The 120491-nt window shown below is 45.0% G+C and overlaps 6 protein-coding genes across 17 annotated transcripts in view; 2 read left to right on the forward strand and 4 right to left on the reverse strand.

The window, feature by feature from the left end:
• LOC143300334 (CD109 antigen-like) overlaps positions 1–10497 on the reverse strand; it is a 71316-nt gene extending 60819 nt beyond the window's left edge. The window contains exons 1-5 of the mRNA XM_076613934.1: positions 10361–10497; positions 8091–8231; positions 4024–4216; positions 2200–2368; positions 242–312 (exon numbers count right to left, since the gene is read on the reverse strand). Coding sequence (XP_076470049.1) covers positions 242–312; positions 2200–2368; positions 4024–4216; positions 8091–8227 — 570 coding nt within the window. The 5' untranslated portion in view covers positions 8228–8231; positions 10361–10497. The remainder of the gene's footprint in view (positions 1–241; positions 313–2199; positions 2369–4023; positions 4217–8090; positions 8232–10360) is intronic.
• A 5232-nt stretch (positions 10498–15729) lies between these two features.
• On the forward strand, positions 15730–39246 carry LOC143300579 (lipid scramblase CLPTM1L-like). Of its 3 annotated transcripts, XM_076614351.1 has the most exons (19): positions 15730–15814; positions 17671–17837; positions 18434–18528; positions 18915–19104; positions 19690–19814; positions 20966–21041; positions 24351–24468; positions 25433–25527; positions 26858–26942; positions 28279–28382; positions 29369–29437; positions 30581–30631; positions 31896–31978; positions 32901–32935; positions 33416–33471; positions 34143–34187; positions 35686–35801; positions 36742–36892; positions 38544–39246. In XM_076614351.1, exons 2-18 carry the CDS (start codon positions 17676–17678, stop codon positions 36842–36844), a joined length of 1608 nt encoding a protein of 535 aa, XP_076470466.1. In that variant the 5' UTR covers positions 15730–15814; positions 17671–17675; the 3' UTR covers positions 36845–36892; positions 38544–39246. The 3 variants fall into 3 exon arrangements, with proteins under 3 accessions (XP_076470466.1, XP_076470465.1, XP_076470467.1); XM_076614350.1 differs by lacking the exon at positions 38544–39246 and having other exon boundaries at positions 36742–37458; XM_076614352.1 differs by lacking the exon at positions 38544–39246 and having other exon boundaries at positions 15740–15814; positions 17675–17837; positions 36742–37458.
• A 2502-nt stretch (positions 39247–41748) lies between these two features.
• On the reverse strand, positions 41749–66004 carry LOC143300479 (centrosomal protein of 72 kDa-like). The gene is made up of 15 exons (XM_076614187.1): positions 65930–66004; positions 63983–64110; positions 63356–63393; positions 62526–62680; positions 59553–59711; positions 57876–58001; positions 56793–56866; positions 56094–56209; positions 54935–55023; positions 54113–54312; positions 50921–51110; positions 49812–49954; positions 49307–49445; positions 45080–45194; positions 41749–44561 (listed from the first exon to the last, which is right to left on the reverse strand). Exons 1-15 carry the CDS (start codon positions 65991–65993, stop codon positions 44351–44353), a joined length of 1947 nt encoding a protein of 648 aa, XP_076470302.1. The 5' UTR covers positions 65994–66004; the 3' UTR covers positions 41749–44350.
• A 6553-nt stretch (positions 66005–72557) lies between these two features.
• Positions 72558–77170, reverse strand: LOC143300128 (adhesion G-protein coupled receptor D1-like). The gene is made up of 4 exons (XM_076613661.1): positions 76725–77170; positions 75329–75589; positions 74130–74346; positions 72558–72662 (listed from the first exon to the last, which is right to left on the reverse strand). The coding sequence occupies exons 1-4, from the start codon at positions 77027–77029 to the stop codon at positions 72564–72566; spliced, it is 882 nt and encodes a 293-aa protein (XP_076469776.1). The 5' UTR covers positions 77030–77170; the 3' UTR covers positions 72558–72563.
• Positions 77171–89482: 12312 nt separating this feature from the next.
• On the reverse strand, positions 89483–114670 carry LOC143300436 (mRNA cap guanine-N(7) methyltransferase-like). 10 transcript variants are annotated; one of them, XR_013057648.1, is made up of 13 exons: positions 114597–114670; positions 113673–113744; positions 112000–112126; positions 110436–110564; positions 109543–109670; positions 107611–107792; positions 104309–104479; positions 101737–101854; positions 99314–99436; positions 96576–96609; positions 92734–94231; positions 92577–92646; positions 89483–92520 (listed from the first exon to the last, which is right to left on the reverse strand). XR_013057648.1 is itself a non-coding variant. In XM_076614095.1 (12 exons), exons 2-11 carry the CDS (start codon positions 113685–113687, stop codon positions 94194–94196), a joined length of 1065 nt encoding a protein of 354 aa, XP_076470210.1. In that variant the 5' UTR covers positions 113688–113744; positions 114597–114670; the 3' UTR covers positions 89483–89917; positions 94177–94193. The 10 variants fall into 10 exon arrangements, 4 of the variants coding, with proteins under 4 accessions (XP_076470210.1, XP_076470209.1, XP_076470207.1 ...); XR_013057644.1 differs by having other exon boundaries at positions 89483–92646; XR_013057643.1 differs by having other exon boundaries at positions 89483–92693; positions 92725–94231.
• A 179-nt stretch (positions 114671–114849) lies between these two features.
• LOC143300158 (protein FAM210A-like) lies at positions 114850–120160 on the forward strand. The gene is made up of 3 exons (XM_076613705.1): positions 114850–115087; positions 116187–116607; positions 117082–120160. The coding sequence occupies exons 1-3, from the start codon at positions 114979–114981 to the stop codon at positions 117437–117439; spliced, it is 888 nt and encodes a 295-aa protein (XP_076469820.1). The 5' UTR covers positions 114850–114978; the 3' UTR covers positions 117440–120160.
• The last annotated feature ends 331 nt before the right edge of the window (positions 120161–120491 follow it).

Consider the following 120491-nt stretch of genomic DNA (forward strand, 5'->3'; position numbering starts at 1 on the left):
CACACGGGTGGAAGGGACTGTTCTTTTTTGTAATACAGAAAAGTTTGCATCCAGGATCCAAGGGCAACTTTACTGGTGTGTGTGTGTCTTAATACCGAACTGTAAAGAAATGGGGGAAAAAATCACCAAAGCACTGATACATAAATCTGTACAGTGAGGAACCACCCCCGCCCATGATTTTACTCAATTTTCCTGCCAGTGATGTGAACGGTTTACCTCAACGTAGACATGAACGGATTACCTCAACGTAGACAGTCATGGAGCCGTGTTTGGGCATCAGGTCTGGCAAAATGGGCACCACGCGGAACTGAACTGAAACACCGTCATCAGTTCTGTTACATTATCATCATCGCTAGTCACTGAACATTATCATCATAATCATGTTCTGTTACATTATCATCATCGCTAGTCACTGAACATTATCATCATAATCATGTTCTGTTACATTATCATCATCACTAGTGACTGTAACATCATCATCATCGCTACAGACTGAACATTATCATCATCATCACCAGTTCTGTTACATTATCATCATCGCTAGTGACTGTAACATCCTTATCATCACTAGTGACTGAACATTATCATCATCATCACCAGTTCTGTTACATTATCATCATCGCTAGTGACTGTAACATCATCAACATCGCTACAGACTGAACATTATCATCATCATCACCAGTTCTGTTACATTATCATCATCGCTAGTGACTGTAACGTCCTCATCATCACTAGTGACTGTAACGTCCTTATCATCACTAGTGACTGTAACATCCTTATCATCACTAGTGACTGAACATTATCATCATCATCACCAGTTCTGTTACATTATCATCATCGCTAGTGACTGTAACATCCTCATTGCTAGTGACTGAACATTATCATCATCATCATGTTCTGTTACATTATCATCATCACTAGTGACTGTAACATCCTTATCATCACTAGTGACTGAACATTATCATCATCATCATGTTCTGTTACATTATCATCATCACTAGTGACTGTAACATCCTCATCATCACTAGTGACTGAACATTATCATCATCATCATGTTCTGTTACATTATCATCATCGCTAGTGACTGTAACATCATCCTCATCATCGCCAGTGACTGAACATTATCATCATCATCACCAGTTCTGTTACATTATCATCATCGCTTGTGACTGTAACATCCTTATCATCGCTAGTGACTGAACATTATCATCATCATCACCAGTTCTGTTACATTATCATCATCGCTAGTGACTGTAACATTATCATCATCATCATCAGTTCTGTTACATTATCATCATTGCTAGTGACTGTAACATCATCCTCATCATCGCCAGTGACTGAACATTATCATCATCATCACCAGTTCTGTTACATTATCATCATCGCTTGTGACTGTAACATCCTCATCATCACTAGTGACTAAACATTATCATCATCATAATCATATTCTGTTACATTATCATCATCACTAGTGACTAAACATTATCATCATAATCATATTCTGTTACATTATCATCATCACTAGTGACTGTACCATCATCTGCATCATCACTAGTGACTGAACATTATCATCATCACTAGTGACTGTACCATCATCTGCATCATCACTAGTGACTGTACCATCATCTGCATCATCACTAGTGACTGTACCATCATCTGCATCATCACTAGTGACTGAACATTATCATCACCACTAGTGACTGTACCATCATCTGCATCATCACTAGTGACTGAGCATCAACAAAGTCCATTCCAGACTTATTCATCGTCGCCCAACAAAACCCGGTCGCATTGCAACAGATAAATTGCCAAACGATCCAAACCAATCTGAACAGAACGTACTAAACAATTCAAGCCAACTCATCCCTACCCCATCCATACCAGCAGATTCTGACAAACCACAACACATGACACAGTGTGTTTCTGTACCCGTTTCCCATTCTGACACTACACAACACCACAGTGACACAGACACTATGTATTCTGTATGTGTGTCCCACTCCAGCACGTCATTACACAGCGTTACACACCTCAACACCACTACACATGATACAGTATGCTCTGTATCTGTGTCCCATTCTATCACATCATTACACACCACCACACCACAACGCACAACACCCCTACACACCACAACACCACTACACATAACACCACTGACACACACCACCACCATACAACACATGATGTGCTCTGTACCTGTGTCTCCTTGGCGATAGAGAGGTTTGTTCATCTGGATGAAGAGAGAGGCGTGTTTGGTCGTGAACTCAATGTCCGTCTCGTTCTCAAAGATGTTGCCAAACGTGGACTGTGCCAGCGTCCCTTCCAGTCGCAGCCGGTACTTTCCATCAGGGATGTTCTCTGGCACCTGAACCACCACACACCATGCCAAGTCAGGTGTTTTCTGGTACCAGAATGCACCACCTGTTTCCATAGCTATGTCAGGTGTTTTCTGGCACCTCAACTATTACACATCACCTGTTTCCATAGCTATGTCAGGTGTTTTCTGGCACCTCAACTATTACATATCACCTGTTTCCATAGCTACATCAGGTGTTGTCTGGCACCTCAATTATTACACATCACCTGTTTCCATAGCTATGTCAGGTGATTTCTGCCACCTCAGCTATTACACATCACCTGTTTCCATAGCTATGTCAGGTGTTTTCTGGCACCTCAACTATTACATATCACCTGTTTCCATAGCTATGTCAGGTGTTTTCTGGCACCTCAACTATTACATATCACCTGTTTCCATAGCTATGTCAGGTGATTTCTGGCACCTCAACTATTACACATCACCTGTTTCCATAGCTATATCAGGTGATTTCTGGCACCTCAACTATTACATATCACCTGTTTCCATAGCTATGTCAGGTGTTTTCTGGTACCTCAACTATTACATATCACCTGTTTCCATAGCTATGTCAGGTGTTTTCTGGCACCTCAACTATTACATATCACCTGTTTCCATAGCTATGTCAGGTGATTTCTGGCACCTCAACTATTACACATCACCTGTTTCCATAGCTATATCAGGTGATTTCCGGCACCTCAGCTATTACATATCACCTGTTTCCATAGCTATGTCAGGTGTTTTCTGGTACCTCAACTATTACATATCACCTGTTTCCATAGCTATGTCAGGTGATTTCTGGCACCTCAACTATTACATATCACCTGTTTCCATAGCTATGTCAGGTGATTTCTGCCACCTCAGCTATTACACATCACCTGTTTCCATAGCTATGTCAGGTGTTTTCTGCCACCTCAGCTATTACACATCACCTGTTTCCATAGCTATATCAGGTGTTTTCTGGCACCTCAACTATTACATATCACCTGTTTCCATAGCTATATCAGGTGTTTTCTGGCAACTGAGCCACAACACACCACCTATTTCCTTAGTAATGTCAGGTGATTTCTGGCACCTGAACCACAACACATCACCTGTTTGCTTAGCAATGTCAGGTGTTCTCTGGTACCTGAACCACAACATATCACCTGTTTGCTTAGCAATATCAGTTTTTCTCTGGCAACTGAGCCACAACACACCACCTGTTTCCATAGCTATGTCAGGAATTCTTCAGCCCCTGAACCATAACAAATCACTGGTTTCCACAGCTACGTCAGTGTTTTCTGTACATGTGCACATGTGCAAACACGACAGTCAACAAAATGAATGCTCAGCGTGCTTAACTATAAACCTTGTGTGCAAAGTGAAGGGTGCAGGAGAACGCTAGACTTGCAATTCGTGAGTAGTTTGTTTTTTGTAAATTGTTTTTGGTTGTGTTGGTTGAATTTTTTCCTCTTTGTTTATTTTCTTTTGTTTTTCTTTTGTATTTTGTAAAAAAACGAATAAAAATGTTAACAAAAACAAACAGAAACCAGTCAGTTCCCCCCGCCCATCAACACCCCCCCCCCCCCACACACACACACACACACACCCGCCTGCACACACACAAACACAACATACACACACACACACGCATACGTACACACACACACACACAGTGGACCCACCAAGAGCTGCATAATTCTGCTGGAGGGCCTCTCAAAGAGAACTTCAGTGGACGCCACCTCCTTCTGGCCCTGGGTGATCGCCACACGCATGTTGATTTTGGCGTAGCGCCCATACTCCATACGCAGGATGGTGGCAAAGATTTGAACCACCTGCCCCGCGCGCACCCGCCTCGGTGCCACCATCATGTAGACCCTGTCAGTTAGAGAAGCTCGGTCAGTTCTGTTTGCATGTCTACTGTCTACCCCCCGAACATGGAGTATGGCTGCCTACATGGCGGGGTAAAAACGATCATGCACATAAAGCAACACGGGAGCTGCTGCCCATGAACGAAGAAGAAGAAATCTATTGTCTCTTCATCATCAATGTCTGTTAGATGGGATAAGATCAATGCCACGCTATTTTTTTCTTACTTTTTTTTTTTTTATAAAGGAAAATGCAAACTGATAGTACGACATTTTTCTCAACCCATGCATCTTGTAGTATGGTGTGCCCAATGTGTGGTTAAAATCTGTCAAAACACTGTTATGAGCTACACTCGTGTTGAGATCAACCTCCAAACTCAGAAGTATGAAGTTCATAGTGACAAAGAGCAGACAAGCAAACAGACAACGCAACATGTAATGAGTTCTGATGACGTCATCAGGGCCTTACAACACCACATGTAAAGAGAGTTCTGATGACGTCATCAGGGCCTTACAACACCACATGTAAAGAGAGTTCTGATGACGTCAGGGTCTTACAACACCACATGTAAAGTGTTCTGATGATGACGTCAGGGTCTTACAACACCACATGTAAAGAGTTCTGATGACGTCAGGGCCTTACAACACCACATGTAAAGAGAGTTCTGATGACGTCAGGGTCTTACAACACCACATGTAAAGTGTTCTGATGATGACGTCAGGGTCTTACAACACCACATGTAAAGAGAGTTCTGATGACGACGTCAGGGTCTTACAACACCACATGTAAAGTGTTCTGATGATGACGTCAGGGCCTTACAACACCACATGTAAAGAGAGTTCTGATGATGACGTCAGGGCCTTACAACACCACATGTAAAGAGAGTTCTGATGACGTCAGGGTCTTACAACACCACATGTAAAGTGTTCTGATGATGACGTCAGGGTCTTACAACACCACATGTAAAGAGTTCTGATGATGACGTCAGGGCCTTACAACACATGTAAAGAGAGTTCTGATGGCCTTGACATCAAATCCTGCTGAAGGTGTTAACATGACTGTGGTAGTAACAGTGACTGACCCATCAATCCCTGACCACTTGTTTATCATTTTGCCTTATAATATGCTGCACCTAATGTACTGCTAAAACTGAAATTTCTTTAAAATTTGGAGAACGCGCCTTGCAGTCCTAAAGTATGTAAGCATGAAAGTTGAAAAAACACTATCCACATCATCAGACACCCTGCACAATCAATCAACTGCCAGCATGCAACTGTTCACAGTGAACACAATGTTCACAGTATATGTGATATGTCTTCTAGCCCTCCACCAGACCTGGACTATTTGTCTGGGTGCTGACCCTTCAAATGAGACAATAAACCAACATCCTGCAGCCACTGTGTGCCTGAAGACAGAGGGAAAGAGAAAGACAGAGGGAAAGACACGGACAGGGACAGACCATGGCCCCTCATCAAGGGGTGCTGTAAACAAGTTATACAGAGCTATCCCATAACACAAATAGGAACTTTTTATGCATATACAAGCACAAATCATTTGTACTTCTATTTTGAAAGCTTTATATAAGTCAATTGCTAAACAGAGGTATACCATAACACAAATACCAACTTTTTATGCCTGTACACGCACAAATCATTTCAACTACATATATTGTACTTCTGATTTTGAAAGATTTATATGAGTAAATTGCTAATTGTTTGATAACTGATTCCTTAGTAGATGATATTAACATAGATAATCTGAACATGGAGGGTTTCCTATAATAATCTGGATGAATAAACTGATTTCCAAGTTCATTTAAAACAGGACAGCAAAGCACAAAGTGAACTTCATTCTCTTTCACACCCTCACACGATGGACAAAGTAGGTCATTATCATTATGATGTCTATAATGAAAATAATGTACAAACAAATCAGAAATTCCAAATCTAAACCTTGTCATTATGAATTTTAGGGGCAGAGTGAAAGAGAAAGACAAACAGATGGGAATAGAAAGACGGACAGATGGGAAGAGAAAGACAGAAAGACAGACAGATGGGAAGAGAAAGACGGACAGATGGGAAGAGAAAGACGGACAGATGGGAAGAGAAAGACAGAAAGATGGGAAGAGAAAGACGGACAGATGGGAAGAGAAAGACAGAAAGACAAACAGATGGGAATAGAAAGACGGACAGATGGGAAGAGAAAGACAGAAAGACAGACAGATGGGAAGAGAAAGACGGACAGATGGGAAGAGAAAGACAGAAAGACAGATGGGAAGAGAAAGACGGACAGATGGGAAGAGAAAGACAGAAAGACAAACAGATGGGAATAGAAAGACGGACAGATGGGAAGAGAAAGACAGAAAGACAGACAGATGGGAAGAGAAAGACGGACAGATGGGAAGAGAAAGACAGAAAGACAGACAGATGGGAAGAGAAAGACAGACAGAGGGGAAGAGAAAGACAGAAAGACGGACAGATGGGAAGAGAAAGACAGAAAGACAGACAGAGGGGAAGAGAAAGACGGACAGATGGGAAGAGAAAGACGGACAGATGGGAAGAGAAAGACAGAAAGACAGACAGAGGGGAAGAGAAAGACGGACAGAGGGGAAGAGAAAGACGGACAGATGGGAAGAGAAAGACGGACAGATGGGAAGAGAAAGACGGACAGAGGGGAAGAGAAAGACAGAAAGACAGACAGAGGGGAAGAGAAAGACGGACAGATGGGAAGAGAAAGACGGACAGATGGGAAGAGAAAGACAGAAAGACAGACAGATGGGAAGAGAAAGACAGACAGAGGGGAAGAGAAAGACGGACAGAGGGGAAGAGAAAGACGGACAGAGGGGAAGAGAAAGACAAAAAGACAGACAGAGGGGAAGAGAAAGACGGAGAGAGGGGAAGAGAAAGACGGACAGATGGGAAGAGAAAGACAGAAAGACAGACAGATGGGAAGAGAAAGACGGACAGAGGGGAAGAGAAAGACGGACAGATGGGAAGAGAAAGACGGACAGATGGGAAGAGAAAGACAGAAAGACAGACAGATGGGAAGAGAAAGACGGACAGATGGGAAGAGAAAGACGGACAGATGGGAAGAGAAAGACAGAAAGACAGACAGAGGGGAAGAGAAAGACGGACAGAGGGGAAGAGAAAGACGGACAGAGGGGAAGAGAAAGACAGAAAGACAGACAGAGGGGAAGAGAAAGACGGACAGAGGGGAAGAGAAAGACGGACAGAGGGGAAGAGAAAGACAGAAAGACAGACAGAGGGGAAGAGAAAGACAGAAAGACAGACAGAGGGGAAGAGAAAGACAGACAGAGGGGAGAGAAAGACAGAAAGACAGACAGAGGGGAAGAGAAAGACGGACAGAGGGGAAGAGAAAGACGGACAGATGGGAAGAGAAAGACGGACAGAGGGGAAGAGAAAGACGGACAGATGGGAAGAGAAAGACGGACAGATGGGAAGAGAAAGACAGAAAGACAGACAGAGGGGAAGAGAAAGACGGACAGATGGGAAGAGAAAGACGGACAGATGGGAAGAGAAAGACAGAAAGACAGACAGAGGGGAAGAGAAAGACGGACAGAGGGGAAGAGAAAGACGGACAGAGGGGAAAACAGAGACAGACAGACAGACAGAGGGGAAGAGACAGACAGACAGAGGGAAAAAGACAGACAGACAGAGGGAAAGAGACAGACAGACAGAGGGGAAAAGACAGACAGCCAGACAGAGGGAAAGAGACAGAGGGAAAGAGGGAAAAAGACAGAGGGGGAAAGACAGATAGACAGACAGAGGGAAAGAGACAGACAGACCGAGGGAAAAAGGCAGAGACAGCCAGACAGAGGGGAAGAGACAGAGACAGACAGAGGGGAAGAGACAGAACCACTGACGGGGGGCGGCCCAGTGTACATCCTTCCTGGCTGGACTGGAAACACGTCTGTGCCTCCTCCAGACCCAGCACCACCCCCGCCACTCCCAGCATGCACAGCACCCACACCGCCGCACTGCCCCCTGCTGGCGCCCGCATCGCTCTGAAAACCATGACGCGTGATGGAGACAGAGAGACATGTGCTGGAGACACAAACAACATCCGCTCTGAAAACCACACGTGACAGAGACAGACACACATATCATTAGCTCTGAAAACCACAGTAAAGGAGAGACACACATATATAATCAGCTCAAAAACCGCATGTGATGGAGACAGACACAAACACCATCAGCTCAAAAACCGCATGTGATGGAGACAGACACAAACACCATCAGCTCAAAAACCGCATGTGATGGAGACAGACACAAACACCATCAGCTCTGAAAACCGCATGCGATGGACATGAAAGAACAAATGGACTAACAGTTTTGGTATGTGTCCCAAGCCTGTTGCCTTACTTTCACAATGCCCCTTCCAGCCTCTGGACATCACTGCCATTGCTTACTTGTGGAACGTTCCTTTTAATGTATGTGTATGTATATTTTCTTTGTTTCTTTGATTTTTGCTGCCCTAGTCATCTGCACTGTGTCAGTGGCATTACTCTCACGGTGCACATTCCGAGTCCCCCAAACATGGCCACACCAGAGTTTGTCCATCAGTCCCAGCGCTGGTAGTCCACAGGAAACTTGATGCAAGGTTGCCAGTAGGCCACAACACCAGAGGAGACCCTGCACTGCTGCTGAGTCACTTTGGTGGTGTTCAGTAGTGCCTGTTCTAATTCACTGTATTGAGGACTCCACCAAAGACCAACCTCAAAGCCTGTGACATAGACATCGCTTCCTGGGAAACTGATGCCCTTGACCGCTGTCGCTGGAGGATGCTGTGCTCTAGTGGCATAAAGACGTTTGAAAAGAGGAGAACGCTGGCCATTAAGGAGAAGCGTGAGCGAAGGAAGCAGGGCTCAACTTCTGGAGACGTTTTCCCTTGCAACACTTGTGGGAAGTGCTGCGCATCCAGAATCGGCCTCTTCTCCCATATGAGGACACACACCGACAGATAAGCCTGCCTGCCTACTCATCAATCGTACCAACGGGAGACTCCATCATACTAAGACCCCTACTAACAACAATAATCAATTAGTCATGGAGCCAGATGGAATGAGCATCCCCCCACCCCCCACAGTGGAGACAGCCTCTACATCCCTCCAGTGACAATACCCCATGAACCTGCCAACACCGAAGACCTTGACAAGACTCACATCAAGCATGGAAGTGGAAGGGATTGGAAACTGAGGTCACCATGAGAGCAGAGCATGAAAACCACAAATTTTTCCTTTTTTTTTTTTTTTTTTTTTTGCTGCAGCCAGTAATCTTCTGTGTCCCTTGATATCACAAGGTGGAGGGGAGGGCCCTCCAGTCACTGATGGTGGACTCCCTTGAGGTGTGAAGCCCAGTGCTGCCCCAACCTGTAGGGGCCTTGATAGGCAAGCGCCATTCACGTCTGAGCTGGAAGAAATCGTGGCTGTATGCGATAAATGCATGATACCTTGGTTTGTCAGAGGGCACATGCCGGCTGGTTACCTCTGTCTTTAGCCCTTCTCCCTCTGATCCAATTCATCTGACCTGTTGCTCGTTCCTCCACTAACACCCCACGTCCCCTCCCCACCGTCCACCCTCCCACTGCCTGACCAGCCAACCACGCTATCCACAAACCATGCAATCAGCCAACAAGTGGCTAACCTATATGCCAACCTACCTAACAACCAACCAACTGGCCTTTAAAACAAGAATTCAATACATCAGTTGATTGATCTGCAACTCACAATTTGAGTCAGGTCAATTTTTTTACAAAACTTCTTCAGATGCATGTCAAATGACAAACTGATTCATCTTTCAAACTGAATGTTCCTTAACTGTTTACTTGTTCAGTAACCCAATTTTATTCTAAATCCTCAGTCCAGAAACATAGTAAATAAAACCAGATCTTGACAGTAACATTTTGTACAACATACATAACTTTCTGTGAATATTCATTATCAAACATCTTTTATTTGAAAGATGTAATCACAAACAAAAAACCAAAAAACAACAACAAAAAACAAGAAAATAAATCATCCTCAACATCAGACAATGATCACAAAAGAGTAACCAGGAAATGCAGGTCTACACTCTTGACAGCTAAAAAACATGTGCATTTTCACAGCAATACCACATTACCCATACGTCTTACAATGTGTATCTGATGATGGACCACACAAATGTTTTATCATCCCAGTCTCTGAAATTTGTAAATATGAATCAGCCACCTCAGAAAGCAATCCTTGTCCACATTAAACACTGAATTTTGAAGAAGGCTTCCGGTCCTTTCAATGGCGCACAGAGATAGCAAACTCAAACAGAGGCTGGCAACCAATACTGATAATAATTATCAAAATTATATTTCAAAACAGAAAAGACATCAAAATCAAGATTTTACTCACAAAAAATAGCTTTTATTGTGAAAATATGTAGAAAAAAGAAGAAAAACATAAAACATATTTATTTGATGAAGAAGAAAAAAAACACAGAAAATGACTGTCGGTATGAACTCAGGTGCTGATAAAGAGCTCAGCAACCAAGGAATGGGACATGGCCACCATTGCTGATTAGCAGTGACCTCACCGCGTTATCTTCCTCAACCCACTTTGTGGGCGGTGGGGACTGATCACCGCTTTGCTCTCTGCCTGGCAAGGCGGCAGTTTTACCCACTGCTGGTGACAGAGGATAGTGGCTGGCCAAGGGTTCGATTCTCTGGCATCTGTTTGTGCTTATGTGTTCATGGACATTGGGCATCGTTTCCTTGTGTTTTGGTGTTGAGATATGTGACATGGGAGCTGTAGTGTGAGTGTGAGAGTGAGTGTGTGTGTGTGTGTGTGTGTGTGTTGTCTCTGGTGTTTGTGTGACTCTGCCCTTGTGATGTGTATGACACATGTATGACATGTCAGATGTATTTACCTGTGTTTCTACCTATGTGCATGTATGTAGGTGTCCATGTACATGTGACTGGACTGGTGCTTGCACATAACCACCACCACGTCCCTCTAACGACAGTCCCACCATGAATCAATATCATTATTCACATTGATCCTAGCTTTCATTACTGAATACCCACATACACTTGTGTTCACAGACACGCACACACACACACAGAGTCACACCTCTCACCACCATCGCACACACACACACACACACACACACAGTCTCACCTCTCACCACCTTCGCACACACACACACAAACACACACAGTCACACCTCTCACCACCTTCACACTCACACACACACACACACACAAAGCCACACATCCAGTCACCTCTCCCTTCCTCCTGTTCCCTCTCCCCCCCCCCCCCCCCCCCTTCACTTTTTTTTCTCTCTGTCAAATCAGTATGGAAAGAGGTAAAATCGAAGACCGCACATTTCAAACTGCTTGTTTGCCTCCCCATGCTGTCAGTGCCTCACAAGGAGAGGCAGGAGAAAGTTCAGAGCCACTTGAGGAAATCCATTCATCACTAGCACTGCTGAGCCAAAAGTCAACACACCTCAAGTACCACACCCCTATCACATCAACACAAAGGCCTCAAACTAGTTTTCCATGCCGCCCCTACCCCCACCCCCTTTTTTTTAACACGAGTGTGGATTTAAAGGGTGTATTACTCCATATATGTGGGTGTGTATATCGCTTTGTGAGTGTGTGAGAGAGAAACAGAGGGAGAGAGAGACCGAGAGAGGGAGAGAGAGACCGAGAGAGGGAGAGAGAAACAGAGAGAGAGAGACAGAGAGAGGGAGAGAGAGACCGAGAGAGAGACAGAGAGACAGAGTGGGAGGGGCATGTAAAACCAAACAAAGAGGCAGAAAAAGGGAAAAAGCAAGTGTGTATGTGCATGATTATGTGCATGTGTGTGCCCATTAGAGTGCATGAACTTACTTGTCATCATGTGTTTGTATGGGTGCATGTCAGCCAGGGGGTAGGGGCAGGGGGCGTGGGGGGAGGTGTACACATACATGAACGTGTATACTGTTTTAATGTGTGTATGACAGGGACAGGATTATGAACAGAAACAGAGTGATGTGAGCATGTGCGTTTCATGTGTGTGTGTGTGTGTGTGTGTGTGTGTGTGTGTGTGAGTGAGTGAGTGAGTGAGAGAGAGAGAGAGTGTGTGTGTGTGTGTGTGTGTGTGTGTGTGTGCGTGCGTGCGTGTGTGTGTGTGTGTCTGTGCGTGTGTGCGCAGCACTAGTGCATGCATATGTACATGTGTTTGCAAGTGCATGCATGTGTGCGTGCATGCGTGTGCGCGTGCATGTGTGCGTGCGTGCATGTGTGTGTCCTTAACTCATTGAGCCCTGCACCTGAACATTGCTCTGGCGTCAAAATTTGTTTCATTAAAACGTGTTTTTTTTCAAAATCTTTCTCTTCTGCAGTATTTCCAGCTGTGTCCACTCATAATATGGAGAAAAATCGATGTATTTTCTACATTCCCCCCCCCCCCCCCCCCCCCCCCCCACATACCAATACAGTTGTGAACTCTCCATGGTTGAATGGGTTAACTGATCATGTTTTGCAACAGTTATTAAGATCAGAATTCTCCTTTTTCATTTGTGGGCTGCCACTCCCATGTTCAATCATATGTACACGAGTCTTATGTGCTGTATGCACTTAGAACACATTAAAGAACCCACAACAAGAAAAGGGGTTGTCCCAAACAAAATTTGGTTAAAAAACAAAAAAATCCACTTTGTAGATAGGAAAAATACGCCTGGAGGCAGAAAAAAAAAGGTGTGATGCTCTCATAGTAGTGATGTGCTCTCCCTGGGGAGAGCAGCCTGAACTTCACAGAAATCTGTTGTGACAAAAGAGTAATACAATATAATACAATAAAATACAACGAATACAAGCAGTACCATGTCAATGCTGTAATATCTACACCAGCACAGTCGGCACAGTGTCCAGTCTAGAATGAGTTTCAGTTTCAGTTTCTCAAGGAGGCATCACTGCGTTCAGACGCTACACCACATCTGCTAGGCTGAACCAGCAGCATAACCCAATGCGCTTAATCAGGTCTTGAGTGCACGCTTATGTATTTGTGTACCTATCAGAGTGGATTTCTTCTACATAATTTTGCCAGATGACAACACTCTTGTTGCCATGGGTTCTTTTTCAGTGTGCCAAGTGCCTGCTGCACACAGGACCTCAGTTTATCATCTCATCTGAAAGACTAGATGCTCAGTTTGATTTTCCAGTCAAACCTGGGAGAAAGGGTGATAGTGGGGTTCAAACCCACACCCTCACGGACTCACTATATTGGCAGCTGAGTGTCTTAACCATTCTGCCACCTTCCCCCTAGTTCCAGTCTAAAATGAGAGTCAGCTAACAGTGCCACACCATCGTCTGCTTGTAAACCCACCTCTTCCATGACATCAAGTCATCATCATGACAACGTTTCTGTCAAAACTGATGTCTTCAAGCCCAGCTTCTTCCCTCCTCTTCCTCCTAAGACACAATCAACATCAACTTTCTGACAATTCCTGTCATGGTTGATACATGCATGCCAGTATTACTGTGTTTAACTATTACCCACCAAACTCTAACATGGACTACAGTATCTTTAATATGAATAATATTTCATCTTTTGCATACACATAAAGGGAGTAGCAGTTATGTACATCTGTCCTCCTCCTTCGTTTTTGGGCTGAGACTCTTACATTCATTTGAATGCAAAAGTGGGCTTTTTTTTCCCCCACCCCGACCATGTGGGAAGTCATACTCCATTTTCAGGGGGTGGGTGGGGGGAGTGGAGGGGAGGATAGTGCATGAAGGTTATGTTCTTGTTTCTTGTAACCCACCTAACATGGACAACACACAGCAGGTCTAAACATACGTGGTTTTTGGCCCCCCCCTTCCCCCCCCGTACACACATCTATTGAGCTGGGAGACTGGAAAGAATCTCCACCCTTAACTCACCAGTCACTGCAAAGATCAGCCTTAATATTTAAAGTCCAATACTCTGACCATTCTACTGTTATATGCACTGTGCTTCTTCCCCATCTTATATCCAAAACTTTTGTTTTAGAGATGATAAAGTATTAAAGTATTTTGTATCTGGAACCTTCTAGCAGGCTTGACCACTGTCTACAGCTTGGTTCAGTTCATGCAGGTTCTGCATAGCAACCAGTATATATTCCTATATTTCTTTTCATTAATAGTTGTCCAGAAATGAGAACAGGGGAAACGAAGAGTTCAAGCAATGTTGTCAGTGTCCTGCTCTGCTTTGCATCCATCTCAACAAAACTAACACAATACCAAGATTTTGAAGATAATGGAAAGTTGCATTGTACCTATTACCTATAAAGACTGAACCCATACTTTCTTCTTTCTCTTCACGTTAAGTAAGCAGTGGAGTGTTGGCCAAGTGGTAACATATCCACCAAGGAAGTGAGAGAATCTGAGCTCACTGGTTCGAATCCCACAGTTGCCAGTATTTTCTCCCCCTCCACTAGACCTTGAGTGGTGGTCTGGACACTAGTCATTCAGATGAGATGATAAACCGAGGTCCCTTGTGCAGCATTCACTTGGTGCATGTAAAAAAAAACCCACAGCAACATTAGGGTTGCCCCTGGCAAAATCATGTAGAAATATCCACCTCGATAGAAAAACAAATAAAATTGCAGACATGGGTAAAACAAAGAAAGGGGTGGCACACAGTGTAGTGACATGCTCTCCCTGGGGACAGCAGCCTGAATTTCACACAGAGAAATCTGTTGTAACAATAGAGTAGTACAATACAATGCAATACAATATTTAATTTATTTGCCAGTTTTACTTGGAGGGATATACAATGCAATATAATATTCTAATTTATTTGCCACTTTTACATGGAGGGATATACAATACAATGCAATACAATATTTTAATTTTTATTTGCCACTTTGGGGGATGCTGTATTTTCCTTTGGTGGTGAAAACAACTGTTGAACTCTCTTGCAGCTGCAAACTGAATCATGTTGCTAACGGCCCAGCCGACCACAAAGACCCGTTTCAGTTCTTAAAACCAGTTCAAGAAAATCTAAAATCAAAAAACCCAGTTCAACCGTGTCCCCTAGAAACCAAAATAATGTTGAACGTTCAATCAAAACATTAAAAAGACTAGTTCAACCATGTCCCATTCAGTCAACGTAAAAAAATAAAACAAGTAAAAGGTACTATTTCTTTTTGGAACAGTATATATAAAAAAAAAATAATAATAATAATAAAAAGGTATCCGTAAAAACCTGTCTCTCTTGTGAAAAAAATAATGTATGTGCCTGATATAATGCGACAGTCGCACACATACAACGCATATTGTAACTAAAAGTGTAAGTACCAGATGCATGGCTTGATAGTTATGGCAGGCTTGTGCCGTGACAAACTGGAAGATGTCCTTGCATTCTCTGTGTTCATCTACTCTGGCCGTCATTTCTGCACCGGTCTTGCTTTCTTTCGCTCTGCTTGTCATTTCGAAAACAGCACGGGAATCACGTTGTGTAGGGGCGATAAGGCTTATACAGTGCTCTTCTGTGCAGAAAACGAAAGAAGAAATTCGTCGGCGAGGATGCGGTGAACTCAACGTGTCGGTCAGATAAACCTCGAAATTTGTATGAAAAGTTTGCACAGTGTGAGTTGTTTACTTCATGTGCATTTAATATGAATGAAAATATGACTAGCTGACTTTGGTGTAAAGTTTATTTTTCCCACTAAGACTTGAGTTTTCAGCAAAAATATCCAGTTGCCATTGCTCAGCAACAAAATTATTCGTCTGCTGTTGAAAACAATGATTCTTCTTTGAGAAAAGCAGCCAGCGTCAAGTTTTGTTGAAAGTTTTGCTCCATTTTGGGAGGTAGACCTATCCAATACAAAGAGGACTGAATATCAGATGCAGAGATTTATTGAATTAGATAAAGAATAAAAATGCAGAAGGGGCGGAACATTATATCAGTTTAAGACAGGTATACTGTCAAGTCAGATGGAGCATTTGCCTGATGAGGAATGGGAAGACATGACAGGTTTTGGGAGTCTCTCATGATAGTGTTTTACTCTTGGCTTGCAAGGATAAGCTATATGACATGAAGCGTTCTCAAGAGAACTGGAAAGAAAATGCTTTGCCCCACTGATCAGTGACAATACGCATTGCTATCAGTTGTGTGGATTCACAGTACTAGAATGTATTTTCGAGACTATAAAACTTTGCTGATCAGAACTTACAACTAGGAATCTAAAAATGATACTTGATAGCTTATATTTGTTCAAACAGCACATCCAACCAACACTATACAACATTACATTGTCATTTGGTGTTTGAGCTGCACCAGGAAGTAGAATAGCATGCTATAATTAGTATAAATGAAATAAATAGTTGTAAGATAACATGCTATAAATGAAACCAGTAATCATAAAATAGCATGCCATAAATGAAACCAATTGTCAACTAATTGAGAAATGGAGAGATGAGGGGTGGATAAAAGAAGTCCTTAGTGGTTTTGCATGTGCAGCAGAACAACAATTATTTAAAGTCCCACAGGGTGTCCCCACCCAGCACAGTCTGCTGTCACTGGTATTACTCAGTACTTGGATAGGAAAGAAGGAATCCAGAATTATTGGATAGGAAAAAGGACCCTAGAAATATCCTATAGGGAAAAGGAAAATAGAATTAAGACATTCTGCAGTTCCTGTCTTAAGGATGCCAATTCGAATGTTGCATCTTTAGTGGCTGTCAAGGAACTCTGGTACCAGTTGTTCTCAGAAAGAAACTGAACATAAGTTTGTTAAGTATTTGTTCTCTGAAAGAACAAATTAGATTTGTCGCATACTGGTGGGAAATTGGTTGAATTTCTTTTAAGTTCTGTTGTTAGATTGTGTTCAGACCATGCAGAGGGTGAGGTTCTGGGTTGGTGAGATGTTCACCAGGTAGGTGACAGTCATATAAAAATGGTGTCACCTGTCAGAGCTACTGGTATGCATATGTTACCATCTCTCTGCTGGTCAGTGTCTGCCATCAAATTTTTACAGGCATGAGTCATGAGTGTTACACTGATGCAACAGATACTGCCCCCTTGTGTCTGGTCTTTTCAGTGTTCTGGTCTTTTCAATGTTCTCCATACAGTGCAGGTTCTGAGTAGTCATTTCAGCACAATGTGTGCTCACTCATGGAATTCATTCATGTTTTCTTTGAAACATCAATTTCAGTGCCGAGTGAAGGAACATCAGTATACTTTCACATGTAAGCAAAATAGTTAAGGAGATGCAGCTGATAGTGATAGAATTTGCAGTGTCTGCACTCCGTGTTTGTGGCAATTGCAGTAATGTTATATTGTGGCAAACAGTGTCTGGTGTGATATTTGCAAGTGTGTGAATGACGTTTTTTAATTAGATCTGGGTGACACAGTTAAAAGTGTTCTTTGGTTTTCGTTGCTTTTTCTTTGTGCTATTTTCATGTGATGAATGTTATGGTGTTTTTGTGTTTTGTTTTTTCAGGCAGTATGGGTGGAATACCGTGGACATGGATCATTGTGGGTGCTTTTGCTGCCTACCTGAGTTACACTATGTACACCCTGTACACCATCTTCAGCCCTCCTCAGTGCGTGCCACCTGGCAGCAGTGCCTGTGTCCAGTCCTACCTCACCAAGAAACCCAACATGGTGGTAAGCACACTGCAGGGAATGCTACAGTGAAGGGCTCACTTTGTTGTGGATTGTTTGCATGTGCTGGTATGAGTGTATGAGAGAGGGAGAGAAGGGAGAGAATGTTTGTTTGAAAGTCGTGTGACTGTCGTCTTGTAAAATGGTGCAGGTACGTTCCATTGTTCTTATGTTCAGTTGCTGTTGAAAGTTATGCTCTTGTTTTCCTGTTGCATTTTTCAGTCACTGATTGGCTGATAATTGTTTAAAGCTCATAAATACATATTTTTCGATGGTGGTGTGTGGTATCATTTAAAGTGGAATTACATGGTAAGTTGTGTGTGTGCGTACACATCTTAAGGCCAATGTTATCACTTTGTATCGATTTGTTACACTGTGCTTCAGTTACAATCTCACCTAAAAGAGATGTTAGATGGGAAGAGGGTGTATTTGTGTGTGTGTGTGTGTGTGTATATATATTCAGTCATGTGTATATATATATATATATATATGCATATGTGTGATTGAATTCTTGTGCATGTGCAACTTTGTGTATACACGTGTGTGATTGAATAGATATGTGTGTTTGTATACGACTTGATGTTCATTTGTGTGTGTAGCTTGAGGTGATGGTGTCAACGAAGAAGAACCCGATGGGAGAGATGACGTCAGTGTGGAAGCACAAGGACTTTTCCCTGATGGACACCGTGCAGCAGTAAGTCCCACTGTGTGTGTGTGTGTGTGTGTGTGTGTGTGTGTGCATTTTACACAAATAAACGATTTATTTGTTGGATGTTTTTATTTATTTACATTTTTGTACAATACCTTGTTGTCTTAATGTGTGTATGTGTGGTTTTAAACATATGCAATTTATTTGCTGGATTTAAAAAATATTTTTAAATACACTGTTTAATTACACATACTTAACCATGACCCACTAGTGCAGACTCCGGCAGGGGTCTGACATTCCTGTCCTGTGCAAACTACTATCCGCCTATGCATACATGTGAATGACTTGGTTTGAAAGCGCTTTGATTTGTCTCTGCACAAGGTTCAGTGCTATACAAATACTAATTGTTATTATTATTAATTTGTGTACAGAGAGGTGAATGTGTCTGTCCCCTCGTCGACCCGCCGGAACGGCACCCTGTACGTGCACGCCTTCCTGTACCCTGCAGGGCAGTCAGCCAAGTCCAGCTCCCTGCTGGCCCACACCTCCACCCTCCTCACCACCTACACCCTCCCCCAGGCCGTCTTCGTCAACCTGCTGGGGGAGGAGGGGGCCAACAAGGTAGGGGTGTGGGAGTTGGCGGGAGGGGGTTCTGCTTCATTCCTCACTCATGTGTCTGTCTTCACGCTGTTGTTCTGCTGCATTCCTAAATGCTTAAAGTTGTGTGAAACCTATCGTGTGATGCTGATCATAGAGTGCTATGCTGCTGCAGTTGTAGACAGTGAATATTATTAATGCTTGTATAGTGTTTTTTTTAAATTTATTTGTTTATTTTTTCTGGTTATCTTATTTCATTTTTATGGGGGTTTTTTGTTTTGTTTTTTACACAAACCTAGGATAGGCTGTCAAGGCCTGATCAGTGTGTAGGGTTATGCAAAGGTCAGGCATCTGTTCTTTCTTTTTTCTCCCCAAGCGGGTTTGCTGAATAGCATGTATGGATCTGTCCGCATGCTCTGATAACGCCTACAAACTGAAACTGAAGTGATTGTGCGCTGTGAACGTGTATAAAGACAAAGAGTATTTATAGAACACGTGTGATTGCATGAAGGGTAAAGCTGTACACAATGTGCGAAGTTGCTGCGATATGACACTTGTCATGTTGTGTTATGTGGTGGGACTGACAGTGCTGTCGTGTGGTGTGAACAGAGCAGCCAGCCGGTGGCCAACAAGCCCCACACCCACTGGCGTTCCCGCCTGACCATCAGTGTCATGTCTGACCCGGTTGTCCTGGACCGACGAGCCATCCCAGGGGAAATCTATCGCTTTCTCAGGTAGTTTTTAGCTCTCTGGGCACCTGTGCAAAGGAAGTAGAGCGCATTAACCTCAGTTCAGCTGTTAAACAGCAATAATTAAAAAATCAGATATGTGACTAAAAATGTATGCCGGAGTGTATGTGTATGGAATGTGATATCTTCATTCAAAATACTTAAGGCATAATGCATATTGTTATTATATGTCTCATGTCTACTTTTAGTGTGCTGTGTTATACCTATTTTATACCTATCCTGTAACTGTGATTTTGTATTGCACATACATGGCTGTGACGATGTGTGTATGATTTACTCTAAGTTACCTTTTAAAGGTTTCTGTTGTTGTTGCTGTTGTTGTCTACTGTGATTATTTATTGTACACATGGGTTGCCCTGGGTTGACATCTACACATTTTATGTCTTTTATGTATACATGTTGAATGACTGTGATTTTTGTGTATTGTGTATGTGTATTGTGTAAGTGTTTTACACCACAAATGAATTTCTCTTGTTGAGATGATAAAGTACTCTGTATTCTGTATGCATATTATTAGATTCAGTATAGACTGGGACACGCAGCTGTCTTGTACCACTGGTTCAGGTACAACATGATTTAGGAAGGACATGTTTGTTTGTTATTTCACCTCTTCAGGTGTTCTCAAAGTGTGTGTAAAGAGGCAGGGGGCGGGCCCTCAGCATGGCAGGATCAGCCTTGCCACTTACCTGTGTGGGAAGCAGGTTGACTATTCTCATTTATTCTGTGAAGAGAATTTGGTTTGTAAACGTTTTGCCCTGTCACAGAGGCAGCCATACTCCCATTTTGAACAGTGCTGTTTGTTTTGTTAGAACCTTAGGTAAAACATTGGATGTTGTCAGGGACCATTTGGTGTGTTTCATTGTTGTTTGAGACATCAGTTGTTCTTTGCTACCTTGGGAAGCATTTTTTATAGTCAAAGATCTTGTTAATCGGTAGTTTGAGGCAGTTATCTATATCTCTCTGTTTTGGAGAGAGAGAGAAGAGGGAATTTGACAGAGAAAGGGGGAAGGAATATGATGGAGGAAGGGGGAGGGAATGTGAAAGAGGCAGAATGAGGGGGAGGGAATTTGACCGAGGTGTTGATGGTGTCTGGTGCCTGTTGACGTGCCCACTGACTGTTGTCAGTGATTGTCCAGGATCACACAGGACGGGAAGTACTACTACCCCATACTCTTTCTGGATGAGCTGAGTTTCCGTATCAAAGACCTGCAGGTCAGTAATGTCTCCTGTTATTGCTGTCAGGGTGTGGACAGGTGGTGGTGATGGTGGTGGTGGTGGTGGTTGTGTGTGTGTGTGTGCTTTCTCTGTGCATATCTGTCTGTGCAGCATCCATATATATCTTTGTGCTGAAGTCTAAGTATCTGTATGATTATGCACACAAGTGGAAAAGATTTTGAAACTGTTTCCCCTCTAACCTTGCCCCTTGACCCTGTGGCACTGGGTGTTCTGTCTGTTTAAAGTTCAGACTGCTGAAACCTGTGGCACTGGGTGTTCTGTCTGTTTAAAGTTCAGACTGCTGTTGTTTGCACTGTCCGCCAGCCAGCATTGAGGTAGACCAGAAGAAAATCTTTCATCACCCATGTTTCATTTTTCTCAAACTTGCATACTTAAAGCTGAAAGTGTCAGCCACCCAGTTAAATATTTATCAACATCATCTGACCTCGTTCATTCATTATCGTTTTATCAAGTTCGTTTGTTCATTTACTCGTTCATTTTTTTCATTCAGTGACCTATTCATTTCTAACTTTAAATTTTGGTTTTTGTGTATTTTTATGAAAATCACAAGCATTCTTACACTGGCAGGGCTGGTGTAATTCCAGTGACTCTTGGAAGCACTCCTAGGAGTTCTTTAATACATTACAGATGTACTCCATTGGAGCACAGAACAGAAATGGTCCCCTTATGTGTGGGTTGACTACTATGAGTAATTCTGTTGCATGCACTCTGCTTCATCTCCCTCTGCGTTTTTATCATCACCTCCTCTTGCTGCATTAGTATTTGCATGCATTCTCTTCTCACTGCTCACACATGTGCAAACATGCACAGTTTGTGTGCATGTCGGCATACACACGCGCGCACACTCCAACACATGCATGACGCATGTTCACGCACACAGGAACCTGTGCGTTCTGTTTGTGTGATGTGTGCCCCTAACCCTGACGTTGATCCTCGTTTGTTGACCAGTTGATTTACTTGTTTATTTATGCATTTATTTATTTGAGTTTTACAAACAAACTTTGATGCTGAAACAAAGTATACATGTTGAGAGAGCGCTGGACAGACGGAGACAAAAAGGGAGAGGGCATTGAATTGTGTGCAGAGAGAGGAGGGGGGAGAGAGGAGGAGAGAAGGGGGTGATCCACAGAGATGTAGGAAGAGAGGGGACTACAGTGAAAGTTCACTGTCATGTTGTCAGCAGAAACATTGAGCAGAGCACGCCATCTTTCATGCCGTGAAGAAAATATTGAGTGTGAGTGGGTGTACCTATACTGAGAAAGGCTAGACATTGAAGTGTGGGCCATTGTGGGACGTTGAGTCAGGCTAGACAGTGAAGCGTGGGTTGTTGTGTGGCCATTGAGTCAGGCTATGTAGTGATTGTGGGTTGTTGTCGGCCATTGAGTCAAGCTAGACATTGAAGTATGGGCCATTGCGGGACGTTGAGTCAGGCTAGACAGTGAAGTGTGGGTTGTTGTGTGGCCATTGAGTCTGGCTATACAGTGATTGTGGGGTGTTGTGTGGCCATTGAGTCTGGCTATACAGTGATTGTGGGGTGTTGTGTGGCCATTGAGTCAGGCTATACAGTGATTGTGGGGTGTTGTGTGGCCATTGAGTCAGGCTATACAGTGATTGTGGGGTGTTGTGTGGCCATCGAGTCAGGCTATACAGTGATTGTGGGGTGTTGTGTGGCCATTGAGTCAGGCTATACAGTGATTGTGGGTTGTTGTGTGGCCATTGAGTCAGGCTATACAGTGATTGTGGTGTGTTGTGTGAAATGAGTCAGACTATACAGTGATTGTGGGTTGTTGTGGGACATTGAGTCAGGCTATACAGTGATTGTGGGGTGTTGTGTGAAATGAGTCAGACTATACAGTGATTGTGGGGTGTTGTGGGACATTGAGTCAGGCTATACAGTGATTGTGGGTTGTTGTGTGGCCATTGAGTCAGGCTATACAGTGATTGTGGGTTGTTGTGTGGCCATTGAGTCAGGGTATACAGTGATTGTGGGTTGTTGTGTGACATTGAGTCAGGCTATACAGTGATTGTGGTGTGTTGTGTGAAATGAGTCAGACTATACAGTGATTGTGGGGTGTTGTGGGACATTGAGTCAGGCTATACTGTGAAGTGTTCAGCATTGTGGGGACATTGAGTTAGGCTATACAGTGAGGTGTTCAGCATTGTGAAGCCATTGAGTCAGACTATACAGTGATGTAGTGGTGGTGTATTGTGAAGCCATTGAGTTAGGCTATACAGTGAAGTAGTGGTGGCGTATTGTGAGGCCATTGAGTCGGGCTGTACAGTGAAGTAGTGGTGGCGTATTGTGAGGCCATTGAGTCAGGCTATACAGTGAAGTAGTGGTGGCGTATTGTGGGGCCATTGAGTTAGGCTATACAGTGAAGTAGTGGTGGCGTATTGTGGGGCCATTGAGTCAGGCTATACAGTGAAGTAGTGGTGGTGTATTGTGAAGCCATTGAGTTAGGCTATACAGTGAAGTAGTGGTGGCATATTGTGAAGCCATTGAGTCAGGCTATACAGTGAAGTAGTGGTGGCGTATTGTGGGGCCATTGAGTCAGGCTATACAGTGAAGCAGTGGTGGCGTATTGTGGGGCCATTGAGTTAGGCTATACAGTGAAGTAGTGGTGGCGTATTGTGAAGCCATTGAGTTAGGCTATACAGTGAAGTAGTGGTGGCGTATTGTGGGGCCATTGAGTCAGGCTATACAGTGAAGTAGTGGTGGCGTATTGTGGGGCCATTGAGTTAGGCTATACAGTGAAGTAGTGGTGGTGTATTGTGAAGCCATTGAGTTAGGCTATACAGTGAAGTAGTGGTGGCGTATTGTGAAGCCATTGAGTCAGGCTAGACAGTGAACTGTAGGGTGTTATGGGGTGTCTAGTCCTGAAGCAAAAATGGACGGCATTGGAAGGTCTCAAGCGCAAGGCGGTGGTCTCCAAAGAGGTATTCCCTTCACTTGACGTGCACAGCAACAGCCGTGGGAAAAATGTGAAATGCTTTTGCACCAATTACAAGAGGTGTATGTTTCATTGTATGGGCATGATGTAGGTGTCATTATTTGCCTGTCAGAAAATGATTCAGTGCTTACTTTGTGCATGCATGTGTGTGTGCGTGTGTTTGTGAACGGGTGGATGTATTTGGGAGTGTATGTGTGTGTGTGTGGTTGGATGGATTTTGTGTGTGTGTGTGTGCATGGTTGGGTGGAGTGTGTGTGTGTATGCGTGTGTGTGGTTGGATGGATGTGTGTGTGTGTGTGTGTGTGGGTGGATGGCTGTGTGTGTGTGTGGCCAGCCCGTGAACAGCAGCAGTCACACCATGCCCCTGTCCATCACCTACACCCCCATCTCGGTGGGCAAGCTCCGTCTGTGGACCTCCTTCCTCCAGTCGTTCCAGATGCTGCACAGCCTGGGTGAGTCGTGGTCACTCCCTGCCAAGCTGGGTTTGCTGGGCTGGAGGGTCACATGACAGCAGGTTGGCTTCCCGTGGCCTGCGCCTTTATCTGTGAAGAGACTGACCCAGACCTCACTGACCCAGACCTCACTGACCCAGACCTCACTGACCCAGACCTCACTGACCTCACTGACCCAGACCTCACTGACCCAGACCTCACTGACCCTGACCTCACTGACCCAGACCTCACTGACCCACCTCACTGACCTTACTGACCCAGACCTCACTGACCCAGACCTCACTGACCTCACTGACCCAGACCTCACTGACCCCAGACCTCAGAACAGTTTCCCTCCCGTACTGCCAGCATCAACAAGAGTTATTTTCACAAAGTTAAAAAAAAAAAAAATCTTTTTAGCCCTCTGTTTCGTCAACTTCATTGGTTACCCCTCCTGTACAGAATTCAGTACAAAACTGTCTTCATTTTGTTATTAGCTCTGTGTCACTTCCAAGGATCTAAGAACTATGTTGTGGATGGAGGTGGAGAGGGGTGTTGGGTGAATAAGAGGGTATTTGGGAGGAGTTGGTGGGGCGGGGAGGGAGGGTTGGGGGGGCACAAAATATGTGTGTGTGTGAATGGTTCATTTTTGTATTCAGCAGGATTGATAGTGAGCAGCTTGGAAGATGGTTTAGCAGCCTCATGCCTCCTCCCCCTCCCCCAATCTCTTACCCTGAAATAGTGTAATGAAAAAACGTTTTGCCCCAAACGGAAAATTTAGGAGCAAGTGATATGTTAACACATTGACTTTGGTAAAAAAAACAGATGCAATGAGGAGGATGTGAAAATAAAAAGAGAAGAGAAGAAGAAAAGGAAAGAATCAGACACACTAATGCACGTGCGTGCGCACATACACACGCACGCACGTTTATAGAAACAGAGGAGAGGAGTCTTGACAGTGCGTTACAGTTTGTTGATGTTGCAGGGTTCACTGAGAAAGACACGGACGAAATCAAGGGGATCTTCGCGGACACCAACTTCTACTTTCTGTTGCTGACCTTTGCTGTGGCTGCTTTCCATGTGAGGAGAGTGGTGCTCTTGTTTCGTGTCGCACGTCGCAAGTGTCATGTCATCTCTTGTTTGTGTCACAACTGTCAGTCGCAAGTGTCATGTCATCTCTTGTTTGTGTCACAAGTGTCATGTCATCTCTTGTTTGTGTCACAAGTGTCATGTCATCTTTTGCGTCGCAAGTGTCATGTCATCTGGGGGGGGGTTGTGTCGCAAGTGTCATGTCATCTGTTTTTTTGTGTCACAAGTGTCATGTCATCTGGGGGGTTGTGTCACAAGTGTCATGTCATCTGTTGTTTTGTTTGTGTCACAAGTGTCATGTCATCTGTTGTTTGTGTCACAAGTGTCATGTCATCTGTTTTTTTGTGTGTCGCAAGTGTCATGGCATCTCTTGTTTGTGTCGCAAGTGTCATGTCATCTTTTTTCTTTTCTTTTTTTGTCACAAGTGTAATGTCATCTCTTGTGTGTGTCACAAGTGTCATGTCATCTGGGGGTTTTTTCTCACAAGTGTCATGTCATCTCTTGTTTGTGTCGCAAGTGTCATGTCATCTTTTGTTTGTGTCACGAGTGTCATGTCATCTGTTTTTTTCTGTCGCAAGTGTCATGTCATCTCTTCTTTGTGTCACACGTCAGAATTGTCATTTGGACTCTTTTTTTGTGTCACGATGCTAGTTGGTTTTTCATTGAGACATTATACAGTCCTCATGATTACAAATAAATTACATGTTTCATGATGTAAATGAGTACACATATTAGTCTTTTTCTGGTGTTTTCACATCAGTTTGGCACAGTGTGACCAAGGTGGTGTTGAAACACACAGCCGCTCTCGGCAAAGAGAAGTAGTTTGTACAACACTGCACAGAGCCACACACACAGTGCACGGTAGTCAGGCAGTGGCCATTTCTCTGTGTATATGTGAGTGAGTGAGTATGTACGTGTGTGTGTATGTGCGCCCGCACATGAGTGTGTGTTTGTGAATGAATTAGAGTGTGTGTGTGTGTGTGTTTGAGAGAGAGAGTGTGTGAGATAGAGACAGTTGTGCCTCACTGCAGCACAAACAATACACAGCCAATTAAATCAAATCAGATGTTGCTTTTCGCCCAGTGAAGCTCCAAGGGGCGATTTCAGGGCTGAATACCCAAATTTCCTTTCAAAAGACCAACTCACCCACATCTTGCTCAGTCCACTAAACATTCAAATCCAGTTAGACACACTGAAAGTAATGAAAAAAAGACTACTTGGCCCACATCTGTTTCAGTCTTGTTATGTAAAAATTCATGTTGACAGTACTGATTTCCCACAATGGTCAGGTTGTCACGATTTCCCTGTGTGTGTGTGACAGTTGCTGTTTGACTTCTTGGCCTTCAAGAATGACATCCAGTACTGGAAACAGCGACAAACTATGGTGGGGCTGTCTTCAAGGGGAGGTAAGGACAGCATTGTTTTTATTTTATTTTTATTTATTTTACTTGATGGTGCATGCAGTAAACCACAGTACAAAACAGTGCAGTGCAGTACAGTAAACTACAATACACCACAGTACAAAACAGTGCAGTGCAGTACAGTAAACTACAATACACCACAGTACAAAACAGTGCAGTGCAGTACAGTAAACTACAATACACCACAGTACAAAACAGTGCAGTGCAGTACAGTAAACTACAATACACCACAGTACAAAACAGTGCAGTGCAGTACAGTAAACTACAATACACCACAGTACAAAACAGTGCAGTGCAGTACAGTAACTACAATACACCACAGTACAAAACAGTGCAGTGCAGTACAGTAAACTACAATACACCACAGTACAAAACAGTGCAGTGCAGTACAGTAAACTACAATACACCACAGTACAAAACAGTGCAGTGCAGTACAGTAAACTACAATACACCACAGTACAAAACAGTGCAGTGCAGTACAGTAAACTACAATACACCACAGTACAAAACAGTGCAGTGCAGTAAACTACAATACACCACAGTACAAAACAGTGCAGTGCAGTACAGTAAACTACAATACACCACAGTACAAAACAGTGCAGTGCAGTACAGTAAACTACAATACACCACAGTACAAAACAGTAGAGGGGAGTACAGTAAACTACAATACACCACAGTACAAAACAGTGCAGTGCAGTAAACTACAATACACCACAGTACAAAACAGTGCAGTACAGTAAACTACAATACACCACAGTACAAAACAGTGCAGTGCAGTACAGTAAACTACAATACACCACAGTACAAAACAGTGCAGTGCAGTACAGTAAACTACAATACACCACAGTACAAAACAGTGCAGTGCAGTACAGTAAACTACAATACACCACAGTACAAAACAGTGCAGTGCAGTACAGTAAACTACAATACACCACAGTACAAAACAGTGCCATACAATACAGGTTTGAGTTTTTGAAAGATAATACAGCAGACAGCATAGTGGGTAAAATTGTCACATAAAATAATGGGGTGGTGATAACATGGGTGGTGGTGTGTGTGTTGCAGTGGTGTGGTCAGTAAATGTGTTGAATACTGGATCGTGACATGGGTGGTGGTGTGTGTGTTGCAGTGGTGTGGTCAGTAAATGTGTTGAATACTGGATTGTAACACAGGTGGTGGTGTGTGTGTTGCAGTGGTGTGGTCAGTAAATGTGTTGAATACTGGATCGTGACACGGGTGGTGGTGTGTGTGTTGCAGTGGTGTGGTCAGTAAATGTGTTGAATACTGGATCGTGACACGGGTGGTGGTGTGTGTGTTGCAGTGTCGTGGCGCTGCATTCAGACCATCATCATCTTCCTCTACCTGCTGGATGAGAACACCAGTCTGCTGGTCACCATTCCTGCCGGTATCAGTACGCTCATTGAGGTGAGGGGTCCTAGTCAGTATACTGATGTAGTCTGCTGGTCACCATTCTGGTGGCTACCAGTATGCTCAGTTAGATGTCAGCACTTGTCAGTAATTTGTAGTCTGCTTGTCACCATTCCGGCTGCTATCAGTACACTCATTGAGGTGGGGGCCCTAGTCAGTATACTGATGTAGTCAGCTGATCACCATTCCTGCTGGTATCAGTATGCTCATTGAGGTGTGGGGCCCTAGTCAGTATACTGATGTAGTCAGCTGATCACTATTCCTGCTGGTATCAGTATGCTCATTGAGGTGTGGGGCCCTAGTCAGTATACTGATGTAGTCAGCTGGTAACCATTCCTTTTGGTATCAGTACACTCATTGAGGTGTGGGGCCCTCACCAGTGTACTGATGTGGTCAGCTGATCACCATTACTGCCAGTATCAGTACGCTCATTGAGGTGTGGGGCCCTCACCAGTGTACTGATGTAGTCAGCTGGTAACCATTCCTTTTGGTATCAGTACACTCATTGAGGTGTGGGGCCCTCACCAGTGTACTGATGTGGTCAGCTGATCACTTTTACTGCCAGTATCAGTACGCTCATTGAGGTGTGGGGCCCTCACCAGTGTACTGATGTGGTCAGCTGATCACTTTTACTGCCAGTATCAGTATGCTGTTTGACGTGTTGGGCCCAAGTCATGGACCGGCTGTAGCCTGTTCAAATGTCCTAACGCTTCTTAATCAGTGTGCACTTCCATGTTTGAAATAAGCCACCAGTATAGGTGTCTTCTGTTTTGCGCTTGTCGTAGACCAGATGCAGATAATGTATTGACTTATTTCTCTCTCTCTCTCTCTTCCTACAAACTGCTCATACCATTGAAAGCCCATTGCTGATTATAACCATGATGACAGAAGTCATGACATAAACCTGTTAGTTGATGAATGGTAAAGGTGGGAAGAGCAAAAAATGGTGAGGATGAGGATGATGATGATGGTGGTGTTTACAGGTATGGAAGGTGACCAAGGTGTACAAGATGACGCTGGAGCGTGTGGGACGACTGTCCTTCAGGGTCAAGGTCAGTTGTCTGCACCTCGTGTGCCCAGGGTTGTGTACTGAAGAAACCTGCTCTCTCTTGACTTCTGGCTACTTGCTTTCCTTTCCTGGTCTTGTATCCTCTCACTGAAGAAACAGTAAGTGCGGAGAAGCAGAAGATTGATGACCTCATGACTGAGGTGTTCCTGTGAACTGTTTTTGAGGTGCCTGTGTGTGCTGTTTTTAAGGTGCCTGTGTGAACTGTTTTTGAGGTGTTTGTGTGTACTGTTTTTGAGGTGTTTGTATCATGACTGAGGTGCTTGTGTGTACTGTTTTTGAGGTGCCTGTGTGTACTGTTTTTGAGGTGCCTGTGTGAACTGTTTTTGAGGTGTTTGTATCATGACTGAGGTGCTCGTGTGTACTGTTTTTGAGGTGCCTGTGTGAACTGTTTTTGAGGTGTTTGTATCATGACCGAGGTGTTTGTGTGTACTGTTTTTGAGGTGCCTGTGTGTACTGTTTTTGAGGTGTTTGTGTGAACTGTTTTTGAGGTGCCTGTGTGAACTGTTTTTGAGGTGTTTGTTTGAACTGTTTTTGATGTGTTTGTATCATGACAGAGGTGATTGTGTGAACTGTTTTTGAGGTGCTTGTATCATGACCGAGGTGATTGTGTGTACCATTATTGGGATTTTTTTGTGTATGATTGAGGTGTTTGTGTGTACCATTATTGGGGTGTTCGTGTGTATGATTGAGGTGTTTGTGTGTATCATGATTAAGGTGTTTGTGTTGTTTGTGTGTATCATGATTGAGGTGATTGATTGTACCATGATTGAGGTGTTTGTGTGTATCATGATTGAGGTGATGGTGTGTACCATGATTGAGGTGTTTGCGTGTACAATGATTGAGGTGATGGTGTGTACCATGATTGAGGTGTTTATGTGTACAATGATTGAGGTGATGGTGTGTACCATGATAGAAGTGTTTGTGTGTACCATGATTGAGGTGATGGTGTGTACCATGATTGAGTTGTTTGTGTGTACAATGATTGAGGTGTTTGTGTGACTGAGATGATTGTAAACACACAAGTGCATTCTCCTATAACATGTTTGCAAGTGCACACGAGCATGCGCACACACACACACACTGACATGCACCTTGTCAAGCCTGTCTGTGTTTTTCCCCATTGCAGTTTGGAGAAGCGACAGCCAAAGAGAAGGAAACGGAGGAGTTTGACAGTCAGGTAAGGGCACTGACTGTGCACACAGCACTGACACACACAGCAAACGTCATACAGTGGTGTAGAGTCCAAATGGAAGAGCAAGTTTGGAGAACTTACTTTAGATTCAGATATTCATCATCACCTCTGTTCCTTGGCTGCGGCTCCCCATGTTTACTCACGTCTGCCACGGGTCTTGGTTTTTGTGTGTGTGTGACCATGCTTACCCCACTGTTTAGGAGGCCACGCTTGGTTGTCAGGGGTGTGCCTGTTGGGTATGTTCACCATGTCTCTGGAGTTGACCGAGTGATGATGTGCATTGCAGTATCTTTAGTGTGCGTGTGTTTGATCTTCTGCATGTGTGTGCGTGTGTGTTACACACACTCACACACACACACACACTCTCACACACTTCCCACCTGTACAGAAATGTTGGTGTATGTTTTCAGGCGATGAGCTACCTGTATGGAGACGATGATGTATATTTTGAGATGATGAGCTACCGGTATAGAGACAGCGGTGTATGTTTTCAGATGATGAGATACATGTACAGATACGTTTGTGCATGTTTACATGTGATGAGATACCTGTTCAGAGACAGCAGTGTATGTTTACAGGCTATGAGATACCTGTATAGAGACAGCAGTGTATATTTACAGACTATGGGATACCTGTTCAGAGACAGCAGTGTATGTTTACAGACTATGCAATACCTGTTCAGAGACAGCAGTGTATGCTTACAGACTATGCAATACCTGTTCAGAGACAGCAATGTATGTTTACAGATGATGAGATACCTGTATAGAGACAGCAGTGTATGTTTGCAGGCGATGAGACACCTATATAGAGACAGCAATGTATATTTACAGATGATGAGATACCTGTTCAGAGACAGCAGTGTATATTTACAGACTATGGGATACCTGTTCAGAGACAGCAGTGTATGTTTACAGACTATGCAATACCTGTTCAGAGACAGCAGTGTATGTTTACAGATGATGAGATACCTGTATAGAGACAGCAGTGTATGTTTACAGATGATGAGATACATGTATAGAGACAGCAGTGTATGTTTACAGGCGATGTGATACCTGTATAGAGACAGCAGTGTATGTTTACAGATGATGAGATACCTGTTCAGAGACAGCAGTGTATGTTTACAGATGATGAGACACCTGTATAGAGACAGCAGTGTATGTTTACAGCGATGAGATACCTGTTCAAAGACAGAAGTGTATGTTTACAGGCTATGGGATACCTGTTCAGAGACAGCAGTGTATGTTTACAGGCGATGAGATACCTGTCATTTGTGCTGTACCCACTGGTGGTGGGAGGGGCTGTCTACTCTCTGATCTACGTGCCTCACAAAAGGTGGGCTGCAGCTGGGGAGGTGATGGGGGGGAGGGGGGGGCTGCCATGGCTGCACTGCTTCAACAATCACTGTCCTATTTATGTGTCATGAAAACCTTCAAGAAAGGTATATAGGCACTGCATCAGATGGTAAAAAACAACAACCACAGTTTAATTACACATACTTAAGATGTCTGAGTTGAAATATTTGGTGTGTACTTTGAAACATTTGTTTTTGAATTGTGTTGGTCAAGGTTGGACTGAGGATGCATGGAGAGTGGGAGAGGGAGAGTGGGGGGGGGGTGAGAAAGCGGTCATGAATGATTTATGTAATTTTCTTTCATGTAAAGCACCATGAGCTCTTAGAAAGGGCGCTATATAAATGTGCATTATTGATATTAGTATCATTATTCTTAACGCATATGACTTTAGGGTGGCAGTGTTATGAAAATGTGTTAATTCAGACTTCATATCGTTTGACACAAAGCTTTTCATAAATTATTATATCTAACACATTTTGTTGAGAAGGTGATAGTGATCTTCCAATACACAACAGGTTTTGCCTACTCTTGTATGTTTTCTGTAAGTGTATGTCTGCCTCTATCTGTATGGATATCCTGTGTACGTGCACAAGATTTGCTCATGGCTATCAGTCACCATGCACAAGATTTGCTCATGGCTATCAGTCACCATGCTCATTCTGTCTCAGTTGAACCTCTTGCCTCTTAGTGCAGTTCTGTTGTTTGGAAGATGATAGTGTTGATTATGATATTTCATCAGAAGCAAATATATTCTGTGTGAGAGATGGGGAGATGAGTTTTCTAAAACACCAGAAGTTTTCTGTTGTTGAAATTTGCACTCATTTGTGTGTTCAGAACAGAAAATGACCTTTGGCTGTGTGTGTGTGTGTGTGTGTGTGTGTGTGTGTGTGTGTGTGTTTCAGTTGGTATTCCTGGTGTCTGAAGAGCCTGGTGAATGGTAAGTTCCTGTGTGTATAGATCACTTAACTCATCATTGATTAAGCCTTTCTAAATTTCTGCTACATACATATTTTTCTAATCCAACACGTTCCAGATTTCTGGAACACATACTCTATTCCTGCGCTTTCTGGATGTCTGGAAAATAAATGTTTCTCCGACCCAACAATTCAGAACTTCTAGATTTATGGTACATACACATATACCTCTAATCCAGTACTTTGTAGACTTCTGGAACATGTACATCTGCAAAACTATGCTACAGGTTGTGCAGTGGTTTTCCAGCAACAGAGCTGCTAGTGAACAAGTCCACCTCAGTCACAGAATTGTTTCTCCCTAGTCTTTACTTTCTGTGTGTGTGAGAAAGAGAGATTTCTTTTTAGGTGTTGATAGCATCAACAAAGTTTGCGGTAACTGTCATTGTGTCGTGGCTACAAATTCAGAATTTGGACCAGATATGTTTGTTTCACGTGGTCACCAGGTGTGTACGCCTTTGGATTTCTCTTCATGCTACCTCAGCTGTTTCTGAATTATAAGGTATGTGGATGTGAATTTTTGGTTTGTACCTGTTCCCTGTGCTTTGTGACCTTGTGCTCTGTCTGTGTCTCTCACCCTTCCTGTCTTCTTGCCTAGCACTGCCTTGTCCTGTCAGTGTGGGCCATTGTGTGTTGGTCTGGAATGGCAGAACAAAACTGTGACTGTCTTATGCTGTGTCAGTGTGGTCCATTGTGTGTCTAGAATGTCAGAACAAAATGGTGTGTGCCAGGTGTGCTGTATTTACATTGGAGTGATGTGGTTCTTGATGTCATGCCATTCACATGGTCACACTCTTGTTTACAGGTGTTTTGATGTATGTAGAAATAAGGGCACAGACACATCCACACTACCACAATTATACCTTTACTCATAAACATCCATTTCATGTACATGCATGCATATGCACACATGTGCGTGCAAACAAAGGCCACTCATTGTCCACTGGTGTGTAATGTACTGTAATGTACTGTATCTTTATTTCATAGATGAGTGTTGTATTTCTGTCAAATTTGAGTTGAATGGATAGATGGTGTGCTTTACCTGTTTCCATTTTCTAAGTATTTATGAAAAGGGTTTTGTAAGGTTTATTTCTGAACTACACTAGACAGCACACACACACACACACACACACCATATGACAATGAACTGATGTCCAGTTTGATGGTGTGCAGCTCAAGTCTGTCGCTCATCTCCCATGGAGAGCTTTTATGTACAAGGTGAGTGGTACACTGTGAGCTTTGTGGAGTTATAGGAGACATCTCCCATGGAGAGCTTTTATGTACAAGGTGTGTGGTACACTGTGAGTTTTGTGGAGTTATAGAAGACATCTCCCATGGAGAGCTTTTATGTACACTGTCACCCTTTGTGGAGTAGTGCGAGTTTGAAAATGGGCCTTGGGGATGTTTTCTTTCTTTAATGTAATGTCTTTTCACTTTGAGTGATATTGGACACACACTCACTCTCACACACATGCAGTATACATCAGTGAACTGACACACACACACACAGACAAGATATATCAGTGAATTGATGCACACACACTCTCTCTCTCTCTCACACACACACAAACAGCATATTGGGGATACAGATACGAATGTGACACACACTGTGTTTGAGTGTGTTGGAAGTATATGCTTAATGTGAAACATACTGTGTAGGATGTGTTCAGGTTATATGTGATTTTTCTATTTTCATGTTAATATGACTTGTACACTGAGTGTGAGTACCTATGAATGTGACACTCTGTGAGATGGAAAGTGTGCTGTGGAAATGTGTCCATGTGACACTGTGAAATGAAAAGTGCTGAAGATACACATGTCATGGCTGCTCAGCCGAGCACAAAATCCACCTCTTTAGTTTCCGAGCAGCGTCTAGCGTCTGGGGTCAAACTTTTTTTAATGCCAGACTTTCCCACCACACTCTGCATTGGCCGGCGCATTCACCGCGGTATTTCTGGCCCCGCGTGCCAAACCTGGACACTGCCTTCTTTGTTTCACTTGGCCCCGCAGCCCCTGCCCCACTTTTCTCACGCTTCCACAGCATCCACACATTTCCTGCAGGGATTACACTCACCCTGCTCTCCATGCCCCTGCTGCTTGCACTCACCATGCTACAGTGTGTTCATTTAAACACTTTTTGTGCTGACAAGAAAAAATCTACAACTCAAAAGGGTGGGCTGATCTGCATGCAGGCATGCTAAATGTTCTGGTGATTTTTACGATTTCATTGTAATAAGCGTATGTTTTCTTAGAGAGGGATTTAAATTTTACGATTTTTGCGATCATGTTTCTGCTTGACCTTCTCTTCTCTTTCTTCATGTATGTTTCAACCGTTGCCGCAACAATTGCTATGTAAGAAAATATATTGTGTTTGGAGTCAATAGAAAGCTCATTTTGCATTCTTTGTAGAAACCCACTTCTTTTGTCGTTATTTCCAATCCATCCGGGAAGATGATGCGCGAAAGAAACAAAGCAGATTTACCGCTGAACAAGCGTACAGCGAGTGCCGCTGGCACGGCCTGTTTGTCAACCACGTTTATTTATATCCATGCCCTACTTCCTGGGTTCATGAACTTTCGCTGGGCCAACTAAAGTGCCAGCACTGAACATCCGTGATGTGAATGTGACACATTCTGTGCGAGATGGTTTCAGGCTCTTTGATGTGTGTGTGTGTGTACATATTTCTACACACACACACATTAATGAATGGTTTCAGGCCTTCAACACCTTCATCGACGATGTCTTCGCCTTCATCATCACCATGCCTACAGCTCATCGCCTAGCCTGTTTCCGTGACGACCTGGTCTTCCTAGTCTACCTGTATCAGCGGTGGTAAGTGTTTTCTTTCTCTGAGCCAAACATGGGTCATGCAAGACATTCAGAGAGACATTGGGGAGAGAGAGAGAGAGTGTGTGTGTAGTTTTGTTTTGTTTTTATGTTGTTTGCAGTCATCCAAGATTGTTAGGAAGAACAATTTTCATCAGAACAAGTGTTGAGTGAAATCATATTTGAGTGTTTTTAAAGATTGTTAAAGAATTTTTGTGTGTGTGTTTTTCTGACATTCAGTTTCTTTTTATGGCATTTTTTATTTTTAGGACAGTGTGATATAAAACTAACATATCTGCTCTGTTACTGTGTTTATTGTTTGTGAACATTAAATCATGTGGTTTGAATTAAATAGTGAAACATTTGAATAGGAATCATGATTTATGGCATTTGAGGTGGGGGGGGGGGGGGGGGGTTTCTTGTATTTTAAACACTGTCTGTTGAGCAGATAGGGTTTTTTATTTTTCACATCAAATTTCCATTGAGCAGAGAAGATGTGTTGTGAGAATGAACATCTTGTGACTATAGTGTGTGTGTGTGTGTGTGTTATATGTGTGTAAGAGTGTGTGTGTGTGTGGTATGTGTGGTGTCTGATTTGTGTGTGCGTGCATGTGTGTGTGGGTGGGTGTATGGTATGAGTGTGGTGTGTATTTGTGTGGTTTCAGTGTGGTGTGTTTATGATGTGCGTGTGTGTGTGCACATGTGTATGTGTTTATTTATATTCGTTTATTTATTTATTTGATAATGATATCATTATTATTTTTTAAAGATCTTATTTTACTCCTATTATATTTTTCCTTGAGGCCTGTCAAAGCACATTAGCTTATGACGCTGGTCAGGTATGTGTATAGCAGATTTGTAGCATACATAGATTTGTCCAAACACAGTGACACCTCCCTGAGTAACTGATCTGTGGTATGTGGTGTGTGTGTGTGTGTGTGAGCAGGCTGTACCCAGTGGACAAGAGTCGGGTCAACGAGTTTGGCATGTCGTTTGAAGAGGAGCAGTCCAAGGGAGAAAAGGCACTGAAGGACAAGAAGGAACAGTGAACTGTCAGTGTGTTAGAGACCTGTGTCTTGGAGGGTCTGTCAGTGTAGGTGTGTATGAGTGAGAAGTTTGTCTCTGAAGGTCTGTCTGTCGGTCTCTGAATGGGTTACTGATACATCTGAATGTGTGCATGTGTTAGAAGTACGTCTCTTCTTGTGCCCGTGTGAGTGTTAGAAGTGTGCATATGCTTGTGTGAGGCTGGTATGTTTTGGTGATTGTTGTTTGACGCGTGTAATCCAGGTGTTGAAGACATGCATTGTACCAGTTGTCCCATGTTGACCAATGCCTTTCCCACTCGCACAGAATCGAGAAAAATGAGTGTGGAGGGGATGAAGCCATTCAGTTTCGGAGGAGAGGGAGGGAGGGAGGGAGGGATGTGGGGGGGTTCCTATGTGTTTGAGACATTGAAGTGATGCACAAAATGAGAATTTAACAAAAGAGCAGAAATCAAGCGATGACCTGCAGTGCGTCCAGCCGTTGTCACCAGACATCAGCACCACTCAGCTGGCACCACGCAGTGTGTCAGTGAAGACGACTGTGGAAGGTAAAGGCAGGATGTGGGAAAAGACTGACATATTTGAAAAGCACCAGAAGGGGGAGGGGGGGGGGGGGGGGGGGGGGATGTGAGAAAAGACTGACATATTTGAAAAGCACCAGAAGGGGGAGGGGGGGGGGGACAGAGGAAAAGTGAGCAAGCACACACAACACGCAAGGTGAGGGCGAGCACCCTTTGGAGTTGCCTTCCATTTCCATTTGTCCCTCTGTGAAGACCAAGTTTTCTTGTAAACACATCATTTTCCTGGTACACCACCTTTGACATGGACTAGTTGGTGTGAGGTGGGGGATAAACGTGGACAGTGCAGCTGGTGGCCAGTGATAAAGACAGACAGACACACACACTGCAGGAAAAGCAGTTTGAGCTGTTCTTGTAGTGAGTGGCATTGTCAGCAAATCAAGTCTCTTTTATTCACTCTCTTTTTTTCTACTGCTGTGGGTGGTGGTGGTGGTGGTGGTGGTTGTTTGTGTGTTTGGGAGGTTTTTTTCCTGTATTGTTCAATGATTTGTTGGATATATTTGATATATGTCATTTTATTAAGGAGCAAATGTGTGAATCTGGTGTGTGAAGATGACATGATTTGTGATGCATTATTTCTGTTGGTTAGTGTTGTACTGGACCCACTTTGAGTAGGCTTCGGGAGTGGAGTCCGAAGAGAATCAAGACACCCACTTTCTGTGGTTTTGGTGATATCTTAGACTCCTGTTGCCTGCAACATTCTTTGTAGTGTCATTTTCAAAATTCCTGCCACTCCACTGAAAGCTGTGGGCCTACGCAGTGAATTTCTTTTGAAATTAATGATAAGACATTGAAATGCCCATCGACATGGGCTGCTTTAGACAGAATTGTTTGGTTACCAGCACACAACTTTAGGTTCAACAAATGCTGGTTTTCGATAGTGAGCAAAAGTTGAGTTGGATCAATGCATTCGGGTACTGATACACCTTCATTTCACCCCATCGTTTTCAGTTTCTTTCTGGTTTTAAATTTAAATCTGCAGGAATCCCAGGTGAGCCATGAAGGCATTGCCAGTTACTGTAAGATTGTGTGTGTGTGTGATATATAATCTTGCCCAGTTGCTTTGTTTTGGGGAAGTGCTTTGAACCTTTAGCTAGGGGTGCTGTATGATTGACTGTTGCTTGTAGCCTGGCAGACCAGAAAGGGGCCTTGGACAATGGCAGGCACTGTCGGTGGACCAAACCAGTATGTACAGTACCTCGCTTTCCCTGACACTTGTTGAGCTTGTCCCTAAATGCTGTACACCTCCAGGTCACTATTTTTGGTGGGGGGTGGGGGTTGCACTTGGGTGAAAACCAGTATTTTTTGTTTTGTTTGGCACACAGGGATCACCAAGCAGACTGGTATTTAGAACTTTTCACTGATGGAAATGTATGTGGGTTTTTTCTGTGTGTTTGGGGGTTTTAGCAATGGGAAGCCTTTTTTTTTTTTTCCATAATGGGAACTTGTGCAAACCTGGTTTTATCTTTAAAACAGATTTTAATGACTTAAAAAGAGTGTCATTTGAAATAAATTTTTACACCCTGTATGAACCCCGAAACAGGATCTGTTAAGTCTGACCATGTATAGGTTGCCAAGCTCTACTCAAGTTTGAAGCTATGCTAGGGTCCAAGGCCTGTGAAAGAGGCTTCACACACTGTGAAAAGATGATGGGGGGAAGAGTAGATTATTTGGGTGGGGGGTTGGAAAGCGCCAGACTTTGAACTGTGCACAAGAAGAATTAAAAAAATAATAATGGGGGAAAAAAGTACCCTCTCGCTGGCTGCATGTTTTCACCATTTTTGTGGCAGCCTTCCCCCCCACTTCTACACTCATGGCCACCCCACCCCACCCCACCCCACCCCCACTTCTACACTCATGGCCACACCCACCCCCCCACTTCTGCACTCATGGCCACACCCCACCCACCCCCCCACCCCCACTTCTGCACTCATGGCCACCCCCCCCCCCCCCTTCTACACTCATGGCCCCCCCCACCCCACTTCTACACTCATGGCCACCACCACCCCCCACTTCTACACTCATGGCCACCACCACCCCCCACTTCTACACTCATGGCCACCACCCCCCCCCCACTTCTACACTCATGGCCACCTCCCCCCCCCCCACTTCTACACTCATGGCCACCTCCCCCGCCCAACTTCTACTCATGGCTACCTCCCCCCCCCCCCCCACTTCTGCACTTATGGCCACCACCCCCCACACACACACACACTTATACACTCATGGCCACCTCCCCCCACTTCTACACTCATGGCCGCCACCACCACCCCCCCACTTCTACACTCATGGCCACCTCCCCCCCCACTTCTACACTCATGGCCCCCCCCACTTCTACACTCATGGCCACCTCCCCCCTTCTACACTCATGGCCACCACCACCCCCACCCCACCCCCCCCCACACACACACACACACTTCTACACTCATGGCCACCCCCACCCCCCCACTTCTACACTCATGGCCACCCCCCACCCCCACACTCATGGCCACCCCCCACACACACACACACTTATACACTCATGGCCACCCCCACCCCCCCACTTCTACACTCATGGCCACCCCCACCCCCCCACTTCTACACTCATGGCCACCTCCCCCTTCTACACTCATGGCCACCACCACCCCACCCCCCTTCTACACTCATGGCCACCCCCCCAACTTCTACACTCATGGCCCCCCCCCCACCCCACTTCTACACTCATGGCCACCACCACCACCCCCCACCTACACTCATGGCCACCTCCCCTCCCCCCCCCACCACACTTCTACACTCATGGCCACCTCCCCCCCCCCAACTTCTACACTCATGGCCACCACCACCCCCCAACTTCTACACTCATGGCCACCTCCCCCACCCCCACTTCTACACTCATGGCCACCTCCCCCGCCCAACTTCTACTCATGGCTACCTCCCCCCCCCCACTTCTGCACTTATGGCCGCCACCACCCCCACACACACACACTTATACACTCATGGCCACCACCACCCCCCACTTCTACACTCATGGCCACCTCCCCCCACTTCTACACTCATGGCCGCCACCACCACCCCCCCACTTCTACACTCATGGCCACCTCCCCCCCCACTTCTACACTCATGGCCACCTCCCCCCCCCCACTTCTACACTCATGGCCCCCCCCCCCACTTCTACACTCATGGCCACCTCCCCCCTTCTACACTCATGGCCACCTCCCCCCTTCTACACTCATGGCCACCACCACCCCCACCCCACCCCCACACGTCTGCACTCATGGCCACCCCCCCCCACACACACACACACACACTTCTACACTCATGGCCACCCCCACCCCCCCACTTCTACACTCATGGCCAGCCCCCACACACACACACACTTCTACACTCATGGCCACCCCCCACCCCCACTTCTACACTCATGGCCACCCCCCCCCCCCCACTTCTGCACTCATGGCCACCCCCCCCACACACACACACTTATACACTCATGGCCACCCCCACCCCCCCCACTTCTACACTCATGGCCACCCCCACCCCCCCACTTCTACACTCATGGCCACCACCACCCCACCCCCCTTCTACACTCATGGCCACCCCCCCAACTTCTACACTCATGGCCCCCCCCACCCCACTTCTACACTCATGGCCACCACCACCACCCCCCACCTACACTCATGGCCACCTCCCCTCCCCCCCCCCCACCCCACTTCTACACTCATGGCCACCTCCCCCCCCCCCAACTTCTACACTCATGGCCACCACCACCCCCCAACTTCTACACTCATTGCCACCTCCCCCACCCCCACTTCTACACTCATGGCCACCCCCATTTCTACACTCATGGCCACCACCCCCCCCCCCCACTTCTACTCTTGGCCATCCCCCCCAACTTCTACACTCATGGCCACCACCACCCCCCAACTTCTACACTCATTGCCACCTCCCCCCCCCCACTTCTACACTCATGGCCACCCCCCCACCCCCACTTCTACACTCATGGCCACCCCCATTTCTACACTCATGCCCCCCCCCTCCCACTTCTACTCTTGGCCATCCCCCCCAACTTCTACACTCATGGCCACCCCCACCCCCCACTTCTACACTCATGGCCACCACCACTTCTACACTCATGGCCACCTCCCCCCCCCACTTCTACACTCATGGCCACCTCCCCCACCCCAACTTCTACGCTCATGGCCACCTCCCCCCCCCCCCCCACTTCTACACTCATGGCCACCCCCACCCCCACTTCCACACTCATGGCCACCTCCCCCCTCTACATTCATGGCCATCCCCCCCCCCCCTGCCCCCCCCCCGCCCCACTTCTACACTCATGGCCACCCCCTCCCCCCACTTCTACACTCATGGCCACCTCCCCCTTCTCACCACCTCAGCTACTTTTTTCTTTAACATGAATATCTCCTGTACATAGTGACGGGGGGGAGTTAAGGCAATAACAGGTCTGCACACATGTTGACCTGGGAGATTTCTTTATATTCTCTGCCCTCAACTTAGGCCGCAGCCAGAATTGAACCCAGGTCCCTCAGAGTGAGAATCACAGTGCTCTATCCACTAGTCAGTGTGTCTGGTCAGAAGATACATATGAAGTTAAACCCGACACAAGTTCCCCCCACCCCCCCAAAAAAACCTGGTTCTCCTTGCACTGTATCAGAGTTCACACTGGGGATGATCACCGACATGGGAACAGGAGGCGGGGGGACACCTGGTTGTAACTCCTGTCAGTTTTTACCACTCCAATACTTTTTGTGATGATTGCATCATATGTACCAAGAGAAAATCCAGTCACCACTGTACCTTATCCACTGTCTCGAGTTTTGTTTGCACATGTTTCTCAAGTGTTATGTTTTTTTTACTTGACAGACATTGCAAGTAGTCATTGGAAAATGCTATGATTTCAAGTTCTGAATAAAAATTTTTAAAAATATGATCAGATCCGTGTATACCTTCCCTGTTTGTTCTCTCACACACACATCCACACACACACACCTAGCCTACACTGCAGCCACAAAGTCAGTTTCATAAAATCACATAATATCCTCACAGTATCCACAAACTGCTACCATTCCTATGCAGTAGGAGTGACCCATATTTTCAGCAGTACATCATAGGTTTCACATAATTATAAGCATGAAAGGACACAATTATTCTGATACTGGCATTCTGTATGCCGTAAACATGGATGAAGAGGTGAAGTGAGAGGAACAGGTGATGAGGCTGACTGAGGGTACTGAAGGAACAGCACACCACCCCAACTGGCAGCATCAGGATGGAACCACACCCACTCTACCCCTCATCCCCCCCACAATACTGACACTGGTACACACACTGAAGTGGTTCTGGTTGCATGAACTGTCAGCAGAGGTAGGAATCACTAGCACAAGATTCACCCACACACAGGGCATTGCACTGGATACACAACATAGCACAATACTGAAATACTGTGATTAAAAATAAAAATGGAAGTACAAGGATGGAAGCTTATGTTACATGTCGCTCTCCATGTAATATTATATGAATACGACGGGACACTTCTGCCAGAGACTGCCTTTGTCTTGTGGTCAAGGAACCACAGATCATTCACAGTCGTGCTAACCATTGTGTGACTTCACACACAACGACGCTTTCACTAAACCACAGCTCGGTGGGAATGTTCACCACATGCACACACATCAAGACATGGACGACTGTATCTCCTCTTTCAACAAGGGCAGATTCAACCACTGGTCATCATCAGGGATTATCTGGTTCCACAGAACACGTCACCACTCCTTCACTGTGATGATGGTTACCAGGCAGTGACGGCTGACACAGTTGGTCATCACATTGCTCACCCACTTACTTTCATCCAATAATAAACCTCCCAGGAGAGAGGTGTATTTAGACAATGGCAGTCTATAAGGAGAAACGTCACATGTCCCTTGTAATACACAACATTCTAACATACTCGACAGTAAATTCTAACATACTTGGCACACAGTACATTAACATGCTTGGCACAGCACATCTATTGTGAAATCAGACAACTCTTCATCCCCCCTGAACATTCACCAGCTGAGGCGGAGTGAAAGAGGAGAAATATGATTAGTGCCAAACACTGACATCAGCTGAACGACACCTGGATAGGACACATCCTATGAATGCCACCTGATGCACTTCCAAGTCGTCCTTCACTGGACAACAGATGGAAAGAGTGCAAGGAAGACCAAGGGAGACATGGCGCAGACCGTTTGATAAATAACTGAAGGAAAACAAGATGTTCTCATTCTACCAGTTCCCATTCTACCATTTCCCATTCTTCCAGTTCTCATTCTACCAGTTCCCATTCTTCCAGTTCCCATTCTTCCAGTTCCCATTCTACCATTTCCCATTCTTCCAGTTCCCATTTTACTAGCTCCCATTGTACTGTTCTTCCAGTTCCCATTCTACCAGTTCCCATTCTTCCAGTTCCCATTCTTCCAGTTCCCATTCTACCAGTTCCCATTTTACTAGCTCCCATTGTACTGTTCTTCCAGTTCCCATTCTACCAGTTCCCATTCTTCCAGTTCCCATTTTACTAGCCCCCATTGTACTGTTCTTCCAGTTCCCATTCTTCCAGTTTCCATTCTACCAGTCATTCCACCAGTTCCCATCCAGGTAACCAGACACATCATGAACACACAGCTGACCTCTCCCTGTCAACGCTGTCAGTCACTCCACATCAGATCCCATGAAGCCCACACAGCTTCAGTGACCATTTCCATCAACTAAAACACCTCTAGGAAATAAATAATCACATAAATATGAAATATATAATACGAAATATACAATACAAAAATACCTAACTTGTTAGTAGACCTGTCTACAAACGTCACTGCAGAACTCTTCACTGTGAGCATGGACGGCATCGAAACGCGCGTGTCATTTCCCCAACATCCCCTCCCAACACACTTAGCTCTCAACGTGCAGTGTCTCTGTAGGGGGCCGCTGACATAGCGGTGGTGTTGTTGGCATTGAGAGTGGTGTCCCCTTTAATGGTGGAAGGGAGGTAAGAGATGGTCTTCTTCAGCTGGTCGTAGCTCCAGTGCATCTGTTCCACTTCGTGGCGGTGCCGCCTTCGCTCTTCCTCCATCTCCTTCAGCAAGTGGTCGTTGGTTTGAACCAGCGACCTGCGCCATCAGTCGTGTCACATCACGGCATGACTCGTGCATCACATCACATCGTTTCACATTACATGGCATGACAGGAGGTCGCATCATGTAACGTCACACCAAGTCATGAAATACACATCACATCACACATGTCACATGTCATATAGCACACATCACATGTCATTTTACATCACGTGACATATCACTTCACATCACATTCATGTCATGTCACATAACACATCACATCACACACATCAAGTCACACCAGACATCATCACATATCAGATCATATCACATCACACATCAAACGTCATTACATCACTTAACACCACACACCATGTCACACATCACAATACACACTCATGTCAGTCACACATCACATACCACAACACATCATGTCACATCACATCACGACTCACCTCATCTTGTCCCGTCATATCACTTCATGTCACACACGTCAAACCACACTTAACATCATGTCCCATGCCACATCCAACACGTGACGTCGCTGTGAGAAACAAGGGAAGGCAACTCACTTGTGACTCTCCTGCAGCATGGAGGCCAACTCCTGTGTCTGTGCATACTGCTTCAGCCGACCTCGCAGCCCTTCGATCTCTCGACTCAGAGCCTCATTCTGACGCTGAAGGTCATCTGGTGGACCATCAAAAGGGAACCCTCCACGTTTTCAGAAACGTTTCCATGTTAAATGCACAAAACCCAACTCACTGTACCATGGCAAGCCACGCTTTCACAAATGTTTCCATACAAAAAACAACAACAACACTAACCAACTAATCGTACCACGGAAAGTCATGTTTTCACAAATGTTTTCATACAAAAAAACCCACTAACCAACTAATCGTACCATGGAAAGTCATGTTTTCATAAATGTTTTCAAGTTAAATGTACAAAAGTCAGAGAGGGGGAAGAGAAGAGAAGAGGGGACAGAGGGGAGAGGGAAAGGAAGGGAAGAAGAGGGAGAGTGAAGGAGGAGAGGGGGAAGAGAGGAAAGGAGAGAGGGAAGGAGATAAGAAGAGAGGGAAGAAGAGGGAGAGTGAAGAAGTGAGGAGAGGGAGAAGAGAGAGAAGATAATGGAGGGAGAAGAGTGGAAAGGAGAGGGAGAGATGAGATGGAAGGAGAGGAAACAAGAAAGGAGAGGAACAGAGATGGAAGGAGAGCAACAGAGAGGTGAAAGGGGGGGGGGAGGAAAGGAGAACAGGGAAGGAGAGGAAAAGAAAAGAGGGAAGGAGAGGAAAAGAAAAGAGAGGGAAGGAGAGGAAAAGAGAGAGAAGGAGAGGAAAAGAAAAGAGAGATAGGAGAGGAAAAGATAGGGAAGTAGTTAGTTCACATCATTTGATTGTTGATCTGTGTTCGTGTGTATAGGTGCATGTTGGTGCGCGTGTGTGCGTGAGTGCGTGAGTAGTGTATCTGGCATTTGTTGGTGCATGCGTGTGTGCGTGTGTACAAGCGTGTGTGTGTGTGTGTGTGTGTGTGAGCGTGCGTTATGTGTTTTCTGTGTATGCATGTATATATCTATGTGCATGTGTGCTTGTGTGCGTCTTTCAATTGTCTACATTTTTGTTGTAATCATTATTTCATTTTATCTTTTTATATCTGAGACATTTCTTGATTTATTCAATGACATGATCCATTTTAATTGTTCTCTCTTACCTATGTTTTAAATCATATGCATATGTTTGCGTGGGGATGTTTGAGTGGATGTTTTTAGTGCTATCGTAAAGCGCATAGAGCTTCAAGAATATGCGCTATAGCAAGATGTCTCAATGATTATTTGGAAATGATGATATTACAAAAACAGATGAAATATTTGACTATATCATTCTAGTGACAAAACATTTCATCTATAAATGCAGAATAAAAAAAATCAAACCATGGAAAAAAGTACTTCCTTACAGACCTAAGACACATACAAAACCGAAAAATATATCACTCGATGGAAATGATGTCCATAGCATTTTCTAGAAAATAGTACCCATACATAAAAATGATGGAAGGCAACGAGGAGGAGGAGGAATGACAACCACGAATGTAGCGTTAGTTCTTTTTAAAAAAATATTTTCCTTTCATTTATTTACTTTTTTTATGCAGTGCATATGACTTTTTTTGTTTGTTTTTTCTGTATAAAAACAATGTTGTGTTGTTGTTTTCCTGCTTTATAGTTTAAATAATGTATAATAAGTCATATTATTGATAATTACAAATACAATTTTTGTATGTCCGCCTGTATGTATGTAATGTATGTATGCATTCACTAAATGTTAAACTTGAATAAAAATGTTTATTAAAAAAAAAAAAAGATGTCTCAATGAATAAATATACATATAAACAGAGGAGATGGAAAGAGAGGACGAGAGAGAGAAGGAGGGGAGAGAGCTGACTGACCTAGGTGCAGGGGGTGGGCACTGCTGGAGGGGAGGAGAGAGAGAGAGGAGGGGAGAGAGCTGACTGACCTAGGTGCAGGGGGTGGGCGCTGCTGGAGGGGAGGAGAGAGAGAGAGAAGGAGGGGAGAGAGCTGACTGACCTAGGTGCAGGGGGTGGTCACTGCTGGAGGGGAGGAGAGAGAGAGGAGGGGAGAGAGCTGACTGACCTAGGTGCAGGGGGTGGCCACTGCTGGAGGGGAGGACGAGAGAGAGAGAGGAGGGGAGAGAGCTGACTGACCTAGGTGCAGGGGGTGGCCACTGCTGGAGGGGAGGACGAGAGAGAGAGAGGAGAGGAGAGAGCTGACTGACCTAGGTGCAGGGGGTGGCCACTGCTGGAGGGGAGGACGAGAGAGAGAGAAGGAGGGGAGAGAGCTGACTGACCTAGGTGCAGGGGGTGGGCACTGCTGGAGGGGAGGAGAGAGAGAGAGAGGAGGGGAGAGAGCTGACTGACCTAGGTGCAGGGGGTGGGCACTGCTGGAGGGGAGGACGAGAGAGAGAGAGGAGGGGAGAGAGCTGACTGACCTAGGTGCAGGGGGTGGTCACTGCTGGAGGGGAGGAGAGAGAGAGGAGGGGAGAAAGCTGACTGACCTAGGTGCAGGGGGTGGTCACTGCTGGAGGGGAGGAGAGAGAGAAGGAGGGGAGAGAGCTGACTGACCTAGGTGCAGGGGGTGGTCACTGCTGGAGGGGAGGAGAGAGAGAGAGAAGGAGGGGAGAGAGCTGACTGACCTAGGTGCAGGGGGTGGTCACTGCTGGAGGGGAGGAGAGAGAGAGGAGGGGAGAAAGCTGACTGACCTAGGTGCAGGGGGTGGTCACTGCTGGAGGGGAGGAGAGAGAGAGAGAGGAGGGGAGAGAGCTGACTGACCTAGGTGCAGGGGGTGGTCACTGCTGGAGGGGAGGAGAGAGAGAGAGAGGAGGGGAGAGAGCTGACTGACCTAGGTGCAGGGGGTGGCCACTGCTGGAGGGGAGGAGAGAGAGAGAGAGGAGAGGAGAAAGCTGACTGACCTAGGTGCAGGGGGTGGCCACTGTTGGAGGGGAGGAGAGAGAGAGAGAGGAGAGGAGAAAGCTGACTGACCTAGGTGCAGGGGGTGGCCACTGTTGGAGGGGAGGAGAGAGAGAGAGAGGAGAGGAGAAAGCTGACTGACCTAGGTGCAGGGGGTGGCCACTGCTGGAGGGGAGGACGAGAGAGAGAGAGGAGGGGAGAGAGCTGACTGACCTAGGTGCAGGGGGTGGCCACTGCTGGAGGGGAGGACGAGAGAGAGAGAGGAGGGGAGAGAGCTGACTGACCTAGGTGCAGGGGGTGGCCACTGCTGGAGGGGAGGAGAGAGAGAGAGAGGAGGGGAGAGAGCTGACTGACCTAGGTGCAGGGGGTGGCCACTGCTGGAGGGGAGGACGAGAGAGAGAGAGGAGAGGAGAGAGCTGACTGACCTAGGTGCAGGGGGTGGGCACTGCTGGAGGGGAGGACGAGAGAGAGAGAGGAGAGGAGAAAGCTGACTGACCTAGGTGCAGGGGGTGGCCACTGCTGGAGGGGAGGACGAGAGAGAGAGAGGAGGGGAGAGAGCTGACTGACCTAGGTGCAGGGGGTGGGCACTGCTGGAGGGGAGGACGAGAGAGAGAGAGGAGGGGAGAGAGCTGACTGACCTAGGTGCAGGGGGTGGGCACTGCTGGAGGGGAGGACGAGAGAGAGAGAGGAGGGGAGAGAGCTGACTGACCTAGGTGCAGGGGGTGGCCACTGCTGGAGGGGAGGAGAGAGAGAGAGAGAGGAGAGAGCTGACTGACCTAGGTGCAGGGGGTGGGCACTGCTGGAGGGGAGGAGAGAGAGAGGAGGGGAGAGAGCTGACTGACCTAGGTGCAGGGGGTGGCCACTGCTGGAGGGGAGGAGAGAGAGAGAGAGAGGAGAGAGCTGACTGACCTAGGTGCAGGGGGTGGGCACTGCTGGAGGGGAGGAGAGAGAGAGGAGGGGAGAGAGCTGACTGACCTAGGTGCAGGGGGTGGCCACTGCTGGAGGGGAGGACGAGAGAGAGAGAGGAGGGGAGAGAGCTGACTGACCTAGGTGCAGGGGGTGGGCACTGCTGGAGGGGAGGACGAGAGAGAGAGAGGAGAGAGCTGACTGACCTAGGTGCAGGGGGTGGGCACTGCTGGAGGGGAGGAGAGAGAGAGAGAGGAGGGGAGAGAGCTGACTGACCTAGGTGCAGGGGGTGGCCACTGCTGGAGGGGAGGAGAGAGAGAGAGAGGAGGGGAGAGAGCTGACTGACCTAGGTGCAGGGGGTGGTCACTGCTGGAGGGGAGGAGAGAGAGAGAGAGGAGGGGAGAGAGCTGACTGACCTAGGTGCAGGGGGTGGCCACTGCTGGAGGCGGCCCCACTGACGTGACACGACGCCGCTGACTCCTGCTGCTGCTCCAGCTTCCTCTGCAGTCTGGCGTTCTCCCTCACGTAGTGCTGCACCTCCTCTCGCAGGTGGTCCTGTCCACACACACACGCCTGTTACAACACTGTTCGTCACCGTAGCCACACACACACACACACATACACACACGCCCATTTCAACACTGTCTTTACCACTGTCCTCACACACACACACACACACACACACACACACACTTCCATCCAATAACACTTCTAGTGAATAGACGTTAAACAATAAACACACCACACCACACCACACAACACCACCGCACCACCACACACCACAGCACAACCACGTCACCACACAACACCACCACAGCACAACCACACCACACCATACCCCCACACCACACACCACACCACACCACACGGCAACTACATGCTGAGACGCAGACCAGAAGCCAGAGAGCAGCACACACTGACCACGTCACATCGGGCCTGCTGGAGGGAGGCTTTCAGCTGGACCTCAGAGGTGTGTCCCTCACTGCGCCGACTCTGCTGCTCTCTCTGCTCCTCCTGCCGCACGCCCCTCTGTGTCAGCTCCTCCGTCAGGTCCAGTGCCATCCCTGTGGACGTACAGTACAGGCCCTGTCAGCAGGGAAGGCGCGCAGCCAGCTCTTGTTGTGGACTTTTCGTTGCTTGCAGAGTGAAAGGTTGGTCATATCACAACATGCGCAGCCCACCACTGTAGCCAGCTTCTCTGGGTGTGCACTGCTTTTGTTCGGGCAAATTTTCAGCAGTTTATAAAAGGACCAGTTTGAATATGTAATGGCAGATATATGACAAGAAACACCCTCAAAGTAAACATAGAAGACTAAAGCAAATAACGGGCGTAATCATAAAACCAAGTATGTCTTGTAAACTTGCAAAAAAAAGTCACCGATAATGTTCAAAATCTTTTCATCAGAACAGCAATTTCAACTATGAAATTTTTAGCTTTTCAGTGACCTGGGAAAATAAAGGAAATGGAGACGTGCATGCACACACGGTTCTCGCTAGAAATAGCCAGGGAACCCCAATGAAAATCTGACGAAAGCAGTCCTGCACAACCTCCCTACTGACTCAGCCGCACAACTCAAGGGAGGTAAAGGTCACTAAAATCATGCATATTGTCTCCACTTACGCTGTCTCTTATCTCCTTTTTTTTTTTTTTACCCCCCTCAAAGGGAAAAAGTAATAACTTTTTTTTTCCTTACTGGAAGAAAGGAATTATTATTTTCTTCTTTTTTTTTTAACAAGGTAATTGTTATAAGGTTTATGTGAACACACACACACACACACACAGGCAGACACAGACAGACACGCATAAAACACATATACACCACACACACAACACACACACACCCCCACACCCACACGCACACATACACACACAGAAGAACTGACCCAGGAACTTGGCGTGTTGGTGACTTGGAGCCGTTTCAGTTGTGGTCCACCAGGTCACACACACACACACACACACACCAAAAACACGCACAAACACACACCACACACACGCACACACACACACACACACACAGAGAAGAACTGACCCAGGAACTTGGCGTGTTGGTGCAGGGACTTGGAACCGTTCCAGTAGCGATCCACCAGGTCCAACAGGCGGAAGAGGAAGTGTTTGGCCGGGGGACACTGGTCCAGCCTGCCCTGGACCACAGCGGCATCATAGCGACCAGAGGACGATCGCTGGGAGGGGTCTGGCACCCCACGTTCTGCAGGAAACGTCTGCCCACAGCGATGACAAGACACGGTCCTGCTGTCTGCTGTTTTCGCTCTTGGTCAGGGGCAGTGTGGTGGTGTCAGGCCTTGGGTGACCCACACCCACACATACACCCTCCCACCCAAACACTATCATAAAATTTTGCAACATAAACACTCACTAGAAACAATATTTCTGCTTGAAGCTTTCATGTAGACGAATTCACAGTACATGAAAACCCCAAAATGAAGGTTTCAAGCTAAAGTATTCCGGTTTTTTGAAACCCACTTCTGACATAACCCCACCCCCTTCCTGTTGATGTACTTTGTAACATGTGACCGTCACTTCAGTTGATCAACAACAACATAACTTTTGTTTTCTATCATGTTTTCATAGTTGCTATTATCGACGTGAGGGAAATCAAACAAAATTCTAGTCACCTCTTCTGTACTGTACGTTCTGGCAGCCATGTTGACACATCCAAAGGCTTTTTGCTTTATAAAACGCAAAAAAAAAAAAACCCAAAAAAACACATAAAAATTGAGCCAAAACTTGCTTTGAACACTCACCAAGGCAGTTGCCATTTGCAAGGGAGGTAATCGTGGGCAAATGAGTGGCTGGACACCTGGTTATGCAGTTACCCCTAAACTGCCGATATATCCGCGGTCTGAAGTGAAAGGCTTAAAAGCTTATAGTTGGGCCAACAGCAAAGTAAGAGCTATTTAACCAATGATTTCTACACTGCAAAGGGAATTCGTTTACAGCCTAGTCTGTTATGAAGGACTTTGAGAGATTTCTACACTGCAAAGGCAAAGGGAATTCCTTTACAGCTTAGTCTGTTATGAAGGACTTTGAGAGATTTCTACACGGCAAAGGGAATTCCTTTACAGCTTAGTCTGTTATGAAGGACTTTGACTCTCAAACTTGGAGACAAGACGGCACTGGTTCTTATGCTGCAGCCTTGCTGGCCTTTTGGAGACCATCTCCAATGCACCTCTCTTTGCCAAGAAATTGGGGATGTAGCTTGGGCATGACACCCCCCACTACAATCAAATTCTTGCCAGATTGTCAAAAGAACTGTGTCCTCCACTGTTGTTCTGATGGTCGGACACGAGCACGTCGCCACACTGAGAGTGCCACCCAGTTTTTGTATTTTTTCTGCCTGCAATTTTATGTGTTTTCCTATCAAAGCTGATTTTTCTACAGAATTTTCCCAGGGACAATGCTTTTGTTGTCGTGGGTTCTTTTACATGTTCTAAATGCATGCTGAACACGGGACCTCAGTTTAATGTCTCATCTGAATGACTAGCAACCAGACCACCACTCAAGGTCTAGCGCAGAGGGAGAAACTACTGGTGACTGTGGGATTCGAACCAATGTGTTCAGATTCTCTCGCTCACTAGGCAGACATGTTACAACTGGACCAACACTCCGTCATATATATAGAGGGATCAAAATATATCAACTCAGTTCCAATGTAATCGCCCCGCTAAGACGTGCCCATCAACTCAGTTCCAATGTAATGGCCCTGCTAAGACGTGCCCATCAACTCAGTTCCAATGTAATCGCCCCGCTAAGACGTGCCCATCAACTCAGTTCCAATATAATCGCCCCGCTAAGACGTGCCCATCAACTCAGTTCCAATGTAATGGCCCCGCTAAGACGTGCCCATCAACTCAGTTCCAATGTAATGGCCCCGCTAAGACGTGCCCATCAACTCAGTTCCAATGTAACGGCCCCGCTAAGACGTGCCCATCAACTCAGTTCCAATGTAATGGCCCTGCTAAGACATGCCCATCAACACAGTTCCAATGTAATGGCCCCGCTAAGACGTGCCCATCAACTCAGTTCCAATATAATGGCCCCGCTAAGACGTGCCCATCAACTCAGTTCCAATGTAATGGCCCCGCTAAGACGTGCCCATCAACTCAGTTCCAATGTAATCGCCCCACTAAGACATGCCCATCAACTCAGTTCCAATGTAATGGCCCCGCTAAGACGTGCCCATCAACTCAGTTCCAATGTAATGGCCCCGCTAAGACGTGCCCATCAACTCAGTTCCAATGTAACGGCCCCGCTAAGACGTGCCCATCAACTCAGTTCCAATGTAACGGCCCCGCTAAGACGTGCCCATCAACTCAGTTCCAATGTAATGGCCCCGCTAAGACGTGCCCATCAACTCAGTTCCAATGTAACGGCCCTGCTAAGACGTGCCCATCAACTCAGTTCCAGTTCCAATGTAATGGCCCTGCTAAGACATGCCCATCAACTCAGTTCCAATGTAATGGCCCCGCTAAGACGTGCCCATCAACTCAGTTCCAATGTAATGGCCCCGCTAAGACGTGCCCATCAACTCAGTTCCAATGTAATGGCCCCGCTAAGACGTGCCCATCAACTCAGTTCCAATGTAATGGCCCCGCTAAGACGTGCCCAACAGCCAAGTGGTTGAAGTGTTGGACTTTCAATCGGAGGGTCCCCGGTTCAAAATCTCCGTAACAGCGCCTGGTGGGTAAAGAGTGGAGATATTCCTGCTCTCCCAGGTCAACATTTGTGCACACCTGCTTGTGTCTGAAACCCCTTCATGCGTATAAGCATACACAAGATCAAATACATACATTAAAGATCCTGCAATCCATGTTAGCATTTGGTGGGTTATGGAAACAAGAGCATACCCAGCAAGCACACCCCCGAAAACAGAGTATTGCTGCCTACATGGTGGGGTGATGGATGCCTACATGGTGGGGTGATAGATGCCTACATGGTGGGGTAAATGAACAAAACTGTCATACGCATAAAATGTTACATGTCTGTCTGAGTGTGTATATATGCGTGCCCGAAATCTGATTGAATGAAACAGGAAACGAATGATGCGTGACCACTGGCAGCCATCAGCCAGCTCTACCCAGGCAGGCAGTCCTGTTGTGCAAATGACACCCAAGTTTGTAAAGCGTTTAGAACTTGGTGTCTGACCAAGGATAGGCGCTGTATAAGTATCCATATCATATCATATCACATCACTGAGACTGACCTCCACACCAGGAGCGCTGTGTGTTCGCTGTCTGTGACCCGTGTCTCCCCCATCCTCCACCCTCTCTCTCCGCCCTTCTCTCTCTCTCCGTGAACCCCTCTCCATCTCCCGCTCTCCATCATGCCCCAGATCGCCGGCACCGAGGTAAGCTCCCCTGTCTGTGGGAACCTGACTGCTCTCTCCTGCTCTGTCTTCCTCACCTGAGAAATGGCAGAGAAGAGTTGAGGACAAGATCACTGTGTGATGAGAAGAGGTCTCACAGTGTGGAACGGGGCGTTGTTCTCGTCTTGGGCCACCTTCCACACAGCTTGTTAGCCTTGCTGTGTGTGTGTGTGTGTGGGGGGGTATCTGTGTGTGTGTGTGTGTGTGTGTGTGTATCTGTGTGTGTGTGTGTGTGTGTGCATGCACTTATGCATATCTGCTTGTGTGTTATGTGCATGCGTATATGCGTGCGTGTGTGTTGTGTATATTGAGTGTAGATGTGATAGAGAGACCATCTGGTCAATTTTCCTGATGCGAGTACATGCACAATTGTTAAAACTTGCCCATACACAGCTGTATACATTATTCAGCATGAAGCAGCCCACTGATACAAGTATTACACAAACACAAAAACAATGAAAGATGACAGGGGGGGGAAAGCAATATCAGAAAGAAAGCAGTGACCAAAAGAAAATGATAGAAAAACCATGACGGAAAGCAAGCGGAAAGCGATGACAGAAAGAGAACAATGCTGGAAAGAAAGAAAGCGCTGAGGAAGAGAAAGGGGAAAGGAAGAGAAGGAAGGAGGGAGGGAGGGAGGGAGGGAGAGAGCAGACGCACCTTGGGCAGGGTGAGGGGTGAAGAATCCACGACTCTTGTACTTGCTGTATGCCTCCAGCTCGTCATGGTACTGCAGGTGGGGGTCCTTCCTGGGGACACGCCACCACACCGCACACGCACACACACATTCACGCACAACATCACATACGCGCACATACACACCATGTGCTAAGTGTTGCCCCACACCGTGCCCCAAGTGTTGCCCCACACTGTGCCCTAAGTGTTGCCCCACACCGTGTGCTAAGTGCTGCCCCACACTGTGCCCTAAGTGTTGCCCCACACCGTGTGCTAAGTGTTGCCCCACACCGTGCGCTAAGTGTTGCCCCACACTGTGCCCTAAGTGTTGCCCCACACCGTGTGCTAAGTGTTGCCCCACACCGTGTGCTAAGTGTTGCCCCACACCGTGTGCTAAGTGTTGCCCCACACTGTGTGCTAAGTGTTGCCCCACACTGTGCCCTAAGTGTTGCCCCACACTGTGCCCTAAGTGTTGCCCCACACCGCATGCTAAGTGTTGCTCCACACTGTGTGCTAAGTGTTGCTCCACACTGTGCCCTAAGTGTTGCCCCACACTGTGCCCTAAGTGTTGCCCCACACCGTGTGCTAAGTGTTGCCCCACACCGCATGCTAAGTGTTGCTCCACACTGTGTGCTAAGTGCTGCCCAACACTGTGCCCTAAGTGTTGCCCCACACCGTGTGCTAAGTGTTGCCCCACACCGCATGCTAAGTGTTGCTCCACACTGTGTGCTAAGTGCTGCCCCACACTGTGCCCTAAGTGTTGCCCCACACTGTGTGCTAAGTGTTGCCCCACACCGTGTGCTAAGTGTTGCCCCACACTGTGCCCTAAGTGTTGCCCCACACTGTGCCCTAAGTGTTGCCCCACACTGTGTGCTAAGTGTTGCTCCACACTGTGCGCTACGTGTTGCCCCACACTGTGCGCTACGTGTTGCCCCACACTGTGTGCTAAGTGTTGCCCCACACCGCATGCTAAGTGTTGCCCCACACTGTGTGCTAAGTGTTGCCCCACACTGTGTCCTAAGTGTTGCCCCACACTGTGTGCTAAGTGTTGCCCCACACTGTGCCCTAAGTGTTGCCCCACACTGTGTGCTAAGTGTTGCCCCACACTGTGCCCCAAGTGTTGCCCCACCCCCCACAGACTGACCTCTTTCTGTGGGGAACCTCGGGCACGGGCAGGCTTGGGATGTTGGGGTACTTGTCCTTGTGGGCCGACAGGACGTCGCCATCGTTGCGCGGCGGTGGAAGGCTGGACGGACGCTTCTGCAATCCCACAATGCACTGCCTGTCAGCTGTCTTCTCTTCCTGCCTACAGTTCACCATCCTGTCATTCCCTCCCAAACACTCCCTCCCTCCCTGTTTTCTTCTTCTACTTCATCTGCATTCATGGGCTGCAACTCCCACATCTTGTGAAGATCTACAAGAGGGCTTTTTCCTGTGCAAAGCCTTTTTGCATCCTGTCCTGACACCGGTACACACAGACACAGGTACACTCACACATACACTAACACAGGCATGCACACATGCATTTCACACACAATGACACAGACATGCACACCAATGTATACACACACACAGGTACACACACACACACACACACACACAGGTACACACTCACATGTACACACACACACACACATAGGTACACACACACACAGAGGTACACACACACACAGAGGTACAAACACACACAGAGGTACACACACACACACACACACACACACACACACACATACACACACACACAGGTACATGCACACACAGGTACACACACACACATACACACACACACAGGTACATGCACACAAAGAGGTACACACACACACACACACACACACACACACACCTTGCCAGCAGGGGGCAAATCAGTGACTGCATTCCTTGTAGCTATGTCATCCTGAGAACTCAGGCTCTTCAACACTGCACACACAGTTGTCCATCAAAACATAATACAGGTCAGTCGTTAGCACCTGCACAACAGTATGTCTCCATTGTTTCAGTTTAACTTCCTTTTTCCCCCTTCATTTTTCCCGCAGCTCTATGAGAAAGGAGACCATGTCATGCCTTCAAAAAAATAAAACCAATCACACAATCAATACTGATCAAAATAAATCAAACAAAATAATCAACCAACCAATTCAGACCAACAGTTCCCTGAAAGACGCAGCCTCCAAACCGTAAGCTTTTCTTCTGGGCTTTTTTTTGGTTTTGTTTTTTAATCTAGGTGCATGCTTTCTTCCAAGTTTGTCGGGGTGATGGCCAAACTTGGCAACTGTAACCCTGATAACCTCCGTCATTCTGATTCCCTCGCATCTTTTAAATCTCGTCTCAAAACTCACCTTTTCCCTCAGCAATAAGTTCAATTGTGGCAGGTCCACTTCCTTTGCGTTAGCTGTGCTTAACTATGTGTGTATATATATGTATGTGTACATAACTACATGCATGTATATGAATGTGTATTGTGTGTGCGTGTGCGTGTGTTTATGTAAGTTTGTGCCTGCCTATGTGTGCGTATGTGTTAGGGTAGCTGTTAGATACACATGTATGTTAAAATGTATGTATGCAGCGTGTGTGTGTGTGTGTGTGTGTGTGTGTGTGTAGTCACATTTTGGTGTGTGTATGTAACATAGATATGATGTATTATGTTAACAAAAGCGTTTTTGTAAAGCACCTAGAGCAGATTTCTGGATAGTGTGCTATATAAGTATCCATTATTATTATTATTATTAACATTATTTGATCCTGATCCAATAAAACCACACCATGGGTCACCTGTAAATGCCCCATGTCTCCTTTTGCCAGATCCTCTTTTTTTTCTTATTTCAAGTCTGACTAACCACGAGGAAAACAAATAAACACAGCAGCAGAACTCCAGGGACAGGGACAGTGACAGTGACAGTGAGTGACAGTGACAGTGACAGTGACTGACTTTCCAAAGAGTATTCCTCCATGGCAGGCTCCTTGGCCGACGACCCAGTCAGCGGTCGCCGTCGGCTGAGGTCACCGTCCTTGAGAGCCACCAAGTCAAGAAGGGCCACGTCATCACTGTCCACAGCTGTTCAACAGAACACATCATAGGGATAGGACATATCATCATCGTCCACAGCTGTTCAATAGAACACATCATGGGGATAGGACATCATCATCATCGTCCACAGCTGATCAACAGAAAACATCAAGGGGATAGGACATCATCATCATCGTCCACAGCTGTTCAACAGAACACATCATGGGGATAGGACATCATCATCATCGTCCACAGCTGTTCAACAGAACACATCATGGGGACAGGACATCATCATCATCGTCCACAGCTGTTCAACAGAACACATCATGGGGATAGGACATCATCATCATCGTCCACAGCTGTTCAACAGAACACATCATGGAGATAGGACATCATCATCATCGTCCACAGCTGTTCAACAGAACACATCATAGGGATAGGACATCATCATCATCGTCTACAGCTGTTCAATAGAACACATCATGGGGATAGGACATCATCATCGTCGTCCACAGCTGTTCAACAGAACACATCATGGGGATAGGACATCATCATCGTCGTCCACAGCTGTTCAACAGAACACATCATGGGGATAGGACATCATCATCATCGTCCACAGCTGTTCAACAGAAAACATCAAGGGGATAGGACATCATTATCATCGTCCACAGCTGTTCAACAGAACACATCATGGGGATAGGACATCATCATCATCGTCCACAGCTGTTCAACAGAACACATCATGGGGACAGACATATCACTGTCCACAGCTGTTCAATAGAACACATCATGGGGATAGGACATCATCATCATTGTCCACAGCTGATCATTAGAACACATCATAGGGATAGGACATATCATTGTCCACAGCTGTTCAACAGAACACATCATAGGGATAGGACATATCAATGTCCACAGCTGTTCAACAGAACACATCATGGGAATAGACATATCATTGTCCACAGCTGTTCAATAGAACACATCATAGGGATAGGACATATCATTGTCCACAGCTGTTCAACAGAACACATCATGGGAACAGACATATCATTGTCCACAGCTGTTCAATAGAACACATCATAGGGATAGGACATCATCATCATTGTTCACAGCTGTTCAATAGAACACATCATGGGGATAGGACATATCATCATCGTCCACAGCTGTTCAATAGAACACATCATGAGGATAGGACATCATCATCATTGTCCACAGCTGTTCAACAGAACACATAGGGATAGGACATTATCAACACTGTCCACAGCTGATCAATAGAACACATCATGGAGATAGGACATCATCATCATCGTCCACAGCTGTTCAATAGAACACATCACTGGGATAGGACATCATCATCATCATTGCCCACAGCTGTTCAACAAGGAACTCATCACTGGAGTTACAGTGCATGTTACATGTCTTGGAACAAAATACAGTACATGGGTGGCTGTGTGTGTGTGTGTGTGTGTGTGTGTGTGTTGTGTGTGTGTGTGTGTGTGTGGGTGTGCATGTGAACCCCTGAATGTATGCATGTGTGTGAAGTGTTCTCAACCACCTCTGCCCTTTATTCCCCCCCCCCCCCCCCCCCCCAGACGTCACCTGAAGGTTTGCCCAGTCTGGCTGTCAGCTCCACACGAGGGTGAGGCACCGTGGGGGAGACGTCTTTCTTGGGGGGGTGGGCGGTCATGTCCGTGGCCTGGCTGGAGCTGAAGTGAATCAGGGCTGCCTGTCGCTCCCGGTCTCGAACCCCGCGGTCATCTGTAAAGGACATCACCCCACATGCTAAACATTAAGGGGCAAGGTGGCAGAGTGGTTACGATGCTTGTCTGCCAATACAGAGCTCTGGGTTCCAATCCGGGTCTCACCCTTTCTCCTACATTTGACCGGAAAATCATGCTGAGCGTCTAGTGTGCAGACTGATGATAAACCAAGGTCCCGTGAACAGCACACACTTGGCCCACAGAAAAAGAGCCCTGGCAATACTGATAAGGTTGTCCTAGAGCAAAATTCTGTAGAGAAATCCACTTTGATAGTATCCGACACCCACTTACATCAGTACCCACAAACATTACTCCTGATAACACATCAGTACCCACATACACTGCTTCTGAGAGCACATCAGTACCCACATACACTGCTTCTGAGAGCACATCAGTACCCACATACACTGCTTCTGAGAGCACATCAGTACCCACATACACTGCTTCTGAGAGCACATCAGTACCTACATACACTGCTTCTGAGAGCACATCAGTACCCACATACACTGCTTCTGAGAGCACATCAGTACCCACATACACTGCTTCTGAGAGCACATCAGTACCCACATACACTGCTTCTGATATCAGTACCTACATACACTGCTTCTGAGAGCACATCAGTAACCACATACACTGCTTCTGAGAGCACATCAGTACCCACATACACTGCTTCTGAGAGCACATCAGTACCCACATACACTGCTTCTGAGAGCACATCAGTACCCACATACACTGCTTCTGATAACACATCAGTACCCACATTCACTCCTAGTAACACCTCAGTACCCACATACATCACTTCTGATCAGCACCCACGTACACATGAATATATCTTCCTGCTCTTGGAAAATGCAAAGGCTGCACAGCATGTTTATCCAGCCAACCCTTAGATTATTCTAAAAATGTCGACAAACAACACACAAAAAGATGAAAATCCTACATTGGAGCTTCAGTCTGAAGTTAAGATTGATAGCAATGAAGAATAGTTGTTTCCCTTGACTAACTTCCAGGGCCCATAAACTTAGATGATTACGGTGGTCTGCGTGCTGGTCTTTCAGGTCAGTCAATAATCCAAGGTCCCGGGTGCAGTATGCACTTAGTGCATGTAAAAGAACTAACAGCAACAAAGGGGCAGTCTTTGACATAATTCTCTAGAAAAATCCACCTAGAAAATTCCAAACATTTGAAAACAACAACACAAACAAAAACCCCGTAGCAACACAGAGGCAGTTCTCGACATAATTCTCTAGAAAAATCTACTTCGAAAAATTCAAACAGTAAAAAAACAACTAAACAAAACAAAATGATACAAAAAAAACAACATGCAGATTGGGTGAGTAGCCCAAATTTCACAGAGAGAAATGAGTTTTGTCAAAAAGTACTACACCACACTTAACTACACTACACATCACTGCACAACACCACAACACCACACTTCAACACACCACACTTTAACACACCACAACATACTACACTTCACTACACTACACCACAAACACACAACACATCACTAGACAACACTATACCATCACTACACCACATAACACCACACCACAATAGACAAAACCAAACCACACAACACATCACTATACTACACCACAACACCATACCATCTCTACACCACACCACACAACACCATGCCATCACTACACCACCCATCAATACACCACACCACACAACACCATGCCATCACTACACCACACTACACCTCACCACACAACACTATACCATCACTACACCACCCATCAATACACCACACCACACAACACCATACCATCACTACACCACACACAACACAACACCATACATCACTACACTACACCACACACAACACAACACCATACATCACCACACAACACCATACCATCACTACACCACACCACACAACACCATACCATCACTACACCACACACATCATTACACCACACTACACCATACCATTACTACACCACACAAAACTACACCACACATCACTACACCATACCACACCCCACCACACCACACAACACCATACCATCACTACACCACACACATCATTACACCACACTACACCATACCATTACTACACCACACAAAACTACACCACACATCACTACACCATACCACACCCCACCACACCACACAACACCATACCATCACTACACCACACACAACACAACACCATACATCACTACACCAAACATCACTACACCCCACAACACAACACTATACTATCATTACATCACACCACACATCACAACACCACACCACACCTCACCACACAACACAACACTGTACCATCATTACATCACATCACACCACACCACACCATACCATCACTACACTACACCACAGAACACCACACCACACCACACCACACATCACTGCACCACACCTCACCTCACCACACCACACCATACCATCACCATCACCACGCAACACATCACTACACCACACCTCACCTCACCACACAACACTATAACATCACTATATCACACCACACAACACCACACCACACCACAACACACATCATTACACTACACCACACCACACAGCACATCACCACACCAAACCACACACCATACAACACAACACCACACCACATTACACCTCACCACACAACACATCACTACACCACCACCACACCACACCACACCACATAAGAGCATGAGAGTGCAGATAGCAAATACAGTTGGTTCAGTGAGAGACGTGTGGCACTGACCCAGTTTCTCTACACCACACCACAACCACACCACACCACAAAGACAGTGTGAGAGTGCAGAAAGCAGGTTCATCATGCTCAGTGAGAGAGGCGTGTGCGTGACACACTGACCCAGTTTCTGCAGGGAGGGCAGCATGTGGATGAGGAAGAGGCGGTAGTCCGGCTGGGAGCGGGTCACGGGGTTCAACCGGAGGTCCAGCTCCTTCAGGCTGGCCGTGTGCTTCAGGCGCTGCAGCTCTTCCAGACTGCTGATGTTGTTGTAGTATCTGAGGCCCCCCGTTCAGGTCATCATGTGTTTTCTGTGCTGCTGCCTCTCTCACACACCATCGCTCTCTGCCCCACCGACACTTATTGTACTGCCAACACTGAGTGTCCCACCAATGCTTAGTGTCCTGCCAACACTTACTGTTCTACAAACATTTTGTGTCCCACCAATATTTAGTGTCCCACCAACACTTAATGTCCCACCAGCATTTACTGTTTGTCCAGACTGCTAATGTAGTTGTAGTATCTGTAGTTCAGGTCATCATGTGCTTTTCGCTGCCTCTCCCACACACCGTCGCTTTCCGCCTCCGCCAACAGTCATTATCCCACCCAATTTTAGTGTCCCACCAATTTTGCAAAATTAACAGCTGCCCAGTATCTCAACATATGTATATTATCAGCTGCCCAGAATCTCTGTATATTTGTGTTTATCAGCTTCCCAGAATCTGTGTACAAATATCAGCTGACCAGTATCTCTACATACTTGCATATATTTATCAGCTGCCTAGAATCTCTGCAAATGTGTGTATATTCATCAGCTGTACAGTGCCACTGAGTGTGCTGACCAGAATCTGTCTATGGATCACTGTAACATCTGACATGGGCAACAGTGTACTGGTCTGCATGACCTTGCTATGTCGGACATTTTAATGATGTAACAGATATTCCAAGGATACAGGTTCAGTTTTTCCAAAAGCCCCAAGTTCTCAATGCCCTGAAACACACACACACACACACACACACACACACACACACACACACACACACACGCACGCACGCACGCACGCACACACAAACACACACACACACACACACACACACGAGCACAACTTGACAGAACAGAATGATTTCATTTCAACAACGTCTAAAAGTAAAACATGAATTCTGTTTATGTTTTGAACAGCAATAAGATATACACACACAAACACCCCATACTTGATATACTGGAATATATCTTCTGCAAACATGCACAAACACAAAATGGAAAGCGTTTCAGACTATCCATGCACACACACACACACACACACACACACACACATGCACACACACACTCACTCTACACATAAGTAACACACATGCACACTCATAAACAAAAACATACCTGTATACAAACCCTCACACATACCAAGATATACACAAAAGAAAGCATTTCATCAAAGTTCACACACATGTACACACACACACACACACACACACACACACACACACTCACACGTGCGCGCACACACACACATTAAAACCCTGACATTAACATTGAAAACTAACAGCTCACAAGCAATCCCTACACACTGGCATCCACTCACCTCCAGAGATTCCAGAGCATTCCTGGACAGATCCAAGGACTTGAGGCGTGAGAATTTCCGCAGAGCGCTGCCAAGGGAGATGATTTTCTCATGGTAGGTTCCAGGCAGCGAGAGAGATTTCACATCCTCTGCAACAGTGTGTAAAACACATTGACAGAACCACCAAACACAGGCATCCTAGTCAGCAAACACACACACACACACACACACACACACACACACACACACACACACACATACTTTCTCCAATTACCTCAATCATTCTTTATCATTAAATGAAAAAAAGCAGTGCATGCTTACACTGTTATCCTCACAATTTAAAATTCATTCACTCTATATCCCTCCTGCTCTCTCTACCCCTAACACGTAATTGGATATGTATCACCAAGGCAAAGCACCAGAATTGAAAACTGCCAAATCAAAATGGTAATGCATACTGCTAAGACAAGGCAAGACAAAATTATTTCAGGAAACCCCATAAAGGCACATGAAAATGTTACACATTTATTTCATAAAACTAATACCAATATAAATGACATTTGCTGATTTGGTACTGTACTCTTAACAGTTTACATTGGCCACATCAACTGTTTGGTTAAGACATACATAAGATATATATCTGGAGGAAGAAAAGAAAAGAAAAGAAGTAACATACAAGAGATACAGCACTGTACAATGAAAACATGCCAGAAGTGAGTAGGCATTTATCCCAAACGCAAATAGGACAAATCCACTGTACTAAAAAATGAAAGCATGTTAACTTAAGGAGATGCATTTTGTCTGTCAAGTTAAATCGGAAAACATTCATTCTGATCTCCAGAATTATAATTAGGTGGGTCAACAATTATTGTTTGTACTTGTGAATACTGAATGTAATCTTAAAGTTAAAACATTTGTTTTGTTTTTCCAGTAAAAATTTTGTAAATATATTTTTCTTGTCTCTTCAAAAGATGGACATGTAATCAAAATCATATCCCCAATTCATCCCCAATGTCTCTTTGCTCACACTCTGTACAAATACGGTCTTTATGGGATATGTTTGATATCCTCCCCTTCTGTGTAGGAAGTTTGTGATTTAACATCCTGAACTTTGGAAATGTACAAGCCTGTATTTCTGGAAGAACTCAAAGATAATTTCCCAAAACAAACCTATCCTTTTACAGTTTGTAATGATTACAATACATAGTTTTCTCATCAAAGTCAGATTAAACAGTGGTGTACCTTAGTTTTTGAACCAAGCATGTGAAATGGTGGGATGAGTTTGCTGAATCCACTAACCACTCAAACCAGTTTTATTTAGACTAATGTTCATTAAGCAAAACAGTGGCAATTTAAGCTTATTTTCTTCATACTATGTACAAAAAAATAACAATAAAAAAAATATACATGGTGCAAGAAAGTTTGTTCTGTTTTGTATCAAGTTTAAACCAAAAAATTGACATTCTGCGTTTTGCTTCTATTACTAAAGGATACTGACCCAAACCATATATCATACAGTTCGGTGTGGATTTATTTATCTTTTAATCGAAACGAAGAAAATGTATGGACCATGCCCCCCACACGATGGATTGATGCACATGTTACCAAGGACGCTTTGTCTGCTTTAACTTTTCGTTTTGAGGAAATGGTTTCTCTACACCACAGTTATAACCTCTGGAACCTGCTAAACCATCATTTGTGCTCTCCTGAATAATTCTAGAAAATATTATACTATTATTCTCTGTTTATTCGCTAATAGTTAACCAACAAAGGAAACAGTTCAGTGAAACAAACTACACTGAGATCATGTTTTGGCACGTTCAGTCAGTAAACTATTTCTGTTTACTTGTTTCCAGACACTGTATCTAACATTATGAAGCATTCAAGCACACAAAAATATTTCAGAACAAAAAATATGTTTTAGAACAATCAATCATGAAGACAAAAAGGTGTAATATTATTTCTTACCCAAGTTATCGTGTGTTAAATTGACACGGCTGCGAACCACCTCCTCACTCAAAGTGAGCGCCATTTTGACTTTTTGTTTTTACCTTCACTTATCGCGAGAAGTGAAACGTGCGTGAGTTGAGTTGTTTGTGAGATTTGTTCACACAATGTGCCAATTTTTACACAAAAACACGCGGGCGCGCGCGCACACACACACACACACACACACACACGCGCGCGCGCAACACACACACACACACACACACACACACACACACTAGTATAATGTTATATATCATATAATATTACAGTGACATATACATTTTTATCAACACACACACACACACTCACACCGGCGGCACACACGCACACACACACACACATACACACTATGCCGCCGCTGAGACACACACACACACACACACACACACTGCACATACACACACTGACACACAAGCACGCGCGCGCGCACTGGCACACACCATATGTGTGTGTGAAACCACGGACTTATAAATATTGGTATTCATTCAAGTCCGTGGTGTGTGGCTACTTGCAAATCGTGAACAGAAACACATTCCAACATGTGCCCGTCGCGTCGGTCAAGCAAGTGAACATGGAATTCAAAGGGGGAAGTCAAACTGAAATGCGACTGAAGTGCAGGAATTCACTTCACGGGATGCAGTTGCATCACAACAGAAATTTCGATTCGGTGCTTGGGCAACAGGACAGCTAGTGAAGTCTTCGTTGTTTTCCTTATTTAGCATCATGTCGTCTTTCTTTCTTTCTTTTTTTCTTTTCTTTCTTTCTTTTTTTTTTTTTTTTTTTTTTTGTGCGCTTAGAGTTGACTTCAAAATTTTTGCGGCATATGAATATTGTTATTGTTATTATTAGTAGTATTTTTTATGTATTTATCTATCTTTTTTTTTTTGTCTCCAGGCCTGACTAAGCGCGTTGGGTTACGCTGCTGGTCAGGCACCTGCTTGGCAGATCATGTGCCGGCGGGGCGTAGCGTATATGGATTTGAGCGAACGCAGTGACGCCTCCTTGAGCTACTGATACTGATACTTTTTCTTTCTCTCTCTCATATTGTCCGAGTAGAGGCTATGTATAGCAGCAGCAGCAGCAGCAGTAATAATAGCAGTAAGTAGAGTGTGTGTGTGTGGGATGAAGAACCCCAGTGAAAAACAAACAAACAAACAACAACAACAACAACAACAACAACAACAACAACAACAACAACAACAACAACAAACAACAACAAAAAAACCACATAACGCGACCGTACCAGTTCCTTCTCCTCCCTTTCAATTTCCAGATCTACTGGGTGGGGCCAATGTTGGGCGGCGTCACCGGCTCCCTCCTTTACGATAAAGTATTCTCTGTTTCCATGACGCCAGCCAATCTACGCTGCTGCTGCCTGACACGTGGGTTCTACAATGACGTGTCCACTGAAACCGAGAGGGTTGCAAGCCCTGAACCAAAGGAGCTGATTATTGCGGCTAAGCCGAGCGAGTCAGTCTCTCACCATAGCCTCGCGTCTCTAGACTGAGCCATGGACACTAATGGAATCCCTGAGATATTAGTGTCTATGACTGAGTCGTGGACACTACAGAATTCCCTGAGATATTAGTGTCTATGACTGAGTCGTGGACATAAATGGAATCCCTGAGATATTAGTGTCTATGACTGAGTCGTGGACACATTAATGGATTCCCTGAGATATTAGTGTCTATGACTGAGTCGTGGACACATTAATGGAATCCCTGAGATATTAGTGTCTATGACTGAGTCGTGGACACATTAATGGAATCCCTGAGATATTAGTGTCTATGACTGAGCCATGGACACTACAGAATTCCCTGAGATATTAGTGTCTATGACTGAGCCGTAGACACTACAGAATTCCCTGAGATATTAGTGTCTATGACTGAGCCGTAGACACTACAGAATTCCCTGAGATATTAGTGTCTATGACTGAGCCATGCACACTACAGAATTCCCTGGGATATTAGTGTCTGTGACTGAGCGGAAAACCCGTGAGAACGTGAACCAAGTCCTGGACATTCCATTCTTATCCCGCACTGTCAACTGAACAGGACGCCAAAAATAATGAGAACAGCAGGAGTTGGACGTTGTCACGTGGGTGGTCTGATTCCTCGTTGCACTATTCCAGTTTTAAGCGTGGGGTTCTTTTCTTTGTTTGCCTTTATAAACAATAACGAAGTGTTAGCTACAGTTTGATATGTGGCTCAATATATATAGAGAGACAGACAGACAGAGAGGAAGAACGAACGAACGAATCTTTTTAATGAAGGAAGTGGGATAAGCATGTATATGCTTTTTTTTTTTTTTTTTTTTTTTTACATCCAGCCCTCAGGGCAAAGAGAAATGAAATCAGAATGTTCACAAGATAACAAAAGGTTATAGAAAAACATACATGACATTCAAATACACTCAATTGCACAGAAAGCATCTACAAGTACATAATTATACCTGCATTCATGACCATAATGTATATGAATATAGTAATGAGAGAGAGAGATGGAGTGAGAGAGAGAGAGAGAGATGGAGAGAGAGAGAATGAATGAATGAAGGAAGGAATAAATGAATGAATGAATTTTATTTCCGATAGCATTAGAGTAAGCAAACAATTGCTTTCTCCAGTCCTCGAAAGGGAAAAATGTTTAAAGAAAAGGTATGAAGAAGACCCCAAGAAATAAGAGAGAGAGACAGAGAGAGACAGAGACAGAGAGAGAGAGTTCCAAAAGATTTTTGCACAAGGCCGTCGCCCCCGTTCGAAGCGGTCAAAAAATCAAACCAAGAATCAAAAACAAAAACATGTATTCACAACAACTTTATTAATCTCAATGACACGAACACATCACACTTATGTTGACGAATCTCCATCAATGTGGGTGGATGCCGGCCCCTACTTCCTGTACTGACCCTCTTGGGACCCAACCCCCACCGCACCCCCCCCCCACCTCCAACCCCCCAAGCCCCCCCCCCCCCACCTCCCCAACTCCGTTCCAGCGATCCACTCCACTCACGACACAATAAACAACACATACTGCTCAGTAGTGATATACCTCCAACCCAGTTAGCATTAGTGTTAGTACCACTGTGAGGGCTGATCCAAAAGTCTTGTCACTACGCAAAAAACAAAACAAACAAAAAAGAAACAAAGAACAAAAAAAAAAAAAAAAAAAAAAAGGGAGGAGGGGGGTGGGGGGGAGGGAACCTATGTCAGCCAATGTGAAACGTTCAAAACCTTCAAAACATTTTTCTCCATCATCTCTCTCCACGCAAAGTTCCAGCACAGCAGCGTGTGAAGAGCTGGTCTGGTTGGCTCAGACTAAATGCACGCTTTATTGCAGACGAGTTTGTCAACCTCACAACGGCAAGATGGCGGCACACTGGTGTAGCAACTGACCCTATATATCAAAATCTAGTTCTATCACCCTCACAAAAGTTGCAACCACAGAAAATGGGTCACAACAAAATTGCCCTTACATTATAATTATCACTAACAGTTTCACACCAAATGTAAAGTGGAACAACTGTAGTTTGCTGTCAACAATAAGGTGCAAGTCTTCAAACTGCCTCCCTTAAATCTGACTGCACACCAGACGTAAAGTGGAACACCTGTAGTTTGCTGTCAACAATAAGGTGCAAGTCTTCAAACTGCCTCCCTTAAATCTGACTGCACACCAGACGTAAAGTGGAACACCTGTAGTTTGCTGTCAACAATAAGGTGCAAGTCTTCAAACTGCCTCCCTTAAATCTGACTGCACACCAAACGTAAAGTGGAACACCTGTAGTTTGCTGTCAACGATAAGATGCAAGTCTTCAAACTGCCTCCCTTAAATCTGACTGTGGACTCAACAAGGATGGCGAATGAAACCATCTTTGCTAAATGTGCTTCACAAACTTTCAAGAAACATCTGCAAATGACGTCAAACACCACAAGATATATAGGAGTAGGACAAAAAGAAACGCAAACAAGAAAAGGTCACAATTCTTTCATAAACAGACCAGATACGGTCACAATACCATAATAAACAGGCTAGATATATACACAAATCCACATTAAACATATAAGATATACTAACACAAAACAATTCTATCATATACAGACCAGATATCATCACAATTTCATCAAAAGTAGACCAGATATAGTCACAATTCCATCACAAATAGGCTGGATATGGTCACAATTCCATCATCAACTGACCAGATATCGTCACAATTCCATCAAAAGTGGACCAACTATAACCACAATTTCATCACAAACAGACCAGATAATCATAGTCAAAATTCTATCAAATACAGAACAGATATAGCCACAATTCTATCAAACAGACCAGATATAATCACAATTCTATCAAACATAGACCAGATATAGCTACAATTCTATCATAAATAGACCAGATATAGTCAAAATTCTATCAAATACAGGTCAGATATAGCCACAATTCTATCAAACAGACCAGATATAATCACAATTCTGTCAAACATAGACCAGATATAGCTACAATTATATCATAAATAGACCAGATATAGTCACAATTCTATCAAACACAGATTAGATATTGTCACAATTCCATCATACACAGACCAGATATTGCCACAATTCTGCGCAAATAACTGCTCGTTTGTAAAAAGTTTAGAGCGTGGTCTCCAACCTAGGAGATGCGATATACAAGTATCCACATCATATCAGAGAGAGGTAAGGACAGAAGAGAGGGGTCTAGGCAGAAGGAGAAAGGGGTCAGGATAGGAAGAAAGGGGGGTCAGGACAGGAGAGAGGGGTCAGGACAGAAGGAGATGCGGGTCAGGACAGGAGAAGATGGGGGGTCAGGACAGAAGGAGAGAGGGGTCAGGACAGAAGAGAGGGGTCAGGAAAGGAGAGAGGGGTCAGGGCAGGAGAAAGGGGTCAGGACAGGAGGAGAGAGGGGTCAGGACAGAAGAAAGAGGTCAGGAAAGGAGAGGGGTTAGGAAAGGAGATAGGGGTCAGGACAGGAGAGAGGGGTTAGGACAGGAGGAGATAGGGGTCAGGACAGGAGAGAGGGGTCAGGACAGAGGAGAGAGGGGTCAGGACAGAAGAAAGAGGTCAGGAAAGGAGAGGGGTTAGGAAAGGAGATAGGGGTCAGGACAGGAGAGAGGGGTTAGGACAGGAGGAGAGAGGGGTCAGGACAGAAGGAGAGAGGGGTCAGGACAGGAGAGAGGGGTCAGGAAAGGAGAGAGGGGTCAGGAAAGGAGAGAGGGGTCAGGACAGAAGGAGATAGGGGTCAGGACAGGAGAGAGGGGTCAGGACAGAGGAGAGAGGGGTCAGGACAGGACAGAGGGGTTAGGAAAGGAGAGAGGGGTCAGGGCAGAAGGAGACAGGGGTCAGGACAGGAGAAGAGAGGGGTCGGGACAGGAGAGAGGGGTCAGGACAGAAGGAGAGAGGGGTCAGGGCAGAAGGAGAGAGAGGACAGGAGAGAGGGTCAGGGCAGAAGGAGAGAGAGGACAGGAGAAGACAGGGGTCAGGACAGAGGAGAGAGGGGTCGGGGCAGGAGAAAGGGGTCAGGACAGAAGGAGAGAGGGGTCAGGACAGAAGGAGAAAGGGGTCAGGACAGAAGGAGAGAGGGGTCAGGGCAGAAGGAGATAGGGGTCAGGACAGGAGAGAGGGTGCACGACAAGAGGAGAGAGGGGTCGGGGCAGGAGAAAGGGGTCAGGACAGGAGAGAGGGTGCAGGACAAGAGGAGAGAGGGGTCAGGACAGGAGAGAGGGTGCACGACAAGAGGAGAGAGGGGTCAGGACAGGAGAGAGGGTGCACGACAAGAGGAGAGAGGGGTCAGGACAGGAGAGAGGGTGCACGACAAGAGGAGAGAGGGGTCGGGGCAGGAGAAAGGGGTCAGGACAGGAGAGAGGGTGCAGGACAGGAGAGAGGGGTCAGGACAGGAGAGGGGTCAGGAAAGGAGAGACGGGTCAAGGCAGGAGATAGGGGTCAGGACAGGGGGAGAGAGGGGTCAGGACAGGGGGAGAGAGGGGTCAGGACAGGGGGAGAGAGGGGTCAGGACAGGGGGAGAGAGGGGTCAGGACAGGAGAGGGGTCAGGACAGGAGAGATGGGTCAGGACAGGGGGAGAGAGGGGTCAGGACAGGGGGAGAGAGGGGTCAGGACAGGAGAGGGATCAGGGAAGAAAGAGAGAGGGGTCAGGACAGAAGGAGAGAGGGGTCAGGACAGAAGGAGAGAGGGGTCAGGACAGGAGAGGGGTCAGGACAGGAGAGAGGGGTCAGGACAGGGGGAGAGAGGGGTCAGGACAGGGGGAGGTCAGGACAGAAGGAGAGAGGGGTCAGGACAGAAGGAGAGAGGGGTCAGGACAGAAGGAGAGAGGGGTCAGGACAGGAGAGAGGGGTCAGGACAGGGGGAGAGAGGGGTCAGGACAGGGGGAGAGAGGGGTCAGAACAGGAGAGGGATCAGGGAAGAAAGAGAGAGGGGTCAGGACAGAAGGAGAGAGGGGTCAGGACAGAAGGAGAGAGGGGTCAGGACAGAAGGAGAGAGGGGTCAGGACAGGAGAGGGGTCAGGAAAGGAGAGATGGGTCAGGGCAGGAGAGAGGGAGTCACAGAGGGACAGATGAGCTCAGGGCAGAGGGAGAGAGGGGGTCAGGTCAGGGGTCATCGGAGGTTGTGGTGGGCGTGTTGGGTGGTGGCGGCGATTTGTGATGTGAGGCTCTGGTCTTCCTGCCGCGTGCCTGCTTCGTCACACCCTGTGTGTCACACACACACACACACACACACACACACACACACACAGAGGGTTATGATCATACACAATACACAAAATCGTTTCTATATAACTGTACAAAATGATTAAAAAAAACACAAAAAAACCTGTACATAATACTCAAAATCTTGATAACTATATACAACACACAACACCATGTATACTATACAAAATACGTGAAATCATATTCAGCAACATATAACACACATATTCACGCGTTTACTATACATTATACGTTAAATTATATATTACAATGCGTGATACATAAGATCATATTTAACTAAAACACCTGGGGTACCATTCAGAGACCACTTCAGACAGACAAAACAAAGGGTTCTTCCTTGTGGCCTACACGCAAGAGGGCACAAGGGGCAGTAAGTAGACAAGCAGGCAAGCAAGCAAACAGCTGAAATGAATATACAAAACCTTACATATTTTTTATTTTAATAAAATCATATAACTAAACATAATATGAAAGAAAAGAAGATAAAGGGCAGAAAGAAAGGGAGCGACAGTAAAAAGGGAACTTCTGATACGCATTCTTTTCCTTTCTTTCATTTTTTTTTCCCTTTCCAGTGAATATTGGCAATACTGGCTGGGACGAGTGGGGACTGAGGAAAGGAGGAAAAAAATCTGATTATATACACTTATCACTCGTTCAATATATACATATCACTGCATAGTATTTCTAGGGGCATGAGTGGAATACAGAAGGATAACAAAAAAAAACAACAAAAAAAAAACAAAAGGACAGCATTGATTATTTGAACATGCTATGAGGTATGGGTGCTGTGTTCTATGACGTTTAATGTATACATTACATGCAGACATCGGTGGATGAAGGTGTGTCTATACAGGTGCCGATATGTTTGTGTGCATGTCTGTGGATTTGTGTCGTGTGTCAATGTTCGGTTTCGTTGTCCGAATTTAAATTAAAAAGGTTCATTAAAAAAAAAAAAAACCCAAAAAGCCAACTTCTAATGCACAACTCCCACAAGTGGGGTGGCGGGGGAGGGGGGGGGGGGCTGATAGCCTACCATTTATAACTGAAAGAGCCTCACCAACCCACCCCCAGCACCCCTCCAGGTATCCCCAGAAAGAGGGGTATTAGGCATAGGCAGTTATATTCTGAAGTGTTCTGAGATTAATTCTTCTCCCTCGAAATTTATTAACCGAAAGAAAACAACAACCAATCTTACCTTCACAAACTGGTTGTAATCATCTAACTATATATATATATATATATATATATATATATATATATATATATATATATATATATATATATATGTATGTGTGTGTGTGTGTGTGTGTGTGTGTGTGTGTGTGTGTGTGTGTTGTTGTTGTTGTTGTTGTTGTTGTGTCTTTTTTTTTGGGGGGGGGGGGGGAAGGGGCAGGGGGGGAGGTTATAATGACAAAGTGAAGAAAACAAACAACAAAGCAATCTCACCTTCCGTAACTGGCTGTTCATCACGATGACCACAACGACGAGGAAACCCAAACTGGCATGGGCCAAAGTGAAGATGTCATCCAGAATGGGTTCAGCATTAACCGTAGCGGGTAGCCCCAGTAGCCAGGTGACCCCAACCAGCACAACCAGCATGGTGCACGTCTTCACTTCAAGAAACATCGTCTGTGCGTCTTCGAACAGCGTCCTCTGTGTGCTCCTGGATGTTGCGAGAGAGAGAGAGAGAGATGTATTCTCAAGGGTTTAACATAAGCTAACGCGGCTTATTTTAAATGTTGCCCTCACCCGCAAAAACAAACAATGAAGAAAACAAAGGCGAAGCCTTTATGGCTCACGCGTGATTCCTGCTGATTAAAAAACAACAAGAACGGGTGATGGGGATGGAGGGAGAGAGTGGTGGAGAAGGCTTAAAAACAATGTGGTCCAGTTCTTTCGTCAAAATTAGGATCGGCAGATTGGACACACGTTCTCCAACATAATATATATCTAGATCAAAGTTTCAAAGTCACCCTGAATAATTATACCTTTCCGGCTTCTATTCAGAAGATCGAAACAAAATAAATGAATAGACAGATAAATGAAATTAAAAAAAAAAACTAATTAATTAATGAAATAAAATATTTATTTTGAAAAAATAAAAAAGGAAGAAAAAACATTAAAAAAAGCAGATGTAAGTCGGCTCTACCCAGGTAGGCAACCTGTTGTACAAATGACTGTCAGTGCTTGGAGCTTGGTCTCTGACCATGGGGGTTATATAAGTATCCATATTCATATCATAACATATAATGATGGGAAGGCGCTGGCCCATGCATGACAAAAACACAATTCACGTGATGTGGTGGGTGTGAGCGATGAAGATAACTCACATGATGTGGTGGGTGACAGCGATGAAGACAACTCACATGATGTGGTGGGTGACTGCGATGAAGACAACTCACATGATGTGGTGGGTGACAGCGATGAAGACAACTCACATGATGTGGTGGATGAAGACAACTCACATGATGTGGTGGGTGACAGCGATGAAGGCAACTCACATGATGTGGTGGGTGTGAGCGATGAAGGCAACTCACATGATGTGGTGGGTGACAGCGATGAAGACAACTCACATGATGTGGTGGGTGTGAGCGATGAAGACAACTCACATGATGTGGTGGGTGTGAGCGATGAAGACAACTCACATGATGTGGTGGGTGTGAGCGATGAAGGCCACGTTGATGAGGCTGACGAGAAAGGCGGGACCGACGAGGAAGATCAGGCCTGCCTGACCTATGCTGACCCAGCAACGACCTTGACCTTGGTCATATACAGCAGCCCATTCACCGCCCAAGGCTGAAAAGTCCAATGCCACGGCCGGTACCACCAAGAGGAGGGGAGACAACCAGGCATAGAGATGCCAGCCGCAGTGGAGAGATTGCGTTCGAAGGGGAGAAGTTTTAGATCTGTTAAAACATACCATGTAGTAGTGTAAATGGAGGCCAAATAAAGTTTTAGATCTGTTTGAACTTACCATGTTGTGTGCAAATGGAGGCCAAAGTCTTGATGACTCATTTGTCATTCCAGCTTAATTAACAACAACAAAACCAAAAACGAGGAGTGGCGAGGTGGGGTAAGGAGACAGTTAGTTACCTGTGCCAACACATTATGATCCAAATCATAATTATCAGAAATGAGTGTTCGCAGAGCCGGAAGTTGCGTGCTGGGAACGGAAGTATTCCATCTCAAGCAGACGGTATCAATGGCAGAAAAACGTGTGGTTTTAAACTTTCTCCGACGAACTACATAAAGACCTGATGCACATACCACTTTACATTCTCAGACGAACTACATAAAGGCCTGATGCACATAGCACTTTACATTCTAAGGCGAACTACATAAAGACCTGATGCACTAAACAACTCAGATGAACTACATAAAGGCCTGATGCACATAGCACTTTACATTCTAAGGCGAACTACATAAAGACCTGATGCACATACCACTTTACATTCTAAGGCGAACTACATAAAGACCTGATGCACATACCACTTTACATTCTAAGGCGAACTACATAAAGACCTGATGCACTTAACAACTCAGATGAACTACATAAAGGCCTGATGCACTAAACAACTCAGATGAACTACATAAAGGCCTGATGCACTAAACAACTCAGATGAACTACATAAAGACCTGATGCACTAAACAACTCAGATGAACTACATAAAGGCCTGATGCACTAAACAACTCAGATGAACTACATAAAGGCCTGATGCACTAAACAACTCAGATGAACTACATAAAGACCTGATGCACTAAACAACTCAGATGAACTACATAAAGGCCTGATGCACTTAACAACTCAGATGAACTACATAAAGACCTGATGCACTTAACATCTCTAAATTCTCAGACGAACTACATAAAGGCGTAGTGCACGTAGCGCTTTATATTCTCAAACCAAGTATCCCGATGAGAAGAAACAAGAACAGTTTTCGCCAAGACACTTTGTGTGTGTGCAGAACACGCATGCAGTATCGTGTACAGTGCAAAGCGTGCTGGAAAGCACAAGACAGAAGTAAAACAAACGGTACATACCGGAAGCTTTTCCACACGTGAACAGCGCCGGTGTGAAGCCAGGCCAGTGCAGACAGCGTGGCCCAGTGGGTGGCCACGGCGGTCAGCTGGCAGAGCAGGGAGTCAGGCCTGAGGAGGAGGTGAGCGCCCAGGAGCAGGAGGCGGGCCAGCAGCAGGGACCCGCAGAGGAAGAAGTGCAGCCAGCCAAAGCAGCAGCGCCACAGAGAGACGGGCAACTGGAGCACGAGGCGCACGGCCAAACTGACAACTGACACGAGGAGACAGGTTGTGAGCACGTGCTCTCTCCACCGCCTGTCCACCTCCATCCCACCATCACTCTCCACCAAAGGTTCGCCTAACCTTGGGGGAGGGTAACGTTTAGTCTGTACTGAGTGAAAAACATAGGTTGCGGGGCTTCGGCACTTACCCTCGTAAGTCACGTGAGAATATATAGAATCCCAGCAATAGTGAGCTAAATTGATGCCATAATCTTGAAGGACAGTAAGGACAGCAGTTCTGTGATCAGCAATTAGGTCAAAATCAGGGTCGAAATTTGGTTTATTAATATATACCCAAATGCGTAAAGTCCAGAAGTGTTGACCTCGAAGAAGATTTGCGATTTGTGGTGATAACGCTCTGCTTTTGTCACTGGTTAGACCATCGATCACTCGGGACAAGTCTTTTTCCAGATTTTTGGCAATGACAATGTCACTGTCATTCAGAGGCACAATCTGGATTTGAATGAAGTAAGTCCATGACATCATGTCGCTACGCGCGCAGGTGTTGTTCACCAGAAAGTAGTTTGGACCACAGCTAAGAAGACGGCAGTGTTGTGGGGCCAAGTCTTCTGCAGCTTCACATGCGAACGTGTCGAAGATCATGTTAAACTTGGAAACACTGTCGCTAGGACGTGCACGTACGGTCCACGTTCTGTTGCCTTCATTCCACAACAGTTGAGCAGAATAGAAGTAGTTAACCTCCGCGTGCAGTTCCTCCCTCTGAACAGGATGACAAGAGGTCAAGCGGTTTTGTCCAACGTCACAGGCAAGACAATGACGATTCTTGTAGATAACATCGGAACCGTGCAGTCGGGCCAAGAGGTATGAGGACCACTTCTGGCACGTTTGGAAGGTCTGGTTGGAACAGAACTTCTTTGTTGCTGTCAACTGAGACTCTGGGAGGCACCGCCTATGAGAGAGATTTTGGCCAGGGCTTTGCCACTGTAAGCGACAGCGACTTTCCTCAAAGAGCTCATCAACACGAGCAGCCGTAAACTCGCAAAGGAATTCCCCTGACCACGGCACAAGTGAGGAGAGTGAGATGCCGTTACATAAAGCACAGTGCGCATTTTTGAAATGGATCCCAGTATCTTTGTCTGTGACAGGAATTACGTCACTCTTCTCTAAAGGCTCTGATCTTTGACACTTGTGACGGGAAACAGGGTCAGTATCTTCTGGACAGCTGGCCACAACGGGCCAGCGAAGCCAGTCTGGGCATTGGATGTCCGAACCACGGAAGCGTCGTTCTGCCGAGCTAAGCTCTCCTTCTTTCTCTGGACACTGCTCTTCAAAGTCTTCACAGCACGTGCGATACACCAGACATTGTGCATGACAAGAACAAGGCGTTTCTCTGAACACACCACAACGATGCTGACAAGAAAAGTCACCACCAACGCCGCAGTCCTTCAAGTCCGCCGTGGCAGGTGGCTCACTCTCTGTGATGAAAGTGGGATCAGTGGACGTGACAGAGTATGTTACATTCCAGAAAAAGGAGTCAGGCATTTCCTTCCAGATGCCAGAACAGCCTAGTGCACACAGTTCACCACCATCATCACCACCCTCTGGATCAGGAACGAGATCTCCGCTTGTGTCTAGAGCCCCATGTGTATGACCTCCACCACCACCCCCATCCAGAAATGGTGGCCTTCCATGAAGATCTACAGCTCCATCACCCTCACTATTGCCTTCTGCACCAGGAACTAAGTGTCCGCTTGTGTCTGGAGCCCCATGTGCATGACCTCCACTACCACCCCCATCCAGAAATGGGGGCCTTCCACCTCCACCCAGAAGATCTACAGCTCCATGAATATCATCACCGCCCTTTGCACCTGGTAGCAGGTATCCTCCGCTTGTGTCTGCAGAACCATGTGTATGACCTTCATTGTCACCTCCATCCAGAAATGGTGGCCTTCCACCTCCATCCAGAAATGGTGGCCTTTCATGAAGATCTACAGCTCCAGAAAGGTGACTGACATTTCCCTCATCAAACGTTTGACGCCGTCCTTCGTCAGAAGACGTGTTCCCACCATTACCCACTTCTTGGAGATGTCTGTGCCTGTCAGGATCCCCTTCATCAAGGTGTGCATGGCTCCCGTCCTGTCCTTCATCAAGGTGTGCATGGGTCCTGTTATGTCCTTCATCAAGGTGTGCATGGGTCCTGTTATGTCCATCATCAAGGTGTGCATGACTCCCGTCCTGTCCATCATCAAGGTGTGCATGGCTCCCGTCCTGTCCTTCATCAAGGTGTGCATGGCTCCCGTCCTGTCCATCATCAAGGTGTGCATGGCTCCCGTCCTGTCCATCATCAAGGTGTGCATGACTCCCGTCCTGTCCTTCATCAAGGTGTGCATGGGTCCCGTCCTGTCCTTCATCAAGGTGTGCATGGGTCCCGTTCTGTCCATCATCAAGGTGTGCATGGCTCCCGTCCTGTCCTTTATCAAGGTGTGCATGGGTCCCGTTCTGTCCATCATCAAGGTGTGCATGGCTCCCGTCCTGTCCTTTATCAAGGTGTGCATGGCTCCCGTCCTGTCCATCAAGGTGTGCATGGCTCCCGTTCTGTCCATCATCAAGGTGTGCATGGCTCCCTTCCTGTCCTTCATCAAGGTGTGCATGGCTCCCGTCCTGTCCTTTATCAAGGTGTGCATGGCTCCCTTCCTGTCCTTCATCAAGGTGTGCATGGCTCCCTTCCTGTCCTTCATCAAGGTGTGCATGGCTCCCGTCCTGTCCATCAAGGTGTGCATGGCTCCCGTCCTGTCCTTTATCAAGGTGTGCATGTCTCCCGTCCTGTCCATCATCAAGGTGTGCATGGCTCCCGTTCTGTCCTTCATCAAGGTGTGCATGGCTCCCGTTCTGTCCATCATCAAGGTGTGCATGGCTCCCGTTCTGTCCTTCATCAAGGTGTGCATGGCTCCCGTCCTGTCCATCAAGGTGTGCATGACTCCCGTTCTGTCCATCAACGACGGTGTTGTGACCAGCGGCACTGTCTTCACCTTGGTGGCCGCCTTGTGTGACTGGCTGCAGACTTACCACTGAGGCCACCACTTCTTCACGGGAGGTGCCGGGCGGTGCGGTGCCGACCAAATCAGACCCTGCTGCTCCCCCGTGGATAGAAGAGAGGCAGAGCAGAACGCACAGCTTGCTGGACACCTCCATTCTGCTGCTGAGGGCGCGGTGCTGCCAGCCTGCTGTCATCCTCACACACACACACACACACACACACACACACACACACACACACACACACACACACACAGAGGCATCATAAAATCAATGAGACAAATCATTCGGTAAATGACGGGTGCAATAGCCGATTGGTTAAAGCGTTGGACTTTCAATCTGAGGGCCCCGGATTCGAATCTCGATAACGGCGCCTGGTGGGTAAACGGTGGAGATTTTTCCGATCTCCCGGGTCAACATTTGTGCATACCTGCTTGTGTCTGAACCCCCTTTGTGTGTATATGCAAGCGAAAGATCAAAATATAAATATGCTCGTTAACGATCATGTAATGCATGCCAGCGTTTGATGGGTTATGGAAACAGGAAAATACCCAGCATCCACAAAACCGAAAACTGAGCATTGCTAGCAGCCTACGTGGCGGTCATACACGTGAAAGCCCACTCGTGTACATACGAGTGAACATGGGAGTAGTAGCCCACGAATAATAAGTCGGTAAATCCACCAATTAATACAGCATCTGCCAACAGAGCGTCCGTCGGGGATAGGGGTTCGAATCCAGGCCTTGCCTCTTTTTACTCAACTTTAACTGGAAAAACAAACTGAGCACCTAGTCAGTCGGATGAGACGGGCACTTGGCGCACTGAAAAAGAACCCATGGCAACAAAAATGCTGTTCTCTGGCAAAATTCAGTAGGAAAAATCCAGTCTGATCACTACACAATTATACTGTCATGCAATCAAGGCCTTACTAGCGCGCTGGGCTATGCCATTGTAGGGCATCCAGCTAAAAGAAGTGTTGTAGCGTGTATGGATTCGTCCCATCACAGTGACGCCTCCTTGAGAAACGGAAACAAACCATCAGTCCACAAAGAAATGTACATCAAACTGAAGCATGCAGCATGATAAACAGACGAGCATCTACAAACAACTGGTTACTTGTGCGTATACAAACACGCAGTTTAAAAAAAGTTGTGCGGAAAGAAAAGTAAATGTATTTTGTTGTCTTGTATTCTAACTATTCTTTACTTTATCCGTCATGGGTTTTTGGGAAGTCAGTGGATCGTGACTGTTCCACGCTATGATTGAGAACACTGCTAAACTGTGACTGATGTGTCTGGATCACTTGCCATGGGACATAGCGGATTGTAGTTCACTGCTACAGCCGAGATATCTGAGGAATACAAAGGGGACAAAACTGCAGTCACATCCGGCATACAACTGGCTATCTCTCTCTCCCCTATTACAGTCTATGGTGTGTTTCTAATGAGTCTTTGCAGAGTTATTTTGTAATAACGGAAGGGCTGGTTACCTGCACTTGTTTCCCCAACTACTGTGTTGTACGAACGAGAACCCCCCCCCCCCCCCCACACACACACACACACACACACACAACCCCTCCCCCCCTCTCTCTCTTAGCTCTGTGAAGTGATATGGGCGCCGCACAGAACTGTTCACGACATTTCTCCAGGTCTGTCGGTAGTCTGTCAGTGCCTCTGTTTCTTCAAATGGTTTCCCCGTCTATTCTGCAATGTTCTTAGTCCATCATCTTCCTGTCTTTCCCTCCCCTAACAGGCTTTGTTTGTTTGTTTGTTTGTTCGTTTTGTTTTTTGCCTATTGTGTTAGCAAAACCATTAGATCTTGTTACGTGAATATACCAACATAAAAAACAACAACAACAGAAGTTTTCCTTAACAAATATCAGCAGATCTTCTCACGGCACATCATACAATGTGTGCTGCACGATAGTTTGGCATTTTTGCTGATAGGTTATGTGATTAGCGTATTTGATGTTTGACACCTCATTTCCATGGCTTGAATTCTTCTTTCCAAATCTGCTGCGAGGATCCATGTCTTACATCTATACAGGGAGTGTGTTTTCCCCCCATACGCACTACCTTAACATCAATACTAGATTACTCGTGTATATCAGTTGATATGGATACAAGAGCAACATTACACATGGAAGTACACATACATTACGAAATGTAAAGTGGCGATATGTCAAAATAGAGAGACTGGTCTTTCACAGCCAGCTTTGCAAGACACCAGTACATCAACAGCAAAGCGCATTCCAAAAGAAAATTAAGAACACACATTCCTTACAAAAAACAACTATTCTTCATCCATTGAAGTGGCACACTTTACATGCCAGTCACTGTTTGTTGAGTCAAGAGGAGATGAGAATAACCTTTATCCAACCATTCTTCTATATCATTTAAAGCATCAGTCATTACATTTACAATATTCAACGTACTCAAGACAAGGGGGAAAAGGGGGCAGATACAGAATTTCATAATGATACGAATGAGCGAGCTGGAGAGAAATAGGGAGAGATGGATGAGGGAAAGAGAGAGTGAGGGAGAAAGAATGAAAGAGAGATAGTGAGGGAGAAAGAAAGAAAGAAAGAAAGAAAGAGAGAGAGAGAGTTCACCGACAGACAGCAGCACACAACAGCAAAGTGGTCGGTTCAGTGGTGTGACTTGAAACTCTTCACACACACACACACACCAAGAGTCGCGGGCTGACTGATGGCGGCGGGGGATGAAGTCAGACTTTTATACGTTACACACGGTCAGCTTCCATGCCGTCATCACTGGCTGTGGTCAGCACTGGGTGTGCTCATCACTGTCATTACTGTGTGTGGGTGTGGACATCAGTGGGTGTGGTTACAAATGGGTGTGGTCATCAGTGGGTGTGGTCATCACTAGGTGTGGTCACAAATGGGTGTGGTCATCACTAGGTGTGCTCATCACTGTCATTACTGTGTGTGGGTGTGGTCATCAGTGGGTGTGGTCATCACTAGGTGTGGTCACAAATGGGTGTGGTCATCACTAGGTGTGCTCATCACTGTCATTACTGTGTGTGGGTGTGGTCATCAGTGGGTGTGGTCATCACTAGGTGTGGTCACCAATGGGTGTGGTCATCACTGGGTATGGTCATCACTAGGTGTGGTCACCAATGGTTGAGGTCACAAATGGGTGTGGTCATCACTAGGTGTGGTCACCACTGTGTGTTGTCATTACTGTCATCACTGGGTGTGGGTGTGGTCATCACTGTCATTAACAGGTGTGGGTGTGGTCATCACAAGGTGGGGTCATCATTGTCACTGGGTGTGGGTGTGGTCATCACTGTCATTAACAGGTGTGGGTGTGGTCATCACAAGGTGTGGTCATCACTGTCACTGTGTGTGGGTGTGGTCATCACTGTCATTAACGGGTGTGGATGTGGTCACCACTATCATTAGCGGGTGTGGACGTGGTTATCACTTGGTGTGATCATAATAAACGTTTACGTCGGCACTGAATGATAATGATCCCTCTGCCTATCCCTGTGTCTAGTACTGACCCGACGGACTGATCCCGCTATCTATCCCTCCGTTTAGTACTGACCTGATCCCTCTATCCTCTGTCTAGCAACGACTTAATATCTCTATCCTGTGTCTAGCAATGACCTGATCCCTCTATCTAGTACTGACCTCATCTATTTATCCCTCTGTCTAGCAATGACCTAATCCCTTATCCTTCTATCTGTTTATGTCTAGCAATGACATAATTTCTATATATCCATCTGTCTAGTGGTGACCTGATTCTTTATTTATACCCCTGTCTAGCGCTGTCCTGATCCTTCTATCTATCCCTCTGTCTAGCACTGACCTGATCCATCTATCTATCCCTCTGTCTAGCACTGACCTGATCCCTCTATCTATCCCTCTGTCTAGCACTGACCTGATCCCTCTATCTATCCCTCTGTCTAGCACTGACCTGATCCCTCTATCTATCCCTCTGTCTAGCACTGACGTGATCCCTCTATCTATCCTTGTCTAGCACTGACCTGATCCCTGTATCTATCCCTCTGCCTAGCACTGGCCTGATCCCTATATCCCTCTGTCTAGCACTGACCTGATCCCTCTATCCCTCTGTCTAGCACTGACTTGATCCCTCTATCCCTCTGTCTAGCACTGACCTGATCCCTCTATCTATCCCTCTGTCTAGCACTGACCTGATCTCTCTGTCTAGCACTGACCCGATTCCGCTATCCCCCTGTCTAGCACTGACCTGATCCCTGTATCTATCCCTCTGTCCAGCACTGACCTGATCCCTGTATCTATCCCTCTGCCTAGCACTGGCCTGATCCCTATATCCCTCTGTCTAGCACTGACCTGATCCCTCTATCCCTCTGTCTAGCACTGACTTGATCCCTCTATCCCTCTGTCTAGCACTGACCTGATCCCTCTATCTATCCCTCTGTCTAGCACTGACCTGATCTCTCTGTCTAGCACTGACCCGATTCCGCTATCCCCCTGTCTAGCACTGACCTGATCCCTCTATCTATCCCTCTGTCCAGCACTGACTTGATCCCTCTATCCCTCTGTCCAGCACTGACCTGATCCCTCTATCTAGCACTGACCTGACCCATCTATCCCTCTGTCTAGCACTGACCTGATTCCTCTATCTATCCCTCTGCCTAGCACTGACCTGACCCATCTATCCTTCTGTCTAGCACTGACATCTAAATCTCACTGTCTAGCACTGACCTGATATCTAAATCTCACTGTCTAGCACTGACCTGATCCCTAAATCTCACTGTCTAGCACTGACCTGATATCTAAATCTCACTGTCTAGCACTGACCTGATCTCTAAATCTCACTGTCTAGCACTGACCTGATATCTAAATCTCACTGTCTAGCACTGACCTGATCCCTAAATCTCACTGTCTAGCACTGACCTGATATCTAAATCTCACTGTCTAGCACTGAGCTGATCCCTAAATCTCACTGTCTAGCACTGACCTGATATCTAAATCTCACTGTCTAGCACTGACCTGATATCTAAATCTCACTGTCTAGCACTGACCTGGTATCTAAATCTCACTGTCTAGCACTGACCTGATCCCAAAATCTCACTGTCTAGCACTGACCTGATCCCCAAATCTCACTGTCTAGCACTGAGCTGATCCCTAAATCTTCCTGTCTAGCACTGACCTGATCTCCAAATCTCACTGTCTAGCACTGTCCGGATCCCTAAATCTCACTGTCTAGCACTGACCAGATCCCGCTATCTATCCTATGTCTAGAACTGAGCCGATCCCTAAATCTCACTGTCTAGCACTGACCGGATCCCGCTATCTATCCTATGTCTAGAACTGAGCCGATCCCTAAATCTCACTGTCTTGCACTGACCTGATCCCTAAATCTCACTGTCTAGCACTGATCTGATCCCTCTATCCCCCTGTCTAGCACTGCCCTGATCCCTAAATCTTCCTGTCTAGCACTGACTTAATCCCTCTTTCTGTCTCTTTGTCTAGCACTGACCTCATCCCTGTATCTTTACCTCCATCTGGTACCTCACCGATCTTCCTATTTATCCCTCTGTCAAGTGCCTACCTGAGCCTTCCACATAGCCATGTCTAACACTGACCTGATCCCTCTGTCTAGCACTGCTGACCTGATCTTTCTATTTATCCCTCTGTCTAGGACTGACCTGATGGGCAGCACAGCCAAATGACTGGAGCACTGAACTTGTATCCCTGGTCTGTGAGTCAGTTTGACACTTGAAAACTACGAGTGCTCAGTCACCCACGTTGTGTACGCCACGCCACTGTGGATACTGACCGGGGCGTGTTAACAGGACCAACACTCGGACACACTCGCTGTTGACACAGGCACCCATTCCCCAGACTGTCCTCCTCCTTTTGTCCTATAGTTTTCGATTGTAGGGGCACCACTGATGACATGGCAACCTGTCCTTTCCATTTCTCCCTGTTCCTCGTTTCTCAAGGCGTCGCTTAGTCTCAGAAATGTCCATTCTGGGATGTTGTCCTGCTATCCCTCTATCTCTCTGCCTCTCCTTACACTGTGTCTTGCAGGACTGTCTTCACAATCCTTACTGATCGAAAGACGTGCACATAGCACTTCAGTTTGTGTCTCTTCACTGTGGTTAGGATGTCTTCGTAGGATTCAATGATTTCCTTTGTTTCTCACTTCTCCATTGGTGGTGTGATGTCTGCTGGAGATGCCGAGAGATTTCGGAAGCATCTCATCTTTGTGGCCTGTATACTCTTCTCCATGTCAGCTGTCAAAGTCCGTGACTCACGGGCACGAGGAATATTGAGATGATCGATAAGCGCATCAGTCTCGGTTTTGAACTGAGCGCAAAGGTCTTGTCGTTTCAAATGATCTTTCAGAACTAGATTGATACAGTTGTGCACAAAATAGGTCCTTGTCGACGGACATAGATCTTTGTTTTTATATTACTTTTAAGACTACCGAAATATGTTCAGTTCATCAAAGTATAAAAGTATCACTGTGAATTCCTATACAAATGATAACAATCAATGTTGAAGACTGTTTTTCTTTATGGAACCCAGCGAAATACGTCTATGCCAACAACCGTGTATATCGTGACACAAGTAAATCAGCATGACTGACTCCATCACTGTACCTGATGCGTGTGATAATATAGCTGTAATGAAAACGAAAACACAAAGTTAACGAGCGAATCTTGTGTCAATTCTTGTTTGTCGCCGAAACCAATCACAGCGGAGGAGAATGGCCACCGTGAAACGTGACGTCCACATTACTGGATCAACACACTGTGCTTCCTGCTGCCGAGCTGTGCTTTGCACGGTATTTGGATGCCGGAAATGACGTTTCCTTTCCTGGTTGCCCCTTCACGGACCTGTTGTGTCTCCACTTCATCAGTCCAGCGGAAGTGTGTGGTGACAAGGACGACAGGGGCATGATGGCACCGTCCTGTCTCTCATCCTGTCTGTCTAATCACATTCTCACGGCTCCTCCGCAACCAGCTTCCCCCAACCAAAAACGATGATCTGGTTTCTCTCACGCCACAAGCCCATCACCCTCATCTTCCATTGATAACAAACGGAGTGGAAGCCCAGGAAGCGAGAGGCCCAGGGTACCAATCATGGAAGGACGGCTTCCCCACCCCTCTCTCCCTGCAGCTTAAGTGCTCTGGATGCTAGTCTTTCATATGCAGCACGTCATTAACGTGTAGACCAGAACTCGCTGATTGAAACGAATCTGATGGGTTCCGGCATAACTCACCTGGCTGACCGCTGTACTGAGGCTGCACTCTGCACGACGTCAAAACTGAAGTTCAAATCTTGGGTATAAAAAAAAACGAGAAAAAGAAGAGAAAAAACATTCTCATTGGATCCAAACTAATCAACTTTTAATCTTATCATGATCATATGGATTCCACAAACGAATACAGTCTTTTAATTTGTTAGTCTCAGGTTAAAATGAGAACAAAGCAAACCTATGTCGTGATCCTGGTCACAAAGGACACAGGAAGCATGTGACTGTTTCAAATCAACTCATGAACTGAATCAGTATTTTGAAGTGAGTTAACTGAACCAGCATTTAGAAGTGAGATAACTGAACTGAACCAGTATTTAGAAGTGAGTTAACTGAACTGAACCAGTATTTAGAAGTGAGTCAACTGAACTGAACCAGCATTTAGAAGTGAGTTGACTGAACTGAACCAGCATTTAGAAGTGAGTTGACTGAACTGAACCAGTATTTAGAAGTGAGTTAACTGAACCAGCATTTAGAAGTGAGATGACTGAACTGAACCAGTATTTAGAAGTGAGATAACTGAACTGAACCAGTATTTAGAAGGGAGATGACTGAACTGAACCAGCATTTAGAAGTGAGTCAACTAAACTGAACCAGTATTTAGAAGGGAGATAACTGAACCAGTATTCAGGAGAAAGATAACTGGACCAGTATATACAAGTGAGATAACTTTACTGAACCGACATTTTGAGGAAAGATAACTGAACATGCGTTAGAAATCTGAGCAAGAACCATGGCCGTGAGTTCTGCTGTGAAAACGGAATTTTCTGAAGGAAAATGCTGAGTGAGGGGGGAGCTTGCAGTAGACAGGTACCCCCCCCCCCACCACAACCACCCCCAATCTCCCTCCCACCCCATGTCATCTTCTGCGTCAGAACCGTCTGGAGAAATGCCAGTGAAAGAAGCACTGATCTGTACCAATGGACCAAGTAAAAAGCTTTACAGACATGAGAACTGTTGGTGTTTTTCTGCAGCGCAAGCATGTCGAAATGTAAAACTGCTGTTTTTTGCAGAAATTTTGAAAATCAACTTCCGAATTGTCAAGGTGAGGGAGAAAGCAGATTCCCTGAGGTGGGATGCTGTGTTGAAGCCATTTATACTTGTCCTGGTTCTGAATGTTGAAAACACCATTGTACGCAGGACTCTCAGATCTTTTAAAAGATTTTTTTAATAATTTTTTTTTTTTTAATGATAAACCACACAACTTTCAAAATGTTGCAGCTCACCCTCTCTTCAAGAAAACCCATCACCTCTCTGCTGGCTAAACGTCACTGGCTTCCTATCACTCAGAGAATAGATTACAAAATTTGCTGGTTTGTCAATACTAGTACTTTTTTCCGGCATGTCTAGTCTTGTTCAACCTCATGTTCCATTCCGTTCATTGTGATCATCCACTGACTCACACGCTGTCTATCCCACATTGTAAAAATCAATCAATCTAAACTGCGAAGTGTATCGTTTCACATCTTTGTCCTGTCACCTGAAATAAACATCCATACCAAATTGTCATGCTGAAACAAAGTCTGTTCAAATCAAGCAGTCTGTTCAAATCTGGACTCAAAACACATGTCACAAAACATTTAACAAATAGTAAAGAGGGGTAACTCTCTCCATTACTCAAGGTACACAACTTCAAGTAAGTGATGCTTATGCTACTGATTCAGCTAGCACACAGGTACATAAAAGGTACACTGGAAGTGTCTGGGTTTGTTCAAATGTACCTTTTATTTACCTGTGTGTTAGCTGAATTGGTAGCGTAAGCATCACTGACATGAAGTTGTGTACCTTGTGTAATGGAGAGAGTTACCACTCTTTACTATTTGTTAATCATTTCATCTCCTGGCTTCATTATTTGTTAATTTCCTGTCACAAAACAGTTTTCTTGGATCTGGGTGTTGGTGTGAAGTGATGTGGTGTGTGCGCACGTACATGTGTGTGTGTGTGTGTGTGTGTGTATGTACTCGAGTCACTGACACATTCCATTATTTTGACTTGCTTATGTCTTTGATTATAGGGCCCTGTGTTGATTTGTGTAACCATTGTATTTCTCCTTTTGTACTGGATTGTTAGCACTATGGGTCCTTGTGCCAATGAGGTAGAATGCATTACGAATACCCACTGCCACATAACTACAGAATGTCATCACAAGAGGAGAGAGTTAGCCACAGAGTGGGTGGGGGTAGGTAGAGATGGCACGAAACGTCCAATCAATACATGAACACTGTGAAAGACTTCATCATTTATTTCAGAAATTTGTTCTCAACACAAACCAGTAATTATTCTAAAAGACAGTCAAAACGATTTAAATCAAATCATAATGAACACAACCGGCTGGCCTTTGGGCCACATCAAATACATTTTTTGGGGGATGGGTGGGGGTAATTAACATCACTCAACAGCACAAGTCATCTTTCCTCTCATCTCACAAATTCAACTCAAATCGGACCTCTTTGTCACATATAATTATACTCACTGCACATTTACAACACTCACTTCATCATCATACATAATCAATATCAGCACTGAGAAACAAAATGTAAAACGATACCAAGCATGACTCAGCATCAGAGCTGGGTATCTTTGTGGCAATCCAACATTGACAGTTCCTGCCAGAAATCACCACAGACACGGTCATGTAGAGGACATTCAACAAGGGCAGCGTCTGCATGGAAGTAATTCACACAGGATCAGATGTCCAATGCCTAACCCATTCTGCAGCGGTACCGCCAGTCTTAAACAGTGAACAGTAGAACCGAGAACACCGATTATGACTAGACTGAATGAGCCAACATGACTCAGGAAAAGACTGTTCACAGTGAAACCTGTGCAGAGAGACTTGAGAAAGGAATGTCCACAGTAAAACCAATACAGAGGGTTACTCATTAAAGGACAATCCACAGTGAAACCTGTTCAGAGAGACACTCAGGAAAGGACTGTCCACAGTGAAACATGTTCAGAGACAGACACTCATTAAAGGACTGTCCACAGTGAAACCTGTTCAGACAGACACTCATTAAAGGACTGTCCACTGTGAAACCTGTTCAGAGAGACACTCAGGAAAGGGCTGTCCACAGTGAAACCTGTTCAGAGAGACACTCATTAAAGGACTGTCCACTGTGAAACCTGTTCAAAGAGACACCCAGGAAAGGACTGTACACAGTGAAACCTGTTCAGACAGACACTCATTAAAGGACTGTCCACAGTGAAACCTGTTCAGAGAGACACTCAGGAAAGGACTGTCCACAGTGAAACCTGTTCAGACAGACACTCATTAAAGGACTGTCCACCGTGAAACCTGTTCAGAGACAGACACTCATTAAAGGACTGTCCACAGTGAAACCTGTTCAGACAGACACTCATTAAAGGACTGTCCACAGTGAAACCTGTTCAGAGAGACACTCATTAAAGGACTGTCCACAGTGGAACCTGTTCAGAGAGACACTCATTAAAGGGCTGTCCACAGTGAAACCTGTTCAGAGAGACACTCAGGAAAGGACTGTCCACAGTGAAACCTGTTCAGACAAACACTCATTAAAGGACTGTCCACAGTGAAACCTGTTCAGAGAGACACTCAGGAAAGGACTGTCCACAGTGAAACCTGTTCAGACAGACACTCATTAAAGGACTGTCCACAGTGAAACCTGTTCAGAGAGACACTCAGAAAACGGCTGTCCACAGTGAAACCTGTTCAGACAGACACTCATTAAAGGACTGTCCACAGTGAAACCTGTTCAGAGAGACACTCAGGAAAGGACTGTCCACAGTGAAACCTGTTCAGAGAGACACTCAGGAAAGGACTGTCCACAGTGAAACCTGTTCAGAGAGACACCCAGGAAAGGACTGTCCACAGTGAAACCTGTTCAGAGAGACACTCAGGAAAGGGCTGTCCACAGTGAAACCTGTTCAGAGAGACACCCAGGAAAGGACTGTCCACAGTGAAACCTGTTCAGAGAGACACCCAGGAAAGGACTGTCCACAGTGAAACCTGTTCAGAGAGACACTGAGGAAAGGACTGTCCACAGTGGAACCTGCGCAGAAAGACACTTCGAAAAGCACTGTCCACAGTGGAACCTATGCAGAGGGACACTCATGAAAGGACTGTCCACAGTAAAACCCATGCAGAGAGGACTGTCCACAGTGAAACCCGTCCAGGAGGACACTCAGAAAAGGACTGCTCCACACGGCCAAATCTGTGCATACCCCACAAGGTCTGCTGCTTTCTCATCTCTTCTTTTACACAATGCACAAAACAGACGCATTTATGATGATTACTACTGTTACTTTCAGGACATGATTCTTTTTAACGAAACATACACAATATCAACTTTGTACATAACTGACTGTGCATCTGAGAGAGAGAGAGAGAGAGAGAGAGAGAGAGAGAGAGAGGGTGGTGAACATTAAGAACAACGAAAGAGTGAATCACTTTCAACACCAACAAAGTGTGCAAATATCAAAGCTCTGGGTTTTGTACTTTGTTTCTTACTGTGTATTTTTTGGATGAAGCCACACAACACACATCCACGCCTCTTTCATCTGAATCCATGGCACTCTTCTCTCTGTCAGCTCACTTTGTTCCACATCACTGCACATCATTATCCATACCTACACACATACAATCATATATACACTTGCATGTGCACACACACACACATGAACACACACGGATCCATACTCACACACACATCTGCACACCTGCATGTGCACACAGGAGCACAAGGATCAATACCAACAAACATACCTCACATCATTATGCACACAGACACACACACAGAACCATAACTATACATATATATCTGTACAATTCCATGAGCAGACACACAGATCCATACCTGAAAATATACCTGTATCTCTGCATATGCACACACACACACACAGATCCATGCATACACACATACCTGTACACCAGCATATGCACACAGATCCACAATACACATCTGTACACCTGAATGTACACACAGAGATCCGTATCTACACACGTATCTGTACAAACTGCATGTCCACACAGACACACACAATTGGATAAAATGGATATTCAAACCGCGCGAGTACATGTCCTTTCAATGCATATTTCAGGCTTGTATTGTGAGCACGAGCAACACACCACAATGAGAATTTCTCTGTGGAGAAATCGGTCGACTTGGCATGAAATCCACAGGCCTGTACTAAGTGTACGGTGGTCCACTCCACCTGTCCACTGACTGTACTACACGCACCATGGTCACCTGACTGTACGGTACTACACACACCATGGTGGTCACCTGTCTGACTGTACTACACACACCATGGTCACCTGACTGTACTACACACACCATGGTCACCTGTCTGTACTACACACACCATGGTGGTCACCTGTCTGACTGTACTACACACACCATGGTGGTCACCTGTCTGACTGTACTACACACACCATGGTCACCTGACTGTACTACACACACCTTGGTGGTCACCTGTCTGTACTACACATACCATGGTCACCTGACTGTACTACACACACCATGGTGGTCACCTGTCTGACTGTACTACACACACCATGGTCACCTGTCTGTACTACACACACCTTGGTGGTCACCTGTCTGTACTACACATACCATGGTCACCTGACTGTACTACACACACCATGGTCACCTGTCAGTACTACACACACCATGGTGGTCACCTGTCTGTACTACACACACCATGGTCACCTGTCTGTACTACACACACCTTGGTGGTCACCTGTCTGTACTACACATACCATGGTCACCTGACTGTACTACACACACCATGGTGGTCACCTGTCTGACTGTACTACACACACCATGGTCACATGTCTGTACTACACACACCTTGGTGGTCACCTGTCTGTACTACACATACCATGGTCACCTGACTGTACTACACACACCATGGTCACCTGTCAGTACTACACACACCATGGTGGTCACCTGTCTGTACTACACACACCATGGTCACCTGTCTGTACTACACACACCATGGTGGTCACCTGTCTGTACTACACACACCATGGTCACCTGTCTGTACTACACACACCATGGTGGTCACCTGTCTGTACTACACACACCAAGGTGGTCACCTGTCTGTACTACACACACCATGGTCACATGTCTGTACTACACACACCATGGTCACATGTCTGTACTACACACACCATGGTGGTCACCTGTCTGTACTACACACACCATGGTGGTCACCTGTCTGTACTACACACACCATGGTCACATGTCTGTACTACACACACCATGGTCACATGTCTGTACTACACACACCATGGTGGTCACCTGTCTGTACTACACACACCATGGTCACATGTCTGTACTACACACACCATGGTGGTCACCTGTCTGTACTACACACACCATGGTCACCTGTCTGCACTACACACACCATGGTGGTCACCTGTCTGTACTACACACACCATGGTCACCTGTCTGTACTACACACACCATGGTCACCTGACCTGGTCACCTGACTGTACTACACACACCATGGTCACCTGTCTGTACTACACACACCATGGTGGTCACCTGTCTGTACTACACACACCATGGTCACCTGTCTGTACTACACACACCATGGTCACCTGTCTGTACTACACACACCATGGTCACCTGACCTGGTCACCTGTCTGCACTACACACACCATGGTCACCTGTCTGTACTACACGCACCATGGTCACCTGTCTGTACTACACACACCATGGTCACCTGACCTGGTCACCTGTCTGCACTACACACACCATGGTCACCTGTCTGTACTACACGCACCATGGTCACCTGTCTGTACTACACACACCATGGTCACCTGACCTGGTCACCTGACTGTACTACACACACCATGATCACCTGACTGTACTACACACACCATGGTCACCTGTCTGTACTACACACACCATGGTCACCTGTCTGTAATACACACACCTTGGTCGTTCTTGTCCTCACTCCACCTTCTGGAAGACAAACGCCAGGTAGATGGCTGCACACAGACACACACAAACACAGAGTCAATTGAGGAGAGATGAGGAGGGAAAGTGGTGATGACATGAGGCAGGGGTAGGGTGGGGAAGAGGATGGATTTCCATATCAAATCACCATTGAGAGAGACATAAAACAAAAGAATGAACACACACACACACAGTTACAACCGCATGCTATTACAATCAAAGGTAGACTGCCGATTCACACAAAATCCAACTGCAAAGTCAGCAGCACACATCCACACGAGAATGTCAAGACACCGTGAACATCAACACAAAGCTAGTGTAATACCCTGTGAAAGCCCAAAGGGATGGGAGGGAAGGAAGTGGGGGGTGGGGGTGGGGGTCCTCAAGAGACAGGTGAGGTGGATAGGACAGATAAGACAAGGGGGGGGGGGGGGTGTGCAGTGAGACATCACTACTGTCACAAGACAAGGAAGGTGTAACAGGTGATGGGACAGACAAGACATCATCATCATCACAAGACAATGACGATGGAACAGGTGATGGGACAGACAAGACATCATCATCATCACAAGACAATGACGATGGAACAGGTGATGGGACAGACAAGACATCATCATCATCACAAGACAATGACGATGGAACAGGTGATGGGACAGACAAGACATCATCATCATCACAAGACAATGACGATGGAACAGGTGATGGGACAGACAAGACATCATCATCATCACAAGACGATAACTGGAACAGGTGATGGGACAGACAAGACATCATCATCATCACAAGACAATGACGATGGAACAGGTGATGGGACAGACAAGACATCATCATCATCACAAGACAATGACGATGGAACAGGTGATGGGACAGACAAGACATCATCATCATCACAAGACAATGACGATGGAACAGGTGATGGGACAGACAAGACATCATCATCATCACAAGACAATGACTATGGAACAGGTGATGGGACAGACAAGACATCATCATCATCACAAGACAATGACGATGGAACAGGTGATGGGACAGACAAGACATCATCATCATCACAAGACAATGACGATGGAACAGGTGATGGGACAGACAAGACATCATCATCATCACAAGACAATGACGATGGAACAGGTGATGGGACAGACAAGACATCATCATCATCACAAGACAATGACGATGGAACAGGTGATGGGACAGACAAGACATCATCATCATCACAAGACAATGACGATGGAACAGGTGATGGGACAGACAAGACATCATCATCATCACAAGACAATGACGATGGAACAGGTGATGGGACAGAGAAGACATCATCATCATCACAAGACAATGACGATGGAACAGGTGATGGGACAGAGAAGACATCATCATCATCACAAGACAATGACGATGGAACAGGTGATGGATGGGACAGACAAGACATCATCATCATCACAAGACAATGACGATGGAACAGGTGATGGGACAGACAAGACATCATCATCATCACAAGACAATGACGATGGAACAGGTGATGGGACAGACAAGACATCATCATCATCACAAGACAAAGACGATGGAACAGGTGATGGGACAGAGAAGACATCATCATCATCACAAGACAATGACGATGGAACAGGTGATGGGACAGACAAGACATCATCATCATCACAAGACAATGACGATGGAACAGGTGATGGGACAGACAAGACATCATCATCATCACAAGACAATAACTGGAACAGGTGATGGGACAGACAAGACATCATCATCATCACAAGACAATGACGATGGAAAAGGTGATGGGACAGACAAGACATCATCATCATCACAAGACAATGATGATGCAGAAGGTAATGAGACAGACAAGACATCATCACCATCACAAGACAATGACGATGGAACAGGTGAGGGAGTGATGAGACATCATCATCATCACAAGACAATGATGGTGTTCAGAAAAGCTTGTTCTGATTCAACACACAACCGGTGTGATACTCAGTAGTGCCTGTTCTGATTCAATGTACAACAGATGTGATGTTTAGTAATGCATGTTCTAACTCAACAAAGAAGAATGTGTACTGCTCAGGGAGCAATCAAGGGATCTGCACTGCCTTCGCATGCAAAAGACCAACACAATCTTTGTTCACTTACATTTTGTGCAAAGCATAGTGATTTCTCATCCAAACTTACCACACACTTATCACAAACTGCATTGGTTTCAATGTTCCCCATGTGTGTGTGTGTGTGTGTGTGTGTGTGTGTGTGCGCGCGCGCGCGCGCGCGCGCACGCACGCGTGTGTGATTTCTCAGTTCAGAAGAAAAAGAAATGATACTTTCAACACACATTCACACACACACACCAATGTAACACTGACAGTACCCACTAACACTTACTTGTTGCTTCCCATTCTGCCTTGGACAAAGTCCCCTGTAAGACAAAGCAAAATACTTGTCAGCAACACACCTCCCATCGTGTAACACTGTGACAGGTTCACATCCAGTATCCAGTTCAAACTTTTTGGCACACATAAAAAAAACCCCAAAAAACATGGAAGATATGCCTCACCGGATTATTTTACAGGCTTTTGATGTTGTTGTTTTTTCCCCATAGCAAAGCCTTGTTAACTAAAGTACATCTATTGTAAATGCATTCCAAAAACATCTGAACAACAATTACAAAATGAAGAAATATGTCCAGTTTTTGAAGATGGAATATATGGATTTTAAGAAAAAAATGGCTCCTTTATGGCCGAGTGACTGAAATACAATTTGATGTAATGACCGTACAGTATCACACCCTACTTTGTTTTCATTACTTCTTCTTGCACTGCAGTGTGTAAGCTTCGTTTTACAAGTCAGATTCATGAGCGTATTTAGTGTTAACCTTTAACACAACCACACCAACCTGGATACTGTTTACACAACAGACAACCTTCAACACAAGACTGGATACTGTTTACACAACAGACAACCTTCAACACAAACACACCAACCTGGATACTGTTTACACAACAGACAACCTTCAACACAAACACACCAACCTGGATACTGTTTACACAACAGACAACCTTCAACACAAAACACACCAACACGGATACTGTTTACACAACAGACAACCTTCAACACAAACACACCAACCTGGATACTGTTTACACAACCTTCAACACAAACACACCAACCTGGATACTGTTTACACAACAGACAACCTTCAACACAAACACACCAACCTGGATACTGTTTACACAACAGACAACCTTCAACACAAACACACCAACCTGGATACTGTTTACACAACAGACAACCTTCAACACAAAACACACCAACACGGATACTGTTTACACAACAGACAACCTTCAACACAAACACACCAACCTGGATACTGTTTACACAACAGACAACCTTCAACACAAGACTGGATACTGTTTACACAACAGACAACCTTCAACACAAACACACCAACCTGGATACTGTTTACACAACAGACAACCTTCAACACAAACACACCAACCTGGATACTGTTTACACAACAGACAACCTTCAACACAAACACACCAACATGGATACTGTTTACACAACAGACCACAACAGACAACCTTCAACACAAACACACCAACCTGGATACTGTTTACACAACAGACAACCTTCAACACAAAACACACCAACACGGATACTGTTTACACAACAGACAACCTTCAACACAAACACACCAACCTGGATACTGTTTACACAACAGACAACCTTCAACCTTCAACACACCAACACGGATACTGTTTACACAACAGACAACCTTCAACACAAACACACCAACCTGGATACTGTTTACACAACCTTCAACACAAACACACCAACCTGGATACTGTTTACACAACAGACAACCTTCAACACAAACACACCAACCTGGATACTGTTTACACAACAGACAACCTTCAACACAAACACACCAACCTGGATACTGTTTACACAACAGACAACCTTCAAAACAAAACACACCAACACGGATACTGTTTACACAACAGACAACCTTCAACACAAACACACCAACCTGGATACTGTTTACACAACAGACAACCTTCAACACAAGACTGGATACTGTTTACACAACAGACAACCTTCAACACAAACACACCAACCTGGATACTGTTTACACAACAGACAACCTTCAACACAAACACACCAACCTGGATACTGTTTACACAACAGACAACCTTCAACACAAACACACCAACATGGATACTGTTTACACAACAGACCACAACAGACAACCTTCAACACAAACACACCAACCTGGATACTGTTTACACAACAGACAACCTTCAACACAAAACACACCAACACGGATACTGTTTACACAACAGACAACCTTCAACACAAACACACCAACCTGGATACTGTTTACACAACAGACAACCTTCAACATAAACACACCAACCTGGATACTGTTTACACAACAGACAACCTTCAACACAAAACACACCAACACGGATACTGTTTACACAACAGACAACCTTCAACATAAACACACCAACCTGGATACTGTTTACACAACAGACAACCTTCAACACAAAACACACCAACCTGGATACTGTTTACACAACAGACAACCTTCAACACAAACACACCAACCTGGATACTGTTTACACAACAGACAACCTTCAACACAAACACACCAACCTGGATACTGTTTACACAACAGACAACCTTCAACATAACCACACCAACCTGGATACACACACAACCTGCCTCTGTGAGTTCAGAGACAGGAATAGGCAATGGTGAAAAATACAGAACGGGACATCAACCACCACAATGAAGCAAATAAAAACAAATTTTTTTTTTGACAAGTGTATGTACGCTACAGTACACCCTAAAATGTCCATGTCTATGTGCGCTACAGTACACGCTAAAATTTCCATAACAGATTTGTGGGATACCGCCTCAATGAAGCAAATTAAAAAGTTAAAAATTTTTTTTACAAGTCTATGAGCACTACCGTATGCCTTAAAATTTTCATAACAGATTTGTGCAATTCATCAAGAATGACATGTGGGCCTCTCAAAAATACCATTTCTGTATAAATACAGGAGATGCCCATCTCATTAAAAAAAGCAAACACAAAAACCAGCTCAGCTCACCAGTTTGGGGGCCGAGTGCGGCTGTGCCGAACCCTGTGCGTGCTGGGTGAGGAAGTGAGCTGCCTGACTGTAGTCGCTGTCAGCCATCCCCACCAGGTCCCTGCCACTGTCTGCCGGGTAGGGCTGCACAGTCGTCACTGTCAACGCTCATTCTTCTTCATTTTCTGTCTAACGCTCCAAGCATAATCACAGATGCAAAACCCTGTCAAGTGTTTGTATGAACAATAAGGAAATTTGTTAGGAGCACTTTGACTCCAAGCCAACAGGCACAGAAGATGTTTGACAGAGACGCAACTGAATCAGTTCTCTCTTGTTCAGGGAAACAATTACGCTGATTGGTCCACTCAATGCTGTTTCAATGTGAACATGCAAGCGATTTACTGAGCATCATCACGTGAGACCAAGGCAAGTAGTGACTGCCCTGGCCTCATGATCAATAAGTCTAGAGCATCTGGGTAGTGTCATGACAGGAAAGCATGTTACCATGCTATGTAGTCGAAAACAAACTCGCCAGAACAATTCATTTTTTGGCGTAACATCGGAACAAACTGCGATCGAGCGTGACAAAATATGGGAAAAACAAATAAAACTGCACGCAGGAAAAAATACAAAAAAATGGGTGGCGCTGTAGTATAGCGGCGCGCTCTCCCTGGGGAGAGCAACCCGAATTTCACACAGAGAAATCTGTTGTGATAAAAAGAAATACAAATACAAATAAAAATGGCGAAATCATGAAGAGTAATGCATTAAACTTTCAGATTGGACTACTTCAAAGTTAACTTCTGACAGATGGAACAGCTCTCTCTGTTGTCATCACACATCAGTAGTTTGCTTTCCCCACCTTCAGTGCTGCAGGAAGGCCAGGGATCACCCCACCTGTACCCTCCCTCCTCACCCCACCACCAAAGCACCCTACCCCCTTTCTCTCTTCAACATACAACAGACTCAACTGTCAACGTAACAGAGGTAAAGTAACCCAGCACATACTGAACAGTTCTGTAACCCATGACAATCCCACACCAACGAAGTGGAAACTGCTGGACAGGACAGCACACAGTGAACAGGCCTGGACCCATGACAATGCTGCTGCTGATGATATGGATACTGATATATCGCCTATCCTCGGTCGGAGTCCCGACTCTAAGCGCTTTACAAACTCGGGGTCATTTGTACAACAGGTTGCCTACCTGGGTAGAGCTGACTGACAGCTGCCATTGGGTGCTCATCATTCGTCTCCTGTGTCATTCAATCAGATTTCAGGCACACACACATACACTCAGGCATGTAAAACTTTACGTGTATGACCGTTTTGTTTATTTAGCCAGCCATGCATGCAGCCATACTCCGTTTTCAGGGGTGTGCATGGTGTCTATGTTCTTGTTTCCATAATCCACCAAACGCTGACAATGATTGCAGGATCTTTAACTCTCTCCAGACGAAGGAATGCTCATGCATTCCTACATAAAACGTATTCGGATTCGGACAAAGGAATGGAATAGCATTCTCTGAAAGTAAAATTCCATCATGCGCTGTACACGTGATTTTGTGATTAGCCAAGCAGAGTGCACTATTCTGGGTCACTCCACAATCGAACAGTATGATTGGTCATCCTGGGATGTGTGGCCCGTCTCGCACACACGCTGATAAAGTCACTGACCGGTCGTCTGCTCACGTGCCAGCCTGTTAGCAAAGCCGGCTCTTATGTTTCAGTTTCAGTAGCTACGCAACACCACATCTGCCAAGCAGATGCCTGACCAGCAGCGTAACCCAACGCGCTTAGTTAGGCCTTGAGAGAAAAAAATATATATATATATTGTGAAGCGAACAAGGCAGTGACGGCAATGTTTTAGGGTTGCCGAAGTACTTGAAATGCTACAAACTGAAGGGTCGGACATTGAAGAGGTGGATGATGACGAAGAAGAAAGCAAATTTAATGCAGAAAGCGAGCATTGGTATTGTGATTTGGGGTGAAAAATTGGCAGTATTTTCTACATAGGTAAAACTGTAAAAATAAGATGAGAAATTTGATTTTTTTTATATGTAATATCTCAACACGTAATAAACCAGTTCTGAAAGTTTCATTTTCTTACACAGTATTTTGTATTTTTTGTAATTCTTTTCCAAACCCTTACAAATGGGCCGTCTGTGGGGAAAAGCAAGGGAGAAAACTTGTCGTCCCGAGTGAGTTAACATGTGTATTTGATCTCCTGCGTGTGTATACACATGAAGGGGGTAAAGGCGCTAGCAACTCTGCACATATGTTGACCTGGGAGATGGGAAAAATCTCCACCCTTTGACCACCAAGCGCCATAACTGAGATTCGAACCCCAGACCCTCAGATTGAAAGTCCAACGCTTTAACCACTCGGGCAACGGCACCCGTTGATGCCACACAAGAGAGAAGAGCCAGGCGGTGAACGTTACCTCCAGGGCCTGCATTTTGCTGAGCAGTGTCCTGTGCTCGGGGTGCTGGCTGTACTGCTGGAAGAAGCGGTCAAACTGGGTCTTCTTCACCAGGCGCAGTCCAAACTCCTTGGCCAGTCTGTGCACAGAAAACTGGTCTTCCTCACTCACACACATGGCTATTCATCACTCACACACATGGCTAGTACTAACACCACTGTCAGTGTGGACAGAGACTGTGTTCATCACTCACACACATGGCTAGTACTAACACCACTGTCAGTGTGGACAGAGGCTGTGTTCATCACTCACACACATGGCTAGTACTAACACCACTGTCAGTGTGGACAGAGACTGTGTGTTCCTCACACACATGGCTAGTACTAACACCACTGTCAGTGTGGACAGAGGCTGTGTTCATCACTCACACACATGGCTAGTACTAACACCACTGTCAGTGTGGACAGAGACTGTGTTCATCACTCACACACATGGCTAGTACTAACACCACTGTCAGTGTGGACAGAGACTGTGTTCATCACTCACACACATGGCTAGTACTAACACCACTGTCAGTGTGGACAGAGACTGTGTTCATCACTCACACACATGGCTAGTACTAACACCACTGTCAGTGTGGACAGAGACTGTGTTCATCACTCACACACATGGCTAGTACTAACACCACTGTCAGTGTGGACAGAGGCTGTGTTCATCACTCACACACATGGCTAGTACTAACACCACTGTCAGTGTGGACAGAGACTGTGTTCATCACTCACACACATGGCTAGTACTAACACCACTGTCCTGTCAGTGTGGACAGAGGCTGTGTTCATCACTCACACACATGGCTAGTACTAACACCACTGTCAGTGTGGACAGAGACTGTGTTCATCACTCACACACATGGCTAGTACTAACACCACTGTCAGTGTGGACAGAGGCTGTGTTCATCACTCACACACATGGCTAGTACTAACATCACTGTCAGTGTGGACAGAGACTGTGTTCATCACTCACACACATGGCTAGTACTAACATCACTGTCAGTGTGGACAGAGGCTGTGTTCATCACTCACACACATGGCTAGTACTAACACCACTGTCAGTGTGGACAGAGACTGTGTTCATCACTCACACACATGGCTAGTACTAACACCACTGTCAGTGTGGACAGAGACTGTGTTCATCACTCACACACATGGCTAGTACTAACACCACTGTCAGTGTGGACAGAGACTGTGTTCATCACTCACACACATGGCTAGTACTAACACCACTGTCAGTGTGGACAGAGACTCTGTGTTCCTCACACACACAGCACACACCATGGTCACTGTGTGGACAGAAACCTAGTGCTTCACCACACCCCCTTCCCCTCCCACCCACCCACCCACAAGTTATAAAATATTAAAAAACAAGAGAGGCAAGGCCTTCAAGACTCACTTGTGATACACTTAAAAAAAAAAGAAGCTTTTTATGTATTCAGTATAATTTCAAAATGTAATGTTTAAGATGAGAAAGATCAGTTTAAAGCAAATTAACTCCCCTAGCATTACAGAGTAATTTCCCTTTTTTACTATCTGCACCAAAACGTTTGCAAAATAAATAAAACTTCCATGCTTGGCAAAAGAAGTTCCTGTTTGAACAAAAAATGATAATAATGACTGCTCTTGCTGTTGGGTCAGAATATCAGATCAAAGTGCCAAGTTTAGAGAATACAAAAAATATAAATATACCAGTAAATGCAGTTTGCATATAATTAGGCTTCATTCTTTATTTTTTTGTGCCCATCTCAGAGGCGCAATATTGTTTTAAACAAGATGACTGGAAAGAACTGAATTTTTCCTATTTTTATGCCAAATTTGGTGTCAACTGACAAGTAGTTGCAGAGAAAATGTCAATGTTAAAGTTTACCACGGACACACACACACACAGACAACCGAACACTGGGTTAAAACATAGACTCACTTTGTTTACACAAGTGAGTCAATAACAAGTATTCTAACAAACACAAGTTCAGAATAAGAAATGGTTCTATGAAATCATGACAGACTGTTAAATGGCAGATTAGGTACTAAAAAAACAACAAAAACATGGCATTATAGCATGCAGTAAAAAGAAGCACATGAAGCACGCCTTCGCAACTGCACACTACTTCCTCTTCTTCTTTGTTCATGGGCTGCCACTCCCACATTCACTTATGTGTACACAAGTGGGCTTTTACATGTATCACTGTTTTTACCCCGCCATGTAGGCAGCCATACTCCGTTTTTGGGGGTGTGCATGCTGGGTATGTGCTTGTTTCCATAACCTACCGAACGCTGACATGGATTACAGGATTTTTAAATGTAAATTTGATACTCTGCTTGTGTATATACACAAAGGGAGTGCATGCATGAGCAGTTCTGCATATATGTAGACCTGGAGAGATCAGAAAAATCTCCACCCTTTGACCACCAGGCGCTGTTACCGAGATTCAAACCTGGAACCCTCAGATTGAAAGTCCAACGCTTGAACCACTCGGGTACTGCGCCTGTCACTGCACACAACAAGAACAGATGGTGATCGACAGGTAATCCAGACATACTTTTCCAGTAGAGGAAAGTAGACCAGGAACTCTGGACAGTCCACCACGCCCTCTAGGTGGAAGCTGTAGCGTGCGCCAAACAGCGGCAGTTTGCTGACGTCCTTCTCCTCAAAGGTCACGCTGTACACCTCGTTGCCAAACCGCCCGTCTTCGCTCTCCTGCAGCCGCTTCCTGCAATGTCGTCGTCATCGTCATCATTATCATCCTGACTCATCATCATCACTGTCATCACTATCATCATGACCCTTATCATTATGATCATCGCTATCATCAGGACTCATTATCATCATTATCATCAGGACTCTCATCATGATTGTCATCACTATTATCATGACCCTCATCATCATCATCATCACCATCATTGGGACTCTCATCATCATCACTATTAATCAGGATTCTCATCATCATCATTACCATCATTATGACTCCCACCATCATCATCATGACAATCAGTAAGAATCTCATCATCATCACTCATCATCTTAATCATGACCATCACCATGACTCCTGTAATCATCATGACCATCACCGTGAATCCTATAATCATCATGACTATCACCATGAATCCTGTAATCATGACCATCACCGTGAATCCTATAATCATCATGACCATCACCGTGAATCCTATAATCATCATGACCATCACCATGAATCCTATAATTATCATGACCATCACCATGAATCCTGTAATCATGACCATCACCATGAATCCTATAATCATCATGACCATCGCCGTGACTCCTGTAATCATCATGACCATCACCGTGAATCCTATAATCATCATGACCATCACCGTGAATCCTATAATCATCATGACCATCACCATGAATCCTATAATTATCATGACCATCACCATGAATCCTGTAATCATAATGACCATCACCATGAATCCTATAATCATCATGACCATCACCATCACTCCTATAATCATCATGACCATCACCATGAATCCTATAATCATGACCATCACCATCACTCCTATAATCACCATGACCATCACCATGAATCCTATAATCATCATGACCATCACCATCACTCCTATAATCATCATGACCATCACTGTGAATCCTATAATCACCATGACCATCACCATCACTCCTATAATCATCATGACCATCACCATTAATCCTATAATCATCATGACCATCACCATCACTCCTATAATCATCATGACCATCACCATGAATCCTGTAATCATCATGACCATCACCATGAATCCTGTAATCATGACCATCACCATGAATCCTATAATCATCATGACCATCACCATGAATCCTATAATCATCATGACCATCACTATGACTCCTATGATCATCATGACCATCACCATGAATCCTATAATCATCATGACCATCACCATGAATCCTGTAATCATCATGACCATCACCATGAATCCTATAATCATCATGACCATCACCATGAATCCTATAATCATCATGACCATCACCATGAATCCTGTAATCATGACCATCACCATGAATCCTATAATCATCATGACCATCGCCGTGAATCCTGTAATCATCATGACCATCACCATGAATCCTATAATCATCATGACCATCGCCGTGAATCCTGTAATCATCATGACCATCACCGTGAATCCTATAATCATCATGACCATCACCGTGAATCCTATAATCATCATGACCATCACCATGAATCCTATAATTATCATGACCATCACCATGAATCCTGTAATCATAATGACCATCACCATGAATCCTATAATCATCATGACCATCACCATCACTCCTATAATCATCATGACCATCACCATGAATCCTATAATCATCATGACCATCACCATCACTCCTATAATCATCATGACCATCACCATGAATCCTATAATCATCATGACCATCACCATCACTCCTATAATCATCATGACCATCACTGTGAATCCTATAATCACCATGACCATCACCATCACTCCTATAATCATCATGACCATCACCATTAATCCTATAATCATCATGACCATCACCATCACTCCTATAATCATCATGACCATCACCATGAATCCTGTAATCATCATGACCATCACCATGAATCCTGTAATCATGACCATCACCATGAATCCTATAATCATCATGACCATCACCATGAATCCTATAATCATCATGACCATCACTATGACTCCTATGATCATCATGACCATCACCATGAATCCTATAATCATCATGACCATCACCATGAATCATGTAATCATCATGACCATCACCATGAATCCTATAATCATCATGACCATCACCGTGAATCCTATAATCATCATGACTATCACCATGAATCCTGTAATCATGACCATCACCATGAATCCTATAATCATCATGACCATCGCCGTGAATCCTGTAATCATCATGACCATCACCGTGAATCCTGTAATCATCATGACCATCACCGTGAATCCTGTAATCATCATGACCATCACCATGAATCCTAAAATCATCATGACCATCACCATGAATCCTGTAATCATAATGACCATCACCATGAATCCTACAATCATCATGACCATCACCGTGAATCCTATAATCATCATGACCATCACCATGAATCCTGTAATCATCATGACCATCACCGTGAATCCTATAATCATCATGACTATCACCATGAATCCTGTAATCATGACCATCACCATAAATCCTATAATCATCATGACCATCGCCGTGAATCCTGTAATCATCATGACCATCACCGTGAATCCTGTAATCATCATGACCATCACCATGAATCCTGTAATCATCATGACCATCACCATGAATCCTATAATCATCATGACCATCACCATGAATCCTGTAATCATCATGACCATCACCATGAATCCTATGATCATCATGACTCCTCTTCATCATGACCATTATCACGACTCTCATCATCAAGACCATTATCATGACTCTCATTGTCATTACCATCATTTTGACTCCAACCATCATAATGACAACTAGTAAGACTCTCATCAATGTCATTACCATTATCATGACTCTCATCATCATCATGACAATCATCATGACTCATTATCTTGGTCATGATCATCACTGTGAATCTCATCACGACAATCATCATCACTCCTCTTCATCATTGCAAAAATGTGTGAATGCATCACATTGATTCAGCCATAATCTTGCAGTTATATCTAAATAACACATTTCACCTTTGCGTATCCAGATCTTCATTCTTTTGAACGCAGTTAGCTGTAAAGTATACAGCTTCTGTCTACAATATTTTTTCAATAAGTTCGAAAAGGCAGTGGCTGATGAAAAACCAAGCTAACAACTAAAGAGGCAAAAGGAAGAAGCACTGACACAAGTTCGTAAGCACTGGGCGTGGTGCCGATGAAGTATCCCCCAGGACGTAGACACTCGGCGGCATTGCGCATCATGGTGAGGGCTTGAGGGTAGCTCTCGAAGCTGTAGTGGAAGGAGAACTGGCAGCTGACCAAGTCAAACTGCATGCTGGGGTCTGCATACATGTCTTTAAGACGGGCCTGTCAACCATAATGAAGCACACCATGTTGTCTCTCATCACACACAACTTGTTCTCACACCTACACACATCACGTGTTGTCTTCATCACACACAACTTGTCCTAACACCTACACACATCACATGTTGTCTTCATCACACACAACTTGTCCTAACACCTACACACATCACTGGTTGTCTTCATCACACACAACTTGTCCTCACACCTACACACATCACAGGTTGTCTTCATCGCACACAACTTCTTGTCACACCTACACACATCACACATGTCTTCATCACACACAACTTGTCCTCACACCTACACACATCATACCATGTTGTCTTCATCACACACAACTTGTTCTCACACCTACACACATCACAGGTTGTCTTCATCACACACAATTTGTTCTCACACCTACACACATCACATGTCTTTATCACACACAACTTGTCCTCACACCTACACACATCACACCATGTTGTCTTCATCACACACAACTTGTTGTCACACCTACACACATCACATGTTGTCTTCATCACACACAATTTGTTCTCACACCTACACACATCACATGTCTTTATCACACACAACTTGTCCTCACACCTACACACATCACACCATGTTGTCTTCATCACACACAACTTGTTGTCACACCTACACACATCACATGTTGTCTTCATCACACACAACTTGTTCTCACACCTACACACATCACACCATGTTGTCTTCATCACACACAACTTGTTGTCACACCTACACACATCACATGTTGTCTTCATCACACACAATTTGTTCTCACACCTACACCCATCACACCATGTCGTCTTCATTACACACAACTTGCCCTCACACCTACACACATCACACCACGTTGTCTTCATCACACACAACTTGTCCTCACACCTACACACATCACACCATGTTGTCTTCATCACACACAACTTGTCCTCACACCTACACACATCACATGTTGTCTTCATCACACACAACTTGTTCTCACACCTACACACATCACACCATGTTGTCTTCATCACACACAACTTGTCCTCACACCTACACACATCACACCATGTTGTCTTCATCACACACAACTTGTTGTCACCTACACACATCACATGTTGTCTTCATCACACACAACTTGTTGTCACCTACACACATCACACCATATTGTCTTCATCACACACAACTTGTTGTCACACCTACACACATCACATGTTGTCTTCATCACACACAACTTGTCCTCACACCTACACACATCACATGTTGTCTTCATCACACACAACTTGTTCTCACACCTACACACATCACACCATGTTGTCTTCATCACACACAACTTGTCCTCACACCTACACACATCACACCATGTTGTCTTCATCACACACAACTTGTTGTCACCTACACACATCACACCATATTGTCTTCATCACACACAACTTGTTGTCACACCTACACACATCACATGTTGTCTTCATCACACACAACTTGTCCTCACTGAAAAGAGGACGTTTTGAGTGAGAGCATAAGTGCATGTGTAAGCCTGGGATTGTGTGTGTGTTAGTGTGTGTGTGTTAGTGTGTGTTTGTGTGTGTGTGGGAGAAGGGAGAGAGAGAGAGAGAAAGTGTGTGTGTCTCTGTGTCTGTGTGTGTGTCTCTGTGTGTGTGTGTGCATGTGTGTGTGCAAGCATGTGTGTGCGCGCATGCACGTGTGCTTGCGTGTGTGCATGAAGATGGACTGGTGCTCTGTAAAGTGGGACAAAAGAAACTGACCTTGGTGCAGTCAGCCACCAGAAACTGTGCCTGGAACATTTTGTCGCTGAAGTTGCCTCGGCCCCGACCTCTGTTTGCCATGTCTCTGTAGCGTGACTCGCACTGCTCCACTGATGTGGCTGCTATGTCTGAAAACAACACCATTTAGCTTACCTGGGCTTCTCTCTCTCTCTCTCTCTCTCTCACACACACACACACACACACACACACACACACACTCTCTCTCTCACTAGTGATGTGGTTTTTAAACTCACTTTTTCTCTCTGTTCCCAACAGAGGAAAAATGAACTGGGTGTCAAGAGTTTATAAAAAATCAAAATGTCATTCATTTCACACCCCTTCAAAAAGGGCTTTGGCCGTAACTGAATAAAATTCTGTTCTGTTCTCTATGCCCATATATACTTAAATAATATGACTCTCTCTCTCTCCCTCCCTAAATCACATTTTTCACATGATCTAAGAAGCAGTGTTTTCATATCTAAAAGAAAAAAAAAATCATAAAGTTATGCGATGTCAAGGTTTAATCAAGGGGAATATAATGCTGAGTTCCACTGACAAATTCTACAGCCCAGACCAGCGTAAGAGCAACAGGGGGTTAATAGTGATACCACCTCTAAATAACTAACACTACAGCCCAAAGCAAAAATGATCTAAAAACTTAGCTACACATCACCAAAGCAACAAACAAGTGCTAAATAAAGTACAATTAACTGTAACAAAGACAAAGCAATGCTGCAACATCAACATTAAACTTTTCAAAGTAAATCCAAGTCCCATCCTTGGCCAGACAAGCAGATTCTCTATCCTGAACAGAACAAGTAACAACACAGCCCAGTCCTCTCAGCAAAAACACCCCCATGGTGGGATTCACAGAGGAAGAACGCAGAGCTTACCTACGCAAACCAGATGGTTGATGTTCCCTTTCCTCCACTTGAGGAGGTCGCCCCCTTTCCCTGAACACAGGTCCAGCACTGTCACAGGCGCGCGGCCTCTATCATGACGCAACTGCTGCAGCGTTTCACCTGAAATCAAGCCGCACGCTTCATTTTCATTTACACTCAGACACTTGACTTGCGTGTTCATGATCACAAACAAGACAGAACAGAGGCCAGCCTTTTCAAACAATCTGAGCACATGGGTAGCAAAATGAAAGTTCTCAGTATACAGATCAGTTCTCAAGTACTGAGAAAATAATTGATCAGTGTGTGTAGAAACAATGTCATCAATTTCCTCAACATTCCTAAGTTATCTCCTGTTTCATTAAAAAGGAGGAAATGTGGAAAAAAATCTCATCTACCATTCATGTCCTCTGTCCATCGGTTTCCCAACCCACCAATCATCAGTCCCCTGTCCAATGGTTCCCCCACCCACCAATCATTAGTCATCTGTCCAATGGTTCCCCCACCTACCAATCATTAGTCATCTGTCCAATGGTTTCCCCACCTACCAATCATTAGTCATCTGTCCAATGGTTCCCTCACCTACCAATCATTAGTCATCTGTCCAAGGGTTTCCCTACCTACCAATCATCAATCCCTGTCCAATGGTTCCCCCATCTACCAATCATCAGTCCCCTGTCCAATGGTTCCCCCACCTACCAATCATCAGTCCCCTGTCCAATGTTTTCCCCACCTACCAATCATCAGTCCCCTGTCCAATGGTTTCCCTACCTACCAATCATCAGTCCTCTGTCCAATGGCTTCCCTACCTACCAATCATCAGTCCCCTGTCCAATGGTTTCCCTACTACCAATCATCAGTCCTCTGTCCAATGGTTTCCCCACCTACCAATCATCAGTCCTCTGTCCAATAGTTCCCCCACCTACAAATCATCAGTCCTCTGTCCAATGGTTTCCCTACCTACCAATCATCAGTCCTCTGTCCAATGGTCCCCCACCTACCAATCATCAGTCCCCTGTCCAATGGTTCCCCCACCTACCAATCATCAGTCTGTCCAATGGTTTCCCCACCTACCAATCATCAGTCCCCTGTCCAATGGTTTCCCCACCTACCAATCATCAATCCCCTGTCCAATGGTTCCCTCACCTACCAATCATCAATCCCCTGTCCAATGGTTTCCCCACCTACCAATCATCAATCCCCTGTCCAATGGTTTCCCCACCTACCAATCATCAGTCCCCTGTCCAATGGTTTCCCTACTACCAATCATCAGTCCTCTGTCCAATGGTTCCCCCACCTACCAATCATCAGTCCCTTGTCCAATGGTTTCCCCACCTACCAATCATCAGTCTGTCCAATGGTTTCCCCACCTACCAATCATTAGTCATCTGTCCAATGTTTTCCCCACCTACCAATCAGTCCCCTGTCCAATGGTTTCCCCACCTACCAATCATCAGTCTGTCCAATGGTTTCCCCACCTACCAATCATTAGTCATCTGTCCAATGTTTTCCCCACCTGCCAATCATCAATCCCCTGTCCAATGGTTTCCCCACCTACCTATCAGGACACTCTTCACCCAGTTGTTGAAGTTGCGCAGGTAAAAGATGCGGCTCTGTTTGCGCACTTCCAGCCCCGTCTCCTGCAGCTGGTTGTAGTGCTTGGCCACCGTCTGGGTCAGGTCCCCCTGTCAACATCACAATGCTGGTCCTGTCAGTCATTCATTCACAATACAATCTTCCACCTCTCTTCATTACTGACAGAATTTCTCTTTCTCCTCACTCACAGAAACATACTGTTTTAAATTGCAAACACTACTCCCCCCCCCCCCCCCCTGCTCCCAGAATTCAAATTTATTCCTCAAACACTGCCAAATCAAATAATCCCAGATCTCCTGTAAATAGGTCATAGTGACCCTAAAATTTTAGGTTGCCTACTGGTAACAGTTGGTGTGGATCTGGAAGCAAATTATTTAATATGATGCTGAGTAAAATCTAAAATCAAAGCCTAAGACTGTAAGAGTAAAACAGCAATCACCAAAATGGGGCAGGGTAAAGAAAAAAAAAAGTATAATTTTACTTTCTTTCCCATTCCCTTCCTTTTATTTCCTTTCTGACTGGGGCGGGGTGGGGTGGGGGGAGGGGGTGTGGAGAATACAGCGACCCACTAGTAGTGTAGTATGTCAAATGCATCCTACCCTTACATCCAAATTTTATCCAAAAAATTATCCTGTGACTTTTAATCCATCTACATTATATATAGTGGTGTCCAGCTCATGAACACAAGTATCGATTTGACATTAACCTGGTTTATGCAAGCAAATTTTGTATTCCAGATGATGTCTTTTCTTTTTATTTGTATCTTATTACTGGTCGACAAAGGTTTCTGTTCCCTGAAAACTCCTGTCCCTCGTGACACTAATGTGCACCAATACAAAGTGCAGGAACTAGCAACTCAGTTCCATTTTGTTTGTCATAGTACAAACTAATAAGTTTTATTTGGTTACACTTTGCACATGCTCCTTCCTCATTGTTCACTTTATAACAATTAAACATGCACACCAAATTTTACGGCAAATGACAATCTATTCAGATACACATTTAAAAAAAAATTTTTTTTTTCTAAGTTAAACCTTTTCAGTTTCAGCCAACATCTCATGAAAATAACTGGAGTCTTGAGTATCAGATTATTTATTTCATTTGGGACAACATGGGTCAAGCAGGCTCCATTGATATACAACTTCAATTTAGTGTCAGTATCCAGTTCTAATTAGTTTAAGTGGGGGAACAGAGAGAAATTACAAAGAGACAGATACACAGAGACAGACTCACAGAGACACAGAATATGGCAGACAAGCATACAAAGACCGAATGTGTTATGGCCTGTAAGTATACACGTGCAAGCGCCTACGCCTGGCAGTTCCAGACTTTTCCAACATCCCAGAAGAAAGAATGCGAGCACAGAGAGAGTGAGATTGCCAGCAGCCTTTCTCCCTCCTTACACGTGTCAGAGTACTAACCCTGTTCTTGAATTGTAGCTTCAGTAGACATGAGTTGAGTGTATGTCAGTTTGAATGTGAAGATACAAACATGACAGAGTGAAAGAGACAAATACACACAGACTGACTGTTTACCAAAGCAATTTCACCTTTAAGTCACATTTGATGTTAGTTATTTTCATAAACTGATAAAATCTCCTCCCATGTTTCACATCCAATGATACTATAAGCTCACCTCTGCTGAAGTCATGGCTGCACTTCTCTCTTGGGATTCTCCCACAAGTTATCCTGTGATGTCAAATCAACCCTGAAACCAGTTCAAAACATCATGATAAATTTCATTAATGTCTTGCCTGAAATTTTTTAAATACATTTTTCATTATTCTGGTTTTGTATTTGTTCAGTGAAAAAATGCAGCATTTCCACCTACAAACACAAATATACATACAACTTAAAAACAACAACAAAAAACATCAGTATTTCTGTAAGAACAGAGAAGTGGTTTCTATTGCGTTCTTTTTTTTCTGGGCTCGCTCTTAATAATAACAAAACCCAGGCTTATATAGCGCACTGGCGAATGTAGGTGATTTGTTGGAGTGCTGGATATGCTGACCTGCAAATGTGTTTGATGTGTATGTTAACTTGTCAAAGTGTCATGTCATCTGAAAGCATGTATTGCATGCAGATGCTGAGAAAGGTATGCCTGAGGTTCCAACCTGGAGCTGTTCTGAATTCATGACCAGTGAAAAAATAAATCCATACTGCCCGAGCCAAATACTATGATTACAATACATGCAACTTAATCAATTTAAATATCACCAGCCCGAATCATGTTGACAGCAGTGGCACCATTAGTAGTGAGCAGTGGTATCAGTATCACCTCGTCTGGAGTCGACATAACTTTTGCATTCTTTATGTTACAAGGCTAATTGTTTTATAACATCATTCAATGATAAAATTGAAACACTGACAATTTCACGCTTGGCTATCAGCTGTAAACTGGGATCACCGTAACAAAGAATTTCAACCCAGCGACGTACTTATCAAGATAAAGATATGGAAATCTGTGTTATATGCAACACGTTGAAAATTCTGCTTTCAACAATAGGAAACTGGAAGCCCTCATTTCTATATAAAGTTTTTATTTCAACCGACTTACAATACAGAGCTCCGCTTCGGTGCGATTTTGATTTGTGTGCTTGACCCGGGGAAACAAATCACGTGTTATATCAGTATGCTTTTTGATAGCTAGTAAAGTTTTTTTTTAAAGTACATAAGCTTTTAATTGTTCTTTTTTGTAGCTATCTTTAATGTCCTCAGTTTCTTTTCATAACTTATATGTGTATCATTTGTGTTTTTGGCAAGTATCTCTGACCTTGGAAAGGTCGTTTAACGACAGTCGTTAGTTGGTGGAACATGGCTGAAAGGTGTACCGGCAATATCAACAAAAGATAGCCCGTTGCCATTATTGTTTTGTTCCTGTTTCGTTTCTCGCGACAAACTTTTGTGAAACATAAGGAACTATTTTAGAATTACAAATAATGTTTCGTTCAGTGTCCAGATCATATCGCTTGCTGAATGGCTTGGCCGTTTCATCTTTCCGAGCCTGCAGGCCAGTTGGAGCAGACGACGTGACGAAATTCAGCACAGGTATTTCTATGATCATCAGAAGTACCTTTACGGTTTAGTTTTAGTGAAAGTATCACATCATTCTGATGATCGTCATAATGCTTAGAGCTCTGCACAGTTTTTAGTTTGCGAGAAACATATGTAGATAAATACATATTATATAAATATTAGTATATGTGCATACTTGTTGCATATCTGTTATGTATGTGTATGTGTGTCTGTACGTTTTACATTTATTTGCTTATTTGTTTATCTATTATCGTTATTGTCATTTATTTTATTTTCATATGTTTGTTATCATTAGTAGTAGTAGTATCTTTTTTCATATTTAGATATTCATTTACATCTGCAGCTCCTTGAGCTACTGATACTGATACTCTGTGTGTGTGTGTGTGCTTGTGTGTGTGTGTGTGATGAATGCCCAAGGCGAACAATGTAGATGTCAGATGTCTCTCCTCCTCCTTCTCCATTAACTCTGTAAAGAGTCATTAGGATGATGCGCAGAACTGTTTACCAGATTCCAACAGTCTGTCACTTGTGTGTCAAAGCCTGGGTCTCTGCAGATGTTTTCCTTTCTTCTTCTGCTGTCTGTTGGTTGTGTGTCAAAGTGTGGGTCTCCGCATATGGTTTTGCTGTCCATTCTGTAATGTCAGTCCATCATTATCTTACATCTCCCTCCTTCAATTGTTCCTCGGAGGATAGTTTTACTTTTAGCAAGACCATTGGATCTTGTTACATGGCCATGGATACCAAAGTAGTTTCCTTATTTTAATGATGTCAGCAGATCATTTTATGGTCCTGTGTGCTGCTTGATGGTCTGGTGCAGTTTGGTGATATGATCAGTGTATCTGATGTTTAGTATCTTGTGATATCACCTTATTTCCATGCCTTGAATTTTTCTTTCTTCGCCCTTAACACTATCACAATCACAACACTTGGAACTGAAAGTGGTACTCTTACAACCTGTTCATTTACTTTGTTAGTGAAAGTTTTCAGAGAGTGAATAACTTCAGTGTTCCCTTTCTTTTATGCTTGTATGCATTGCCGAGGAACTGGAGGGTCAGGGAGGGAACTGGTAAATAGCCTGTCAGACATGATGTGTGATTGTTGTTGTCTCCAGGGCTCCTGCACCAGATGCACCGGGAGCACCAGCTGGCAGCACCAGTCCGCTCCACACAAACGTGCAGCCGTCTCCCATACTGTCTGGGCCTGAACCCCCTCCCCAGCCACACCCTCCTCCATGGCCACACCCCCCTCAACAACATGACCCGTCTGTGGCTGCACCCCTCACCACCTCCCCCTGGCCTGTCTGTGATGCAAGTGGTCAACTATTCCACCGGTCAGGAAGGCAAATCTCCGACAGTCACACCACAAACTGCCGGTGACGCTGTGCCAGCGGAAGGGACACCGGCAGGAGAAGAGAACTTGAGCATCTTCAAGCGTTTTAAACGGGCATACAAGGAGCATGGGAAGATTCTGGTAATGGTGCATGTGGCAACCTCCATTGTGTGGTACGGATCCTTCTATGCCTTGGCCAGAGGGTGAGTCATCAGTCTTTATTCCCATGGCTTGCACACTATCATCATCATCTGTAAATCTGGCTGTTTGGAACCATTAATCTTTGAAGACAAAAATAGACAAAAAGGCTGCAGTTGTTCATCACTGCTTAAAACTGCAGTGTAATCATTACCTGCATGTAATGTATATAGAACAGTTGCATTATCATTGTAAGCATGATATGAATTGTTACAGCATATGAGATAAGAAATCAACCTGATATTCATTTAGAAACAGCATGTTCTGATGATCCATTTTTGACTCAGAAATGTACCAGTTCTGAATTAAATTACATAAAATCAAAGGATACATATTTGACAGTATGCCCTATATATGATTAATCACCTTTTAAGAACAATTCATTAGAAGAATATGCAGTTGATTTTTGCTCATTTTATTTTTATTTTTGTCCTGCAATTATGGAAAATTTCTGACTGGCAGACAATGGTGTGTTGCAGGGGAATAGACGTTGTGCCGTGGATGGAGCATTATGGATTCAGCGAGACAATGATCAAGCCTTTCCGTGCTGGAGGCTTGGGAGACTTTGCTGTGGCCTACCTGATGTACAAACTGGCAACCCCCGTCCGCTACACTGTTACGCTAGCTGGCACCAACTTTGTCATCCGTTACCGGCGCAGAAAGGGCATGATGGCACCAAAGTCACAGGAGGATTCCCTGCGAGAACTGTACAAGGAGGGCCGAGACAAACTGAAAAACTCCAAGCTGCGCCAAGACAGACTGAAGAAACTGCGTGCAGCCCGTGAAAAAAAGAAAGCAGAAAAGGGTGGGGTGGGCAAAAGGCATGTGAAAAGATGAAGATGGTTTAAAACTGCTGCGGTACATTCTGTAGAAACAGTAGTGTAAATGAAACGCAAGTGGAACGCATGGAGTGCAGTGTGGCTGCTGGAACGAGTCATTAGTACCTGTTGTAAAGTTGACTGTTTTATGCAACATACATTATAAATATAATTGAAGCCCAGATAGTGGGGATAGCAGTTACATCTATAAATACAATTGTAGCCCAGATAGTTGGGACAGCAGTTACCTCCTCAGCTGTTCCGATGGTCATAGTCGTTCACAACGGACTAGCATACATAAAGATATACATAACCAAAGGTAACAGCAGGTATCACTACAGCATAATCTGTGCAGTATTTTGATCCCTGAAAAACAGGAAATTCTTCAAAAGAGGTGCAGTCAGTAATGTGCATCATAATGCAAGTGCTAATACACTCATATACGTTTACTGTTATCCTGTTTTTATGCAGATTCCAAAGACAACAGTTGCAAATGATGTTTTTTTCAAGGTGACATCTCCTAAAAAACAAAAATTTTGTCATACTGGCTGGTGAGATCAGGCACTGTTTGTGAAGATAACATAGGTAGGGGGTGGAGATTTTCAGTAAACACATCTTTCATAGACAGTACTGGTCCCTAGTCACTTTTTGTTCTTAGTGCCTGCTACGGATAAAAAAGAAAGTGTATCCACATGAGTGTATGTCCTCTGTGTGTGTGTGAGGGTGTGTTGGTTTTATTTTGCTCTCTTTGTTTTGCTCCAAACATGGATGATGGTGTTAAGGAATGACAGGAGTGTGGAGGCTGGTGAATGTTTTCCACTGCTGACAGGAACCAACAAGCTGATGACAGGTCTTACACAGGTGATAGACCTTTACTGACTGAAGTGATGATATGTGCTGATCTTTGCATTTCTTTGTCCTGGTGTGCATTATTACATCTGTGTGTGAGGAGGAGGCTGTGAGTGTGTGTGTGCGCGCGTGCGTGCACATACAGTTTGAGATGCGAACGTGTGTTTGTGTGGTTCCGTATCTGTATACAATTCATTGTTGTGAGAGTCCCTCATTCAAATGCTTTTGAGTGAGTGTTTGAGGGGTATTGTTATCGAGGAGAGGCATTTTAGTTGTTTGTCATTTAGATTATAAACCAAAGATTTGCCTTCTGGAAATTCTGCTCATGTAGTTTATCCTTTATTATATGAATTTATTCATATCTTTCTTCACTTTACATGAAACTTTAGTCATCTCCATGTGATCTTCACTCTCAATTTCTGTATATAAAAAAAGGAAGGAAAAAAGTGTTCCATTGTCAGTCTGTAATACAAACAGTTCCGTTGTCAGACAATAATACTAATTGTTATCAGCTGACATACATATATACATATGTATATGAAACTGTCCTGACTTAGAGTCTCTACTTCCTCCCCTCTTTCCCATTTGTCTGATCCTGCAAGGAATTTCTTGAAACTGAGAAATGACTGGCGCGTATGTTGTCAGAAAGAGGAATTCATCAAAACAAAAAAGAAAAACAAAAAAAACCCCGGAATTTATTGGTGCTTAGGCAAACAGAAATCACTGTGGACTTTATTGAGCGTCGTTGACTTTCAGTTTCAAGGAGGTGTCAAAGTGTGCAGACTAATATAATCGATGGAGTGATGTGCCAGTTTTATTTTTTCACTGAAAATGTGTTGAAGTGTCAGTTTTGTTTTTATATTGACAATGTTTGGGATGAAGTGGCAGTTTTGTTTTTCACATTGAAAAAGTTTTGGAGTGACTGTCTGCCTGCAGAGTCAAGCTGGAAAGACCTTTGCCAAATGTTGCAGGTTATATTGACACGATGATTGGTGTGTAACAATCATTGACTTGTTTGTTGCACACTGATGAAGCTGTCTGTGATGTGGCTTCCAAATAACAAAGAACACTTCACTTTTGAGATCCAAGTCGTGTGCTATGTCTTTGTGTGTGGAATTGAAAAACTGTGTGCAGATAACATATGTGAGAGACTGCAAGTATGACTAAGTGTATATTTCAACACCAAGATCTCCGAAGCTAAATCAAGCAAAGAACTATATTGCATTACAAGTAAGCTTTGTGGCAGAACAAAATCTTCTTTGCTTCCTTCTATCCATTTTCATTACTGCCCAGTGTCTTTTTAGATTTTTTTCTGTAAAGCGCCCTGAGCTCTTAGAGAGAAAGGGCGCTATATAAATGTACATTATTATTATTATACCCATGCATGCTTACATCACAGATTGACATTAGTTTACAGTTGGGCCAACAGCAAAGTCAGAGCTGTGTTATCAGTGGTTTCTCTATTGCAGTGTCTTTTGTGAAGGACTATGACTCTCAAACCAGGTGGCAAAATTGCACTGGCTCTTAGAGCTGCAGCCTTGGGTGACCCAACTCCGACTGTCCTAAAACCCTCTTGGCTAAGAGAGTGGGGATGTAACTTGGGCAAGTCACTTTCCACTGTAATCAAATTCTAAACCCAGATAGTCCAGACAGCAGTTACCTCCTCTGCTGTTCTGATGGTCATAGTCGAACACGACCATCATACCCATGCCTGCATAAGGAAGAATGTGTCAAACATACTAGTTTGTTTGCAGCACATGTTCTGTCCAGTTACAAGTGTGTGTGTGCCAATGTATGTCCACAGAATACAGAATACTTTAATATATCAAAAAGATGAATTAATTTGAGGCATAAACTGCATAAACAGTGCACGAGAATTATAGTCATTCAATATGTGTACATAAAGACATAAGATGCTTAGATGTCAGCTTAGAGTGTGTCACTATGTGTATGCATGCTTATGTTTATGACAATGTGTGTGTGTGTGTGTGTGTACGACAACTATCACTGAAGCAAACACAACATCCCAAGCAAAGTTGATGCCAGTGATCACATGATTTGCAAAATGCACACGTCACACATTTCCAACAGTGGTATCAAGTTTATTGTGCACAATGTTGTCAATGTACTCAGAAGAAGAAAAAGGAAACCATTCACACACAGGTAACATTACACTCTTGGGTGTCAGGAATTAAAAGCGTAAGTACACACAGACACACACA

This window comes from Babylonia areolata, chromosome 26, assembly GCF_041734735.1.
Source record: "Babylonia areolata isolate BAREFJ2019XMU chromosome 26, ASM4173473v1, whole genome shotgun sequence".
Classification (NCBI taxonomy): Eukaryota; Metazoa; Mollusca; class Gastropoda; order Neogastropoda; family Buccinidae; genus Babylonia; species Babylonia areolata.

Bases quoted from the DNA above. Each gene is read 5' to 3' on its own strand.
- LOC143300579 (XM_076614351.1), top strand. From the start codon at position 17,676: ATGGGTGGAATACCGTGGACATGGATCATTGTGGGTGCTTTTGCTGCC. The intron at 19,815-20,965 runs GTAGTTTTTAGC...GTGATTGTCCAG, and splicing joins GAAATCTATCGCTTTCTCAG to GATCACACAGGACGGGAAGT. The intron at 33,472-34,142 runs GTATGTGGATGT...GATGGTGTGCAG, and splicing joins AGCTGTTTCTGAATTATAAG to CTCAAGTCTGTCGCTCATCT.
- LOC143300479 (XM_076614187.1), bottom strand. From the start codon at position 65,993: ATGGCGCTCACTTTGAGTGAGGAGGTGGTTCGCAGCCGTGTCAATTTA. The intron at 56,210-56,792 runs GTGTGTGTGTGT...GTGGGATTGCAG, and splicing joins ATTTGCCCCCTGCTGGCAAG to AAGCGTCCGTCCAGCCTTCC. The intron at 49,446-49,811 runs GTCAGTGTGTGC...GTGTGTGGACAG, and splicing joins AGCAGGCCCGATGTGACGTG to GACCACCTGCGAGAGGAGGT.
- LOC143300128 (XM_076613661.1), bottom strand. From the start codon at position 77,029: ATGGAGGTGGACAGGCGGTGGAGAGAGCACGTGCTCACAACCTGTCTC. The intron at 74,347-75,328 runs GTGAGTTGTCTT...CGCAACATCCAG, and splicing joins GCTCACACCCACCACATCAT to GAGCACACAGAGGACGCTGT. The intron at 72,663-74,129 runs GTGAGATTGCTT...TGTGACACACAG, and splicing joins TGAACAGCCAGTTACGGAAG to GGTGTGACGAAGCAGGCACG.
- LOC143300436 (XM_076614095.1), bottom strand. The intron at 110,565-111,999 runs GTAGGTGGGGAA...GCTTGATTTCAG, and splicing joins GGTGAAGAGTGTCCTGATAG to GTGAAACGCTGCAGCAGTTG. The intron at 107,793-109,542 runs GTCAGTTTCTTT...TATGGTTGACAG, and splicing joins TGGTGGCTGACTGCACCAAG to GCCCGTCTTAAAGACATGTA.
- LOC143300158 (XM_076613705.1), top strand. From the start codon at position 114,979: ATGTTTCGTTCAGTGTCCAGATCATATCGCTTGCTGAATGGCTTGGCC. The intron at 115,088-116,186 runs GTATTTCTATGA...TGTTGTCTCCAG, and splicing joins CGTGACGAAATTCAGCACAG to GGCTCCTGCACCAGATGCAC. The intron at 116,608-117,081 runs GTGAGTCATCAG...GGTGTGTTGCAG, and splicing joins TTCTATGCCTTGGCCAGAGG to GGGAATAGACGTTGTGCCGT.